The 126,032-nt window shown below is 39.0% G+C and overlaps 1 protein-coding gene across 3 annotated transcripts; it reads right to left on the minus strand.

The window, feature by feature from the left end:
- Positions 1-35,882: 35,882 nt before the first annotated feature.
- nfatc2a (nuclear factor of activated T cells 2a) lies at positions 35,883-108,533 on the minus strand. 3 transcript variants are annotated; one of them, XM_088607629.1, is made up of 10 exons: positions 108,102-108,533; positions 94,818-95,751; positions 93,833-94,001; positions 81,075-81,277; positions 80,194-80,366; positions 76,259-76,399; positions 64,810-64,865; positions 63,080-63,212; positions 61,995-62,723; positions 35,883-41,377 (listed from the first exon to the last, which is right to left on the minus strand). In XM_088607629.1, the coding sequence occupies exons 1-10, from the start codon at positions 108,157-108,159 to the stop codon at positions 41,322-41,324; spliced, it is 2,652 nt and encodes an 883-aa protein (XP_088463755.1). In that variant the 5' UTR covers positions 108,160-108,533; the 3' UTR covers positions 35,883-41,321. The 3 variants fall into 3 exon arrangements, with proteins under 3 accessions (XP_088463755.1, XP_088463754.1, XP_088463752.1); XM_088607628.1 differs by lacking the exon at positions 108,102-108,533 and adding an exon at positions 98,590-98,960; XM_088607626.1 differs by lacking the exon at positions 108,102-108,533 and adding an exon at positions 98,572-98,960.
- Between the last annotated feature and the right edge of the window lie 17,499 nt (positions 108,534-126,032).

Here is a 126,032-nt window from a genome sequence, read left to right on the forward strand (position 1 = left end):
TTTATTTATAATCAAATCAGAATTCTAAGATACCTGTGAGTGAGAGTGTTTCACCAGTTGCATGTACTATAAAATGAAAGGGTTCGTGTTTGGAAGCTGAACAGCAGCTTCTTGTGATGAATTGTAATTCCAGGAAGATACTTCAGATTCAAAAAGCGTTTCTACAGAATAGGATCAAAAGTGGCAAAATCAATTAGTACTTGAAAGCTAAATAGATCATAGATTGGGATGGATAATTGTACACAGGTCTCAAAGCTTTTTTTTTCCTCCTCTCTTCACTTTGAAAAACTAGCTGGAAAATCGTGTGTGAAGTATCACACAGGAAGACAGCTTGTGTCAAAATGAGATTCATATTACCCACCTATACAAGGAGGGTCAAAACAGTGTCCCTGTTACATTCATTCAAATCCAGTGTCATTTTAGCTCATCTCCACACGATGGTTTCTGATAGAAAAACAAAGTGCTTTCAATAGGGTGTAATTCTGTGCTGGTTAATGCACGGAAGTCATACATTCATTAGGGACAAAAGAGAAGGCATAAGCTCTTAAGAAAAAGTGGGTTAAAAAGACTGGAGATCCATCAGGAATAATATCACATCTTCATGCTGACATTCAAGCTCACTTTGTACTTTGAATACATTCACTATTAGCAGTTAAATGCATACAGTTCCATTAGGCATTTGAAATGTGAATCGTTCTGCTTTAGTTTCTTCGCTGTACACAGGCAACTGGGCATATAACAAGCATCATTCAAAAGCCTGCTTCTCTAAAACCTCATACTGTATGTCTATGGCAAATGAATTATGCAGTATGTATTCTGCACAAAGATTATGCAGCAGAAGCCAGGTACTGTTACTTATTTAATCAGGTGAATCTTACAGAAATAGAGATTCACTTTGTGATTAATAAGAATACAAGAAGTGCAGACAATTTGTAAACAAGTGGTGATGCAGGTCCAACTACAAATTTGTCTAGAGATTATTTGAAGTCAGAGACCTAGCAGGAAAGCCAATTTTAGATACTTTTTGTACCCATTGTTTTGGGCGTTTCCTATTCTGTCATAATTGAATTCTCTTTATTTCCAGTGATGAATGATCCCGTGTCCTTGCTCCAGTAATGAATGTGAAACAGTCCCCTGATAAGACTCAATCCATACCTCTTAGACTCTTATAGATTTTAGACAAATCTTCTTAGTCTTTTTAGACCGTGAAGATTTAGCTTCTTTCGCTTGCCTGTATGAGACAGACCCCTGAGACTGTGAATCATTCATTCTGATCTTCTTTGAACTCTTTCAAAGGCTTAGAATATATTTTTTTGCATGGTGTCCAAAACTAAACAATATTGTAAATGAGGTCATTTTAGAATGTTACAAAGCTTGGACAATTTGTTTTCATATTTCACATGTTCTGCAATTTACCCAAGCATTTTGTTTGCTTTTTATTATTTCTTCATATTTTCGTGATTAGGATGTACAGTAAGAGAATCTACACAAACACCCAGATCCACATCACAAATAGCTTTCTGTAGGTTTGAAAGCAGTATTATGGTGTATATTCCTATTTTCTGTGTGGGTCATTCTTGCACTTATTAAAGCCCGATCCACAAATCGTTTGCCAATTATATCTAAAATATGTATATACTGTAGATCAGATGAGGTAATGAGTCTAAAATAGCAGTTCTGGTGGATCGGGTGCAGGATTAAGGAGTACTGGGTTCAAATCTTAGTATTGCTAATTTTGGTCCCCAGATTTCTCAGCAAGGTTGACCTCTATCATCCTGTAGAATTACACTATGTCTTATTCTTCACTACCTGAGATTGCTCTTGTTTAGCCTGCCTCTATCCTGCTAAACATGTAAAAAGAGAATAATAAATTAAATTAAGAATGATAAGCTTGTTAAACTATGAACTTCACTGCTAAAACTATGCAGAGAGTTTCATAAGGAATTTGCCTTTCTGTGAAATTATATATTACAATATACTATGTTTATTTAAGCAGAATTGCTACATGATCTGTATAGAACCCTGTTCTGTCAATATAGCCTTACAATATATATGTGCATTGCTCCCAGTCTTTAATAAAACTGAGGACATATCGGTATGGTGTATATAGTGATTGATGGACAGACTAACAGACTATTAAGATTTGGTATATACTGTACTGTAACAGCAATAGAAATCTGGAAAGACCATATAAGAGCTTCTTAGAAATTATATCCCTATTTTAAATGCATTACAGTATATGGTTAACAGAATATTTGCAAAACACTGATGAAACAGAGATGAGGCTGTTGAGATATAGAAGCAAGAATATCTTTTATACAGCTATTTTTCAATTAAAAATGTATTGTATGCCATTGTTATTTATCTTCCTGGTACCTTTTATAAAAAGTTTATTTTGTACGAGCAAGGACTCCACACTAATCTGATCAAAGATGTTTCTTCCCTTTGTAGAACAGAAAGGGGGATTAATCGGATGTCACATGTACAAAGCATGGTCTTCCCTTTTGATTCTGGGCTTTTAGCGTAATGAATTTAAGTAGAGTTGACTAGAAGGCTAGAGAGACTTCAAAAGGAAGGACTCTTTGAAACAGGGATATTGTTTGGCGTTTTCATAAAATGCTGTTAAGGATATAAATTATAGATGTACAGCTGACCATCTGAAAACTGCATCTTGTCATGGCTAACGACATTTGCAAACCTGCCACTTCTATATTTTTCAATGGACATTATTGAGAAAATAAAAAAGTTAATGTACCATAAAGAAAGATAATACCATATAACTTCAGTATGCAAAGATATTTCAGGATGGGTGTGAAACGGCTTATGTCCCATTTCTCAGAAGATGGAACTCAACGTGAGTGTGGTTTCTTGAACTCAGGGCCCAACCCTTGTACAAGTCTGATAATAAGATTCTCTGTCATCTTTGACAAACTGCATGCTTCAGCTTAGGTGAATTTTAAACCTTTTCCAGCAGAAATATAGAGGGAGAACGTGTCCTCTGAAGAGCCCTGCCGGGCTTTAAGAAAAGCGCAGTAATTATGGCTTACATCCGTGACCTTGTGCTTTTTCCGGTTTGCTCCCACTTCGGCTTTCTCAAGAGCTAGACTTCAATGAACCCGGCCAAATTGGATGCTTTGTTCTTGGAGGGATGAAAACGGTGCCTGCTTCCACAATGGCCCGTGACATTGACCTCAGTGTTTGAACTATGAATCCAATCTGAAGGGTCTAACATCTTTGAGGATGGTTCTTTATCACTATTAAAAGGACAGGTGAGGAGAGAGGGGCTGTTGAGCTGTGGTATGCAGGCTGCAGAGGTGTCTAGTTTATTATCCACCACGATAGAAGGCCTGAATACAAGCCAGCAGGAGAACACTGTTTAAAAACCAATTAGAAAGTACCAACAAAAAGCACATACAGTATTTCTTTTGCAAGTTTTTAAGATTCCCCTCAGACTGTGGGGGCACTATTACTAACTCCCTTGATAATGCTAAAAAAATTTAAAAAGTGTTCAATAGAATGTTTCATAACATTGGCTTATACTGCATCTCCTGCTGTTTAAATGTGTTCAATTAGTTCTTATAGAGTCGTTGTTTTCAACTGTACTGAAACGAAAGTGTTAAAAACTCTCAATAAATGGCTTTAATAGACTGAGATGAAAATACTTTTCCTTTTCTTTTAATGTCGTTCAGGTGTACTGCAGTACATAGCCCTTCAGAGTGCTGTGCATTTTCTTTCACCATGCATTCCTACCACTTTAATTTCTTTAAAAATATTCAGCCTTTGTTACAACCATACTTGATGCATCATGTGCCTTTGGATTACTTCTAACGTCAGTCTCTCCAATGCTTCATTCAAAACAGTCTAGATGAGGCCTAAAAGTCAGGGACAAATGTACTGTACAGTTATCACTTTGCTGAAAACGTATGGCCCAAAACCCAATAATATTATCTCTGGACATTATTGCTTTTCTTAACAAATCAGCTCCTGAGAAAGACACAAAAATATTATGACAAAATTACACTGGAACATAAGCCAACAGTAGAATCTTTTGCCATATTTAATTAAAGTCACCAGGAGCAGGGTGCTGCAATTCTACATTACAAGACTGATCATTTTTCAACCAAAAGGCATGCAAAATGATGCTTTCTCTTGCAGAGCCAAAATTAATTACTTCTCTGTGCGATAACGTACATGTAATTTGAGAATGACAAGAACCAGATGAATTGCAGGCCTTTGCCGTTTCTATTCAGTGGCTAAACAGGGAAGCGTGCCTTCAAAATGAATAATAATTAGCAACGCCAAATCTAAGCAGAAGCCGTGGCAGGTATTGTCGAAGCAGTCGATATTAATTTGCTGCTGTTGATTACGAACAGGATCTTCCTGATCGGCGGTCTCTGTGCTGCTTGCCTATTCCCTCCTGCACACTAAACAAACAGGCAAGATGGATCGAAATTAATTCAGAGCAAACACAGGCCGAACTGCCATATTTGCAATTCAAATTTAATCTCATCAACAATGTCAGTGTTCAGAGTTTGGGCTGGGAGGTGGAAGATGCTTAACAGTACAAGGACTGAAAACCGAAAGGAACAGTGTCTGGTCTTTACAATAATTGAGACATGAAGTCAAACACGAAAATTACAGGACAGAGAGCCGTGTTCTTTCACTGGTTTGCTTGGAGCGCAATTATCTAACATGTATGAAATGTTAATTGTTTGCAAATTGCTTTAAACAAGACAGGTTAAGAACATTTCTTAATTCATTTTTAACAGATTGTTTTTCTTTTCCTACTAATGAGATGTATATTCGTTAAGGGGGCAAAATTGAATTTAAAACCGAGTCCAAGAAAGACAAAAGGAACAGAGTAGAATAGTCCAATGTAAACTCATGCTGCTGGTTCCAAAACATTTAATTTGGCAACATTAGTCATTCAGAGAAATATTTATTCAAGCAATGGTAGCTGTTTTACCTGCATTCAGAAAATAAAATGTCTTTATACATCTTTAGACGAAATCAACAATGCTAGTCTGTTTTCTAAGGGAAGCATGAGGTAAAGCTGATTTTTTTTGCTATGTAAAATAATCATGGCCAGCAGCAATTAGGGTTCTGGACCCTAATATGATATTAGGACCCTAATAGTATGATTGTAGGTTCAAATTGCTGTTGCACCCTTGAACAAGGTAATTCAATTGCTTCAGGAAGTTGTTTTCAATAAAAGCATCAGCCAAATGAATTGTTGATAAGAATGTGTCACTACAGCTTTTATACTGTTGTGATTTGACTGGTGATATCAACCTGCTGTCTTTAATGGGTTCATGAAAGCTTAGCCTTTGTAAAATGAGTGACGCCTAAATTATGGGAAATTTGCTTCAACAAGTGTCAAAAACTACAGAAGTTCAAACTTTGTGAATCTCACAGGAAGTCAAGGACAGTTAAGGCACTCCAACATTTCAATTTCAGTCACCTTTGTTACATTTGCCTCTGGGTAGCACAGGCTACAGAGAAAAGGCTAATCATATCTCATTTCGCCCATAACGTTTCACAGCATAGTTTCTCATATACTTAATGCAATTACCTTATGGTGTGTCAGAATGAAATACTGTACTCTGACAAGGAGTCCCCATAAGCAGAATGCACATATTAAAAAATTAAAGTATCTTTCCTACAAACATGAAGGCACACCGAGACACGGGATATAACTGGAAATTGATTAACATTCTGCATGGCACATACACTGACAAAGCGTGTTTATGCATAATAATGCGTCTCTTACCACCAAAACGTTAATTTGCGGCACTGAAAGTGGCAGCATAATTATTGTGTTGCACAACACGATAAAATAGCCTTTCAACGGATATGCGATACAAGTCGGCATTTGGCAGCTTTTATTTCTTGGGCTTGTTTAATTGGTTTTTCCCTATCAGACATTTCCCTGCATTGCACTTAGCACCTACAGTGCATCTGTGATTGCTCCAGCATTACCCCCTTCAGTTATGGTTCAGGGTCCAAATATCTTTGCATGTGAAACACTTGGAGAGAACACCACACAGGTCTTTTATACAGTAGGACAGATCAAAGTTTAATTCATTTCCCAGAGGGCCACAGTGTGTTCCTGTTGTCATTCCACTTATGTTTTGAGATACTGTACTTTATTCAAGATGCTGCTCTAAATTGCATTGGTAGACCAATAGGTGGCTCTCTTGCCTGTAGACATGCTGTACCCAAATGCCATAAGAGCTTTTGTCAGTTTGATCAGACATTAAACTGAGGTCCTGACTACATGGCGATTAAAGATGCCATGAAACCTGGAATTCCTGCTATATTTCAATCTGGATATGAGCAATCTGCCCTATCCCAGATAAGGATTTCACTGAGCTCTGAGAAAATGATAAAGCGGCAAATAAACCAACGCAAGCAAATACAGTAATTCAAACTAGGTGATAATATGATAATATAGTACAAAAGTAAAGGAATTTTCTTTTCTGCTGAAGAATCAATTGAACTGAGGACAGCATTTCAAGTGGCTTATCTTTCTAAACATTAGAATAAAACAGTTGTATGATGCTCTAGTGGGCCCATTGTATTAGATAATTGGAACTAGTGCAGCTGTCTGCTTCATTTATTCTTACAAGGACAACCTTCCACGGCAAGGTTAGATGGCAGTGAGCGTTTTTATGCAGTGATATACAAGTGCATTAGAATGAGGCTGCTCTTCTGAAAGCATGAAAAACTCTAATATGGCTTTGGCAGCGAAGATGGCACATGGAGACAAGAGCTGTCACGAGATTTGAAATGCAGGGAAAATGAACTACAGTATATGGAGCTTGTCAAAACAAGAGGCCTTCTCCACCTTTGCTCAGCTTTAAACACAACTGACCATTCAATAACTCCCCAACTATCTCTACATTAATTCCCCATTAACTCCTCTTCTACCCTGACAGCTAACTCAGGAAAGACGTTTCAGCCCATTTTAAGCCTCTTCTACTCACTTGGGTCCACATTTCGCTTGATACTATTTGAAACCGAGGCAAAAAAGAGGCTACCAAGCCAACATTCCTGCTCAGGAATTTACAGTTAGACAAAACATAATACGGGGATATGCGTGTCAGAATATGTTGATTAGCATTGGTCAGGTTTGCTATTAACTATATTACTTTCTTCCCTCTTTTCAGTCAAACGCAGTATGTACAACTTCAAGGAAAGACCTGTAAATGTGCCCCACCAAGAGCAGTGAAATCAATACTCAAAATGTTAGATTCCTTATGGGTATGACCACAAATTGTCAGAGGCTTTGCTTAACCTTTTCTCCACCAAAAAAAAAGCTTTTATTTATTCAACACACACCTTGAAACACACAACAACTATGTCAAGTTTACTGAGATTGGGCATTGTAAACAAGGTATTCCTCTCTAAGTCCATGGGGCACCACTGGAACAATGAACAATGGAGCATAATGATCTGTTCTACAAGGGCATCTTGATCAGCAAATTTGCTGATAATACTCAGTCTGCCGAGTAGTACACATTAGAAGCCAGGAAAGTGATTTGTTTTTTTTTAAATGGCTGTAAGCAACAGCGCCATCTGAGATCAGCTTGGGGCCACAGCTTTAAGCTACCATTCCCTCCACCTCTGTTACTCTATTCCAGTGAACATTAGGGAACTGTAACATTAGTGAGAGCTAATAACATCTTTCCGAATATACATTTGTGTAACTGGTCTGGAAACGGAGTGCATCATACACTCTAGATCTTGACCTGAAGGCCACTGTCGAAATAGCATTTAAAAGGTAATACGCTTTTAAAAAAGCCCCCCTCTTGAGGTAACGGCTCTCTTCTGAGCTCTTCAGTCTTGGATGAGATCCTTTCTTTGCTGGCCAGTTCTAACCTCTCCATGCAGCTGAGGTTCCTGTATCATTTTAAAAGTGTCGATGCGATATGCTTTTGACATCTCCCAGCTGCATACAGTCTTCAGCTGCTGAGTGTCTTTCCAGCCCTCATGGCACTAATGCATTATTGTGTCTTCAAACCACTTAGCTCCCCTTCAATCAAGGATTTAAATAACCTCTTAGCCAGCTGTATTAGAACACTCCATTAAGCAATGAGTCAGATTCCATTGTTTTTGATCATTTTGGAAATATACAGAAATGGTCTTTTTACTGAATTTTTCTCAATGCATCCCAGTATAAGATGCAGTAAAACCCTACTACAGGCCTTTAGAATTGACCAAGCACCCAGAAGAATACTGCTGTCAAGAGTTTGCACACCTCATTTTTCTGAATACAATCGGTTTCATAGAAACATTAACAGCACACCATCTAGGGAGTTGGCTTCTCAACACTGGATGAATAAGTTACCTCTGCAATCTTACATTTATCATAACTTCAGGTTCCAACATTGTGCTGATGAGAACCAAATGTCTTTTGAGCTTACAGTGCTGATCGGTGCTTGGGTACCATCCCAACTTCCTTACTCTACAACTAAAAGTAACAGCAACGGAAGATCAATAATTATACAGCATACCTCTCATTAAACAATACAAAGCTTAAGGCCAGACATCCCTTCTGGCTTGAAGCAGAAGGGATGAATCAGACCGCTCTTATCGAAAGGCTGTTGGCCTTCCAGAGATGCTTCTGGGGTTCTGCGTTTCTCTCGAGTCAGGGATATACCAAAGGAACAGCCTGAGGCCTCTTACAGCACACCTATGAGAAGGGTTTAATAAGAAAGTGAATTTGATTTCTGGCTGTCTTAGGAATGGTATATGAAATGGAATTCGTTAAAGGTATGTCTTCGAGGCAATGAAAAGGCGACGATGTCTTGATTAGCAAAATGGACTCTGTCATGATTAACATGACTGCTTCCAAAGCCTGATCATTAAGAACGAGGCACCGAGCCTAGAAGTCTGCTATTCCAAATGTCTGGGTATGCGTTTTCTGCAATTTGAAACAGGCACGGTGCCAAAAAGGAGCTCTGTGGCTATTGATCATCAGTATGCAAAATGGCATTCTCTGCCTCAAAGCAATCTGCATGAGCTAGTCCCTGGTTGCTATGGCACAAATTCAGACATTAAGCAATTACAGAATGGATTGTTTTTTTCCCTTTATCACTGTTCTGTCAGTTTTACCAAGATGTAAACAGATTTGTTCCTTAAAATACCAACTAGCCGGATAGAAAATGATGAATGCAGTTTGGGAAGATGGGAAGAAGTTGCTGCAAAAGTGATCACGTAGCACTGCAGCAGCCTTACAATAATCTCAGGGAACATCCAAAGCCTCCAAGAGTGCAACATTAAAATTCAGTTGTCTGTCACTAAACCATCACATTGCACTTTCCTGTTTGGTTTTGTGATGACTATTCTGTAAATATAGATCGACAAAGATAAGATTAAACTGTATTACACACACGCTATGTATTGACAGTACAGTAAAAATTGAAGTTTTTGTGGTGATGGAAAAACAGTAAAAAATAACATGCCACACATGACTCGGTTATCACACAGGCCTTTCAGGTTTACCTACGAGCAAATCAGGTTATAATAGCACAACATGAACCAATTAGACTGCTGCTTCCATTGGTTTTGTAGGAAGACCTAAAATGTTTTAAACAAGAATAAGTACACTCTTAGGTTTTCATTTATACACATTTGTTTTAGTTTGAAGTGCAAAATAACCCTTTTCTAAAAGCCCTCTTCAAAATTCTCTCCGAATAATCAAAATATTTTGTACAAGTTTTGTTTTCAAAAGCTGAAGGCAACCATTTCAGGAATTTGGAGGTTAAATGGGAAAAATGTCAGTTTTCATACATGAATATGAACCTAAAAAAAAAATCTAACCTAACCTTTTCATACATTAACCTAGAAATTCAGAAAAAAATTAATTCAATTGGAAGCTTTGTGTTCAGCTCAAGACTGTTTAATACTTCAATATTGTTTCTAATAATATGCTTTGAAGGACAAACAATCCAATAGTGTCTTATGTAAACAGCAAAAAGCATATTTGATTTTTGAAACTGGGATAAGTGGAGTAACCTGCACTTCTGCTTATGGTGCATATATAGAGCCTGGCTAGGTTGGACTCAAATGAATTTGTATTCCTCCATGTATTATAAGAAAAAGAAAAAATGACCAGTTTTGTCTTGTGTAAGTACTACCCTGGATCTAAAGTTAAGCAGCATACTGTATTTGACATTGGATGTTACTTTTGAATTGAGTCACGAAGAACCTCAGAATGAATGAAAAAGTCCTACAGTTATGCTGCTTTGGGTGCACAGTGGTATTTTTACAACAACCTACATTTTAGGAAACCGAAAACAGCCGTGCGATTCATTTCACAATCCAAGCTCTTGTTCAATTTAGATGACTTCTTGCATGCATGTGCAGTATGTCATCTAACCCGTGCGTGCTTGCTTGACCAGCAGGTGGCATATCACTCCCGATAATTGTCACTTGATTGTCACTAGCTGGCTTGTCTACTGGAGGGAGGAGGAGGATACTGGAGCTCCCAGACAAAAACTGCTTTAATTAAACTCCCGTTTAAAATGCACACAAGGAATCTTACTCTACAGTGAAGAGCAGGAGCACTAGCCACAGTAAAAGCAAAGTGGCCATCATGGCAGCACAACAGAAATATTTCACGTTACTCCTCTTTTCACACAATCGGTTTACGGCAAGGGTAGGTCACTCTGGTCCTGGGCTGCTTTAGTCCATCTCAGACTTTAATGGCTTAATTAACCTGATACTGTCTGGTAGTCCTCTTAAGGTAATATTCAATAAGAAGGAGAAATATTTTAAACATTTTCACATATTAATAAGTGACTATATGCAGTATACATACATTTAATATAATTTTCACATAAATAGGTGAGGAATGAATGTGCACCAAAATTTAAGCTTTTCATAAAGACAAAGTGAAAAAATAAAACTTCTAATGCACAATTGTTCATTGCAAATGATTAGTATGATGTCTGATTTTATCATACAAGCTTCAGCCCCAGTATTTAAAAACATATTAAGCTGTATAGTAAATAGCTGTTTTGGTATTGTATATTGACTGATGCAGGATTCTTATCACAAAAGATTGTTAAATAAATTAAACTAACATGTTTATAAACATTCATTTTAAAAATAAATGGTGCCTATTTATTTTGGGTTAACTTTTATAGTTTCGGTCCTGGAGGATGTAACCCTGGTTAATGATGCTTTTCCTGGGTTTCTACAGATTAATAGTCACTTTTGAATTAATACATGGTTAAGAACTGGAAGACAGGAGATTTGTCTTATCTGATTTGTTTAAGCTTTCTAACCATGAACAAGGATATTCACACTACAGACTCCCACAATGTCACCATCACAAGCACATTCATTCTAGAGTGCAAATTACATTGTGGACTCAATCATATGCATTGTTAACTGAACATAAAACATACTCAGGTGGTCAGATAAATGTGGAAAAGTTAACAGATAGATGTAAGCTGACACACAAATCGTAGGAAATTTGCAGATTTCTGGTTAACTGCAACAAGCTCCTAATTGCCTTGCAACCTACGTCATCTGAAGTTGCAGACAATGAAAACCATTAAGCAAATTTAATGTTGAAACTTTAAGGAATTGATTGACAGCAGTCCAGCAAGCATAAAAGTTACACCGAGGACAGACTAGAAATCACTGCTCCCGGGTTCCCATTCCAGTACCCTCAAATCCTCTCTATGGTTCAACATACTGTAGTGTTTTGGACAATATGGTATTTCTTGTGTGTAGTTTATTTACAAATCACAGGAGTATTCCACGTCAAGTTGGCTGAATGAAGTACAGTATAGCCACTGCATGAAAACTAAATCGAATGCCTACTCTCCTCTTCATTTTGTCTAGTACCTCATGTGTTTAACTTTTTATCAAGAGTGCTTTCAGCGCAATTCCCTGCTGCTTTTCCTTGTGTGTGCCATTTACTAATTACCTAAAAACAGCTATGGTAAAGGATTCTCAAAGCTGGTTGTATGGAATTGACAAGGGGAAGCAAATTAGTATTGCACAGAACTGCAAAGAACACGAAAACAGGATAAATAATGCCTGTTGCAAACTGCAATATTTTAAGTGCAGTGGGGAAGAATATTCGTGTTACAAGGGCCTTCTTTTTCTAAATGAGCTTTTAGACTGTGAATGTCATTGCTTATAGTAGCTCTGAAAGTTTTGAAGATTGTACAGATGATTGCAGGTAATGGATTTCCCAGGCACAACACACAAAAGAGCATAACCCAAGCTGCTTATTACAAAAAAAAATTGGCAACTGCTGCTAACTGAGGAGGATTTTTTAATGGAATATTTTACAGTACTTCTCAAATCCAGATTTAAGCAAAAATGTCTTCGTAAATAAAAAAAGAATAAAATCCGGATTTACACAAGTTAATAGCAGATACTCTTAGCTAAGTAACTCTTAGCTGCTTTGCATACGTTTTTCACTCCTACTGTACTGAAAAGCAGAACTTTAAAAAGTAGAGGTAATTAATTCATATGCAATCGAAACCTTGCACAGTAGCGGTTGTTGTCTGCGGTCAAGCAAACTCTTCAAGATTATCATTTGGATTATCTTCTTTACATTGATATACGTCATTGCTTCAGTGCTCCATTCTGGTTCTCATTTACAATTCATACCTCTGAGATTAGTGCAGATTTCGGTATACAGTACAACAAGGAGAACATCAGGATAAAGTTCATGTCAGATCCTTATATTGATTCTGCTGTCAAATAGCTTAATTATAAAAATTTGCCACAGTGATCTCTTATAAAACTTCATCAGTCAGATACCCCTGAGCCAGAAAAAACACAGAAAACCAGAAAAATGTCCTTCTGCCCTCTTCACACAAAATCACGCTAGATATTACTTAAATCACGTTAACATAACCTGAATGAAACTCATGATAGAAGACCAATACGTAAGTGCAGTTTGTGACAGCATAGAATGCATTTTAATCAGCCTTCTGGCATTAGAAATAAATAAAAGTACATCTGCTACCTCAAACCTTTTATCACCCTCAGATTTAATCTGCATAGTCAATTTTCTTATATCATTATTCTTCTGGATCACAGTCCAGCATCGGGAGTTTGGAATCTGTATGCTGAAATCTGCAAGTTATCTTGCACTTTTGGGTGTTGCATTGGTTTTTAAAACAAAAGCCAGAAGTGGAGACACTAGCAAGTTTAGGAAATAACAGAGTTGCTAATTTAATGACCAGAAAAGGCTCGTCTCTGAAGTAGAGTAATATTGCTTCAGTCTGGGTGTAATATTATAAGGAACAGGAACACTAGAGAATAGAATAGATCAAACCTATCCTGTTGTCTTTAGAAGTTGAACAGAATCTGAAGCACATGACATAACCCCACGTGAATAGAGGAGAACATGCAGACTCCATACAGACAGGACCTCAAAGACCGTAACCAAATCCAGGAAGCCAGAACTGCAAGACAGCAGTGCTACTCACCCTGCCATCACTGAAGTATTCACAGCTTTATCCGCCGATGACCGTGAAGCATGCATTTTTAATAAAGATGGATATTATTTTGAAGTGTTGAAATGAGATTAGCCTTCAGACTCCCAGAGATAATTCCATGCGTATTTGGCCTTGACACTGTTTCACTGATAAAGGAGATGTCTGTAATGAGATCTTTTTACAGATATGGATATATTCACTGTGAATACCACCACCAAATGTTAATAAAAACAATTCTGATCCCTTGGGCGTGTCAGAAGGTATGCTTTGTGTTCTCACATCAAAGAGACAGGGGATCTCTTCCACTTGGAGTGCAAAAACAGCTGTGGTTATTATATCCTTTATTGTTTAATGTGAGAAATTGTGTCCCATTTGGTTCCTGACTTCACTCGATCTCAGACAACTCTCAATCAAGGAATGCTGAATGTCTGTGTATAAACACAATATTATCCTGTACATGTACAGTATACTGTACATAGGAATGCTGCAGAGAATACTTTAAGAATGAGCTACAGTTCTCGGCTCTCTAAAAAGTATTTTCTACTGATGAGAAAACATCCATCTAGGATGCTGCAGTCGCTTATTCTGATACATGCTGGAGACATCTATGGTAGCACTGTGTGACTGCCCCTTTGTGTGCAAGCTGCAATGTGTCTTTTAAAAATCTGCACATCACCCAGTGTTCAACCCCTTGAAAGCTTCACCCGACAATTACGCAGCTGTGGGGGGAAAAACTGCACAGACTGTAATAACATCTTTCTGTCTTTTTGTCTTCTCTGCCCAGCCAGTAAGATTTTTAGATATATATATGAGATTACAATCGAGGCCAGATCTTGCTCACGACAGGAGAATAATGACTTTTAATTGGAGGCTGAGAGGCCATTTCCATTTACTTGATGATTAACACCAGAAAAAGGGGAGTAGGGGCAGTACTGTCAGGCCTCCTCCTTCTGAAAACCTTTCCACACAAAGGAAGCTTGTGCACGAAACCCCCATGACAACAAATTTGTCAAGACACACCATTGCTTCCCTTTAACTAAGAAAAGTGGAATTTCAAAAATGCTTAAAAAGAAGATGTTCAGAGTTCTTAAAGAACTTCTGTAAGCTATATTTATAATGTGGCATGTGTGGGAGAACAGAAAAACTGCTTGTTTAAAATCATTGCAACAACATTTCTGTTGGCATTTCAAAACACCTGTGGCATGTTACAACTTCAGACACACCCAAGAGTGCCCAAAGGAACAACCTGGACAATTTGGCACAGGATTTCCCAAAGCTGGTCCTTACGAGTCGCATTTCAGCTGGTTTTCAATTTCCATTTTCATCCATTTCTAGTTTATACTGGAAATGGTGGAGAATAGGAAAATGGATTTAATTAAAGCTTAAAACCGGCAGTAAACCCATTGTATTAAAACTGTTATGTATAGAACATGGCATAAATTAATAACCAAATCTGAGTTATGTCCAGTAGCTACAGTATGATTGGCAAGTATATCAACATATAATACAACACCTGTCTAATTCAAGGGAAGACACCACATTAAACATCCAATAAAGAATTTCTGACATCAGTGGTGCAAAGTCTTATTTGCAGTTGTCAGAAGATCACATCCAGACTTTGCTGAATAGTCACAAAAAGAAGTGAAAAGTAGTGACAACAACCTTTTTGCCCTTTCTTCATCACTTACTAAGTGAGAAATCTGAGGGGAAACAGGTTTGCTTTTTCTGATCTATCCATGGTTACATTAGAATCCTGCATAGAGATGCATGTTTTTAAAAAAATACTCTCAAAAGTTTTAGAATTTAGTTTTCTAGTCCCTGAGTCTTGCAGTAATTTATTCCACATTTTTATTAACCACCACATAATATCTTTTAAAAGGTCATATGCAAAATAATGCAGTTTAACAGTACTATGAAGAGTGCTTCTTCTATTACTGAAATATCTGAAGCTGAAATCCCTGACCTAAGACTCATGAGTATAATTTAGTGTGATGAAGCATATACAATGCCTTAGCAAAAGTATTCCAATCCACGATATAGTGTCCCATTTTGAGAAATTACAAAATGATGCATACATTTTTTTATGAAATATTTTATTCAACATCTGAAGACTTTCTAAGGATCAGATAGGTTACAGTAAATGTAAGAAAAAACTAAAGAAAATAAACTGAATTATGTTGATTACATACTGTGAGCATTCAGACCCATTAAGTCAATATGTGGTGGAAGTATGTTATAGCTTTTTTGGTTTAAACTCTCTTGAGGTCTCACAGATTCGAGTGGGAACTTTGACAGGGCCGTTTAAGGACATTATCTTTCTTAGTTTTTAGTCACCTCAACGCATCTTGGGTCTTATGCTTTGGATCATCGTCCCACTGAAAGCTAACGTTTTGTTCCAGTTTTACATCTGAAGCAGGATTTCCTCTACGATTGTCAGATACTTTGCTTCATCTGTGTTCCCATCAGTCTTGATAAGCGATAACCCAGCCCAAGATGAGAAGTAAAACTATACTGTAGCACACTGCTGCCACCACCATGTTTAACAGTAGGGATGGTGTTGACTAAGTGATGAACTACAATATGTACAATGGGCTCAAGAATTATTAAGGAACAAGTAATAGGTTTATTCCATGCTGAAAAAAAGAAGAAAGAGAACACAACGTTTCGGCCGTGGAGCCTTCTTCAGGTGTGGGTTAGGGTTAGGGTTAGGGTTAGGGTTAGGGTTAGAATGTCAAGAATTATTGACACCTTTGATATAGATTAACAAAAAAACAAAATAGCTAAGATAATGACTTATATTTTATGCCCCCCAAAATGTGAAAACTACATTCTAATTAATTTATTCTAAATTAGTAATACTATTTTTCTCAAAAACATAGGTGTCAAAATTATTGGATTCCCTATTTCTGGCACCTGGTGCTACTTCTGGCACAGATAACAGCACAAAGCTTTTCCTATGTTAAACAAGGTTGGAGAACACATTGGGAGGTCTCCTGGACCATACTTCTATGCAGAAATTTTCTCAATGTCCTCATGGACTGCCTTCAATTCAGAACACAGGTTTTCATTTGGGTTTAAGTATGGAGAATGACAGGGTCATTGCAAAATGCTGATTTCTTTTCAGTCAGCTATCCCTTTGTTGATTTTGAGGTGCGTTTAAAGTCATTGTCAAGCTGGAAGGTTCACCTGTGACCAAGTTGCAGCTTTCTGGCAGAAGCAACTTGTTTTTGCCTGAATATCCTGACCTGACATTTAATAGAGTTCATGATGTCATTGATCTTAACGAGGGCCTGGGGCAGCAGTCCCACAACATCAACGATCGACCTCCCCATTCCACAGAAAGGATGAGATTCTTTTCTTTGTACGCATCCCTTCCTGAAGCCAAATGTACAGATGGTGTGCATGGCTAAGAGCACCCTGTTGCAATAAACTGACCGTCGCACCCAGGTCCAATCAAAGTTCATTGGCATCTGGCAAACTCCAGCTGCTTCAATCTGTTTGTCAGCTTTCTTCTATCAACCCTTCCACGCAGCCTGTTGATGTGCTTTCTAAAGGTTGATTTGGAGACTTGTTGACCCCAAGATGCAGCCAGACACTGCAGTTCTCCAACTGTGACCCTTTGATTAGGTTTTGCCTCCCTCACAATCTCTACACTGTGCCTGAGGACAAGACACACTTGCATCCTTCTCCTGGTAAGTTAGCCACTGTTTAGTGGTTTTGAACTTCTTGATTATTGCCCTCATTGTGCTAAGTTTATTTATTATTAAGGTTTTTTTTTTGTATCTATTACCTGATTTGGGATGATTAACAACCGTTTTTGTCTCTGTCTGTGAGTTCTCTGCTTTTCCCCATGCTACCTCTTTTTATACCCTTGGGAAACAGGAAGTCCAAAAAACATTCCTCAGGACTGAGATGTTTTAAAATAATTTCATTGCAGATTTGATTTTCTTAGAAAAATCATATGGGATCCAATAATCTTGACATCTACGTTTCTGAGGAAAAAAAAAGTTTTACTCATTTAAGAAGTGTTTTGTTTTTATTCCTTTAGAATAAAAGCCTGTGGTTTTTGGTAATATATAATGGACAGGTAACCTATTATCTGTGTTTATTTTACAAATATTATCCGTGCTGTGCCAATGATTCTTGAGCACACTGTACAGTATGTGACTTTGGATCCATGTCTGACTGAATACTGAATACTGAATACTGAATTTTTCTCACTTTTGTTATACCCTCGAGCAAGGTACTTCATTGTTTCAGTAAAATACACCAGCACCCATTAAATTGCTGTGGAGAAGTCAAATATAAGAACTAAAGTAATCTCCTGCTTTGGCCTTTTTTTAAATTTAAATTACTATAGAAAACTTGCTGAATTGCTGTTTTAGACTTGTGGAGCCCCGATTTCACCCATCATTTATTTGCCCAGTTGATTAGAGGCTGGGGCACAATGAAGGCCAGATGGATCTAGAGGCCTTGAGACCACAGCAGAGGACCACCAAAGCACAGCGGTGCAATCCGACGCTCTTCTTGTTCCCCCCCTGTGGCTTTGGCAGACCACGCGTGTTAACCGAATATTTCGGCAACATTTCAGCGCCAGTTAGAGCAAACTGGCCATTCCTTTCCACCCTCCCTGAGCCACGTCAAAAATTCTTTCATAATGCATTTTCACTAGTACTGCATGTGCAGCTTTGCCACAATTCTCCATTACTTCTGCGAGACACTTGTAGTGGTTTTCTGTACCACAGCACTGTTGTCACAACCTTCAGATTCTCGCCCCCCTTTTCTGCAGCTTCCATGTTTTTTCAGACAATTAGTTAGCATAAATGTCAACAGATTTCAACCAGTAAATTACCGTACTGCAAATCACAGTCTCTGTGTTCCACAGACAGTGATTTTCCATGAAATACTGGGCACTTTCTTTTTCATTCCACCTTCTCCCCATTTTTGTCCACATTTTCCCCAAGACAAAATGAGTTACTTTGGCTATATATCTGGCAAAAATCTGTTTAAATTCCTATAATCATTTGCCCTGCAATGTTTTAAAACATTCCATGTCAACTTTTCAACAGTTTATTCAATGCCTCGGTTATTACTTTGATCTTCCTGCTTTTCACAAAAAGAGAAATAAAAAGCTTAAAGGCAACCGTAACAGTTCATATAAAAGGAATTATTTAAGCATGTTGTCATCACTTGGTTCAAAGTTTTGGCTGACACCATGTAAAGTGCTTTCCCACTAGCATATGACTTCAATTAGGAAGCATCTACATTATCTACTGCATGATCTGAAGTAAAATGGTGGTTAGAGACTCGAGAGGATATGTGTAACTGTTTTTAAATCTTGGGAAAACTGTTTTGTAATATAGACTCATTTTGTAATAAAGAACTGCTATTCCTAATGTCTGTAAAGCTATAGTATTTCTGTAAAGTTGAAATAAATTAATTGAACAAGTTTCAGGTCTAAAACAAAAAATATGGACCAACTTGAGTTTCACACTTTTTGGGGGGCATTGTAACTTTTCAAAGGAATTTTAGAAAGAGTGGGGAAAAAAAATATTTTCCTGTGAGCCAGGAGCACTGGGATCAATTAGCAACCAAGGGGCAGCTTGACAGACAAAGGGAAAGGACTTGTCTTCCACCTTTGCACAGTTATATCACCAAAAAACTAAACTGGTCCAAATTTTTATAAAGCCCTTTTTCTAACTATTGATGGGACTAACTAATAACTTTATAACTATTGAATAATGACTTTTAGAACATAGAACACTGACTTATCAGGGGATAATGTTATGATCACAGTAAATAAAATGAATACTTTGTTTAAAGACAGATGTCCTGAATGCATACACTACCAAGACCCAAAGAACCATATCATACCACAGGAACCTCAACAGTATTTGCTGTACTTTACGGAAACCATGCATTTTAGAGGTAGTGCAAATCAAATAATTGCACAAATACATTTGCTCTGATTTTGCAAAAATAAAAGTCCCCAAGGCAGTTTCCTTCCGCTTCTAAATAACTGTACAAGCATACTGTATTAAAACTTCAGAAGAAAATTTTGGATGTCTTGGCATGAGCTACAGTATGTAGCTCTGTATTATAGGAGAGTTCAACTTGGAAAAAATAAAGGGTCATTTGCTTGTACTGCCAAACATTAGAATTCAAATGGCGAGAATATCCGGCATTATGTAATCCAAAGAACGTTTTCTCATTGAAGAGGAAAAGAGTGGTGGGCGTCTGGAACATTTTGTGGGAGTTTCGTTGGCTGAATCTTCATGTTGAGCACTGCAACGGGTAGCTAGCATTTCAAATGTAGACGCACATTTTAACCTCGGTGGAAGTGTACCTTCATTTTACAGTCATGAACTGCTCAGCCACAAACATAGATTTTCAGTTCATCCTACATTCTTTTCATCTGTTCTGCTGATGTGGGGAGAGAAGTGATGCATATCTCTGAAATGGGAAGTAACAGTGTTTAAAAAAAAGTGAAAAAGCCTGATGATTTTAACTGAAATGTGACCCAGAGCACTGGGGTAAATTAGAAATGTTTTGAATTGAGATCATCATCCAAAAATGTTAGGTAGATTATGTTCTTCCCTCAACAAACAACTGAGAAACAGTAACTTAATAGGAAAGGAATCCCATGTAGAACAAGAATCAATTAAATGAAATTAAAGATCTACTGTATATCTCTTGCAGCTGTGCTGCTGAGCCTTCTCAGAATACCCGCTTTATTTAAGGCTTCTATCTATGGGGTTTTATCCATCAGTAAAAACCCATTTACCTGGTGAGGGAGTGAAAACTGGATGCAGCTGGCTTGATTACCCGAGTAGTGTCCTGTGTGACTGGAATGGCACTGTAGGGGGAAAAGTTTGACTGGTCTTGTTTGTAATTTAGACATTCCACAGGATTAACTTTCAGGGTATATTAGTAGTCAGGCACCCATACTGTAGGTAGCACCTATAACTAAGCTCCTGCACTTCTGGGAAGTAGTAGTAGCAGCAGCAGCAGCAGCAAGATGAACCGCAGAAAGTTTAGATCGCATAGGATAAGTTATTTTTCTCTCCTAACACAAATGAAGTCTTGCAAGGATTTTATTAGGGATCAGATTTAAGTAAAGAAATGTCAGATCCAGAGTGAATTTAGCATTTATTTTGGGATGTACTGTATCCTGTATCCCTGATCTAATGTTAAATTTTCCAGGCTGTGTACAGTAGTAGAAGTAGGGAGCTGCGTCAGCATGCATAGGCTGCAAAGGAACAAGTAAAGGTTTATACCATGCTGTGGAGCCTTCTTCCGGTGTGAGAAACTTTTACACTGATGTTTTTATTTTATTTATCACAGTATATTAAATATTCACTTTACATGCACAATCACTTAAGCCCAAAGCGGTGCAGAGGAGCATCAGATATCAGCGAGATGGCCCCACCCCGGACAGATTGACAAAGTCATTTGGAAGCGTTAACTATCCAGTCATTGTAAAGGGTACTACGAACAGCAGCAGCCACAAATAAACCTTTGTCTCCTGATTAGGACAATGGAGAAATCATATTGATTAAAAATCATACAGTAAGTAACAAATGTCAGGTTTCACTCTCTTGTGTAACAATTATGATATTTCCAAAATATGAAGCTTCATAGTTTTTAAAGCATCCATTGCCCATAAGTTTCTGAGTGTCATGAACAATATTAAATTATGGATATAGATATACTGTATTTATTTAGCTGGTTGTGGTAAGGTACTTTCTTCGTGACACATGTGCATCAAATTCCTTAACTTGTTCACTTGGGGTTATTTTGGAAACATTTTAAACTACATTTTGCTGTCAATACTGCTGCAATAGATAATGCAGTGTTCAATGTATTCATATTACATATTAACCGGATTTAAACATGTACAGTAGAGAAACTGATTAAATGAAGCAATCATTTCACTAACATCTAATGCACCACAAGTGACACATATCAATCTCCTTTTGCCTGTGAAGGACTGTGCATAATACAACCTGCTGGAATGTTGTCTAAACTGCACAAAAAGCAAAAGCTTGAAAGAAAAGATCGCACCCAAAATCCTTAGCTAGGTTAAGGGTTAGGATTCCCACAAAACAGACTACTTGTGATGGCATGGCTGTCTTTTAGGACAGAAATGAAATTTAGGAAAAGTGATACGGTATGTCAAGGTGATCTTGGCTTCTGTTCTGAAACATCTGCCCCTAAAAGGGACTGTTGTCTAACCGGACCTAAAAGCAACAGCTTGAAAGAAAGTGATTATACAGTACTTTGACTCTCTAGCATTTGGCATTGAGTGCACAGGCATATTAACAAATAAAACCAAAAAGTATTGGGTATTCCTGACCCTAAGCCTGAACCATGCTCATTGAGAACACCATTGAACACAAAATTTAAATTAATAGAATACTCGTCGTAAAATGATATTAATAATTACTGCCATCATAGCTCATAACTGGATAACTGGTGCCTGGATATCAATTATTATAAAAACACAATCCCATATGGAAGGGTTTACATCATTAGTTCTTGATTTTTTAAGTGCTGTTTAACTCCAGTCAGCATTGTATGTAATTAAGCTCAAGGCTTTCTTTGCTTTTATGTACGATTATGCCTCTCAGTACTTCCAGATTCAGCAAGCTTAGTCTCCTTGATTGTTAAACAATTCACTGTTAACGGGGATACCTCCGGTTCCAGCACCTGAAGATAAGGTCATATGTATTGCACCATATCCCAAGAAAATTTCATAGGAGCCAAGATAAAAGTAAAAACTAAAGTAACTTGGGTAAATGATTCAAAGAGGCCTCTTGAATTGTTTTTTTTTTTGTTTATCAAGACACGCAGTCTGATCATACACTTGTCCTGATGAATAGACCTATTTGCAATCTGATCTATACACACATAGACATCTCCTTGCAATCTGCAGTACACACCTCCCTGAGGAATAGAACTGCCCATTAAACCTCATATAAAAATAAACTACATTCTTGGTTTGTTTGAGCTCCTGCCCTGATCCGAGTTTTTTTTCTCTCCCATTATTTTTATTTTACCGAACTTTGACTTTAATATAAGCAGTCTTGCCACAGGGGTAGTACATTTTGAGTACTACTCGTTAATATTGTATATTTCCAAATCACAAACCATAAAATAACTACCAACTAGCTACAAATGTTCAATGATACAATATTAATGTAGAGTTTCTACATACCGTAAGAAAAGTGTACAACTACACTTTGAGAGTGCTCATTTTAATACATCAAGCACTGTATTAAAAGACAAAAAAAGATGTCAAGTAAAGAAAGAAATTAATGATATCCATTAAAACTAATATTTGCATATTTCCTAATTGCAGATATTTGGAGACTTAACTTTAATAACCAGGCTTTGAACACATCTTGGATACAATAAAAAACTAGGATTTACAAACTACAAAAGACTATTAGAGTTATCAGTGAAAAGGTTGGACTGGTTGTAGTTTTTTCTGTTTCTTTTACTTTTTCCATTTATTGTAGTGTTCAGAAGCACATAAAAAGACTTCGTATTCACTGCTGAAGGATGCTTTCAAGGGCACCAGACAGCACTTTTATTTTACAACAGCCATTTCTTGTTCAGCCGAAAGCTTTATTACAGAAACAGCAAATGCAATTATTAATATTAAGAGCATGGGTCTTCGGTAAATTAGTTGTAGTTCTCTGAAATAATTTTGCCCTGCAGGTGCAAAGAAGGCGCTCTGCTGTGCAGATCCATAGCTCATTCCAACTGAAGCCAGAGGCAACAAAAAGTGATTTGATTTTTAAAAGAGGGACAGACAAATGTGAATAAATTTGAATGTGGGTCATAAATTCAGTTAAGTCAACCCTGAGGAGAATCACAAAAGGGTTTCCATGAAGATTCATCTATGACATTGCAAAGAAAACTAATATTTGTGTAAAAGTGTTCCTAGAGATCAGTATATGGTCAATTAATATATATATATACACACACATTGTAAAGTAAAATGAAATAACACTAGCCACTGGAAATGGAAAGGTTTCTTATGTCCTATGAGCATAGCACACAATCATGAATATTTCTTAGAAATCAAAACGGATCAAATCAAACAATGCAGTTTGCAGGGAGGTCAGCCGGGTTACTGTAAATTGAAAGACTTTAATATTTAAGAGTCACAACTCTGGGACAAGATCTGTCAGCACTTCGGTCCTCAGAAAAGGTTTCCTAGAGATTCAGTCAGGTTCTATAGCCTAAAGGCTCCAGGTTCACTTCTAGACAGTATCACTGTCTGGATCAGGGCTGTGGGACCTATATTCCACCGATTTAACTGACAGTCTCAGGGGAAATGATATTGTAACCGATGTTGTCTGTAAATTAGCTCTAGATGACAAAGTTTCAAGTGAGGACAGGTTAATATGAAGGGCAATTAGTTGACTATGATGGGTTACTCCATCTCTCTGCATTGCATATTTTGTGTAATCGAGAAAATTCTTACAACCAAACATTGCATAAAAATGGGCTCCATTACAAACAAAACGGCAATTATGGCTAATCAAGAAAAAAAATGTTTCATAAACAGTTCAAAGGTTCGGACTATCACTTAAACTTAAAGTAAATTCAAAGTCAATGACCATCAGCTGGTTGGTCAAGCCATTATGATGTCATATTTCAGGCTTCTAGAAACGTTTCTATTCTCTCCACTTACTCATGTCAACTGTACCAGAGGAGGCCAGAAAAAGTGTTTCAAAGATATGACAAAAACTGAACATGAAGTAAATAAAGAAAAAAAGAAAGAATGCACTCTATGAGGTATCTTATTAAACCTCACTGTAAATGGAGTTTAGTACAAACAGTTCCTTGGGATCTTTAAAGCCTTAGTCAGACCTTGGTTTAGCATCTCATCTAAGGGCTAGCATCTACACAACAGCATGTCGTGCTTTGGAATTATTACTGAGAGTAACCTATTCACATCTAACAACCTGACTTTTCTTAGTCTCCAAGGCCCAGCTTTGATCAGTGTCTGAGATGTAACAAGATATTGTTTGCCATGACCATCTGCTGCAGGAAAAGTGACCATCATGAACACTATAAACTAGGGGGTGTCGACACCCACTGTAAGATGACCATGTCTAGGACGTTGAAAGGCTCTTACTGTACTGTAAATATGTTCATGTGGGAAACTACGTCAGTGAACACTGGCTGCAAAGAAGCAAGTAAAGGTGTATTTAACTTTGGGGGAAAATAGAAAAAAAAGATTTGACTGTTAAGCCTCCTTCAGATTAGAAGACAGATGAAACAGCTGAAATGTAGAAAGAAAATATGGAACATTTCAGTGTGGATTTACATTTAGTTGCGCTTTCGAATTTCCTAAAGATCATCTGAACTTCAAGAGCTTATTGTAGTTTGCTCAAATGCACCCTCTGGTGGCAGACTTAGTTAACATGAAGAAGTACATTGTACACATGCAAATAACTCTTAAGATACCTTGTCCGGTTTTAAAAACTCAAGTCATATTACTTGACCTTTTGACTTCATAAATACCTGTACTGAAAATTGATCGCTTATGACCATAGCCAACAAATACCAAAGTAAAAGGAGATTTTGTAAATTGGATCATTCAACACGTCAAATTTGTTTTTTAAAAACCTTGCAGCTCCTCGATACTGTATATAATTCATGACAAGAACACAAAGGTGTGGCGATTTAATAATAAAACATGTATTTCCTAAACAGTACTGGAACGGTTTAAAGAGTAAGGATAACACTTACAAGATGTACTGTACGTGCAGCTTCTCCACTATAGTTTCCAGAAGTCAACCAGCTATCCAGATCTGTTGACTCTTCTGTAGTTTGCCCAACCCTTTTTTTCTCCTTACAAGTTGGTTCTCGTTACTTTTAGGATATTTAAAAATGTGTTGTAACAACCAGGACCCTGTGAAACAGAAGTTCACACTGCATGACTGACTTACCTATTATTAAGTGAAAATACTTGCATACCTGCAGTGTGAAGCTTGAGATATTACACAGCATTTCAATGCAGTCTCTGTGCATTAAATTTAGGCTAAAATAAGAATGTTACTAAAGACTTTAAAGCAATGTATAACAATTTATAGTGGTTACTGTGAGTAGCAGAATACACACAACACATTTTTGTTTAAATAGACATACAGTACCTTACTAGACTTTTAACATGCTACATTGCACTTCAGTGATTGCACATTGTTGGTTTTTTAAAATTCCCCATAGGAATAACAGGAACATCTCAGTACTTTTCCCTTGTAACATGAAGCATCAGACTCATACTTGCAAATATCCACACTTTGTTGGACTTAATTCTGTCCCCCACTGCATCGATGTGGTTCCCCCGATGACTTACATCTGATGGGTATTTTTAAGCCAACATGTGCCTGGAGAGAAAATGTGGTTTCCTAGCAACCACATAAGATATTTTCCAATATTGGTCTTTTATGGTGATTTTTCCCTTGCTCACCAGAGGAAACTATATATTTCTTCACAATATTGCGAATATGTAGAGTTCAGCTTATCAGCCATTTAAACTCTTTGTACCTCGTAGGTAGTACAAGAAGCTATTTTTGGCCCGTTTCCTTCTGCATCCTACCAGTCAGATGGTCATCAGGCCTGGCCTGTCCTGCTGCTTTCACACTGTCAGCATGTCCAGAAGCTGGACACGGTACAGACATACTGAGATTCGTATGTATTTCTCTCTTTCCCACACAGAGACACAAGATCTCAGTAAAGTCACGTTTCAACAAGTTCAATGTACCAATTTACACTATTCTTACTGTACTGTGAAAATCATGCACCATGGAACAATGACATTTTCCAAGTGCCTGAGATTATCTAAAAGCTAAATCTCCGTAACTCAGACTGGCAGTATCATTTTGTCTTACTATTAAAATACATCTCAGTTGTGCAAGTGTGAATTTCTAGCTATCACATGTACTATAAGTTTTCCCATGGATTCCTGTCTATAATATCAACTCCAAACATGAACAGTGTTCTTAAAAAGGACCTGATCATGGTCAACTACGAAATGTATCGGATGTTGGAGCTATGAAAATTCAAGGAGATGCTAGAGGGACAAACGGACACCACCATGGACTGGAATCAGAAAAGATCCCTACTGATTCAGAAATTCTAAAGACTAAAGAAATAACGCAAAGGCAAAAATATTTATAAAAGTCTTAAAAACCTTACCTTCACACTGTATACCATATCTGGCTCTAAGGCTTTAAAAATGGTAATGTATGGTAACCGTTACCAATTCCAAAATGTATCTTGTCTGTCAAATACATAATATTTATTTTGACAAGACCTTGGGTAATTAATTGTTTAAAAATACAGATGTGGTCTCAGTCACACAATTTAATTCAATGCATGTTTTAGTTCAAGAACAGCCAGAACACTTACAAAACTTACACATAGACTGGACTGTATATGGTATATGTTCCTTTGAGCTTATTGATCTCATCCAAATATTTCCTAAAGGATCCCACAAAGCTTGCTTCTGACAATGCAAGCCTTCATAGACCTATTGACCAGAGAACACTGGTCAACAGAATTCTTGGCTGTCAGGAAAGCGCCAACACCTGTGGCCTGCAAGCTCACTGTGATGGCAATGGGAGATCTGCTGCTAACCACTCTAAGGCACTGTAGAGCATGTTAAATGAATTATGGGCACATCAGACAACTTCAGGCACTAGTGGACACAGCATGGAAATACATTCCAAGTCCAAGAACAGGAGCCACTTCAAAGGCTGGTGGGCATACAGAACAAGCAACAAGTAATGTTTCTGAAGCCAATATACTGTCTTCATTCATGAAACAGCAGGATGAGATGCTTGACTGAATGACCTCCTCTCATTTGTAACCTCTAAGTCAGTCATTTGTTCTCTCTGTGCAATTCCAAGAGTTGTAGTTGAAAGGCAGATCTGAAAAAAAATGGCAATTCTTCCCAAAAACTGGAGAATTACAATTTAGAATAAAATAATAAGGGGGTGACTTGTTTTGTGATCTGCTTTCTTCCTGTAAGGGTACAATTTTACTTGTCTGAGAAAGCAGTAGACTACAAGAAACTGTCATATGCCTGATTTATGTTGCATATACAGTAAATACATTTATATGGGATTTTTTGTCACAGATCCACACAGAGTCCTCCATAATGTCAATAAAGACTGTGTAAAAGATTTAAAAGCACTGTATTCGTACATGTCCTGGAATTGAGGACCGATTTCACTAAATACAAAACCAAATAGGAAAAATATTCTTCAATATTGTGTCCCCCACCCCACCCCACTCCAAGATCAAGCTAGCCCTCTCCAGGCTAGAAGAGATCACTCTTGATCTCTACTATTCACAGTTATCTGACTGCTCATCATGTGCAATTGATGATCTTTTCCAAATTCTACTACATCAGGGAGAAGTAAATTTGAAAACCAATATTTTCAAAAAAGGGACAGGAAATATTCCCATCTTTCAAGTGAGCAAGAAGTTAAATATGAGTAGGGTCAAAATTGGCTTGGCATATACTGGTTTTCATTACATGCCCAAAACAAAATATACTGTAAATTCTCCTGCACACTAGCCTGCTGTGTGTAACTGACTGGAGTAAAGCTAGATATGATGACCATTGTGGAGCTAAACGGCATGAGATGTTCGTAAAGGTTAGAGACTGCAGAAAACAAGAACTCCCATTTAAAAGAAGCCAAGACAAACATGATTATTTATTAATTCAACAGCTATGTACAAGCTGGACCGAACAGAGTATGAGTAAGTCTTCTGGAGACAGGGGAGTGCGTTATCTGGAGTATGCAGTCAGAGGCCTTTTTTTCTGTCAGATTCCAGTATTCTGCAGGAAAGAGTAACACCCTATCCTGTCCATGTTGGACAAGGCACAAAAAAAGCAGGTCTCTCTCCAAAACAGTGCAACGGAAAGCTACTGTTTAATGGCTCCATCTTTGGATCTAAAACAGACATTCTGAGAGGTTATGAGCCAAATATAGAAGGAAAAACAAGAGGTAATTGTCTTAATCAATCAGGATCTATGGTGGATGTATGAAAGTAACCAGCCCATATTTTGTATTTTTAAAGCATTGTATTCTGCAGATGGACCCTAAAAAAAAAAAGGTTGAAAACTTATACAAATAAAAACCAGGTACAAAGAGATCAAAGTCCTCCAGAACATTATCCCAAAAAACAAACATTTAATTATTTGAGATACCATTCTTGAAGATTAATCAACACATCTCATTAAAAGAGGATATTGCTTAGCAGAAATGAAAATTCTTATCAAGTGCATACACACAGTTTAGAAAATTGAAAAATAATCCAGAACAGTAGAATTATATCCCCCCCCCCCCCCCCCATCAGAAGTCAGTATGGGAAAGGTTACTGTAACTCTTACCAGGAATGGGTACCTGTAGTCTGTCCCAGAATCAACACCATGCTGTATCTCACACACACAGGGCATACCTATCCAGTACGTTGATATCACATTGTCCCTTTACCTGCTCAACTGTCAGGCAGGCAGGCGCAAAGCTGAAAACCAAACATATCCCCTTCGTGAGTTAATGTAAAACTCTGAATGAAGAGATCTGAGAGGCAAGGGAACAGGTCAGCACCAATCTGTAGATTTCTTGAGAGATTTGTTTGCATCTACTGGCCTGTAGATGGCAGGCCACAACAGTGCATTACTCAGCAACTACTGCTCCCCTCTGCAAAGAACACTGAACTTCGCAAGAAAAAAAAAAGCCAAGATCAGTACACCCACTCTTGAACAGTTATGAGCAGACGTCTGTACACCCTCCTTATCTCCACAGGGCGAAATTGTCCCAGTGATTTTTTTTAACTGTATAAAAAGGTGCCGTGGTCATGACCATGACTCTCTATGGTCATTGAAAATCCCAGATCTCTGGAAAACACTAGGGGTGTTAACTCCAATGTCCTGGCCAAATTCTCCTTACCAATCATGGCATCCTAATAATCCTCATCTATCAATTGGCTTAATCACTCCATTCTCCTCCCTACTGATAGCTGGTGTGTGGCAAGTGTCCTGGTGCACTTTAACTGCTTTTGCATCATCCAGGTGGGGGCTGCACACTGGTGGTGATGGAGGGGAGACCCCATTACCCATAAAGCACTTCAAGTTGAGTGTCCCGAAAAGTGCTATATAAGTGGGAAAAAAATTGCATGTATGAATGTAACATACTGTACCAAAGTAGTCTTTTCAGAGCCTGTGGTGTTCAATTACACAGCACTGCTGAGGGGTAGGAGTAGAATCAGAACTGATTCTATATGACATAAGTATTGTACTTTTTATGCACAGGAATAAATAAGTGTCAGGTTAGGTCCCGACTTACCACAACACTCTTTTAATCTTCTGCTAAATTGCATTTACTGCATAATCATTCATCTTTGCAAGGAGCAGTTAAGGCTTTCTAATGTAGTTCCTAACCTAGGATAAAGTCCCATCCCTTTCTGTACACTCACTGTGTTTAAGAGGTGTATTAGTTTAGCCTAAAAAAAAAGGATTTTTGAAATGTGAATTTAAAATTTATTTCAGTATTCTTGCATTTGTTACAGACAAATATGCTCACGGGGTTTAATTGCAGTTAAAGTGACTTAACATTTCCTGATGCCCTGTGTCACCAATGAGCAACTGACAGAGAGCAGATAAACTGCATATGGTAATATAATACCTTTCATAGGCACTCAATCTCTCTGTAAAACACAAACATATAGAATACTGAAGTATAGAACAAAGTCAGAAACATTTGGACTGTGGGGCCTTTTTTACAGCTTTTTATTCGGACGTCTCAAAATTAACAGCCTTCTGCTGACACCCTTGAAAGAAGCGGCCAGTACAACTTAAAGTTGTCTGGAAAATAAAAGGGGCACTCTCTTCAATTTTAAATTGAAGTTATTGAATAGTCATCTATACAGTGTAGATGCTTTAGAGCAAAGAAAACCCATGTTACACTAAAGAGGCAGAATAATGATTCAGGTATTTTACTTTTGCACATATAGTAGAAAAGAAAAAGTGCATTGTCGAGCTGAAATCTGTATCCATTCTGCAAGAGAGTGTCATTTAATAGAAGAATTTTTATAGTCAGTAATAGGTCACTGGGCGTATTTTGATATACTGTACCAGTAGCTATTAAAAAGAATCACACGCATGCATAATTGAAAGACATTCTCTTATGGGTACGCATTTTGAAATCATTACTGAATAAACCTCATGTCTAAAACAAAACAAAAACTACTTCCCTTCAGCAGGAGAAAACAAAAACGATTAATGCAAGCCAGCGTTGGCACTTATAAGGGAAAACAAATCCCACTGCGAGTGAGACTAGTTTGACAGAAGCACTCGTTCAGCCACAGGAAGGTATGGGGTTGTACTGCAACTACCGCCGACCAAAAGCCACACAAACAGAGACGGCTGTCCGGTGACTGGCTTGCTTCTTTACACTGCAGTTCAGTCTCGTTCTCCAGTCCCCAGGAACAGCCCATCTAAACCCCAGGAAACTGACTAATGTCTCTGAGAAACTAGTGTTGCGTTTCAGACAGCATGTCTACTTCCAAACAAGCAAGACCTTATTCCACACCAACAAGTCACCACTATTGGTCAGTGTCTTATTATGCATTTTCAGTGCTGTAAGGAGAGGCAGGGACTACCACAGAGCAGGCAGTAGTCTAAGAAAGAGGCACATCTGATAAGGAATAAGCACAGAGCCCCTTAATGCAGCAGGAATGCAGTTTTTCAAACCCTCAACTGGGGATCTGGTTTGTGAGAATTAGTCTCTGCAGCCACAGACAGCTCCTGCCCGAGTCTTTGTCAGTGGCTGTCAAATTTACAAGCAATACTTAGATGTAAAGTGTTTCTAATTTATCATCCTTCGAGATCAGGAATTAATAGTACTGATGTTTCCAGGGATTCGTTCATACTACAGAGATCTAAGCGTCTTACCTAGCAGTGTATCACTTCCTGTAAATTGGGAGCGAGAGAATCCTGGAGACTCCATTAGCAACACATACAGTATGTCCCACAATCTTTATTAAAAGAACACAGGCTTGAGGAGTTCCCTTAACATTGTCACAAATAGCTGGTACAGATCCGTGAAAGCTTAAAGAGTGTCTTACAGAGTACAGTCCACAGTGTTCCCTCCCGTTGTACCTCTCAAGGCCAAGGTGGCACAGATGGGCATAGTTACAGAACTCACAAAACAAAGCATTTATTTTGTTAATACATGGAGCTTTTCACCTGGAAAATAAAGAAAATCAGTCGTAACCACCATCAATATGCTGTAAAAAAAAAAACAACATCCTGAACTGAGCACAATCAGGTAAAAGAAACAGCTACACACATGGGAAAGTTAATTTCAAGATTGCGTTCTCCATAACCGAATCTTATGTTTCCCCCCCTCTGTTTATTTTTTTAAACAAAGAACCGATATGAAAAACCCATTAATCAAATTACGATTTACCTGTTGTACTATGTTGTTCCACTGAAACTCACGTAGCAATGTCAAATCACCAAGCCTATCTCCGAATACGTGTATAGGTTAAACAGTAAATAAAACAAACAAAAACGAACTGCAAAGTTTTTTTTAAATAATCAAATTGCCTTAAAAATAGCTACGTTTGAAGCTATTCTGGTGAAACATACAGTACAGGTGTTATTTTTCCTCCCAGAATAAGCACAGCTGAAACTATTCTACTTCTTCACCGGTCAATTCAGATCTCATTTAACTATATTCACTGATTAATAATTATTAAATATTGTGAACCTGTGATTCTTAACTCTAGGTGTGAACGTGAGGACATTCTTCTTGACTCTTCTTGACCTGAGCTTTTAATGACGTCATTTAATTAATTACTATTTACAGCTGTTGGTAAGCTTTCATTCATTAAGCGGTTCCTTAGAAAACGTGCGAGGGGTGACGGCTATCAGCATTCGCTATTAAATTCGTCTTTCAGAGTAAAATTATGCATTGAGTGTTAACATTTATTTTTTATGATGATACATATGTTACAGTACACTATATTCCACTTGTCGTTAAACATGTTCCCCCATTATCATTACAGAGGTTCCGCAGCTGTCGTCCACATACAGTATAAAACAAACACCCGCAAAAGATTTGATCAGTATATTTGCGCTGTAGTAACGATTTGTATTATCTGTCGTTTTTTTTAGGAAGCGGTTGCCAGAGATCTGTTCTGGTTTGTGATTTATTTAAAATTGTTTTACACCACTGAAGATCTGTGTCTCTACAAAGGTGAATAGGAAAACGCTATATTAATTAAAATTTCTAATTACAATTAAGATGTCTAACAGCTACATAATATCTAAAGCTACTGGGGTGTTACGATTTAGACATTTCCACATTCTGCAGTGGTTGACAAGGGCTTGTGGGCTTAGAAATACCGAAAAAATATATGACTATGAATAGAAATCTATGTTTATTTTTAAGCTTTATGTCTAAAGCTTTTCCTAAAAATGGAGTCAGGTAGGATATGAGTTGTATAACAATTTGCAAGTTGTGTCAGCTATTTATACTTTATTTTTATATTTAATTCACTTTTTTTCATATTTAATTACTGATTATTGGGTAGCAAAATTGAGAACTACAGTGTTTTCATATACAGTATATTGTGCATATAGAGGCATTTTAGGAGATAATTTAAGATTGCATGGAAGTATTTTGTATAATAGAGAGGAAGTTGTGGCAAACCTCTGTCAATGACTGTAGAAATGTTGCGTGTTGTTGTTTTTGCCAATGTGTTACTTCCAGCTGATACAACACTGACCTGACTCCTCAGCTGATGTAATTCAAAATCCCTACGGCTTCCAAGACGACATTTAAGAACGAGAGCAAACTTGGCTTGAAAAAGATGCTTCTGCTGTGCATCAGCGATGTCAAGAAACAGAAGCACTTATACAATACAACTGAAATCCATGACTTAAGCTCCACATTGAAGTTTTTGTTCTGCAGTTAGCTGTAAGAGGTCGGTTCATGCCTTATATTGCTGATATTATGATCCAATCTTGAAGAAAGGTCACATGACTCACAGCATATTTGTAAATGCAGGGAGAAAAAATGTTCACCCAAGCAACCCTCTTTTTTCATAAGTGTTGATGTAATACTAAGAGACTTCCTGAACACAGGCTTCATTCACAAAGTCTTCAGCTAGCCACTAGAGTTAGGATCCAAACAAGCCATCGCTAAGCAACGGGGAAGAACTGCGACCTCCTTGTTGTTATTTGTTTGAGGAAAAATGGCTGGCTCTGGCTCTGGCCATGATAAAAAAGTTTTTGTGGTTTCTTAAAAAAAAAAATGTGAACATCTCCAGCTGTGAGAGCTCCCCCAGAAGCAGGGCACTAGAGAGCTCTCTGAGTCACTGCCTCTGACGTCTATAGAGGTCTGTTTTCCTAAACAAAAAAAGGCGCTCATGCTGACAGAATGAAAGTATTTCTCTGATGGACTGCATGCCACAATTCCTCGCGAACATGTCACAGCACTATTTGAGAATCACGAATTGTGGTTCCCATAGAAATATTTGATGCATTCCAAAGGCAGAATATGGTTTCTATTTCCAGAAATATATGGCAAGATGCTCGAAAAAAGGCAAGTTTTACACATCGCTGCTCCAATGTACAACAAATCACATTCTGTGACAGAATCAGATGTACAGTAGGGTATTAGATATAAAACAGGAAGGGAGCAAAGGTGAAATAGTGTTTGTCAGTTCTGACAATGATTACATAACAAAAATAGTATTTGCAAAATAATAATAATGTATTTTCTTTACAATTTGAGATAACAGCAATTATATCTCCCATCTATTGTTTTCAAACTTATTTCTTCACTAACAATCCTTATACTGATTAGCTTTAAAAACAAACATACATTTTGACATGAGAGACACTATGCCAGCAGCCATATCACCCTGCAACTCACAACCGGCAGCCCAGTGAAGCTCAGCTCAGGTGTGAGCCTGCTCAGTACCTGGATGGGAGACCTCCTAGGAAAAACATAGGTTGCTGCAGTCTGTGTGGGTCCTAATGCCCCAATATAGTGATGGGGACACTATCCTGTAAAAAGGCGCTGTTCTAAAACTGAGGTCCTGACTCTCTGTGGTTTTTAAAAATCCCAGGGTGTTTCTTGAAAAGAGTAGGGGTGTTACCCTGGCATCCTGGCCAAATTTCCCATTGGCCCTTACCAATCATGTCCTCCTAATAATCCCCATCTGGTAATTGGTTTCATCACTCCGATGTGTGGTGAGTGCACTGGTGCACTATGGCTGCCGTTGCATCATCCGGTGGGGCCCACACATTACCTGTAAAGGGCTTTGAGTGGAGTGCCCAGAAAAGCGCTATATAAGTGTAAGTGATAATTATTATTATTAGGAACTGTTTTAGCCCCTGGAAGAATGGGTGATGTTGAATGCAGGCTTGTCAGGCATTGGCAAGGGCAACTCCGCAGTCTTCTTCAGAAGCATGATCCAGGCAACAGAAGTGGAGTCTTCAGGAACAGGACGTCAATGTGCATTTAAATCCAAGAACAGGAGACACCACTTCACCAGAAGTGTTGTGGTAGTATAGAACAAGCTGTTGTTGAAGCTGATACCCTGACACCCTACAAAAACAGGGCTGGATGAGGTTCTTGGATCAATTAACTACCAAATCAGTTGGGCTGAATGGACACCTCTAATCTGTAACACTTCTTATGTTCTTAAACTCTGGATCGATAAGCACAAGGATGGTCACTGGTGATGCCATTAATCCCTCCACCACTGTCTCAGTCCATGCACCTCTGACAATTAGTCATGGCACTCTGCAACCACCATGCAATGTTGATGGAATCAAAATGCTAAATATTGATGGAACAAACAAAATGTTAACTTCGTGGCTACATTACAAATGTTGTACTGAACTGCATATACTGTATGATGTCATATTTTGCACGTAGCATATGGTTTAACAGGTTGCTTGCCACTGAGGCGAAAAATAATATTTTGGTTATAAATAGGTTATTTGGGTGTGGGATTGAAAGGGCTAAAAGCCATTTTAAAAGCCTGCTTTCCCAGCTTCTGTAGGATTAAATGACCTGATAGAGAACGTGAATCATTAATTAACCCCTAGCAAAGCTGACACCTCCTGTTAATACAGGAGATCAGAGCAATCAGGATACAACAACAATCATTAATGAAAAAAACATTAATGATCTGAATCAACAAACACTGTGTCAGACGTATCCACGCTGTCTCCTAATTGTACGTTTGCAGTAATTACAACAAGCAGTACAGTTTTCATAAAGATTCTGTGCATACTCAAGAGTTACCCTGTCGTGTTAGTGTACAATATCGTATATAGAAACAGACAGCAAATGAAAATTAATAATTTCCTTTTATTTGCTAAATTATATAGTCATAAGGTTAAAAAAAACAGCAACAACAACACCAAATTGTCAGAAGAACAGAAATACATTAGAACAAAAAAACTGCAGTAACTGTAAAGTTTGCATAGCAAAATAAATGCATCAAAGGAAATATATAAACCTTGCTAGGTACTTGCTAACAATTCTCATTCTTTAAATTTAAAACAAAAATGTAATCTGTTACATTTAAGCCACATGTCACTTTTGATTAATATTACAGTTGGTGAAATTGCTATTAGCTTTGGCATACTGTATATACTGTATATATAAAAAATATTAAGGCCAAGATTACTAAAGAAATGCAGACAACTGATGCAGTTTATAAAAATATCACTTTTCTGCTTTTAACTACATACACACTTCTAAAAAACAGGTATTTGAGAACTTTTTTTATACAAAGTTAAGCAGCCACCTATTTACACTAGAAGGAACAAAATTCAGTTTATGGATAATGTCTACATTCAGGGTGGGACTCACTTAGTATATTAAAATAAATCCTGTACATTTAAAGAATGGCTCCATGGCAAAAAAACAGAAATAAATCTCTAGACCACATCTTCTTTTAATCTCTAAGGATTTGGAAATCACACAGTATTGGCTTTCAAGGTGTCATTTACATATATATAACGTGTATATATATGAAATGTCATTTAAGACAGGAAATACAAAAGAACAACACAAACAACAATACATGCCTAAATGACTTTACTCCTATGATAGAAAAATTACATTCAGCCCCTGTCCCTCCCAACTTAAAAATATAATATCTACCACTATTAAATCAAATAATTCAAAGAAAAAAAATTCTGGCACATTTGCCAATTCTACTTTGAATGCTTTGGTAAATATGTTTTCGATGTCCTTCAACTAACAGAAATGTGTGTAAAATGGCTTCTTCTAAACCATACTTTAGCAGTGTTCAGATATGTAAGGAACATGCCCAGCAGACCTACAGATTGAACCTCAGTTTAGATTGAGTGGTGCAGTGCTGAATGTGTCTTTTAAACATTTGTTTTAAAGGCAGTTATTGTACAAAGAGGTGTTATTGTTTTACATGAAGACTGGCCTACCACTAATTAACTAGACTATTCCTAAGATTTTTGAAAGATGAAGAATACCTTTAATGTAGGGTTAATGAACAGGTATTAAACATATCCTCTGAAAACAACTGAACAATTTAATTACATTCTTACTAATATTTTTATCTCTAATCAATAACGTTTTCATCATACAGAAAATTAAGTCTTATCAAAAAGTAAAGAACTGTTTTGTTATTACTACTGCTGAACTATCACTGGACACCTCTGGCTTTAATGGAATTTACTCTTTTGAAGTGCATGGAAAATACGAGACATACAGTTGGCAGGCAATGGCTATGAAACTCCTTCATTACAATAGCAGGAAAGCACCAGAGCAAAATATTTAGATATGTAAGGAAAAACACTGCTTCCTCAAGTTCAAGAGAGGCCATCACCCACATGAAGTGAGGGACAAATTGCTGAAGATGTCTTTGGACTAACAAAATAAACAAATTTGTGTCCTGAAACCAAGTATAACACTGTCAGCAAAATGGTATTAGCAGAAAAATGCGGTATAAATGTAATATATTAAGCTAGAAATGAACGTTCATGTGCATCTGCTGAAATATGAATTTGCCTTTTTTCATTACAATAGCCGAATATTTTTGGCACACCCACCTGATGTGAAAGAGAAAAATGTGTTTTTCACTCTACGAACCTTGTGACCGCACACAGGGAACAACGAGGAAGTGAAGACAGGGCTCCTCCAACCTGTCCACCTTTGTGCCATGTATCACCAGCAACACCGCCCAATGCTGGAGGTTCGGCACCAATTGGAGGAGGGTTGCTATCCTCAGTGACAGCTGCATGCCTTGCGAAGCGCAGGAGGCTGCTGCTTTTCTGAGAGTTGTCAAGGCCCTGCCCAACTAACTCCACAGCACTTTCAGTAATGCTCAGCCAAGGCTTAATCCCATGATCCCTGAGCTCTTCCTGCACCCATCCAAGCACCCTTGCTGTCTGAGCTGCTCAGAAAGCCCCCACAACTATATTTCCAATGTGTCTACTATGTTAAATTTAAACTTCTTTATGCATATTTACAATATATATATACTCTACTAAGGCCAATATATCAGCTGCATAGCCCTGTGCTTATTATTTCACATAAAACTGAACGTTTGGAAGGAATGAACACAAACTGTAAGATTGTCACAGGAATCCCGTTTATCACTGCAAACGGTTCTTTCATATTCAACTTTGAGAAAGACAAGTGGTGTGCAGACTGAACTTGCGATTGACAAATCTTTTCATCAAGGCCCCCTCAGAAATCAGAAGCAGTTCTAAAAGTACTCTCTGTCCAGGCTTATGTAGCAAACCAACAGCCAATACTAGACATTCAGGCATAAATAAAATATTTAAAATGCCACTAAAGTAGGCGTCTTTTTTAAAAAAAAAACTATTTCAGTTGCCAGGAATAATGAACATTAAAAAATAAATAGATTACAATCTTTGGCAGTTTAGATTCACCCTCAAATATGACTACATGAAGAAAATTCTAATCTTTATCTACTGTACTCAAGAACATTTGAAGGCACTGGAATAAAAACCTCAGCTACAATTAAAAACTGCAATTCAAACGCATTGCATTTAGCATTAACGCTAAGTAAAGGTGCAAGCAACTGGTAGATTAATTTCAGCATCTAGCTGATCAATAAATTATTGCTCCAAATTTTCATTCAGTTCTAGCACTATAATACAATGTGCAATATTAATGGTAACTGTGTAATAAAATACATAAAAGGCAGCTTAGAAGGACATTTACTTTTTCATTATCTGTAGTTTATGACAGAAATGCAGGCTGTTAAAACATATTAAAGACATTAAGAAGCTTCGTGGTTAATAAACAATGCTTCATTTTAGATTATTTCCAGCATACTGGACCCTCAGATGTAAGATAAAAAGCAAAGAATTTCAGGGAGTATTGCTGACGATAGCTGAGTGTAACATTTGTTGCAGGACTAAAATAACTTTGCTTATTTTTCTCTGTTTCAAGCACTTGAATGAAAAAAGTTTGTTTTTAGCATAAGACCTGACCTAAGGGATTTTTTTGCTAATCATGTATCATGTACATATTTGCATAAGCATGTATTTTGTTTTGCTACAGCAGAGTCACAATATTGAGTTTGGTTTTATATAAACATTCACAACAATAAGGAATCATTTTACAAATAAGGCACTTTCTTAAAAGTATGAGTTCACTTGAAATATTTTGGAACCCAGTCCAGTAAGGTCACAATTCTGCAGTTTTGTTTGGAAAGTCAAAGCAGGCTTCTGGTTAAAATGTGTAAGAAACCTCCACAGAAATGAATTTGTGTAATTTCTTCTGAAATTGAAACAGAAGAGTAAATATTTATAAAAAATAAAATCTAAAATTGCTTTACTACTGTTTTTGAGGACTGCCAGTTTAGCAATTCTTATTTTGCCCACACAGATGTGTTATGAAACCTTTTCTGAGAAAGGAAAACATTAAAATCCCACCAAAAAACTGGACTGTTACCTTACTGTTCATGTTACTCAAAAAGCTTCAAGTTTAAGAATGAAAGACAGGTTTTTACTATTTGGAAGGAAGTTTGGTGGAAGTATCAGTTATTATTCAGTCTTTAAAATGTTCATTAAAAAACAATGTTACAAAATCCCAATCTTTCCTCTTCTAATATTGTAGCACAAAGCAATTGCTGACATGTGATAGTCCACTGCAGAAGGTTGATATATAAACTGCGTTATCTACCAAGAATGTTTGTACAAGTCACTATCATAAACAAATCTGCCAGAAGTATCCAGTTTCTCTTCTTTTTTTTGGTTGTGGCTGTGCTTGTCATCAATTACAACATCTGATAAAATTCTCATTTGCTAGAAGCACTCTAACAGAGTTTACCCAAAGAAAGGTTTTCCTCTACCTTCCTCTTATTTCATGTCACTGTGTTCGATGTCCTCTGTTTTTTTTCTGGCAGAATGTTCGGAGGTGTTAACAATGTTTGTCGTCGCTGTTTCTCAGACGGCCACTGAATGACTTTCCAAAGCCGGAGAAATTTCAAAGCTGAATACTAAGGTCCAGATAAATATTTCTTTTAAAAGAAACCGATGATTCTGTTTTTACATTTGTTATCGTCAGAGAGAACTTTAAAGCGTGATCAAAGTGAGCACAGGACATATTCATGTGACATCTTTGTTCACGTGTTCCAAAGACCCATACCATCCAGCGGCTGTAACAACTATTTGTTCAGCTGGTGTTGTAATGATTGTTGGAAACAGAATAGGTGTTTCAACTAGAATACAGGCATGTCTCATTATCAGTTAGACTTTCATATCCAAATCTTCCTTTAACTGGTATTCAGGACACATAGACAAAACGCTGTTTGTGTTAAATTATTTGAAGGCTTAAGAGACAGTTTTGTTTTGGTTTTTTTTAGCCACTGGTCTTGAGAAACTACAGATAGTCAGAAGCTCTTTTATACAATGAGCTTAAAGCCTTCTGCACTGGCAGTTTGGTATTGATGGGTGTGGGTTGAGGAGATGGGCTATGGGAGAGCTTCCATTATTAACTCCATTTATCATGGCAAATTCTGGGAAGAAATAAAAACGCTAGGTTGCCAATTAAGAATGAATTGTCAAGTTGCCCTGAATGGACTTAGCTGAGAAGGCAACCGTAGCTTGCTGTCCAGTTATGTCAACAAACATCTTAATGAAATAAACTACAACTTTAAAATAGCAAGAATGATATCGCCTTCCCACCTCGACGGTACTGTATGTTACTCAATTTGAAGTCAACCAAATGTATTCTTTTTAAATTCTGCTTTTTCCTTTTCGCTTTCTGACGTTTCAGTTTCCACCATATTCTGTGCTGTGGCCCCAATAACCTTTCCTGTTCAATAGCAAACCTCAATAGCCTTTTGTTGTGATGAGTGCTTATGCTTTCATTGTATATACAGTATGCACTGTGTAAATATATACACATACTGTATATACAGTACACGCTAAACACCGGGTCACACATGCACAAAGATGTCACAGTATTGTAAAGCAATAGATATCGTATGGAAAAACTGCTTGACCTCAGTTCGTGGCAGGTATGGGTATGTCTCAGTGGAGCGCAGTTGTGTGATAATCGCAGGAAAGAGGCACGCAGAACAGCTCGGCCACAGCCAGAAGCGAATTTTTTTTTCCTTGCCAATGCATTGTTCTGAGCGGTGGTCCCAGGCCAGGGCTGTTTGCAGCTGGAGAGAAGGCAGAAGCTAGCTCTGGCACGAGGGCTGTCCCCAAGGTGGCGCGCAGCGGAACATCGCCGAGAAAAGATTTCCGGACAGATCGTCCCTCTATGATTGACCTCTGCCATGCACTCCAGTCAGATCCTTCCTTATGATTTCATTAACTGGGGGGGAGAGAAGAGAGAAAAAAAAGAGAAGGAAATAAGTAACATGAAAGGAGCACATTACAGTGGCCACAAGCCCTCAGTCGCAAGTGGGACCCTGAGCTCTCCAGATATTTTCTCGCTGGGGCCTTCACAGATGGACGTGTCAGTTTCAGCTCTGTGAACTGGCCTTGACTGAGCGGACGTTCCATCAGGAACAGCCTTCCATCCAGTCACTCCAGGATATAAGACCTCTTTCTTTCACTGAAAAGTCTACTTTTCTCCCGATAACCACAGCTCTTTTTATTAATCAAAGTCTCTCCTTAATTAATGGCAGAGAGGTGATTTTCCTGCTTTTTATGAAAAGAAAAATACATATGGTACATAAACAAAAGACCACAGGATTAAATATAGGTGAACACATCCCCCAGCTGGGGAATGACTCGCCTACACTTCATCAAGATTTCCCCTTCTAGAACACAAAAAGCACGTTGGTAATCGGAAATCACAGAATTACAGACATGGGCATCTTAAAAAACAACTCCATCCCCACTCTTAAAAATAAGAAATCCTTGCCTACATTTTGGGAGAATTTAGATGCCTTCTGCATTTTTAGATTGATTCCTCAGACCTTGAGAAAGGTGGGATCCTCTTGGTATTTTGGCTCATGAGCAGGAGCTGAATCCCTCACTGTAGATGTCAGCCTGCTCTGTATGATCTGGGCAGAGGCATACTGTGGCTATGGTGCCCATTTCTGCACTTATTGGACAGTCACTTAAGCCTAGTACAGACCATTAGGGCAGCCACTCCTGCAGAGACATGTCTCCAAAATGAAAATGAAGAAAAAGCAATAGTTTGATCAAAATGAGGGTAGTGCATGAAGCTTGTCCACCACTGTCTTTGTGTTCAACAGTATTTTGAACAAACCATGTGCACTGACTGCTGCTGTCCACAAGGAGGAGGAGTGCAGTTTTTCAGCATCACTTGTCATGCAGGCACTCTCAGGCACCCATTTTATTTGGTTGCACTTCCTGTTGTTCAACTGAGGGAAGTGTCAGGAGGGTATAAATGGAAACTTTTACTGCCTCATCATTCTAAAAATAGAAGCTGGGTACAGGGGTGGGGGTGGTTCTTTCTTCTTCATCTCTCATCTAAACTGTGGGAAGAGGAGTAGGGAGGGGGGTTGGGGGGTAGGCAAATTGATCAGGTCTCATTGGCTATTTTAAGGCTTTGCTTTCACGAAAAAATGAGTAAAGATATGAGCCACTTAGCACAAGAGTAGTGTTATAAGGGCAAGGGAAGCACCTGGAAAGCATCCATACAACTGATGTTTACATGCTAACAACACATTCAATCATTCTCTGACCACTTTATCCAGGTCACCTCTTAAGGTTATAGAAGGCAGCAGGACTATTCTCAGTTTATGCAAACCAGCACTCAAATTCTATTCATCCATCCATTTTCCAACCGCTTCTTCCCATTCAAGGTCACAAGGGAATCAGAGCCTATCCCACCAAGCATCTGGCGCAAGGCAGGGTACACCCTTGACTGGACTCCAGTCGGTCGCAGGGCACTCACAGACACAGACACGCACACACACTCACACCAGGGCCAGTTTTCCCAGAAGGCATTTAAGCTACCAACATATCCTGGGACTCCCGGGCCCCCGACTAGCTCTGTTGGTAGAGCACCAGACTCAAAATCTCAGGGTAGTGGGTTCGTACCCCATGGCGGGCGCCAGGTCCTCCATGTTGGAGGTTGGGTACAAGGCTAACAACCCTGTCTTGTAAAAAACAAAAGTTATGTTATGGAAACAACAACAGGATGTTGCTGCCCCTAACTGCTGGAAGGCATAACGGGCAAACATCCATTCATAAACCAGAGCACCCAGAGAAAACCCACACAAACATAGAGGGACCATACAAACTCTATGCAGAGAGTAGCCCAAGTCCAGAATTGAACTAGAGCCCCGTTATGGCCTCTCTGAGACAGCAATGCTATCCACGGCACCACTGTGCTGCCCACTCACACGACAGTAGAATAGAAAATAGAAAGCCCACTGTGGGCGGCATGTAGGCATGTACTGTAAACCACGACTCTCATATTGTGTCTAGATAAAACCTGCTCCAAAGCTGCAAAGCTTTTGAATTTTTTAAATGCTAATCAGATTAATTATTTCCCTAAAAAAACGTGTATTTGTTAAAATTCAAACATATATGAATGTTCAGAGGTCATGTTAAAAGTAAACTGCAGTACAGATCAGACGTATTTTTATTACAACTTCCTTCTGTAGGGTTCACCGCTGCCAGGATGACACTAAATGATCTGGTGAGGAATAATAAAACTGAGACCTGTTTACAGGGTGGAGGATGTTGCTTTCTTAAGGACTTTCCAAAGGTCACAGTGAAACAGTCAAAACTCATTTTCTTGAGATTCCTTACAAAGTTTTTCATGCCTTTTATTCTTTTCTTCTTCCTCCATTCCAGAAGAAATGGCTTAAAATGACATTAAGACAGCAAAGTGTTTCAACAACTGCAATTTCCGGCCTAGCACTGTAGCTCAGAGGTCACTATGAGCAGTTCCACCAAGATTGAATAAAGACCACTGTGAACCATAATGCAAATGTCTCATTCTCATTGAAAAACCCCAATTTTTACGTCACTTTCATGTAAAAGTACCAACCATAATAACCCCCGAGCATTCAAAATGAAAAGCCTGAGCCCGACGGTTTCTGGGGTTTTATATTCTCCTGGTGTTTGGCCACTGCTGTATTTGACTTGATGTCAGGCCTGAAACCTCAGCCGAATGGAATGCACAGAACGCTGAGCATGTCACCTTTCCAGAGTCACTTCCTCTTCCTTGGCTTCCGGCAGGGAATGAGAACTCTGTTTATCCTAGATGGGATGTTTCTCGCCCAGGCGTCGTACAATGAAACAGTTTCTCAGTGTACACTGGCTCGGAGTCATTTTGCTGGCGCCACCAAATGAGTTATGGTCCTTCTGATCTTTCTCAAGTACAAGGAGACACATTGTCAGGACTGAATAACACAGTCTTACAGGCCTTTAAGGACAGGTGCACAAACACTGAATACATTAAAAGGCAACTACAGCAAAATAAAGAGTGCTCATTAAATGCTGTGTGAATGGTCTTTTACTCACGGTTTTAAGAGGAGTTTTTGAGCTACATGTAATGCCCAAGCATGAGAGAGATACATTTCAAAACATGACTGTATCTTCTAAGAGGGCTTCTGGTGTTGTTTTTACTCATTTAGAATAAGTAGATTGGTCAGCTAAGACTGAGATACCTTCATTTTATTTTGTAATAATGGTATATCAGTGAAATTGACAGTGCAACAGTTTGTCGGATTTAAAGTGTAAATCCTTTCATGCTGGTCAAACATGGCCTTCTAACATTGCGCACCATGAACACCATCTCAAACGCGCTCAAAGCAAGAAGAAACATGTTCATGACCAGATTGATCATCTGAGATTCGGTGACAGGGCCGTAAACTGCCCTTAAGGTTGGAATGACATGCTGTAGTGGCGCTCAAATGTATAGTCAATTACGGGTGTAAATTGACCACAGAGCTATTCAGAAGTTCGAACTTCTATGTTGAACTTTTGACCTAAAAACTCAAATGGGTGACCACTTTGCACTTTCTGTAAAGTCACTGGTTTGATTCTGTAAAACGTATCATGTCTTTCAGTGGGTGTACATGATATTGCCCCACACTGTGTGAGCGGCTATAGCAAAAAGATAATCACTTTGAAATATAATCACTGCTTATTGCCTTGATGTGCTTTCAGTGACAGTGTTTGCGTGTGCGCGTTTTACATTTTACGATCATGAACTACCCACATATTCAGTTACCAGGATCATTACCATCAGTATTTTGGCTCCTCTACCTATGATGTTGGGAGCACAGATCGGCCCAGCAAAGACGTGGGCAGACATGGCTGTCAGATGTCAGCCTGGAGTTAACAAACACGCAGCAGAATTGAGCGACAGGGGCAGCCCAGGCTGAAGTACAGTGTTTCTTCCAAGCATTTTTTGTTTAAAGCTGCCTCATCATCCCCAGAAACAAATGTAGCACAGTCAGAAACTTACTGTACTGTATATAGAAACATAATGCGGCCTATGCAGATTACTCTGCTTTACCTTTTCAAGACCTTCTGTCCCTGTTTATAAGTCAGTACACCTAGAAAGGCAGTAGCATACTCCTCAGGCAGTAGCATACTCCTCATACAGGAATGTTGTTAGAATCGATTTTCAACCCTAAAACCTTTGTGTTTCCGGAAAAACAGGTTCCGCTTTGGAAAGGCGTTTGGTTTTGCAGAAAGGTGAGAGGTGCTCCAAAGTGCTTGTGTTGAGATGGCAGAAGCATGAAAAACCAAATATTATATGTAGAAACTTCTACGAATGCTGAGTTATCAATATAATTGCTACGGTAGAAACCGGGTCAATTAAAGTGACAGGTACGAACAGCAAGAGAAAGACGTTGATCACCAGGCTTCTAGCAGTTGAACACTGCTTCTGGGGCAAACATAGAGTATTAGCACTTGATTATCAAGCTTATTGTAAAGGCAAGGTACTATTGGCACTGCAGAGCAATTTTGGAACTATACTTGGTCGCAGGGTCTCAGCCCTGGCACAAGTCAGCACGTGCTTCAAGGACATGACATGATAATGATGACAAGTGCGTAAGCATCTTGCATTTGCACAACGTTTTCTCAGCGAATGGGAGGTGTCCATCAAGAGACGTGACAAAACTAAAGGAAAAACAAGAGGAAAGTGCAGTAATGGCTCATGTGAAAACTCAAAATGTTAAGGGTACATTATGTTTGGGTACATATGTGTTTAAATGCAATATATTTATATACTCGTTCGAGTTGGGAGCTGCGCAAGTGTGCATTGGCTGCAATGTTTTGGCTGTTGAGCGTTCCTTCATGTGTTACCTTCAATGTTTGCATATGTATAATTACAGTACCTACAGTACAGGCACACAGTCTATCTATCTATAATTAAAGGACCATACTCTATAAAAGTACTGGGGCAGCAAAGTCACAATACAAAAAAGTTTGGTGAGCTCAATGTGTCAAGTCATCTTGCAGTTATTCCCTCAAAGTGATTCAGTATGCAGCTAAAAACTGAACTTTACACTGCGAAATGGGCTTTAAGTGAATGTGTCAAAGTACCCATGGTCACCTGAAGTCACTCGATTGAACACAAAGGAGAGTTTTTATTCTAATGTGATTAAATGCATGGAATTACTAAAAAAACAAAATGTAAATTATAGTGTACAGTACTTATCATTCCCATTTATCTCATGATCACAAATACAGACTTCGTGAATGTAAAACAAAAAATAACAAACGTTTTGACCTTGCTGTCCCAATACTTTTTGGGGGGCAGAATGGATATTATTAAATAGAAAATGTATTAATTCATTTAATAAAACCAAGGTTTTAGTTCATATGCAGATAAAGGACAAGTTTCGAAAAGATAGAAGTTGGAGATAGCTGATTACAATCGAATGTGAGCTGCTTTTTTTTTAGAAACTCAGACACTGAAAGTGCAAGTCACTTCTTAATTAAAGAATGCAGAGGTAATGTCAATGTGGACATTATGTGCCAGCTCATGCACACTGCTCATGCACAGGATAATGTTTTTCCTGCAATTTCTGTTGCATGAGAGGTGACTTATATTATCACTGCTTCCTAGCAGGACACTGTTGCCATCACTGTGAGATTAAGCTGGGAAGCTGGAAAGCCTGCAGTATATCATCAGTGAAACATTCATGAGCTGCAAGTGCTTTTGTTTGACTAGGCAAACGTTTCAACTTCAGTCTGCATTTTGAAAGTCGTCTTATCATTCTGCAGATCTAAACTAATTATAAAGACATGCACTCTTTCAATTTACTCTTTTAATGTAATGCTGTTTTTTCAATGTAAAACAGTATTACATAAACTAGTACACAGCCTTCAACAGTGAGCTTTCTGTGCCACCAAGACTGTAATCTAATTCTATTTTTATGCAATGAAAGTTTTGTTAAAATGCAAATACAGTCAGCATTAAGATACAGCTAATGGCAGGGAAACATGTATTATAGTTATATTTTAATTGTATGATACAATTAAATAAAACATTTTTTCGGTTTCAGATGCTGTGTATACCGTGTGGTGTTTATGAATAAGGCCAAATACAGACAATGCAATCAGCCAATAAAACTACACCAGACATAAAAAAGGTGCTGGGTGATGTTTGTGGCCTATAAATAAATGTATCTGACATAGGAATATTAATTAGTTTCAAGTTATGAAAAGGTCATAGCTAATTAATATTTATGTATCCCATGACTCAAAGCAATCTCTGACTAAACCTTAACTTGGAATGGTGTTCAGATATGTACAGACTATATGTCATATATCTTTTCCTTGCCCTCATCTCCTGTGGGCTTATATGAACTGAAGAGTTCCTTTCACTGTCATTTGACTTTTCGGTCACAGCATGGTTTCTTCTCTTTAAATACTAGCTGCAGGCTTCAGGAAATATTGTGGTGCTGGAGTTTGTCCTATTTTTGTGGAACACCCAGTCAAAGCAGACAATATCTTAATGGGTGTGTTAGTGGCTCGTGACTGGACAGCAAATTTCACTTCCCACTCTGCAAAGACTGATCTACAAATAGTTCAATTCACTACACTTCATTTGTACTGTATGCAACTCAAAATCATTATTTTTTGATAAGGCTCCTGCACCCTGGTTATGAAATGGATGCCTAAAATATAACATTTCAAAGTCAAGAAAGACATATGCCGTAGACAATACAAAACCCCAAAACTGATTAAGCTATGCATAACAAATAATCTTTGTGAACGTGTTGTTTCACTAGTATGTGGGAGTAACTTTTTATACTAATATTTTCAAATAATCAATACAAATTTCATAAGAATGAGGTACATGAACATATGTCTACTGGTTCTAGGGTAAATTTGAATTGTATGAACCTCATACGTTTAAGAAAGTAAAGAGTGTGATTTCTTGATAATGTTTAACATTTTAGTGAATGCAGTATCATGGTATGTTTCAAGAATAAGCTAGGTGGCAATCTCATTTGGAAAATGCTCTCTCTTTTATGAGCACTGGTCTGAAACCCAAGGAAGTATGAAAGAATGAAAAAGCCATCAAGTTGCTCCCTTGTTTCAGAACCCCCATAAAAAACAAACATCAGATACTCTGTTCCTCTCCTTTTTGACCTTCTCTCGATTTACATGTAGCAGAGCAGTGCAGCAAGCAGCTCAATATTCATTTGGCTTTCAAAAGCCTATTTAAAGCCCTGACCTACATAGTGTGAGAAGAGAAAGGTTGTAATCATTATAAAGCAGGTTAGGCACAAATGGCACTTAACTCATACAGAATATTGGCAGGGTACAACAGCGCCTGCACAGCTGCTTTAGCACAAGGGCTGGACCTACTGTAGCACTTTCATTCAGCAAATGGATATAAAAACTGTTCCATTTTTTTTAGCAACAAATAACTGGGATGGTTTACCCTGGTATCATTTTGGCATTCTCGTCCTCTACACAATGATGAGCTGAAGCTTATCCTGGCAAACAATAGGCCCATGGCAGGACAGAGCCTGGACCACCACTGTCCTTATTTAAAACTAACACAGAAAATATGTGTATTACAGATGCCAATTAACCTATCAGAACTGTATGTCTTTGAACTGTGGGATGGAACCTACGCAAAACCGGGGAGAACATACAAACTCCACGCAGACAGTGCCCAAGGAAGTGAACCCAGGGCCCCAGCACTGTGCAGCAGCAGCAATGCTAACCACTGTGCTGTGGTGGTGCCTTATAAACCAAACCACTTGTGGCTTTTTTTATTCATTCTTTTGGGCTGGATAAAACGGTAAGAGAACCTGGATGGTACCCTCCCCCATATCAAAACCTACTGCACCTTGGATATGGTTCAAGTTTAGAACTTAAAACACCCTTTATTGGAAGCATGTCAAAAAGGAACAGAAACATTCTGTTATTTATGCAGATGAAGCAGCATGTGGGGAAGCATTTTTAAGAGGTCTGTGTAGATCTTTCAGTTCCTCTGCAGAGCCTGAATTAATCTTATCACTTTGCCTTTTAGCTCTGTGCGCAGAAAGGAAATAAGAGCACCAGCAGACCACACTTCAGAAGTGTAAAAGCCAAAAAGATGATTTACTGATTTCAGAGGTATTTTTGTAATGTCCCTCAGAGTAACACAGGTTTTCCTACATACTGTAATAACAGGAAACAGGAAAAATGCTGCTGATACATGGAGGACAATGACCAAGAGGAATATCATTGATCTCAGCTGGTTAATGATGATTTTACTGTCTGTTTGATCAAATCGAACACCTAATCTAATGCGTGCAGGTGCTACAATTTTCTCAAAACTTCTTTCTCATGAAGCCTGCCATTCAAGAACAGACCAAATCTTCTCTGTGTGCGAGGTCAAAAAGCAGGTTACAATAATGGGCTTAAATTAGGTTTTATATAAACAATTTTAGAATCCCACCAAATTTCAAACAGCTGTAGAAACAAGAATACAAAATCCCTTGATATTTTAAAAATGCACTGTCATCACTATCCAAGTGAAAGTGCGTCAGATGAACATCAGACAGACAGTTGTAAAAAAAGATACACCTAGAATGATTAAAAGACGCATGTACATCAAATATTCTACATGGGCTTAATTCCCTTGAACAAACTGTCCCAGAATGATTTAGTGTATAGACGATTGGGTGCCACTAATACCACTGGTACAAAGACATCTAATTAAAAACAGTTACAAATGAAAGAATGGCCATCTTTCTCATTGGGTTCTGGTTTAGTCACATAACCAGTACTGGTCATTCTGGGACCAGCGCCCTTCGGAAAGACACAATTCTAGTGGATTCTCAAACCTAACCTGCATCTCTAAGAGACTGGGGAAAAGCAGAGCATCTGGTAAAAAAACCCATGTGATACAGAAGAGAACATGCAATCTCCACGCAGATGGGCACTCAAAGCTAGAATCATTTCCAGCAGCTGAGAGGCAGCGATGACGTCATGCCACTGTGCCAATCCTAGGTACCAATTCTGCTCTAGGAAAGTGTCAGTATAATGAAGCATAAAAATAGGTGAAATTCTTGGGGAAATCCGAAGAACAAACCCAGACCTTTAGTAGAAACAGTGGATAATTAAATGTGACAGATATGAGCAAGAGCACAATTTCATAGAAATAGGGAAAATAACCTTTCTTACTACCTTTCTGCTTGCAAAACGTTTAGAACATGACAGGGCAAACAAAATCATACTGTTTAGATTCTACTAATGTAGAAACAATAACTAGTATGTGATTTCCAGAGTTTGTTTCCATTAAATTAAAAAAAAAAATTAAAAAACATCTTTGTGAATCACTCAGTACGAGATGTGAGATTTCTTTATTTCAATGTAAATTTAACATTTATTAATAAAATAAATGACAAACAACTGCTACATAGTTTTGACAACCATATGTAGGTGATGTTAATCAATGTTTCAGAAGAAAGAGATCAGTAAACAGAGAAGAAACAATTATAGTATTGAATTAAAAAATATTTTTCTTTTCCCACAACCTAACAGTCTCCCCTTAAACAGTATCAGAAACATCTTCAATGCTTTTTGGAACTCAAATGAATAGTATTCATTTGGACTTCAACATTTTTTAACGATTTCTAACAGCTATTAGTTTTAAGATAGTTTTAAGCAGCTGGCAAAGATACAGTATAATGAATCACCTGAGCCCTGAGGACCCTGACCACTTGTTGAGTTTTAGGGTGAGCTCAACACTTGTCGGTCTCGTCTATCACTGTTTCAATTACTTCTAAAACCAAGCGAATATTTATTTTGACACAAGGACACATGCGTTACAGAGGACTTTCTACCCCAGCGCTTATATCAGATGATAACTGGAAAAATCCAGTGTGTGAAATACAGAGATAATGGTGTTTCTTATATAATATGAGTGCCTATAATGTAAGCTCACCGCAGCTAGCTTACGTTTCATCCTGCAAGGGCACCTGATCCTTACCAGGTGTAAGAGATAAACTGAAACTAAATTGACATCAGCCTGATATTGCAACCCTGCACTGCACACACTGTGCCCAAAGAAAAGTCCAACAAAGGAGCTGAGTGCTTTGGAGTTCTGGTGTGACAGCACTTACACTCTAAAAAAACATCAATCCTGTCTACCTCTTCATTTATTAAAAAAAAAAGAAAAAAAGTCCAGGATTCAAGCACAATCAGGTTACCTCCGGTGTTTTTGGAATAAGTTGAGTCTCACAGACTACACAAACGAAACACACAACACATCAACGAAAGCTTATCTGGACATATCTGGAGGCTGACCTGTTTGTACAGAGGCCGGGGAAACACTCTGGCTAACTGTGCAACGGGCGTGTTGTGCTGCACTGTTTTCTAAACTCAAGATGGTCTCGTGTGCCTGTGTTTGTTTACAGGGCAGCGGTGTGGTGGGGGGGGTGTGTACAGTATGTCAAGCGGTTGGGTGAGAGTGGGGAAGAGGAGGGGGTATTCACTCACAAGAGCTTCATGGTGATGCTGACCACTCCAGTGCCTGCGATCGTCCCCTATCACTTCTAAAAAAAAAACTCTCCCGACTGCCAATGTCAGACAGGAAGAGCTGAAACCACAGGCCCCACTTCCCTTCTGTGCTGAACAAGAAAGCACTCACCACTGAGAGAGAAAGCGAAGATTACTGGAGAGGCTGGCCTGATAATGCAAGCAACTTCCACCCTTTTCTTTAAACAGAAGACGACTACAGAGCAGGTGTTTAAGACATCCACTTTTCCCCACACTCACTTCTCACACATCTCTGAAACACTCTCTGGCCATGGTAATGAAATGTCTTCATAAATGAGGTGCTACAAGTAGCAGGAATGGATTGAACAGGACTGAAACAGGTTTTGAAACATTTGCTATGCTCCGAATAATGGGTCGTGAGACTGAACTGTATACACTAGACCTACTAGCATTGCAATGTGAGTGAGTACAATACAAAATTCTAATATTGTAATTTAATTCTGAAATATGTCTATTGTTGGTATGGCGGGACGACAATGCAGCTCTCTGAATTCTGTTGTAACATGGTCAATACCTTTTCATGATACTGATGCATGTTTCACAAAGGGTATCAAAACATGAATTGCTGTGTTATGCTAAAAAAAAGTTCACCTGCACACTTTTCTTAAGCAACCTCAGAGCATTACCTTGGCAAGTGTACAACTGAAATATCTTTGAACTATACAGCAGATAATCCATTTGTGTGGCAAGATTTGCATTGCATATGAGGTGTCTTTGCCACACATAAACAAAGAAAGCTGGAGGTGTATGTTGGTCTGTTATTTTTCTCTTATCAACTCAACTGGTTTGCAGAATACCTGGTTCACCAGAGACTAATGAAATACCCTGTGCTGTGTCCTGGCAGCTGTGCGTGCTTTATCTCATTGCTCTCCTACTATCTGGAATAATCCACCCTCGATTAAACCGCAGCCTTTGTTACATTTAGCGCCATTCAATTTAAGGCACACTAGCTGTTGTACTTTAAAACCCAGAATATGTCTGGGATCTGCATTGTGCTGGCATCCAATGTATTGCCTCAACAGACAGAAATTTGTGAATAATTCTTTAAAATACTGCGAGATAGCCCTTTCTGCCGCGATCAAGTAAACAAAACAGCAGATTCTTTAGTGCTTCTTCATCTCTGGTATGAATTAGCTTGGGCACAGGGCCCTGTGTGTGAACCACATAGCCATGCTTCTGAAGTATGGAGCTCTGTCATGTCGTTTCTATCAGTGTCTAAGCTGTTCAATTTAACCTCAAATGTCTTTGTCCATTCTTCCAATTTCCACTCAGTATCAGGCGTCCTTCCCAATTGCAGCTGCAGCCATACCAACCGAAGGGAAACAGCAACAAGTGTCAGTATTCACCCACGGCCCACAGTCAGTGGTCCCCACACAGGGAGCTCAGCTCCCCAGAGTTCCCAGGAGCATGGCAAGCTTTTTAATTTTTTTAACCAGGCCAGGGCAGAGCAATATGAAAGTAACAGCCATAAAATCCTGTTACTCCAAAATCACACAGCTTTCATAATGAATAAGAAACGAACAAAGATTACTCATTGAATAATGCAATTTCTGTGAAACTGCACTTTAGTGCTTCACAGTAACCACAGACAGGGGTTGTGGGTGTAACTGTAAGATCTGCCTACATGCCTAGCAGTAGAGGAGATAGGACAGTTTTTTTTGTTATTTAATTCTGTTTGTGAAACACCTTCTTCTTCCTGTACGTCTACACAGCGTGGGGTGGTCCCTATCTGTTCACTGAAATGCTGCTAAGGAGCATAATCAATGCAAGTGGTGGTAAAACATTGTATTCCCCCCTAAGAGAGGGAAAGTACCTTGTGTTGCCATTGCAATGTGCTCTTTTGTCATTGGCTTCCCAAATGGCAGCCCATTGGCATTGCCCAGTTTTGCAGATAAAAAAACACCTGTCTTAACAAAATATAAGGTTTTATGTGACACAAGCCCAAGCTGAAAGCAGAGCAGCCACTAAACATAGTAGTATCTGGGACCTTGTCTTAGTTCATCCTTCAAGGTTTAATGTGGATGAATTCAGCATGGAAGTAGACAAGCAGTAGGACGATTCTGCAGTGTCTGGGAACATGCTTATTGCAGTAATTACACTATGGCAGTGCTCCAAACCAACAAACTCAGCAAAGGAATATTTGTACGCAGACATACTGTATATGCACATATTCAATTCAAACCCATAATACAGCGAACACTTCTTCTGAATACAACGGCACAAAATATGGAAGAGATTCAAATAAAATCAACAAAACTGATTTATGTCAATTAACAGTAATATTTAATGGCAAGTTGTATACCTCTTTTGTTTTAAACCTGTCACAACTAACCTATTCACACAGCATGTTATTTTTTTATTACCCTGACTGCTGTGAAAATGTTAAGCGTATACCCTCCAATTAAAAATAATCAAGAATACAGACCACAGATCTAAATCCTACCTGAAGTATAGAATATTACTAAACACTACATTTACCAGGAAGCCTGGGTTTGGTTCTGTCCATATAAAAGGAAACTAACACATATAAGAACAATTATAAAATGAGAGGAGGCCAAATGACCCATCTAATGTGATTTTGTCACAAGTGGCTAAATGATCTGAGGATCTCATCCAGATATTTACTGAAAGAAGACAACCCTCTACACAGAAAGAGCCTCCAGATCTCAGTTTTAAATAAACTTCCCCTTGATTTCTACTTCAATCCTTTAAGTTGTGTTTCAAACTGAGTTCTGTAAATGTCCACTGACCTTGTTAATGCCTGCCCCTAGGAACATTTTTTGTTCAAGACTCTTTGGCCAGTCAGTTTGGGACATTTCTTGAAGCCTGAAAATGCTTTCTAATTTCTGGACAGATGCCAAGGCAGCAGTATCTTTTATGCATTGTATCCATTGTCCTATTTTTACATAACATCCCTAAATTTAAATTCTACTTTATGAACTATATTGCCTGCCAGATTTATTCATAACCCCAATGAACCAAGAACAAGTAACTTCATGTTACAGAAAGATTTAAGGACAGGACAGGAAAAAATGTAACACTGTAATCTCAATAGCATTACTCAGAGTGTAGTGATACTTGTCAAAAATAATTTAACAAGTTAAAAAAACATGAAAATCATACCCCTGGAGTTGGCATATTGTACATCCTCCTGTGGCATGGACAAAATGCCTCTTGTGTTTACAATTCTCCTGGCAGATTTTTCAGATCCTTTGATTTCCATTTATGAATTGCATTCTTGAGTTCAAACCACAAATGTCTGGTTGGACCGAGATCTAAAGAATAAGATGGCCAGCTAAATATTTATTTAGTGTGCAGATCACCATGTCTTTGCTGATTTACTGTACTTACATGCTTTGTATCATCGTGTGGATGAAATGTCCAGTTTTGGCTAAGTTTGAGTTTTATGGCAGAGGGGAACTAGGTGTTTTGGCCAAAATGTCCTGGAACACGTTGGAGTTCATTATTCTCCCTATCTTTACAAGGGCTCCTTCACAAGGTTTTCTGGTAGAACAATTCCATAACATAACAGACCAATTTTTCGCAGTGGGCACGAAAACTTTTTATGTTAAACACAATGTTGATGAGCTTGTCCAACAATCTGAATGTCCATTTCATCTGACTCTGAGGCATGTTTCCCAATTATCATTCAGAGTTAGTTTGATGTGTCGGCTGTTTTTGTGCTTCATCCTCAGAAGAGGCTTCTTCCTTATAACTCAGCCGTGAGTACCACATTCAGGCCGGAAACATCAAACAGCAGTTTTTGACACTTTGTACCCAACTAGCTTGTGGAGGTCAATGACATCAATGAATCATCTCTGATCTTAACCATCAAGATGCAGGTAGCTGCTGAATGCCTCCCGTGCGTAAGCTCTTTTAAAACCCCAGGAAAAGGTCATTATATAGTTCTGTAGGATTCCACTGCACTTCCAAAGAACAGTGTGTTACTGCGGATTTGTTTTAACACATTTTAAGGAATACCTGTGCATGAATAAATGTGACCCTCATATTTTCTTCAGTTGTGTATGACAAATATAACTTTGCTCTGTGCAATTCCATTTTTAGACGGTTTACAAGCAAAGCACATTATCAGTCTGTAACTCTGTTACATGATTGTTCCTGTGATATGAATAAATCTGGAGGGCACTATGTATCTTCACATTCTTTTTGCCTTTTATAATGAGCTGGTGAGAACAGAAATCTTATAACAGCTTAAATGTGTCAAAACATTTGGGGGTCCAGTATTTGTGAGTTGTTCTTAGTAATTAAAAACCACAGAGCAGCAATTCTTTTTAAGAAATAATATTACAGCCCCTTGCTTTCACTCACTGGAAAAAAAAAAGAAAGGAGTGCAACTCCCCGGTTTCCTTGAATTAACATTCCACGGCATTAAGAAACAAAAGTTTTAAACAGATTTCCATAAACACATTAAACTCGAGAAGCAGAACTGAAACAATCACACACATAAAAAGCAGCAGAGGTAATAAAAAAGTGGCAAAAGGTCTGGTGGAAACCCTGTGAAACTCACAGGGTTCCCACCAGAAACTGTTCATGAATAGAATAAACGAGAAGACCCAGGGATTCCCAGTGGCTGGAGGCTGATTTGTGAACAGCGTGGCAGCCGAATACACTGTTGCTGTTTACCGAGGGAAACCCTATGAGGTGTTCCAAGAGAATTCCAATGAAAGCCCATATTCCAGTTTCATATTTTCCCACCTAACAACCCCCCCCCCCCCCCCGCCCCCTCCGCCACCGCCGACTGCCTCCACCCATCCTACTTGCCTCCACCCCTGCCGCTATCTTTAGGAGATCTGACTGTTTGGAGGAGAACAGCTGTGAATAGAAGGAGCTCCTTGTGCCAGATTGGCAGACTTTCTGGTATGGAAAAACAAATTCTCCTGCGGGCCCCCCCGCCTGCTCCTCCGCCCCCACTCCCCCAGAATTGAGGGGGCTCAAATCCAAGGGAATTCCGGGCCAAGCATAACAAACACAGAGGCTATCCCCGACTCTCCCAGGCACCCGGGTCCACTGTTTGACAATGGTTGCCATAGAACTTGTTTTCCAGATCGTAAACAGTGTCGACATATCCAGGCAATAAGGAGAACGGCTGCTTTCTGCAGACAAGAAAATTTCATTTCCTGCTCTATCAGCCTGCCAAGGCCCTTCTGTCTGAGTGCCACAAATTGGGGAACTCCGAGCATGGGCCAAGCCTTGCTCTGCTCTGCACTGTAAGCCTGGCTGGACAATCTGAGGTCCCCATAACGACAGCCCTGGGGCACTAGAAGACAATGCTATCGGAAGATATCATCTTGAAAAAATACAGCGCTGGTGGATACAGGATAAGGAAGGACAATCAGATGATTTTAAAGTAGGATTCAATGGGCAGTTTATGAAAACGACTCCCTGAACATGCTTGTCCTCAGAGAAATTTGAAAGCTACACCCCTTATTTCCCTCGCTCGTTTCATTCTTTTTTTTTATTTTCGGTGTAAGAAACTGGAAAAAAACAAAACCTTTCACATGAACTTTCTCCATGGTTTTAGGTCAGGAAGGACCGCACATTTGTGCCGTCTGTGAACTATCCTGTTTTCAATATCCCACTTCAAGAGAAGTTTCCCAGTGTTATGACACTGAATGAATAAAGTCATTTCCTCTTGTGTCATGAACCAGACTGCAATTTAGGGCTGACCCAAGTCATGGCAGTAGACAATTTACTGTCTGCACTGTAAAACACCCAGGAATATCTCATTCTCTTGCTTTATATCAGAACACAGCCTGCATTCTTACTCAAAGTGTTTGCTACTGTGTGTACAGTAGGCTACCACTTACTCTTGAATTGGCAAGGAAAAGACTAGGTACTGTAATTAGGACCAAAACAGGAATTGTTTTACTTAGCAGATTGCTGCATTTTAGGATATACAAATTGCATATTCTTATATAAGGTGGCATGGTGGTGCAGTCGTTAGTATTGCTGCCTGATAGCACTGGGTAGGGGTTGAAAATCTGGACCTGGGATGCTATTTGTGTGGAGTCTCTATGTTCTCCCTGTATTCGTGTGGGTTTCCCCTGAGTCCGGTACAGTTTCCTTTGACAGTCCAAACGCATACTGGTTAATAGGCTTCTGGAAAACTTGGCTCTAGGTGCGAGTGTGTGCTCTGTGATGGACTGGCACGCTGTCCAGGATATACCCTGCCTGCCGGAATAGACTCCAGCTCCCCCTTTGGAAGAAAGGTTAGAACTAGGAGAAGTGATCAGGAAACGGATGGATGTTAAGTTCTTATCCAAGTCAACACTAAGACCCTGGTTTTTAAAAGGTGATAAATAGTTCATTAAAGGACAAATCCATCCAGCTTTGAGTAAATTCATTCATTTTACAGATTTCCACATTATGATAATCACTATTGAAATTAACCTGGAAATGAGAAATGTCAAGCTGATTTCCTCAGGTTAAGTAAACAATTGTGAATTATCAGCTATTCGAGTTCATCAATGAAATTTGGACAACAGTCTGCAGGCTGCTTATGCATTCCCAAGCATGATCCATAAGAATGGGCCTGCCATCCTGTCGCCTGGCTGAGTTAAAGGACTGGACTAATGCAGCTGCTGTAGATCAAACACTGGGAACATTCATTATGGAAGACTCACGTCTGATGTCTTGCCTATGCTAGAGGTGAGTTTCCTCTGTTCCTTCAACCAGCTCCTACAGACACTGTAGTGCAAAAAAAGTCCAAATCTCATTTCGCACGCCCCCATATCTGAAATAAAGCTTTATCATTGCTGCCATCTCGAAACTAGATGCTATAGAAAAAAAAACCTGATGTACATCCTCTACCCAGACTTCATCCGGCTTCTGCGTGGTTTATTTTCTAATGTTGATGCTGCTATATTAATGAGACAGACTTGTGACAAATGAGTATTATGTCCCAGCAGCTATCCAAATTGATAAGCTCTAAGCCTAAACACAAATCCCAGGGAAAAACAGAAATAACGGTAGCTTTTCCACACAAGAGCCCAACCTGACAGCGCAGATGGCTGTAAATATGGCTCTGATGCACGAGAAAGTGACCGACTTGAAAATGAACTTGTCAAAACGCCTACAGCTTCTCCTAAACGGGTTAGAATCGGAACACAATTTTCCTCTATTAAAAGAGGTGATAATGATAAAATACAGTAAGAATAAGAGACTCTTAAATTTGCTTTAAATTCTCCGAAACTGAAATATGTAAATTTGAATTACGAAGACAATCTCAATTATGAATTATGAAAAAAACCTCAAGAGTCCCCTGTACCTAACTAATACAGGATTGAAACCAAATAAACTAATATATACAAACCCTGACGAGTATACTAATATTAATACATAAATCTAAAGTGGCAGGTTCCTATTCTAAAAGTTTAGCATATTGTATTTCAAACAGATTTGAAATGTTTAGAATAAACCCTAAAAAGCATGCAAGTACACAGGCCAGACAACATTAGTGGAAATCGAGAGGTAGCGCATTGAGGACAAGAAACGGGGGGTTCTTCTTCACAGAGAAAGCTCAAGGGCATCCGGAGAAACCCACCAGAGCAACATCATTAATGGTGATGTCCTGCCATCTTTCAAAAAATGACTGGAAAAGCTACCAGCATCCGCACAAACATGATGGGCTGCTTTACATTCATTCCATTGGAGACACTGTTATGTTATGCCAGGGATAAAAGTCTCTCCTGTGTAACGAATTTGTCCAGACTGCCCAGGTGTGCCATTCAAGAACCACTACGCTCCTGCACTATGCTTTCCAAGTTTAAATTGTATTATTGTTAATGACTTTCATTTCCATGCTAACTGCTCCTGAAGTCTTGTCTACTATATTACTGCATTCTGGAGTCTGTATGGCAGGACTCTGACAGACGAGACCAGTCCTGGTTATGGGCTACACAACCACTCGCTTTCATTACAAACACAAGGGCACTGTGGCACAGAAGATCCAGAATAGAAGTTGCATTTCTTATGATTATTTTGTTTACTAATAGCTTCTATGACATATCTCACAGCTTTGAAACTTTTCCAGTCATTTCACTGTCTTAGTGATTGTCTTTTGTTTCATTTTGTTCTTTTTTTCTCAGTTGGCTTCGTTATTTTCAAGACATATTTGGCTGATTTTGACATATAATGTACATATTTTTGAGAATTTGGGAGAACAATCAAAAAGGCGAGCAAACTGCTAGGATATATAGGTATAATAATGCCATTTTAGATCACATCGAGTTTAAATTGTATTATTTTAGATGTATAATATCTCAAATTAGTCTATATATGCTGCTGAGCAACAGTACATTTACTCAGAGCCATGGTCTCAAATGCAGAACGATATTTCCTCATTATAAAATGACTTTCAATTGTTTTTCCAAATATTACCACACAAACTTGAAATAACTTTTGGTCTGGCAACAAATATGTGACAAAGCAAAACATGGAAAAGGGCTGATTTTAAATGCTTGGTACCAAAGTAAAATTCCCCTGTTTTTCTACATAAATTAAGATGGACATTATAAAGATGTTCGTTATAAACAGTATGCCACTTCACACTGGATATAGGAGTCACAGCTACTTCACAACTTTAATGTTTTACAATACATCACATAATACATACACATACACATTTTTATTATATGACAAGTTGTCTGTTTTATTAACAACAGAAAATCTAAGAAGCAAATCAACAGTACGATAATACTATAGCAATATAATTAAAGACCATTAAAATCTAAAAGGTTATTGTCAGGAGTTTCTCTGTTCTCTTCAGCAGCTCTGGAACCTTAATTCATTCAAAAAATACTCAGAAAAGGTTAGTTCAACTGTTACACCTCCTCAATTTACGCAAATACTGTAAATGTATTCGTGAATAGGGAAGAGTTCACTGCTTTGTCCCTGGAGCTCAGTTACAAAAGAGAAAAAGTTACAACTTTCAGGACGTTCAATCGTGAAATGTGCAGATATTTGAGTTTTATTAAACAAAAATATTCAATCGTTAAATAAAAGTGGTCTTAGGACTCTGAAAAAAAAAACTGCCCCAAAGGTCAAAAGATTCAATTTCACTCAGGATTCATCACAAAGAAGTGTCAGTTAAAGAAAGTAGATATTTTAGGCTTTTTAAACAAGCAGAAAACGGGGGTTATTTTGACTACATAATTTGCAGATGGATAAAGCTGCATACAATACAGAGTAACCTACTGCACACAAAACCATGAAGCTGTTCTTTATAATCTTCATAATAGTCAGATCAGAACTTCCCAGGAAAAAGTCACTGGGTGTCTGATTGGTCAACTACTGGTTACCCACAACCACGAGAGAAAGAAGCCACCAGTCTGATCAAAACAGGATGTCACCAAAATGACGCAATATGAACCATTCATTATTAGCAACTTCAACCATCTAACGTTCCAATTCATCCAAAATCTTTTACAGCTTCTTGAACCACCTGGACATACAGTATATATACATCCAAATATAAATATAAAAACAATATAATTCCAACATCTGAATATTATTTGATTACGGGGACACTCAAAAACTATTTTAGGTAGGCGCTGCTTAATTGTGGCACACCTACCGTTTGTCCCTGAACCCCTCTGATGCCGAGGTGAAGTATGCTGTGTGCCCTTAACTTGCCCATGTAGGAAAGATCTGAAGCCAAGCCCCAATGACATATATAGTACAGTAAGAAAAGAAGTACTCTGATGGCCTAAATCTTTTTGTTCAGTTCCTCTGTAAATCCAGATTAAGAGTTATAGAGTGTCTGCACAGTACAGAAACTGACATGTGCTTAGCCAGAGGTATTTCAAACCCTGTGACCCTAATCAGTAGACTTTGTCAGGCTGCATATTAGGGAATCTATTTATCGAAAAGGCATTGAAGATCTATACATCTCCCCTAATCAGGAATTCTGTACAGCTGCAACAGTATACGTTGTGTAAAAGTTCAGATGTGCTCACCATCATCCAGATAAGCTTGATCCAGGTTCTCCTGCTTCACCGTGACCCGTCCAGGCAGGGTCTCTCTCTGATCCTCTGCTGGGCATCGCTGAGGGTCAATCTGGCCGGGAGGGGACCGGCTCTTGGGCATTTTGGGCACGTAGGGCTGCTGCTGGATCACCGTGGAGTACTGGCTCGGGCTCACCTGCTGGGCGTGGGTGACGGGCGGAGCAGGGGAGCGGGCAGTGGCGGTCGAGGGGTAGTTCTCGCAGTACATGATGTGCTGGTGGTCCTGGAGGCCACCCCCGCCACGGAGCTGGTGGTTGGTGGGCGAGAACTGGATGATGGAGGAAGGGTGCTGGTTGGGAGAGGCAGACTGGTGGTGGGCGAGGGCGGACGACTGCGCCGGCGAGCCGGTGTGGACCAGCACCGAACGGTGAGGCTCGGGCATGACGCCGCCCGGAGAGCCCATGTGGGCCACTTGCTGGTACAGAACAGGGCTGCTGCTCAGGCTCTTGTTCCGGGGGTAGACAATGGCCGGGCTCTGCTGCTGGAAATGGGAGTCGGGGGCGGACAGGCCGGAGAGCACCTGCTGGCAGGACGTCATGCTCGCCACCAGACAGCCATCGGGGTTGATCAGGCCCCGGTGGTGGTAGTAAGGCTGTTGCGTTGCTCCCAGGGCCTGCGACACCGTGAACCTAATCTGCTGGGATTCATAGTCGTCGATGGGCTCCGTTTTAATGGCTGGAACTGATAAAGAAAGACCACTGAGGGATTTCATACAACTCATCAACGACTTAAAGCCCGTTGTCCGTGTCCTGGTTTTCATCTCTCCTGCCGTTGTCACTTACAGTACCAGACCCATTAAAGCCATTTTCTTACATCCCAGAGACTGGAGATGAGGATTCCCGATTCAAAAAACCTATTACGCATCAAACAAATGTTTCAACAAATAATGTTTGTCAGTACGAATTGACTTGAACGCCCCGAATGATGTTTACGATCTTGTATTTTGGTTTGAAACAAGGTTGCATGGAGGAACAAAAAAGCCTAAAAACCAGGTAACACACAGGTTGTATTCCCAGCTCACTGTTGGAAATGCCTACCTGCCAGAGGGGTGTAAGCAAAGTGCTGTGGCTGACTGCGTTTTCTTTTCCCGTTAATGACGTAGAAGTTCACCTTGGCAGTACGACAGATGGATGGATCTCTGTATGGAGGAACTTCAACAAACAGCATGTTCTGGAAATGGCAAATTTGTCATTGTTAAATGTACTCATGGAGACGCAGAAGTAAATGAGCAAAGGTATGAAGAAAATAAATATATTAAAAAGGGTTACAGTCTCAGATACATGTTTTTGTTACATGCTATAGCTGGTGTTATATTTTGGTATGTGTCTGCTTGCTTTAAAAAAAAAATTCATCATGTCATATTTCATTACATTTCATAAATCATTCAAGACTATTAGTGAAACATCAACACACTGTTTAACCTCTGTAACTCAAATGATTATTTGTTTTTGTTTGAGAAGTTTGCTTTTATTTTTATTAATATCAATACCAACAGCTATGTAGAAATAAAAGTATAATCATGCATAAGTATTACCTTCATTTCAGTCCAAATTAACTAAAAGTATGACAGCCATTGCAAGAGGCAGTGTACAAAATACCTATGGTGTACAGTAACATCCAAATGTATTCCTACTCTTGGTAAACTATATTAGCTATAATTTAAATGTTAATTTATGAAACAATGCAAATATATACAACCCAAACATATACAGTACCAACATTTATTCAAATTTGATACAAATGTTTGAAAAGGAGCAATATATATGTAAAAATAATTACAGGTATATACTGTATATATAATTCAATATACATGTATTTCATATACTGTTATCCATACCCTATAGATGTTGAAATTGCAAGCCGTAAATTTTAACGCTGAATGTTAATCAATCATCTGGTAGTTTCACAAAGCCTCAGAAATGTTATTGAAACTTTTGGAAGTCCCCTTGAATGTTACTGGGTATTAGCGGCAATGAGAAAATTCAGAGAATTGTCTGATGACAATTCTAGTAAAAACTATAAGAAACCTATGACCCTGGTGCCCATTTTCATGAAATATTTACCCAAATATGTGAACAGAAAAGTGATTAGGGAAGCTAACTCACAACCAAGGTCAACAATTGTGATTCTTAAAAAAATTCTGGCATGTCCTAAAGACTACCATTCGAAGTTGACCTCATGAATCTGGTGTGTGTGGCAGAGCTCCATTAGAACATAAAACCCAAAGACAAGAAGTTTCCAAATAGCAGCTAATTGACTCCTAAGTCAAATGGGACAACTAGATGTGGCTGAATGAGAAACACAAACTGGTGTCTCACAAGGATTATGTACCGAGGAGTGAAACACATGTTGAAAATGAATGCCACCTCTACTGTGGAGAACTGTTCTTTGCTTTAGCTTGTTTTGCAAGCTCTGGTCCTAAAACCAGAACAAAGAGTCTAACATCTACCAGAGTATTTTAGCCAAAAATGGGTACTTTCTATTGAAGTTCAAACCTGGTCACAAACAGACATTGTGTTAGGAAAACAACACAAACCTCCATAAAGTTCAATGATGAAACGATTATACTGTAAATGTATCAAGAAAGTCAAGTGTGTCTAGAAAATCATCGTTCTAGACTAGTCTCTAGTAAAAAAGCTTCAGAATGCAAACCACAAGTGCAGGCTGCAAATCCTGAAAAAGGTAGAGACATTCTGCATAAAAGAGTGGTACAGTAGAATATATAGGAGATGAGAAGGTGAAGAATGGTAGATAACTGGACACTCACAGGCTGGCTTTTATCTTTGTCAACGGTGGCTTCCACTTCCCAAATCTGCTGGCCGTCTGCAAATGCACAAACACGTAGGTAAGTCAGCTTTCAGTACAGGTTAATAATTCATCACGGCAGAGCAGTTTCTGTTCCAGCACAGATCTCATGTTTGATAGGAACAGAGTCTTCCTAATGCAGGGGCACAAAAACAAACAAGCGTGGTATTGTGATAATCACCCTAAAGTGCCTTAATGGATGCAAACAAACTGAGAGAAATAAGAGGATGCCTTTTGCATTTGTTGAAAGCTCAGAGATACTTACAGAACAAATAATATAAAGGTGTAGAGCTAGGATGAACGCATATTTCTGTGTCTGAATGAAACACCCACCAGTAGAAACAGGTAATAAAGTCCCTAATTGCAGGTATGAAAAACCATAACAATCTTAGATACTGTAGCTGTCTTTAAGATTAAACATTTCAGTCCTCAGCTCTGTAGCACCTTTTATAGACTCATGCCAAATCCTGACTGAAGGATAATGCAGTTGATCGTTTCTGTAAGGTCTCATAGAATCAATCTGTGTTTTTGACTGCAGAGGTCTCAAGGCCTACTAAAATGTCTAAAAACACTACCACAAGCAAACAAAACAATGCATAAATTTTGTATTTCTTAGCATTGATTGTTAAAAAACTTAATTTAACCTTTCAGCCTTCTTATTCACAAAAAAACTTTGCATGCTGGTGGAAGTGCGTGGGTACCAACTACCTACGACAAACATGCACTTTGTTTGATATTACGTTCATCATTAAAAATACATTTGGCCCATTTATGGTTACTGGTATTGGCAACATGCAATGGTTTCAGTTTTCAAGCTTATGAAAGTGTGTGGGAATAGATTTCCATTTTCTTCAAGTACCCCTGTGTAGGTGACTTCTTCTGAAGAGAGTCAGATCCTCACAGTTGTGAAAAATGCACAACAAAGAAAAGAAAGCTTGCTAGCTTGACGCTGTGAACCCTTCAGATTAACAAGTGACAGAGCTACAAAAAGATGCCGTTTGCTCTGTAATTTGTGTTGTGAGCAGAAATGACACTTTGTCTGAAGGTTAAGTAACAGACAAAGTCCATGACACAACGGGCAACAATTAAGGCTCCATAATTGTGCAAGTTTATCTCCTATTAAATTACATTAACTCAAGCCAACTTTGAAATGTTTCAAAGTATGAATTAATCAAACTGAGTTAAACTAATCCAGGCTGGACATTCTTTAGTGTTAGTAAAATAAGCTTATTACACAAAGCTATTGTATGAAATGTTATGAAAAAGTATACTATTGTTCACGTGGTTTTTTTTTTCTAAATATTGCAGGGCTTATGCAAATCGTATTCAAAAGAAATATTCAAAACCTGTGCAGCTATTAACATTTATTATGATCATTTAGGGGAACTCAGTCACACGATCTTTAGAAAGTATTTACCTCCAGTCGATAAACTTTGATAACCCATGGAAAACTAGTCTCAAAGATATACTGTATGTGATCTCTGTTACTGAATATATTGAGCCAGTCTTTCAGTTTAAACATTAACAGCATCCTTGTGGAACCTTTCTCAACCATTACCGAATCCCCACACAGTTTTGACACTTCAAAGGCAGAAATGCAGGACTATAGGAAATATGACTTGACACTATTAGGCTCAATCAATTTCCTGTAATTATGTGACAAAACTCATCAGTCAAACACAATTCTCAGCTGATTGGTCGGGACTCTGCTCTATTTCCCACTGTCAATTATCCAGAACTATGCATCCCTGCATAGCACCTCAGTAGCAGACCCTCAGGACCACAATGACATGTGAGGGCTACTAGACTCTGAATTTCTGTACTGAACTCAGGCTCACTATGGATTACAATATCAGCTCACACCCGGTTTGAAACTCGTCTTACTTATGGGTAAATGAACTGTACATAAGCATGTGCAGTTGAAAATGATACTGAAATGTGTACATGTGTACTGAATTTAATTTTCTAAATTTCTTATTAAAGTGCATACAAAGGCCCATAAGTGGTGAAATAGAACCAAACTTCTATGTACTGGGAATCATAATTATGTCTCTGTATTGTGTACTTCATTTCATAATATGCTTTGCTGCCCCATTCCTGAGCAGGGAGGTTGAAATCACCACCTATGATCCCATCTCACTTTTTGCTACATCCCCTTTACATATATATCTATCTCGGTCATAGGGACCTGAATTCACAGCACACAGAGTAACCTTTAATCTCAGATTTCAAATAGAAGCTTCACTCTGTGCTAGTGGAGTTATGAGGATTATAAGCCTAACAAGCATCAGCGTTTGGGAGCATCAGGCTCAGTTTATCACTTAGCAAACATCTGCTTCCAAGACTGGCAACTTGTTAATGTTAATCTACACTGTACACTGAGGCATTTGTTGGAGAGATAACATTCTACACCGGAGGCAACCGAGAAAAAAAAAACTACCTTTATAGTCCAAGCATCCAGAAAAAAGTATAGCAAATTTCCCTATACAAGAAAACATCTGCTTCAGTATATGTGAAAAGGGTTTCTGGAAGAGGGATACTGTGTCAGGGTTTGGGTCAGTTCTTGCCTGATGCATAAGGCTAGGGGAGGAGGTTGCTGTGTTTGTGCCTGTTCCCTTTTGTGCTAGGTATTGTGTCACACACCATCTTTGTATCAAAGCTGGACATTCTAATACAGCATGGCTACACATTTTCTGCTCAGTCTGTGCCACTGCAATTCCAGTGTACAGAAGAGAGCCCGTACCATGATTTATTTAAAAGCAGCCTTTGGGTCAAGGCCAGTGATAACAAGGGAAGGTGGGAGAAGCACTGAAAGCCTTGTGGAGGAATTCCCTTTTTCCATAGGCTCAAGGTGGTCAAGAGCAGTCAGTCTACAGGCCATCTCTGTTTTCTGTGTTTTAAATGGACCTCTTGTTTTCTGTGAACTCCAGAAATACAGACTGAGTCATGTCAGCAAAGCTAAATGGACTGAAAATTTGGCTATTCATTGACACTCCAAAATAATATATTTGAGTCCATGATGGATAAAGGAACATTTCACAGTAATTTGTTTATTTTTCTTTACAAGATGCTTCTATTTCGGATGATGTTTTTTATTTTTATTTCTTTGTTTTTTAACACGTCTTTTCTCCTAAACAGTCATACAACCAATCTCTTCTCTTGAGCTAGGCATACCTTGGTACTGCACCTGCACATCGTACAGAGGAGATATCCTATTATCAGTTTCTTTTAAATTCGAGCATCTGTTTTTTTTATTTTAAAAATATTTATGTCCCATCTGAATATGTCCCAAAAATATGTCCCATCTGAGGACAAATTACGCAATAAACAGTTATATATATATTTACTTTTTTATACATAAAAAAATTATAATTATATCTACGAAAAATATTTTAGACATAAAACCTTCTGCAAATACAGATAATATTGAAATATATTCATAAAATATTTTGTTTTCATGTTCCTGGGCACTCATGCTTATTGAAAGGCCAAGGACACTTTGTGAAAGCTTGCTTTTGGGAAAACAGCAGCTACAGTATTTGCTGTAATGTAATGAATAAAGAGTCAATATGTGTTTTTCACACTTTTGCACAGCATGTTAATGTGCCCCAATTAATTTGAACTGGATGATGCATGACTTTGTGTTTTTAGTGTTCGGAGTCTGAACTTTTCATTCGCTTTCGAGACATCATACACATTTTAATTATTTTCTGCACTTAGCAATATTTCTCCTAAAAACTGTAATTATAACTTGTAGAACACACTTGAAGCAGTCTGCGTGGGAAGACTAGCAACACTGTAACGTCTCATGAGTAGGGTTAGAAAAGTAAATATTAAAAGATGGAAATTCTACAGTTTGTCTACTTCTTCTGAACCGTGAACTTTTTGTGGTTAACTTCACCACAGATGCTGGTAATGTTAGCATTTCAGCAAAAGATGGGACTAAAATTAACTTTCTTTGCCCCCATAGAGAAATATGTGCTTCAAAATACACTCTTTTTGTAAGGGTGTGGGTGTATTCAGCAAATTACACTACACTGCTGCTCAAAATATTCCTCTGCAGCCTAGATGACTTATTTTAACTGGGTGGTTTGTTGCCTCTCTCTCTTTTGCAAAAATGCGTGGACCAATTTGCTTAAACTCAATCACAAATTGAGAGGGAGCATGTTACTTCAAAAAGAAGCAGCAAATAACACAATTCGATGTCATAAGCAGAATACAAAAATACACATGTAAAAAATGTAACATCTACAAGCCTCAGAAAATACAGACTCCTTTCCTGTTCAAACCTGGCGTGGTGTCAGACATAACAAAGCAAATTTAAACTAAGCCATAACTTTGCATGTACTGTATGTAGGGGGGTCCAGATATAGCCATGCTTTCTAGGTGAGAGAGGTGTAGCAGACGTTTCTGAGAGTCCTAAATGTGCGCTCTCCTTCAATGTCATGCAAAAGTTCAGCTACATTTAAGTATGAAGCAGCAACTTGAAGCCATCTCCCTGAAAGTGCGCAGGCAGCGATGCAATTGGTTTCCTGAGACAGGAAACGCAGTTGTCAATATTTCACAAACCTAAGCTAAGGGAGTGAACGCTGCTGTTATGGGAGGTTTCGAGGGGGGGGGGGGGTTACACACCTCCCCCCCTTTTTATTTCACTACCGTTATGATAACCACTCACACTCTGCTCAACAGCTATTTCCGTAACCGTGGCTCAGCTAGACAGCTCAGTTAGACATTCCTCATTTAGGCCTTTTGCTTAAAAAGAAAAAGACCCCATTGCCTTGGTTACTGGACTGATCTAGTCTGAGAAGACTAGGTACTGGTGGACTAATAGGTGGTGCTCTGTCCTGTTTGGACCAGAATTTCCAAAACAATGACCAGGGACACTGTACTGTAGTGTGTGCGATCCTACTGTAGTGTATGGTCATTAAAAACCAGGGTGTTGACCTCAGGGTCCAAGTATGGACAGGAGCTGTAGTTAGCAGCTCACAACATCACTCAAAAATGAGATTAAAACAGCGAGTAAAAATAAGAAAACTAGCCAGGGCTAACCTAACAAATTAAGATCACAGATTAAACAGACATCGAATGTTGACGTACTCAGATACACACTCTGCGTTAAGAAAAAGCAAGCAACATTACCCACACAGAACCTTTTCACATTCCAACAGGCGAACATTTAAAGTTGTTGACAGAAAAAGAACAAATTTTATTTGAACTGGTTTTGGGTAACTTTTTGGATGCAAAGAGCTAAGTAATGTTACAAACTAGATAAGGCCCTTTCACTTTATGAGTCATTTAACAGCACAGCTGGGGAGGTTGATGATGATCCCCATGACTCTCGGTATAAAGAAATGCCTACTCAATACACGCCTCATTTCTCTGCCACCCAGTCCATGTCGGTGGGCTGTGGGCATTACTGAGTAATTATTATGGGGCACATTACCAGATGGTTTTGGGTTTCCAGTTCCCAAAGCACATAGAGCTGTTGCTGTGTTTACTCAGTCGACCCAGGTACATGAACAGGTACCAGAACAGCTGAAGGGGCTGGACTCGTGAAAGACATCGTTTACCTCAAGTCCTTGAGGGCTTGGGAGCATTTATCATAATACACTGCCAGAGAGGTGCAGAAGCTTCTCCATTCTCTGCAACTGACCCTGTTTTAAGTGAATCTGCACTTCACCAGGCTGAACAAGTGTGCTTCACAAAACCACAGTGGGAGAGCGAAGCAGTTGAACTCTTATGTTGGTGTGAAACAAGAGCAGACCCTTGCTTCCTTGCTTCTTTTGTTTGTTTCTTTCAGAAGCATAGATTCAAAATCTAGAGGCTGTGTTCAATCACAATACTTTGTAACCATGAGCACTGCGAAAAAGAACTCGGCAACATTACTCATGAGATTAGGAGAAAAGAGGCAGAAAGCCATTTAATTTTTTTTTAAAAACTGCTATACATTATGTGGGAAACCCCTTGTCAAATTGAAATGAATTGCATATGGATGATATGAGTAAGCAGGAGAGGGGAATTCCGTACCGTGTGCCAGGATTCTTTTTTCTACTTCAGAATTTATGATCAATTTGCTCCGTTTCAGCAACAACAGGTGGTCGGCTTCTATTTTGGCTTTTATTATTGTTTTGCTTTATTTCAGAATCGTCCAGAGGAGTCCCTCTCCTCGCAATTAGCCATCAAAGAAAGGAACGATGAAGCCCAGCTTGGCGCTCGTTCTCCGTCTCGTACAGTAATTAGAGAAGAGCTGGTGGATCCCAGCCAAAGGCAGCTGTCTCCCTTCCAGAGGATTTCACAGTATTCCAGTTCCAAAACTCTGTGTCACACAGGGAAACCTTCCAAAACAATGGCAATCCTTTTCTTATTTCTTTAATAGAGCTTGTCCAGCTTAACTACTGAATGTCATAATAGAACAGGACAAGATCCCCGAGACAGACCAGCACGTCTGACTCACTGTATGTAGACCCGGTGCACCAAGCTGTTCCCTGCAGGAGCCAGTTTCTTAAGCCGACAGGGTCATTCACAAGCAACGCCGCGCAAACGGGCCTATGAGTCACTCAAGGCACTCACGGAGCAACAGAAACAACAGAAACCGTGCCGAGAATTGGAACCCGCAGGTCCGCTGGGGATACCAGTAGAGAAACCATGGAGGATTAGAAACAAACAGCAAAAAATCGAGATTGTGCAACAGCTTTGGCTTCTCATGACCAGCTCCAGCTTGTAAGCCATGGTAGCTCAGAAGCAAATGGATGAAAGCAGTTTCACAAGTTTTACAAAGCAAAGAGGTAGTTGGCTTGTTAACCAAGACTTGTTAATTGAAGGTTGAGATCTCTGGCCACTCTTCCTTACTTCACACAAGAACACAAGGATTGTCACAAAAGGAGAGAAAGCAATTCTTTTCATCCTACTTTTCTGGATCTAAATATTCTGGAATCATCCAGCCATGTCGTTAAAGATCACAAGGTGTCAATTTTAGCAGCAAAGCTGGGTATTTTGTTCCAGACCTGCATACAGTAAATCTTTGTGTTAAAATGTAGTGCTAGGAAATACATTGAAATCCAAATGAAAAGATGAATGGAATCAATTTAACCCACACTTTGCTGGAAAGCATAGGACCAGAAAGACATGTATCAGAGAATATGGGGTAATTCTGGGGGAAAATGGAAATCTGATGTATACTGATGTACGTTTGTTTTACAATATTAATAAAAGAGGTTAATATTTGCTTACACAAATTTGTCAATTGTCAGTTATAGTTTTTTTTTCTATTATGGTATTGTAGTGACAAAGCAGCAAAGATTCTTTTTACTTTCTCATATCATGTACGTATTGCAGCTGGTGTGAACTGTGATGCTGCAGAGAAAGGCAACACACCACATCTGGCCATGTCTGAATAGGCAGCAAGTCATGCGTGTCCTATTCTACAAGCTCTGGAGCAGCTGCATGGAGTTCCCAAGAAAAAGGCTGATTATACCGATGTCTTAATCGTGAAAGAGTTAGCATTACAACAACGTGCCACACAAGCTTCTAAAGGGTTTAGATATCTGGCTATAGATACAGATCTGGTTTTAGAGAAAGCTTTGGCTATAAAAAACATTAAGCAGGAAAGTGTAAAAAAATTGTGATACACTTCCTTAGGTTGCTATAGGGAGTGAAGCGAGAAACTATGAAATCATTTTTTCCATAGTTAACACGCTGACAAACTTTATTTCAGCTGCTGAAAGACTGACATCTGTTCTATGCTGTTTTGAAAATGTCACATTTTATGCTTTTTGATCAGAAATTCCTCCTCTGAAGGTCCTGTCTGTGGAAAGCACTCCCTCACGAAGAAGAACTGTAATGCAGTGCCTCCCTCATATTCAAGTTTCTGCAACTCATGCACATCGAATGTATGGAATTTAGAAGACGCCTTGCCTTTTCCACTAGCGTGTCAAAAGATCACAGACCAAACAGGCAGCTTTCTTGAACTAGGACTGGGCATGCTATCCATAGTGTGGCTTAACTGATCAGGATGATTTTTTAGAAGAAAAAAAAAAGTGCAGGTCGATTTCTTCCTCATAAAGGAAATGTGGCATTCCTTTTTCTATCCACTATCAATCGTCCCTTTGATCTCCTTGATGAAGGGACTACAGAGATCCAACTTGGCTGATCACTACTTGATGGCGCGGTGCTCAAGGGCGACAGTAGATCCGTGGGACTGGAAGTAATTCGAGTGTGGATGTGAAAAGTGCAAACGTGTGGGTGCCACTTGTGCCACTCCGGGACACGGGCGGCTCGCGATTGCTCCACTGAGTGGCTGCCCACTGCAGAAAGTGAAACAGCGAGTGATAAGTGCTTGTGCTGCGCAACCTGCTTTCCTTCCTTTCTTCCTGTCAAGTTAACTGGTCTGACACTTCCAGATATGACTCATGCTGTCACGTGGCCAGGACATTGAAGTGCACCATGTAGCAACATTAAGGACATGCAAAAGCCTTAGATGGTGCCACTTTTATCTCATCCCCATTGCACAATTACCCTCTAGCCTGACCCTCTGGCCTGACCGTGCCTAAGCATTAGATCTGTGATTCTCGTAAAACTGAACATCCCTTCATGGTGTTCACGTTGCTTTCAGCATTTTTTTTTTCCGTCATTATCTCTGAGCAGATCAAACTCAACAGATATGTATAAAATACACATCCAAGCTCTCTGTGCAGCACCACACCACCGCAGAGATAACCAAAAATGTCTGAACGCCTCAGATCAAATTTTAAAGCGCGGTGCCAGACATCTTAGTTTAATTTATTGTTCAGCAACCCAAGGGAACGAGATTCCCTTTTACGTGGCAGTTTTGAAAACTGTAGGCAAATTCAAATCACATGAATTAAGAAGTACAGCTCAATAATTTAATATGTACCCTCTACTGTATATCACCTGCCTTTTTCTGCAAACGTATGTAGTATTACAATATCCAGCATCTGCTGTTAGACTATCTACTAGATTGTGGCTTATAAAACAAGACAATAACTAAACTTCTGTGCAAGTTTGCACCCCCAGATTCAGTGTCAACCTCCTTTACTGGATATAAGCTTTGCTAGTGAACTGTATTCTCTGAGAGAAATCCCCATAAGGAGTTGGTACACGGATTACTGTACATCCCTCAAGAGCTATGTGGCACTCTAAAGCAATAGCTTCTGAATGAATGAGAAATGACACAACATAGACGAATCTGTCACCCCCTTATGTCTTCTCTATTACCACACTTTAGCGTTAGACTTCTTCATTTTTTTGGCCACATTTTTATTTGGCAGTGACCATAGCTGTATCACAGTTGTTATACAACTTTTTTTTTTTAATGTATATCTTGGTTTTACATTGTGTCAATCCAATAAAGAGCAGACGACATGCTATCAACTATCAACTAATTTCAAGATAAAAAATTAAAGAGACAATGATAACGCCTGGATCCAGACTGGACTGAAAGGGCAAAGGAAAGTGAAACTTCACTCATATCAGATGTATGCAAATCCTGCCATAAACTGTGTGTCCTGGCCTTTTCTAACCCTTTGCTTAACTGGAAATGCTGAATATTCCTCTTTGAGCAGTTACAGATGTGTAGGCACAGGAGCAGGAAAGAGAGAAAACTTGCTGGTCACACATCCCGCATCAAGGCAATTTATACAGCAGGTGATGTCAGACATGCCAGATCTTTATTTTGCTTGCGTTATTCACCCCCAGCACAGTCATTTTTTTTTTCATTTAATTCTAGCCACACCAAAAAAAATAGCTTATCACCTATTGATGTCGGTGCAAGCCATCAATATACAGCGTGTGTGAAAACAAACCCGCTGAAACTGCTTGTTTCACTTATGCTGGCCTATACTCACAATCGTTCTGCCCTTTGAAACGGTGTCTTTGAATCGTCTGCAGTTTGCTGCTTTTTCTTTTCTGTTGTCCAATACCACAGCTTGTGGCACCATGTGCTGTGGATTTCTACAGCCGGCTAAGCTCAGGTCCCATGCCAACGAATCTCAGGCACACAAAGCACCTTGTCAACCCCTGTTCACTAAAGCACTCTACCAGGGATGGCCTTTGATATAGAGAACGCAAATCACCACTCCACTCTCATGTGTAAGAAAAGTCAGCTGAGAGGTAAACCACTGGATTCGTCCTCTAATGGGATAAAGAGAAATCAGCTACAGTAGCTGGTTGTGGAAACTGCCAAGCGACACAGCAGAGCATAGCAGGATCAAAAATCGAAAAGAGCTCAAATCTATCATTTGAACTCAAAACAGATCTTTTGTGAAAGGAAGGCGCTGCAGAAAAAGTAGATTTTGATAAGATTTGCATTAAACACTGCTTCCTCTTTCCCTGCTTTGTTCACTTTGCCAGATCAAAGACAAGTGCAATGTAGTACATTCAGAGCTCAAATGGAGAATATGTATCACAGTAAAGTAAAGGAACATTGGAACCTTGACTTTTTACAGTGTTTTTCACATCTAAATTGTGTTATCTGCAGATGTTGCACATGACGAGACAGTTAGTATTGTGACAAATTACTATTCCCTGCTTCAACAACCTGAGAAGCAATGACATTGCATTGCCATGAAATGATTGCACTGCCATGAAATGATTGCACAAGTCTGCTGTCAATAACTGTGGGAAGGATCAAATTAAACCCATCTATTTTCAGTAACTGTGTAGTTCAATACAGTATGTAGGAGAGTTGGATCCCCACCTGGCAGACAATGGGCACAAGTAAGAGTGCATACACCCCTACATGAACTCACACACACAAACAGTATAGGGACAATTTTAGAGATGCCAGAGAGCCTAGGCAGTGTGTGTTTAGACTGTGGGAGGAAACTGAATGACGCAGCACGCAGCTTTATCAACAGAAAATGTGCAAACTCCACACAGAAGGATGCTTGGGCCCAAACTGAAACCATGAGATTTGAGGCAGTAGGGCTAATCGCCATGCCATCATTCCCCCTGGGATAGAATTAATGAAGATGAAAAAATGATATACACTGTTTTTATTTTGACAACAATTCAGTGAGATTATGAGTGGCAATACCAGCATTTAAAACTAATAAACTAAAATAAAATATTTTAGTTTTATTAGAATTAGAAGACCTGTGCTGTATTTTACCACTACCACATTCCTATGCTCGTGTTTAAATGATGTTTTTTCAGCACTTAACCCATGGATTCCCACTGCTTTTGTCAACAGAATAACACACACCTCCATATGAACATTGATTTCACTGTGGTAGTGCGCTTTGCATGATTTCCAGCGTAACCTTTTCTAACTCAGCATAAAGCACCCAGCCAATCCCTAACCACTGTTTTTGCGTCTTGTTTCAAAAGCATTTTTTTTCTAAAATGTTTCCTTCGATGCAGGGGCCTCCCGAGACAAAAAAAACAGGACTCACCATGTGTCTTCTCTGTGAAGACTACCTTGGAATCCGAGGTAAAATTCTGCCCCGTCAGGATCATCTGTTGGCCCCCAAGGACGGAGCAGCTCTCTGTATCCTGCTTCTCCACCATAGGGAGCTCGTGGGCGGATCTCTGAGCTGTGAACGCAGACCGGAGAGGGGTAAGAGGCCAAGCAAAGTCCATAGCAAGAGCTCCCTGAGACTCTTCTCCAGAGAAAGCCTCGGACCAAGTGGCTGTTACTATGTTCATGCCTTAAGACGGCTCACGCCCCAGTCTTGCAACTTTAGGATCCTAAAAAGTCTATCATATTTAATTCAATGTCACAGAACGTATAGTAAGAAGTTAATTATTTTTTAAGAACTCCGTATTTTATGCTCTGTCATCCAATCAGGAGTCTTTGACCTGGCAATAAAAAATGGTATTTTATTTTTTTTTAAAGAATGCCCATAGTGAAACTCAAAACCTCTTTTTATATTCTGGACTTTTCTGAAGCAGAATTTATGAGGACTCCTTTGGACTGAGACACAAGGGTTATCTGCAAAATACATACACTGTAGGTATTTGTGAATAGACTGAGTGCCAAGACTTCTACTAATCTGTACTTAATCTGTTTTTGGTTGCAGGTGACATTGTCGCCTTGTCTTGTTAGATCACAATCATTTCCAATTACCTGCCAAGAATATGTAGAAATAAACAAAACGGAGGGTGTAAATTAACACCAACAGAATCTATGTTTAACAGGGATATTACGATTTTCTTTCTGCGTTGACTAAGATCTTTCACCGAATGTTGACTCTCCCAACCAAGGTAACAACCATAAATCCTTCAAGGCAGTTTATGAGGTGGATACACCATGGAGTTAACCTCGGAGTGCTCTGCCCAGAGCTGCACTGTCCATTATCCTGTGAGGATACTGTGCTCCTCAGTCCTGCAACAACCCATGACTGTGTTTCCACCCCTGGAAAGTATAGAGCAGTAGAACCTAATGGCCGATGACAGGTTAATGGATTTAAACCATGTTTATTGCCTTCTGCTCTAGGGGATGAGAAACCATGAAGGCTCTTCAACGCAACACAGCCTTAGTAACAAAATTGTTTGCAAAGATACAAGACGAGGCTTTGAAAACCAAAAACTTTGCCAAACTGCCTTTGCACTTTAGCAGTTGTTCATCATGGTATCTTTCTACTTTTTTCCTTCCTCTAAACTTTGATGGAGTTAATCAACTCACATAGCTTTACTCAGAAATACAAGTGATTCCATTACTTCTAAAGTTTTAAATTTCTGTTAACTGATTTTGAAATAGAACTGAATTTTGCAACATACAGCTGATAGGTCTGAAAATAAACTGAGCAGCCAATGGAGAATTCTGGTTGAACTGTACACTATCTTTACACTATGCTGTAAAGAATTTAACTCACCATAATTTCCTTTCACAGGACATTATTCATTAAACTTTGACACTGTATTCAGTTTACCACCAGATGTTTAGAAATAAAAAATGCAAACTCCCAATGGGACAAAATAAAAGTAAAAAAAAACTATGAAATTAGTAGAGTATGTATCAGGCTATTTTCTGAAAAGGAATAAATAGGTTTTAACTTAACAGGAGTGTTTTTTCCAATACAGACCAAAGCATTCCGCTTAAGCACGGCATGTTTATATACACACATATACACATTTGCAGTTGTGCTTGTGACATCAGTGGTGTTATGGAATTTGATTAGCAGACAAATGCTGCTGATGTCTCGTCTTTAACTAGCACCTTCTTTACCTTGTGACTCATTTAAGAGGTGCATCATCGTCACAGACAACCTTTTCTAAGAACTTGAGCACTTTCCATATAGGACAGCGCTTTTGGTTTTCAACAGCCTTTCCATTAAACAACCTGATTCTTAAACTACACATGGCAGTTTCTGCACTTGGTCATGGATGCCAAAAGCGCAGAAGAGATTGACGTAATTCTTTGCCAGTTTTTGAATATCAGTAACCGTCAAACATCACTGAAATGTTTGTGGTCACTTCAGCCTGAGACTCGAGATTAGAATATGAAAGGCTGGATTTAACTTAAAAGATTCAAAACACTCAGAAGAATACAGCATTTTTCTAACAAATCCATTCAATGCAGGACCTAAGACCTTGTGAGCTTTTCTACTCTCAGACTTTTTCTTTCCTTATTAATTGAATACATCGATTTTAAAAGTGTCACAGGTATACAGTATCTTTTGTGAGTTCTGCCATCAGTCCCAAATCTGCCATCTTTCATCCATGTCATTCAGAAGTCACACTGCTATGTCAGGTCCTATCCTTGCATTTCCAGAATGGGATTAGGAACAGACAAAGCAGTGGGTTACCACCATGAATTTCGAAATGGTGTGTGTGTGACGAAATGTTCATTTACCGAACGAAGAAAGAGGAACTAAGGCTGACCTTGAAAGAATTTTCCAGGATTATGCTGGCAGAATAAGACATATTAAGGTTAGGCTCAGTGACATAATAATGCCACTAATGTAATAAAACAGCTCTACACTGTAGACAATCCGTCAGACTTTTTAAAGCTTTTCTTAGGTGTTAGGTGACGCATTATAAAAACTACCACTTGCACAAACAACCGACAAGGGTCTTCCTAACAGAGCTCACAGGACAGTGCATTCAGTACTTATTTAATGAAGCTTCATGCTGATGACTTTATTTAACTTGGGGTTCATTTGTGTTCAATTCTTGGGGTGCTATCTGAATGAAGTTTGTATGTCCTCCTCCAGCTTCTCTGGTTTCCTCCCGCGGTCCAAAGACATGCTGGTAGGTTAATTGGCTTCAGGAAAAGGTGGCCCAAGTGTGAGTGTGGGCGTGTCTATGCATGTCATATGATGGACACTTAGGGATTGGTCTTGTTTCAAAAATGACACGGAAGATCTCATTAATGACTGCAAATTATTTATGACAAAAAGCCATGCAAGGCCTGAAAATAATCCTTCCATCATATTTTCTCACTGCATTTTCAAAGTCAGGGTCGTGGAGGGGCTAGAGGCTATGGGCGGAAGGCAGGATACACCGTGGACAGGACACCAATCCATTGCTGGGCACAGACAGACACAAACAAGCACACATTCACACTAGGTACAATTTTCCCAGAACACAGTTCACCTACCAGCCTGTCTTTGGACTGTAGAAGGAACCCCATGCAAACATGGGGAGAACATACAAACTCCATTAAACCCAGGTCTGCAACACTGTAAGGCAGCAGTGCTAACCTCTGTGCCATAATGCCATGCCATCAAATAAGTTTATCCATATAACAAATGTGGCGTTAATTCAAGATTCACTTGTTTCATATTCTTAATTCTCAGGGTTGTTCAGTTGACAGAATTAAAGAATCACAAACCCACTATCACACAGCTGAATGCAGTCTGAAGAAACCTTTGTCTGAGTCGGTCAAATCCTGACTATACTGTGAGCAAGCCAATACTACAGAGTGTACAATATCTATTTATAAACTGTGTTTTCCCATAGATACTGTATATCAAAGTAAGTAACAAAAATATATTTACTCCTGCCTTTATTTATCATGCTATCCTTACTGTTTTTATAATGAGAAAGACAGAATTAGGAAACACACAAAGATCCTGTTACTCAGATGTTATTTTAAGCCCATTTATTTTTAGAGTACTGACTAATATGGAGACCGGTGTGTGTAGCTCAAATAATGCTACATAATCACATTGTTTTGTTGCTTTGTCAGCAACAACGTGCGGGACAGTGTGCGGCTGAAAAAAAAAGACAAAAATTGATAAAACTGCTTTGCAATGGAAATTATATACCCTGGAAAAGCCTTGAAATCAATCCAATTCAGCTTACAATACAAGAGGACAATTTAAGGCTGTACATCAAAGCCCTACAATGTAAGAGAGACAAGGTAGGCTTTAGAAAGACTTACAGCACTCAATGGGGTTGGAGGCCACTTGGAGAGACACCACAGCGCCCCCCGGCTGGGGTATATGGACGCGGAAGACCAGACGCACTCTTGTGTTCTTCCTGCCGATGTCCGTTTCCCCTTTTCTCAGCTCAATGTCCGCATTTCGCAGTTTGAGGATGCCGGCACAGTCAATTCTGCAGAGAAACATGGCATGAAGAAGGAGGAAGCTGTCAAGGGCCTGGAAAGGAGTTGGCCAAGGTAATACTTTGAAGTCAGACTTGGCGGATCCTAGATGTAGTGCTGTCCACCTCAACTGCAAAGCTACTGTATATGACGTCTTCAAACTGATTTTTTATACACTACTAATCCCAAACACCACAACATATCTACCCAGTGAAACCCTGAAACATCTGCTAAATTAATGCAAGTATTGCCTTTTCTTCATAACCCTGAAAGAAGGCTTTCAGGAGGCTTAGTTTGGCTTATTTGCGAACACCGATTCTTTTCCTTGCAACACACAATCCACCCTTTCACTTCATTCAGTTTGCCGGGCCAAATTAGTCAGACATTTGTTTGCAAAGCAATTACCTCTTTTAATTTAATTCTTGACTCCAGCACCTTTCCCCATTTTAGTGGACAAGAAATGTTCTATGCCGACACACAAAATATCACATAAGCCTTAAACTAACCCCTTTGATCAGATTAAAGCCCCTCCACAGATGCTGCACAAGTGGTGGTGGGCATGAGGTTTTAAAATACTGGAAAGTATTCACACGAAGCAAATTTCAGGCTCCTTCTCCTCTGAGCTGTAATGTGAGCCCAGGTTGGCTTACTATCTGAGCCCGTGCAACCAAGTGCCCCTGCAGACCGAGGATCAGGTTTTTTGGAGCCGCTTTCCTTACACTGCTTTCATGTTGTTCTTGGGCTCCAGCGGGATCTCCAGCACCTTGGTGCTGCCGATCACCTTCTCGTAGCTGGTGGTGGTGACGGTCTTGCCGGTGATGCGGTGGACCTGGTAGAAGGCGTGTGGTTTCAGGATCCGTTCGTCTGCCGTCCCGATGAAAATCTGAAGCCCCAGCGGTTCCTTGCCCCTGTAGCCATGAAGCTGGAGACACACAAGAGGCCTCTGAAGCAACAGGCAAACAGCAGTGGTCTATGGACAGCGCTGGCTTTAAATAAACAGGGCACTGTGCTCTGTGTACAGTGTGATGCACTGCTGGTGGAAAGGATTTAACACTACCATCTTTATTCACAACTTCTGGATTTTCCACAGAACTTCTAAACTTATGTCCAGGGATCACATCAATTATTTTATTTAATAATAAGGAGAATTTCATCCATCTCGATTGATTCAGGTTGCAGGGGAGCCAGAGCCTGTCCCAGCAAGCGATGGACATGAGGCAGGGTACACCCTGGACTGGATGCCAGTCCATCACAGGGCACACAAAGACACAGTCACAGAAACGCTCACAACAGGGCGAATTTTCCCAGAACCCCATTAATCTGGGAAGAAACTGGAGCACCTGGAGGAAACCCAGATGAACACAAGGAGAATATACAAACTCCACACTGACAGCACCCCAGGTGTCACTCTCTAAGCCCCATTGCCGCAACCACCGCTAACCACTGTGCCACTATACCACCAGAATGTAATTGGAAACAATACATTTTCTAATAAGGTAGGCAACGACTCTGCACAATTTCATTTGATAAAGATGAATAATATACTGTATATATATATGCAATATGTGTGAAAGTGCATGTGCAAATAAGCCAGAAAATGTGTAAACTGTATACTATATATACCGGAAACAGGCAGCAGGTTCACTCAAGGGCTGTTATCTTGTCTGAACCTGTTGCCCTCTTAAAATACATCTTGCTCGCATCTACAGCTTGTGCATTTTTTAACTTCTGTCTTTTATGTATGAGAACAAACATTCTGCTTTTCTACTGCCTGATTCGTATTGGCGTCTGGTCTGGAGTTGAGCTCAACATTTAGATTTCTGAATAAAAGTGCTGTAAATGTGGTACCCAACTGATTGTTTACAGGAACAGATAGCCTTGTAAGCACTAATCCACCATCACCAAATGCGAAGAAGTATTTTCGGAATATATTTAACGCACCTTTTTTTTTTGTTAACTTTGCAAGAAATCTCAATCGCATTTCAACACGTATGATTTCATTACTGATTTCCTTTTACTCCAAAGAAATCTATAATTTTTGCTAAATGTGTTATCAATGGTCAATAAGAACACATCAGCTCAAGAGACAATTCCTGTGGTAAATGGCTAATGTACGATTTGTGAAAGAACTGAAGGTGCAACAGATTTCACGTGTGTCAGGGCTCACAAATGAGGCTCCTGGTAAAAACATCTTACAAACTCAAGAACCCTTTAAGTAAAGTTACATGTGAATCCTTGAAAGTAATGTTTATGTGGGTGTTCTACAGTATACTTGTCAATCTTTGGCCTAGATCTGAGTTTGGTGTCTAGACAGTCTTTCCAGTCCTGGTCCTATAGACACTACCTAAGACATTAGCATCTTTTGTAATTCAGAGAGCAAAGATTCTGCTTCTGAAACTGAAATCTAAAATAATCACACAGAAACATTCACACGTCAGGCTAAGGATGAACAATTCAGCTCTTCATTCACATTTAGTTGGCAGATGCCAGACTTTTCACTGCTGGCTGAGATTATTTCAATACAGTTTTGGTGTGAACTAGAGGATTTTTTTGCTATTCTATTATTCACTGCATAAAATTGCAAGTTCTTACCTTTCAGAAAGAAAGAACATACTGTGAATACAAAAGCAATTTTATTAAAATATCCATAAAATACTTGCGCAGACACGGGACTATAAGGATGGTTACAAACGAGAGTAAGCCATTTGACCACCTAGGCTATTTGGTAGTTAGTGGCTAATTGATCCAAACATCTCATCCAATTGTTTCCTGAAAGAACCCAGGGAACTGGCTTCAACGACATGGCTTTGTCACCTGTTACACAGTTCAACGGCCCTATGAGTAGAGAGATGTCTCCTGTCCTCCGTTTTAAATGCACTTCCAATTCCAGCAAATGCACCGTCATTCAGTCCTAAAACCTAATGTGTGTCACTTGTAACTATTGGCCAACTCCATTTGGATCGAAAGATGGGATTACTTTTTATTTTACGCTATCAAAAAGACAAAAGCCTGTGTTGTTTTCCACAAAAATAAATAAATAAAAGGTAACCCAGTAATTTAATCCCCAGAGTTTAGTGAAAAGTACATCTTAAACTTCAGCTTCATACATTTTCTGACTCAATTTCTTGGCACTCTTGTATTACGCCGCTTGGAGTCGGATTCAAAACTTCTCCAGAAAACAACGCAGCATGTTGTCTCATATTCTCGTGTCTTTTCACACCTCTCATTAGCTCTAAAGGCGCAAACATTTCCATAAACAAATCATTCTTTTACAGTGGTGGATCTTCCGAAACGAAACAATTGGTGCCTCACAGCTCCAACCCAATGAGTAGGAGTGGAGGGTGAGAGAGAAATGCAAAGGAGATGGAAAAGTGCCAGGTTTATTTTTAAAAGCCTGAAAGAAAGATTAACGCTCCATGTATAGGCGGTGCACTCAGAGCAGCTGGCAGAGTGAAACACATGTGAAGCCCCAGCTGCATATAAACCATGAGCAGGCATATAGACGTGTGAGGAAAACATTGACCAGGGAACCTACAGTCAATGAAGGTGAAGACAGCGATCGAGACCCTTGATAAATGTGCTGAGATATTGGTGAAAATAAATGCCTTATTAAATAGGTATAATAAATGTCCTACCTTAATAGAAGTCCACCTCTTTAAATGGACACAGAGCTTTATAGTTTTGCCATGAGTTTATGCTTATACCATGGGTTTACCTTGTAGTATTGCTGTTAGCTTTAGAATACTCTAAAAACAATGTTAAAATTGAGGTGAGGCCATTTAATATATCTAGTTCATTATTATTAAATGATATACAGTAAGGATCTCATCTAGCCGTTTTGTAAACGAAGCAATAGTAAAAGCAAAGTAAAAGCAAAAGCAAAAGTTTGCGGACGATACAACAGTCATCAGCCTGATCCCAGATGGTGAAGTGTCTGCGTACAGGGAGGAGGTTGAAACCCTGGCAGCATGGTGCCAGGAGAACAACCTCTCTCTGAACATCAGTAAGACTAAGGAAATGATTTGTGGACTACAGGAAACACCAGGGAGAAGATCACACACCTATCTACTGTATATCAATGGAACTGCAGTGGAGAGGGTCAGCAGTTTTAAGTTCCTAGGAGTTAACATCTCAGAGGACTTAACCTGGACCCACCACACCAACACCGTGGTCAAACCAGCACGGCAGCACCTATTCTTTCTCCATAGGCTAAAGACGCTTGGCATGTCATCACATATCCAGGCCAGCTTCTACAGGTGCACTATTGAGAGCATCCTGACTGGTGGCATCAATGCCTGGCAATGGGAACTGCTCCACCCGGGATCACAAAGTACCGCAGAGGGTGGTGCAGTCAGCGCAGCTCATCACTGGCTGTGACCTACCAAACATCCAGGATATCTACTCAGCTAGATGTCTTTAGAAGGCCAGGTCTATTCTCAAGGACCCCAGTCATCCCAGTCACAACCTGTTTTCTCTCCTACCATCTGGTAAAAGGTACCGAAGCATTCGGTCAAAGTCCAACAGATTACAGAACAGCTTCTACCTCCAGGCAATAAGACTGCTAAACAGCCAACCTGCAGCTCCTTTAGCAAATCACCCGTTATGGCTACATGGACACACAGGTTTCATTGTATTCAGCATAACTGCACTACTTGGACATAACATATTGCATACACCGTGGACACGTAGCAGCTCTATTCATATTGAGTTTTATTCAATTTCTATTTCATCTATTATCTATTATTATGTAACCTTATTTTCATAACCTTAGTTTTGAGATTTTTGTGATTTTTGTGAGCTCGCAGAAAAGACATTTCATTGCCAGCAACTACTGCCGCACGCTGTATTGTTGTGCATTTGATAAATAAACTTTGACTTGATTTGATTAGTATTGCTACTTTAACACAACAGCTAGACAAATCACAGCTATCCATGCTCTCACTGTCTATCACTATTCCAAAACTAGACTACATTTGTCATTGGTTCATGTCCAAAACCATGACAGACCAAACTGATCAACAATCAGCATTGAGTTTTCATCTCTTGCGCTCTGACTTGCATTTAGAGCAGAATTCAAATCAAGGTCAAGCCCACTGCTTTCAGAATTAAAATACGGAAGGATGTTTCATATTTAAATAAATGTACAGTATAACCTCTTGGAATGTTTTTATTTGTTGACCTTTTAATAATCGTGCCATTATATTCACTGTACATCTTTTTGGTTGTATATTCTGCAGAAATCCAGGGCATAAAATTGCAGGAGCATGTGACAAAAGGTTTTTAAATTTTTTATTTTTATGTTAAAAGAAAATTATTGATTTGGGAGCAGTTCTAGGTTCCTACTGGTGAAAGCTGTTTTTATGAAGAGTATCTGGCAGAGCTACATACAGTTCAGTCTGAAAAAGAGCAAGATGTTATTTAATTGTAAAATATAAGGCATGCCTGCCCTCTAACAAACAAGCTATTTTTCTTTCATTTTCACAGCACAGTCTGCTTGCAAAATTGCTTGACATCTCTGACCATAAATGCCTGAAGGAAGCATGCAGAACCCACAAGGTATTAAACAGCAGCGGTGTGTGTGTCAGTCTGTGTAGCTGTGTGTGCATGTGGCAAGTCACTCAAAATGCTATATGCAGCATTGACTGCTAAAGAAATACTTATGAAATGTAATATAAAAGGCTAACAGCTGGGTTAAGGACCAAGAAAGTCCTTGCGAATGTATAAAACAGCACGCCATTTGGGAAGAACCTAATTTTCTATTGTTATAACTATTGTTAACTGTATTAGATCTTCATCTGCAACTGCAATAACTATTTGTTCAATTACTCTAACAGGAGGAGGAGATGAAACAAAGGCTTGGGTGAGAGGGGAGCAGTTTGGATCAGTTACTGTATGAGTTCACTACAATTATAAATACAGGTGATATTCCTAAAGTGATGGCAATCAAGAAACCCAAGTAACCCCCAAAATGTAATGTCGATCAACCAAAGAAAACCGAACTCAGCTGTCCAAGAGGAAGCTGTCATGACAGTGGAAGAGCAATGGTTAGTACCCATGAGGCAGAAAGACTAGAAACGCACATTAGAAACCATGAATCATCCCCAGTTTTCAAAACTATTTCTGATTTGCAATTCTTCTCTATAATAAAGAAAGTTCTCAGCAGGGCTTGTTAAGGGAATTGTGGCGTCCCAATTCTTGTTCTCCTTGGGCATGCACGGCCACCTCTGGAAGTGGTTCAATCATCATTAATGATGATGTAAGAAAGGATGGCAGCAGCAGAATGAATTCAGAAGCTTACGGAAACGTTTTGCCTGCTTTTGTAGAGAAAATGCTTCTGTTCTTATTGGGCAGCGCTTCACGCAGCCTGATAGCCACTCTAAACATACCAATGCATTCAAGGAGTTCATCAGAAGAAACAAAAAGGGAAGGGAAATCTTAGATTCGTCACACCAATCTCAACCTGTAAAAATCCAAAACATGCTAAAGGAAAAAAATAAAATCGGAGCACCCCCAGAATAAGGAAAAACTCTAATTTACTCCAGCAAATTGCCTCAATTGTCTCAAACTGATATACAACCATATATTGCCTTACACTGCAATAAGCAGTTCAAAATGAGCAAGTACAATATGAATGGAAATATTCTAAAATTCTATGTATATTGAACTTGAATATATATGAATATATGTATGATATTCTCATGACAAATTGCTTGACTAAAGAAAACAGTTTTGAGTTTGCTTTAATTTGATTACCTTATACAAATAACTATGTATATTAAGAGAGATTGAAAAAAGGAAATTACTGGTTTCAGACTGTTATCTCAGCATCACTTAAAACCTACCCAAAGCACGGCACAGCACCTGACATGAGTAATATTATCTTAAGAACCAACCTGTGCTGCTTCAAAATACTGGTCTTAAGACATCAAAGGTCTGAAGACCCTACAGACAACATTGACATAATCTTTTCCTCGACAGCCTTTTGCCCTGTACATTAGCTGTCCTTTTAAGGATGAGGGCTTTCTCAAAAGTCTCAAACTAGAAACAGAAAAAAACAAGGTTGTAGTGTAACTGACTGGTAGTGTAACATTAGCAGTGTTTCAATTTCTTCAATTTTATCTTTGCTACAGGTGTCTGTGAACTGTGCAGTTACATGACAAAATCCCCTGCCCAGAGCGCACAGGTTATATGTGAAAAAAGAAGTGAACCATAGACAGACAGTCAGTACACAGCTTCTAATTATTTCTGGTGCAGCAAGGCAAAGCACTCAAAACGGAAGGAAATAATCAAAAAATAGCAAAAACTGCATGCTTTGTAGGTAAACTTCTGCTATTCTCTGCACAAAGGATTTCTAACCTCAGAATGTCAGAGAAAACAGAAAAAACAAATCCCACAAATCAATATTAACCTAGTATGCAACATTCTGACAATTGTTTTGAGGGTTGTCACATAACGCTCAACAGCGTCAATTGGGAAATTTGTCTCTCTGACCAAAGATAAGCTGCAGACGCACTGCAAATGAAATCAGCCGACTCACTACAATGCTTTTACCTAGCTGGGACAACTGATAGTTCAAATCAATTAGGATGGGCATCACTGGCAAACACATACAGTGTAGATTAAAACTATTCATCATTATAATTTAATGAGTTACTTTATTTCAGCTCTAAGATTTGTTAGCAACCACTCTATTTTTCTAAAAATTGTGTTTTGATTTATTTCATCGCTATCTGAAAATGTTACAATTAATTGTTGTTGTCAGTCATGCTCAATTACCAGTGCTGTCTAATTTCTCCACAATATATCTAGCAAACACTGTTTAAGGTCAGAGTTAGGCTAGGTACATGTACAATACAAAGAATTCCAGTAGAATCAAGTATAGGGAAAGCTTAAAGCAGGTCACCAAGCCCAGAGACGGGGAAGAGCTACAGCACCATTAACTTAGAAAGAAACACATCTCAGTTCACACCTGAACTGAGATGTAATTATATAATATATAATTATATTATAGAGGCCATCTGAGAACAAGATGAAGAAAAGTCACACTCATCAGAAAAGTTGAGTGAAATGTGAAAATTCACTCAACTCAGTAAGTGAGTTGACACTTTTTCTCAGGTCTGTCTATCCCTTGACAGATGTGAAAAGGGGCAAAAAGAAAAAATTTAGACAAGATTTTGCTGAAGGAAAATCCAAGCTTCACAACCTCTCCCAACCTATTCTCAATTAATCCTCCTCTGTGAGGGCGGGATTGATATTTTTTAAGCACATGTGAAGCAGGTAAGAAGCTGTCTGTGGGAGTAAGCTGACATGTAGTTAAGGCAGGAAGTACACAACAAACAGGTAGCAATAGAGCTTCCAGATAACATCTGTAAACTCCGTTACCTTGGTGACGAGCCATGACAGATTTGGAAAACAAAAAAGATCACTGAGAAAAGTAGTTAGGCTGCTTTCACACAACACACGCACTTACATTGAGACGTGAAAAGTTGAATCTTGGAAAGTTTTCAGTAATTATAGTAACTTTCTCATCAGTAAGAGGCCAAAACATAGTTAAAATTACAAAATAACAGTGCATCAATGGTGTTACAGCATTCAAGGAAACATGCTGTACCAGAATGAGATCAATTTAAAATATCTAAACATAATGGTTTATAATGCCTATTTATATTCAAATAATTATCTGGCGATGTGTGCAACATTATTTCACATGATTGTTGGACCAGTGTGTAAGTTTAATTTGGAACATATGGTAGTTTTCAAAACTCGTCCTTGAGATGTGGATTTTCTTTAACCAATTCACTCCAAACTATTCAGACACTTTGAGTAAACAGATAGAGAAACAGCCATTGTGCATACATACACTCAAAACGGTACAATAGAACAGAGTAATAATGGTATGGAAGTGGTCAAATCTTGGGAAAACACCGAATTGTAAAAGCTGGTTGTCATTATTTCATTATTTTCTTTGCTTGTAGCTCAATTCAAAGTCTCTGACATATTCAAATGGGTGTCCCTGTATTGCAGGAAATAATTAACTTTACAACACCACCTCCACAATTTGTGATGTAATTAGCAGCATTGAGCAAGGGCACCTGTATTGGGCCCTACGCTACATAACAAGGTTTAATTACCAGATGCTTGTTTCTGCTTGGTTTTGTGTCACAGTCAATACTGGACATGGCTAACACAGCTCAGCTTTTGCATGAAGATGTGTGAAACTCTCTCATGTTGGAGTCCTCTTGTGGCTTCAGTCACTACCAGTCTCAGCGTGGCCTTTCAATGAGCAAAACCACAGCTTGTGAGGGAACCCAAACACTTCCAGTCATTTCATCAGACCTCAGCTGCAAATCTCAAGAGCAACACAAACAAAATGACAGTGCCGATGTTTTGCCAGCTCTGTTACCACAATAAGCAGGTGTCTTTTCAGGGTCCGTTTTTGTGGAAAAAAAAAAGGTCACAGGCAGACCTTAACATCCATCTGGCTTTCAATTGTTTACAACAGAACCATTCAGCAACCAAGTTTAGGCCTATCCTGAGGGCACAGACAGCTAGCGTGTGCAGCTATTTTTAAAAGCCTAACTTTCAAGTCAGGGAGGAGGATTTGGAAAGGCTGGGCCGCAAGATGTGTCACTGCTGGTTGCGCACACAAGGGAAAAGTAAATGACTGACTTGAGCCCCCGCTGCCTCCGTGAAGCCTGTCGCTGTCACTGACAGAGCAGAAGAGGAAGACAGGAGAGCGCGTGTCTCGCGTTAAAAACTAGGCATTCATTTCCAGCTGACAGGAGGGGCAGGAATTTAATCATAGTTAATAAAAATCTGCCCTTCCTTTGCTCAGCTCGCTGAGCTTCTAATGAATTTGGGCACAAAGCTCACTGTTCACCCCCAATCCCCAGAACCCCGCTGTTTTCACTACCAACCTGAGCCCACCTTTGTGGTTCATAAACGACAACCTCTGGATCAGAAATGTCTTCTTTAGAAAGACTACAAACAAGAGACCATCTGACCCATATCACAGCTTTTCTGACATGTGATACTAGCATAATTAGCAGCTTTCCAATTTCTAATGCCCTTTTCTAATCACTCAAAGGTCACTCTTGATGGGAATCAGAGATAAAGCACTTTGCATAGCCAGAGGGAGAGACTCTTATTACCCATTGGAATTACACTCTTAAACACATTAAAATGAAACACTGAAATAATCTTTTCTGACTGCTGACAGACACTGTGCAATATCCTGGGAGACAGTCAAGCAGAGGGGAAGTGACCTTTGAACAGCATCTCTGATGTTTTCCACAGCCATGCTAATTAATAAAGTGTAAGGCAGGCTACAGTATGTTTCGTTTTTAAAATAACTACTTGATTCTGGTCATATTTGTCTCATTTGGCATATTAAAGAAATGGCAGTTTCCTAAACAATCTACAAAGCCAACAACTGGAGTATCTGCTTACAGCATTTCTGAACCTACGCTCGCAGTCCATTCTGAGATGAGGTAGAGATTGCTCTTACTTCTCCTCTCTGTCCAATTTGCATATGAAAGCAAAGTTGCTACCTTGTCATAGGCTTACAAAACACACCACCTGTTTCCTATTGTCTGCAAAGAGAAAAGGGGAAATGGACTTTAGAAATAAGCCCTTTTGCCAAAAAAGGTTCACACCGCAGTGGAGTGATTCGGCAAAAAACAGCAGGACAAACATTGTAAAGACTATAAAGACAAAGTGTTGTGAAACTGTAGCTAAAATCCATTTTAGAAATATACTGTCATGTACTGTGTAACTGTCATGAGTCAACAGTTCTTTTTGGGATCAGAAAAGACAAATCACATGGATAATGCACATTTGCTTCTTTATCTTAGAAATAATGCAGCATTTGTATAATATGGTCTGTTTATTGGTGGAATTAAATGGAGAACTCCCCACCTAGTGAACAATATCTGGAATCTTACCTTTCTTTAATGACAGACCCAAGCATACATTTGGCTATGCAGGTAATAGACATACTGTAAGGTGAAGTCCATGCCCCATGTATTTTGAGACATTTTGAGACATCAACATAAAAAAATCCAATTTGGGGTGTTTATTTAGACAGGAAGTATTCTGGAAATTTATTTTAAAAGGTGTAAACTTTAAAAAACTGAATGATGTGAAACTGTTTAAAAGTGATATACTCTATGTTAATTGACAAAGAAATACCCCTCATACACTTACAGTACCTACAGTATACTGTATGTCATGTTAAGTATTTTTCAAATCTTTTCAAGTAATTACATGACCAGTTGTAATTGTGGGGTTGTTATGTTACTCTTACTCTTAAAAATGCTGTTTTTCAAAGCTGTTTACTAAAAAGATTGTATATTGTAATAATTAGGACGTATCTGAGTGTATTATTTGCTAAAAAACAGCCAAAAATGAAAGAAAGTCTTCTAAATTTAGACTGTTTCAAAAATTATATTTACAAAAACAGGTAAGCGAGCACAACTATTTTTTTTTATCAATGCACAGAGTTTAGAGCTAGGTTTACAAAGTGTTTGTTTCAACTGAATACTGTATACGTTCCCAAAAAGCACAAATAGCCCTGAGCAAAAAACCTATAAAATATAATTCTTTTACAACATAAAAGATTTACAAACAGAAAGCAGGAATATTCAAGGCCATTCTTTCTTTGTTATATTAAAAAACCTTTACATACAGTACAGCAGCAACAAAGATTTTGTTTTGTAAAAGGTTGTTCTACAGCTGTAAATCTGAGCCTGAGGTTATGTGAAGTGAAAGGGAGCAAGTGAAAGGGATAAATAAATTATTGCAATGCTTATTTCAACAGGAATATTAAAGAAAAGGAAATACAGTGTCATTGTTAGACGATTTTGTGAAGTTTTTTATCAGGAATTGTTCGGTTGGTAGATGGACCTGCGGGATTGTATTAAGTAGACATACATGTTGAGCATCACACAGTGAGCGTGTAGTTTTGAGTCATAGCCCACCACATACAGTATTAGATAAGTGCCTGGATAATAGACAGTGAGAGCTTTGACTTTAAAAACGTCACATTGAAAACACTCCAAACTCCTTCAAGCAAAACATTTTTCAAATCTACATAAAGCACATATTAGTGCTTGTACACACATGAAGTACACAATACCTCCTTCACTTATTGGTAAATCACTTTTTAGCCACAGACCTTAAATACTGAAACTGCAGCTTGTTCCCTTACAGCTGGATCAATTTTGAGATGAGACAGACAGACAACTTTTTTTGAGTTACAGAAGCCTTATTAAAATAAAAAATCTGTCGGCAGCCCATTTCGTAGGACATCTTCACAACTGTAATATGAACAGTACTGTACGACAATAAAGATCTGGTATTTTGTCATGAATAATTAACGTTGTAAAGCTTCTGCATTATTGAATACTGAATGGAACTGTAACAAAACTATGGATACTTGTCACAGAAGGAAACATATTGAAAAAAATGTTATTCAATCAAAGCATCCTACATCTACATAAATTAAATTGCCACAGCATAATTCATTTCCTAAGCCAAATTATTTTAATGCTAGCAAATATGAAGTTCTAATGGCACACAGATTTGGTCAATAGCAGTTCATTAAAGGGTTAGCTTTCTTTAATAGATTAAATCTAACCGCTTTGGTAAACACGGTGTATTGCTACAGTAGCTGTAATATTAGAAGTCAAATAAAACACAGCCCCAACATCATGACAACAGATTGTAGCTGTTCCCATGGTTACTTTATCAGGACCTGCAGCTGATCCCAACGATCATCTCTGAGGAGCCCTGTCATCAAACTATAGTGATTTATCAAGAAAGGAAAATACACTTTACAATTTGTTTTTCTTATATAAAAACAGTGATGGCTACCCCTGATATAGATAATATTATTACTTAATGAAGTTTAATGAACAATAATTCACTTAACCAACGCCTTTCTTAACTAAGGCTTTGGTAGAAACTCTTAACCAACAGCAGGGACTGTGTATGAGCATTTGCAATATCTTCCTACAATGGAAAAAACCCTTTGCCCTTATCCTCAACTTGACCACTTAAAGTTTTTCCAGGTGCATGCATGGTTTCTGGAGTATCCAAACATCCCAATTTCATGCCTAACCATAAATATTACATTAACCCTTAACATTAACCCTCCATCCAGCACTGAAACAGAAGGTTTACACAGCCTCCTGGAGCCTTACTCTTTTACAGTGAAACATCACCTGGAAATGTACAATATCTTGCTCACTGCGTACTTGCTCCTTAAAGTAAAATAGGCCCTCGACTACAGATTCTTTGTTAACTTGACGAGAGATCTGAACACATTTGAAATGTGGAAAGGAAACAAAGGGGGAGACTGCAGATGGCAGACAGCCTTATGGTATGTACAACCTTGTGGGTGAAAGTGTTCCCACACACTGTGCAGATGTTAGGAAGTATGATGGCACACAGACAGCAGATCTGGGATTAGATGTACCTGTACAACAGGGTGCCCTCCAGTCGGTGCCTTCACTGCCCCCCTGCTGCCCTCAGTTTCATAATGGGCACGGTGGTGAGGTTTGGGCTGGACATCAATGTGTAGCTCAAACTGGTCTGATCGGCTGGGGACAGGCCACTCCAGAGGAGGCAGGGAAGCCACAGGAATGCTGCAAAGCCAGATCACAGTTGTGAAGATCTCCTAGGAAAACTAAAGCCAGCTCTAACATTCTTACTCCTTTGTGTTACACGATTGCAACAATTAGTCCAGCTTGCCAGAAGTCTTGAACTCCACGATCCTCTCGTTCATTTTCCGCAGGAATGATCTCTTACAATTTGCAATTTCAAATGTCAATTTTGCAATTTATAAACAAGTATTTTACCATCAATTTAAAATTATGTTCATCCAGTATTAGCAAAATTTTCAGATTCTGCTTTGTCTGTCTTATAATTTTCCATAACTGTCTTTGTTAATAAGTAACCCGCTTTGCACCTTTTGATATCAGGCGTTTGAGTGCAAAAGGCAAAAGTAAAAGGGAAAAATCTTATTCATTCAGTTTATTTGGATCCATTTAGTGCTTCATTAGCCGTGAAGTTCCAGTCCAGCACAGGGCGTGCATACAGCAACAATTTAGAGACACCAGTTAACTTAGTCAACCTCTCTATGTAAAGTAGGAAGAGACTTGAGCATCTGGTGGAAACCCACAAGGACATGAGATGAACACCCCAGTGCCTTGCGGCTTTCAATATTTAAATCATTCTTAATGATATCTAAACTATTTAATTGACCTAGTGCCCTCATTTGGTGTACGACCTATAAAGCATCCAGAAACAGGCTACCCCTGGCATAGACAATTAAATTGTTACTCAAAGGGTTCACTAAACCTATCGCCTTATTATGATCATCTACTACGAAATCCTAATGACCATGGCATGATGTGCCCGGAGTGCAAGTTATGTCATGGGAGTTTTGGCAGGGTATTTACCTGTAAAAAGGGATTCCTGACACCAACTGTTTGGTCCAGCTTGTAGGTGGAACAAGATAGCTTACATCTGAGCAAGGCTTTCTCTTCACATCCTGTTCGCAGACATTCTGGTATCCCTCCTGCGGGTTGTCCAGAGAGTAAACTTGGTAAGCTTGGCTGGTTTTGCCGATCTTGTGGGGAATGTTGAGGCCATTCATGGCGTCGGTGAGGCTGACCGACCAGGCCGAAGATGCGGTCGGGGGAGGCTGGGTAAGCTCGGTGAAGTTCTGGGGAGACGGGCTTCTGGAGCGATGCTTGGTGGCCGTCAGGCTGGGGTTCTTGTACTCGTCGTAGGTCCGTTTCCCCTGCGGGGAGGTGGAGCGGGAGCCGGGACGGGGAGACGGGGAGCGCGGCCTCATGCAGTTCTCCTCGGTGATGCTGGTCCGCGGCGAAGTGCCGGGGGAGGTCCGGGGAGAGCCGCTGGTGTGGATGTTCTGGAAGCGAGGGCAGAGGTCTTCTGCTTGCCCGTTGTTGGGGGAAACGCAGGGGGAGGCCCAGGGGGAGTAGTTGCTTTCCGATTGCCAGCTGGTGGACGAGTTGCTGCTTGCTGGGCTCAGGCACTGGGGTTCCCGGTACACTACGTTATCAACTTGTAACGTCGACCTTGGACTGGCGTTGAATGGGTGCCCCTGTAAGGACTCCCGGCCCTGGTGATAGAACTCATGGGATGGGGTGATCTCGATTCTTGGGCTCAGGGCAGAGGGGCCCCCAGGCCTGCCTTGGTCCAAGTAGTTTTTGTTCTCCAAATGTCCATACCCACCGAGGTGTTCTGGAGGAAGCTCAGTATAATGGGATGGGCTGCAGGGCTTGATGGCGTAGTGAGAGGCCTCCTCGTGGGGGTAGGGCACCCCAGAGGGATGGCTGATGGCTTTTTGAGAGGAAATATCTGGCTCATCTGAAGAAAGGAAATAAGAAACTTTCAGGGGAAAATGATCATCATTATACGGAACACTTGGTCTGCATGCCCTTGTTGAAGGCTGGATAGAGTTTGCAAGAAAAACATGGAGAAAGCGCTACAACTTAGAGATGGCCAGCACATCCATGACAACACAGTCCAGCAGGGTTTCTAGCTTACCCTAAATCAGGTCTAATCGACTTGAGCCCCTTCCAATCTGCTCCATTTAAGATTTCAGCTTCAACCAGCTGCTTAATTATTTAACTGATAATCAGCAAGCTCAATACAGGGATTAAGGAGGTGGTTGTATCAGTATTCTGGATTGTAGTGAGCTTCAAGTTGAGTAGCCCCGTCCTAAATCATCAATTTCTAAGAACTGAATTAAGATTGTGATTTAATACAGTTGGTTCATTTTAGTGCTTATGATGACTAAATAACTCAAAAAATGCAAGTACCTAGCTGACATAAAAAAGTACCAAGTCTTTAGCGATGGAGTTAGTGGTGTAACCTATGACATGTACAGGATTGTGGATCTCAGGCCACCTTTGACACAGAATAACCAACACACTCTGATAAAAGATGACCCAAAACAGGCTCCACTTCATTTTTGTTGCCAGCTAGGTACTTGCATTTTTGAAACACTAGAAAGATTATATAAAATACAGGAAGGACACAGGAAAGATTCCTTGTTGCATTAGTGTGCCATCAACTTTTTTTCTCAAACTAACCCTCACCAGGTTTTCCTGCGCTGGCCTGATTAATATGTCCTCCATGTGGACTCACATTCTAGCTCAATATCTCAGCTCTCACAGACATGATCAATAGCTATTAGAGGGTATGCCTGGAAAGACTAAAAATGAAAGGCTGCTACTTCTGCAGTTTTCCTGCAGAAAACCACCATAGTAGGGCACTCCTCATCTATGATATATGGACTTGTGTCATCAGAGTAGGAAACTGCAGTGAACAAAGAAGAGGTGGAGACTAATTCATGAAAAGCAAATCTCCCACAACAGTGTGAATATCACATTGGCTTCTGCCCCCAGCTGAAATATTTCAAACTTTGATGGATACATTGAAAATGACATGGTGGAGATAAGATTGCATTGTCTTTGGAGGAGCACACAAAGAAATCTTTTTATTTATTTTCCATGGTGCACATGTGACTCTTGTCCTTCCTGCTTTAAATTTCAGTGACCTTCACAGCCCACTGTCACCATCAATCCAATAAACAGATAAAAAGTATTTGGGGACACTGCCATAAACAGGACAAGAAAACTAATTTCGCCGTGTGCTGTGCCATTTTTGGCACATCACTGATTTAGATCCAGCTTTCTCTTCCCTAGGAATCCCTAGACAACCCATCTTACCCCTTTAAACTTGCTGTAATGTTCTTCATGTAAACACCAAAATCATGTTTAATCTGATAACCAAGACAACACTGATCTGAAGTTGAAGTTATAGGGAATCAGGTAATCTGGCAAATTCTATGTATTTTGTTAAAAAATCTCAGGCGTTTTTTTATTTTATTTTTTTATGCAAAGTGATACAAATATCTACCAAGGAAAGCATGGAGTCTCTCAGTGTTTTTATTTCTGAACTACAAAACAGGCAGCAGTTGAGGATCCTTACGATGACATGTAGAGGCACTTTGGTGCAGTTTTACTTCCAGACTTTTCAAGGCAAAAAGCAAGGTCCTGTTTTTTAAGCTCAATAAAAAAGTAAATACAATCAAACAGGCCTCAGAATAAATACTGATCTTTTTATGAGTAACTGTCTGATCACAAATCATGTTTAGTTCAAATTAGTACTATATTAAAAACTTAATCTGTCCTGCCCATAGACAGTCAACAAACCTGACATACTGTGTAAGTATATGGCTTTTAAATTCAATATGAGCCAGACTTCCCAATAAACACACAAGTATGCAGACTTCACAAAGAAAAAAAGCTCCTCTCATATCACTTTTAGTGTCGCCAAAGACATCACAACAAACTGTACTTCTATAGAATTAATTCTTAACACACTTTCGCTTAAACCGCTAGAAATGTTCTACAACCGTATAGGAGAACTAATGAGTGCAATAAACCTGGAAGAGATACTGTATAAACCTATAAGAGAAAGTATAGTGATCTATACTTTTACAAACGCTATCTACTACACTTAATAGATCATGTTAGACATACTGTACAGTCTCATAAATTGAAAGTCTCCATCTCTCTTGGGATTAACAAGAGTTAATGAGTTCAGCGGGTGTAATAAGTAACAAGCGTCGTGACGTTTAAACTCTAGTTACTAGCGACACATCTGTTAGAATAAACGTACTTTTACGATTTTTTTAACAAATGCACTTAACAAATTGCCGTGATAGATAAAATATTGTTCTGCTAAAAAAATTCAAATCCTTTGAATCAGTCCTTATGAATTAATTAAATCTGTCGATGACAAACTGAAATTGATATTAAAATTAACTCGGCGGTTACAAAATGGGATTTTCAATTAATTTTTTTAAGTGTCTGGAATACAACATGAATAAATGTAAACACAGGCTGCAGATTAAGTAATTAAAAGTGTTTTTTTTTTTATTCGCAGGTGCACCGGCACATGTCTGTTAGCGCCTCGTAACTGTGGAACTTTAAACATTACCATTTTTCTTGTTACAAAGTAATTTGAAAAAGATGTATTCTTTAAACACGTACAGTAGTAGTGTTTACCCCTATAACAAAGCACATATCTTGCAGGAACATTATTTATATGATCAATCAAATTAAACAGCAGAACCTTCTTCCCCAGACAGCACTGGACATCATGGAGAATACAAACCTTGTTCAAGGTACTCACTGCAAGGTGGGTCGTATTCAAACAGAATAGAGAAGTCTAACTCATCTTGACAGTTCACAGGATTGAGGTCTTCGGTTATGCCTAAAGTATTAGGGTTAGGTTCCTTGTCTTCGTATAGGGAGGTCATCTGCTCTTATTTCCCAAGCTTAAAACGAGGAAGCTTTTTTAAGAAAGAAATCCCTTTTTTTTTAAAAAAAAAAGAGAGCAATCCGAATCTGTTTTTTGTTCTTTCTTTAAAGATCGTCAACGCAACTAATAACAGAAGCTTTTTAGCTTTGGTCTCCCGACAAATGCAATGTCTTGTACAGCTAAATGGCTTGAACTACTCCCTTCATTAAAAGTGTGAATTTGACAAGGCTTACAGTGGCAGTTTCCTGTTTCAAATCAACCACATGCTGATAAGGCGTACCCTTTTCATAAAGTAAATATATACAGCGACAGACAAACGCAGCGTGAACACGCCTCCTAATGATCATAACATAGAACAACCGAGCCTAAATTCATTCACAGGTATCCCCCTAGTTTTTTCATGAAGAAAAGATAAGGTTAAGATAACCCATTTTTTTAGCATTATTTATTTATTGTTGTTGTTGTTGTTGTTGTTGTTGTTTTTTAAGGTTAGGAGGAATTGTGTGTCAAGCTGTCGGTTTGAGACCTTTTAACACTGAAAAGAGAGAGGATGCGTGAACGAAAAGGTGTGTAAAAGTTCACAGAAAGAGTTTTTGATGCCTTTTCACACTGAAATCTGACCGCAAAACAGTTCTAATGGATGCAGTACTATCTGACCATAAGGTATGAATCTTGTTTATTTTAACAAACTTTTTCAAAAAATTTTCCTGAATTGAAAGCGTATTTACTGTATGTCTTATGTTCAGGCAAACTTTAAAAAATGCACTTTGATATCTTTTTTTTTTAATGACCAAGACATCTCCCCCAGTTTGGGGAGAATGAGAAGGGATAAATTAAAAAAAATAATAAATTTTAAGAAAATACAGTATTAGAAAATACTACTGTATTCTACCAAAAACTACACCAGTCCATTTAGGGGCACACACAGATAGAAACATACACACACACCAGGGTCAATCTTCCAGAAGCCAATGAAATCTACCAGTATTTCTTTGGGCAGTGGGAGGAAACCCACACAAACATAGGGAGAAGATACAAGCTCCACAGATAGCACCCAAGCATTTGAACCCTGAGCTCCAGAGCTGTAAGGCAGCAACACTAACCACTGTGTCACAATGCTATAGCTTCTGTGCCCCTGAGAGTTCTGTTACTCATGATTGGTTTTGTTTTATTGCAATGTCAAATTACTGTTCCCTCAGACACAGCTTCTTTAGGGATGTCTAACATTGGGAGTGAAGACACGCTTCAGTTTGGACATGAACATGGACATGCATGAACAATGATAAACATTCATTACAGAAAATTACAAAGCAGAGTATAACGGGGTTGCACATAACTAAGTGGGAAATACTAAGAGAGGCAGCAATATTGCTTTGTTAGTTTCCTTACAAAAGCTCATTGGTGAAGCTTACTGTATGTAATTAACGTTCTCTGCACCTACCTCAAAATTAGCAGTTGCAAGCAATGTTTTGACTCTGTCATTGGGATACTCGAGTACCTTAGACATTTATGGGAGAAATGGCCCTTTGAGGTCATTCTATAGAGGTTTCTGTAAACAATGTAAACAGAATAAGAGACATATGCCTTGAAGATACCACTGGTTTCAAATGTCAGCCTGTTCTGTATAATTCTGTCCATTTTACAGTTAACACTGTTAATGGCCTTTGCCTGTACACTCAGACGTAGGCGTCATAACTCTTTACTAAGGTTCCAAGTTAGCAAACCGAAGGCAGCCTGAGAACTGAAAAGAGAAAATCATGCAGAAAGAATATAGAAGATAGATATGCTCCCTAACTAGCAAAAATATTGGGCAACCTCACCAAGTACTGTTTTGAATCAATGTGAGTTGCACGGAGAGTTTGGAGCAGCATGTGACAATGTCTTCCACAAGGATTTTAAATTATTTGCAGTCCAATCCATGCTTTCCTTGGAGCAGGGTTGCCTTCACCGGAGGGCAGGGTGATGGTATGGAACTGCATGTTACAGCAGCTATCTGGATGGGAAAGGTAGACTCACTGGGGCAGGCAACGCATGGTTAGCTTGAAGAGCTTGAGTCAGAAAGAGCCCACTCTTTCAACTGGCGCTTCCTAACATTTTGGCCAGCAAGTGTATACGTTTTTGCTTACGTACTCCCACTAGTGGGTTGTAAAACCTGTGCCTTGAAGCGGTGATTCACATACAATGGGCCATGACGGAAATGCTCCTGTAGACAATGACAGTACATTCTGGATGGCAGGGGTGTCACCAGTGTCCACCAGGGGGCATGTAGCGAGTCCCTGGACTACACAATTATCAGCACACCTGCCAGTGTAGTTCCCACTGTCACTGTACACAGCTGGCATTCTTTACAGTGCCAGTGTCACAACTGTACAACTGTCTCTCCTTATACTGCCCCCTTTGTAATGTCAGCCCTGCTTATCACCCCTTTTTGAAACAGTTCAGGATCTGGTGGGATATTAAGGTTGGAGAGCAATAGTGTGTGGTAGATACACAAAGGGGGAATGTGTAGGACAAGCTTTTTTATGTAGTACAAAACAGAACTACAACAAGCGGCCAAAAAGGATCACACACCTTGTGAAAGAGGAAAAGTGATCTTTAATCACCAAGTAATCAAGACTTCAGTAAAACACCTCATCTGAACGAAAGCACCTCCTTTAGTACAGTTTTACCTTCTGTCAGCACAACTGTGCAATAGTTTTGAAATTTTGATGCATAAGTTAAGTGTTACTTACTGGTCAATCAACATCAGTTACTTTACAGCAGCTACCTGGTTTTCCTCAAAAGTTTCCTGTCTTAGTACTGAATAGGCTCAATCTTGCTTAGCTTATGAGATCTAGATTTTATGATAATAGTGTGGCTATTATTATTACTGAAAATGTGTTGGATTGAATTCTAAAAGAAGACCCTAGAAAAGACAAATGTTTATTGTTCAGCACTGATGATAAATTAATGCTGTCCTCCACTACTCTCTAACATGTTCCACTGCCACTTTCCGAATTAATTTCCCATACCTTTCCTTAATATTAAATGAGATTCATTTTTCATTTTGACATAAAACAAACAAAAAAGAGCAAATGCCTTACACACAGAGGACATTTTAAATCACAAAAGTACAGCATATAGAATCAATTCTCAGCAAGGTTCTATCTTCACTGATTCAAACAGATCTGATCATCTGTTTATATTGTCACTCTAATACAAGAATACAAGGTAAATTGAGAATGGTTTCAATTCATATCATAAAAGCTTCCTTTTTCACATTTGCAATTGTGATCTGTTAGAATACAGAAGACAGCTTTTATTCAAATTAATGCTATCATGTTAAATCCAAGTGTTTCACTAAGGACTTTACAAGTCAAATTAAAAGTGTATCCTCTAACACTTATTGACTGAATGTGCTAAATTAATTAAACTCTGCATCTTACTTCACTTGCAGCTAGACAGAAAGGGTCAGGGGGACTTGTAAAACTTTCACCCACATACTAAAGCAGTGCTGTACAATCTCAGAAAATGTGATTCCTATCTGCTTATGTTTGTTTGCAGCTCTGCCATCCAACCAAAACAAAGCCAGATGTGCTTGTTAATATCGCGTCTGACAGGGTGTGACTTGGTGAATCATTTCGCTTGGCACCAAATTGGATAACTGGATCAAGGGAGCGATGACTTTTGCTTTTGGTACTGGAAGGATTTCCACCACAGTCGATTTCCTGAGCCAAACATCCCTGCCAATGCAAACACGTGTTGCACTAGAGACAAACTCCCAACACCAAAAACTCATAACTCCTTAGTGGACTATAATGCAACAGGAAAATACAAACGACACTTTATAAGGAAGGACGTGATCATTACAAGTCTTCCGGCTCTAAAATGTGCTCATCAGTAAAACAAACTGCACAGCAGGACAACCATATTGGGTTGCACAGCGGCACAGTTTTTAGGATTGCTGCTTCTCAGTGCTGGGGCCCTGGGCTCAGTTACTGGGGTCCTATCTGTGTGGAGTTTGCTTATTCTCCCCATGTTCATGCAGGTTTCCTCTGGGTGCTCCAGTTTTCTCCTCTAGTCCAAAGACATTCGGAGAAATTCATTGGCTTCTGTAAAAAGAATTGTCCCTGGTGTAAGTGTAAATTGGCCCTTTGATGTACTGGTGTCCCATTCAGCGTGTATCCCACCTTAAGCCCAGTGATTACTGGGACAGGCTCTGGGCCACAGTGACCCTAAATTGGATGAGTGGTTATTGAAACGGATGTGATCCGATGACGACAAACACATTTTTAACACCACTTGCTAAAACAAATATTGTGCATAATGTGATGGACGGGTTAGAAAGCCAGTCGATATTTCCAGAGCTCCCACAACTACATGAGAAGTAAATGCCATGGTGCTCTATTCAATCAGCTGTGGTTTCTCCGAATCTTGAAGCTAATGTTTGCTCTTTGATTAGAGACATCCAATATGTGAAGACAGGGTAAGGGTATCAGCATAATACCTGCATAGCCCAGATAATACAAAGAATCACATTTTAGGACTCCTACAAATTGCTTCTATTTTCCGTGCTGAAAGACTTTGCAATGTGTATAAAGGGATAGTTTACAATTCCACAAGACACTCACAAGCATGTAAAGAGAACAGAAGGCACTTTTTAAACAAAAGCTTGTGGAAGTCCGAAGCAATTGTCTAGCCATGTTGCTGGAGCTGATACTTCAATAGGTATCTACAGTATATGAGATCGTTGTATAACCTACCTATTAGCAACAACACTACCTAGGTGGGCACAGTGACCTTGTCTCATCTGTAACCTTTCTTATGATTCTATGTTCTTCTTCAGGAGGTTGAGCCAGTGTTGTCTCAGGAGATATGGTCATGTACAGCACAGTCATGGTGAGCTCTCTTCATTTCCTCATTCTGACATTTTTGTGTCTCAAACTGTGTTGAACCTGTTCTGACCTTATCGTCACCTTGGGGATCATGAAAGACAATCATCCTCCACGATAAGAGATACGCAAAGAGTGAACGTGTTCTTACGCGACTTGCCACAAAGTGGATGGCTGAAGGTTATGACACTGGCCCAGAGCTGTTTCATAATGATTGCGGGTCACTGCAATGTCTACTAAGAGTGCCCAGCAAATGACAGATACTACCCATGATACTGTAGGATAAACAACAATTTTGTTGTGAGGTGTCTATGTGGAAGAAAAATCCATATTTGTCATCTTGTTCAACTAGCATGCCTTTCTCTCAGGCACATCTAACCTTGATTTAAGCATGGTTAACCAACATGCCTGCTGGAATCAGCTTCAATACAGTCCTCTGCAATTTCACTGATCAATCAAGTTTAAAATCCCTCCAAGCTTTTCTGGAACAGCACTGATTGTCAGGCTCTTCAACAACCCAAATCCCAGCTGAATATGACTGCATGCTCATCAACATGTAGATTTCCATTTCCCAAGATCGGATTAAAACTATCTAAAAACATAATTTTTGGTCAGTTTAATGACAAACATTAAAATTGTAACCTCCAGAAGCTCTTGGGTGGCCCATGGCACAGAAGGTATGTAAATGTATGATAAGAGCAAGGATGACACTTAATTTGTGTATGGTTTCCTTTGATGGAGATCATACAATATTTCTAACTTTTGTTAAATGAGTACCAATTTTTGCAGGAGATATGAACAAGGAAATAAAGCTTTGCTAAACCTAATGATTTACTTTACCTGACAGGTAACCATGGAATCGGGACCCAATTGTAGAAACAATTGGTCAAATAATGGAAAAACATTTGTCATTTGTGCACACTGTAGATGAGTGTTGTTCAATAGATGGTAAATACATTTTGGAGTGAAATAGTCTACTGTAATGTAGGGGTATTTTATCCAATAACAGAACAACTTAAAAACCACTAAAAACACTGACAAACTCGAGTAAGTGTATACCATTAGTGTATGGATATAATTTAATGGAAAATGTCCATTACACTAGGGCATTCATTTCTACATGGAGAGTTTAACAACAAAAGGGATGAATATGGTAAAATTAGGTGCTGTTCCTAGAGTCCAGGTGATGGATTTTAAAAGAATTAAAAGTTTAGTTGATATAGCAACTTTTATCACAGAAACACAGCACAGTTAGCTGTATAGGAATTGTAGGTTATTGTGTGTATTTTAAGGCGTATTGTTTGTGTGTGTATTTTATCACTAGAACTCACAGTTTGCCAAACTAGACTGAAAGTACCGCTGTCTAACGGTCTGCCAGAAACCTGACACCTCTACAGTAGAACAGACCGTGTCTCCGTTCTACAACACTAAACAGATATTTCCTTTCCAAAACATCTTCCAATCATTATCGAATGCATACAGTGCGCCAAGGAAGGCTGTGTCCTTTCCTGCAGTCCATTCTTTCATCCTGTGCTCCACAGTGGCCTTTGATTTACAATATTTAACTGTATCTTCCTGGTACATAAGCTTTCGTTGCAGAAAACAGGCATCATCATGACATCTCACATTAAGCGGAAAACAAAATGAAGAAATAAGCAATAAAACGTTTGGAACTGATTTCCTGAGGTAACCTTACCACAGTGCAGTACAGGGAATCAGTGGCACTACTGTCAACACTAGTTCAGCCAGCTCATCGCCTGCGAAGATGGAAATAAGAGTCTTAAAGAAACAGCTGAAGTAACTGCTCTCCTTTACAACGCTGTAAAAGAAAACCAGTCGTTTACATGTTTGTGCTGCAGGCACACCAAGACTCAATTAAGCGCCAAACGTCTTCCCTCTTAACTGCCATAGGATGCGAATACTTCCACAGGGACCAATAGCAAGGCGGATGACGGCTGGTGATGGAAACCTACATTTAAGTAATGTAAGACACTTTTATTTCATACTGACACATGGATCCTGCCAACATAAGTCAGTTTCAGCCTTTTCAAACAAGGAACAGTCATTCTTTTAGAGAGCTGTTCCAGAGGCCTTATTTGGCTCGCCGCCTTTAGCTCACTTCTTTGACTCACAAGCTTTGCTTTTTTACATGTGAACGGCGGCTCTCGAATCAAAGTCGGAGCACATTTTTTTATTTGGTCAAATATTCTGCATGAGGTCATATTTCTGCAGAAGCAATAAAGATTTAACAATGACTGGCTTATTTAAAACTATTTTTTAGTGGTCATCCGTAAGGCTTTTTCCTTCCTGTAGAGCACTAACAGGCACTAACAATGCAGAGAGCCAACGTCAAAGAACTTGTTTCGGGTTGGTAGCTACAGTATAAGCAATACAATATGAGCAACAATGCGATCAATCACAGTTCCCCCTAGGTGTTGCTCTATAGTACTACATTTAGACCAATAATCCAATCCTACATGTCAATAACTGTAGGCATTTAGCACCTATAATAAGTATTTAATCATCACATAATGTGATACAGGGATTCAGCTCCATTTATCTTTTTAAGTCCTCTCAGATTTTTAGATAACACATAACCAAATCTTCCAAACTAAAACGCTTCCTATTTAAATAGTAAGAAAAGAATAGAGTACCAATAATTTCATATTTTCTAAGTGCAGTTAACATAATGTGACCCATTCTTTCACTGTACGAATTTCCTGACTCATGGCAATTTTCTTAATCGCTTCAAGCTTTTCTGAAAACTAAAGCGGTGCCCACGAATTTCACAACTGTCTCTCATGCATTGGTCCGAACACCGAGACACTAAGGGTTTCACGTCACAGTCACAAGAAAGTAGTTGAGCATGTTCAGATATAAACCTCGGCACTTAGTAAGCATGACAGAAACACACAGCCAAGATCGTGCAAGAACGTAAGAGGAAATTCGAACGGGACAAACAGCTCAGTTTTTTTCAGCTTTGATCCATTGAAAAATGTCAGGAAGATCGAAGATTTATTGCAATGGAGGATTTCAGGGTTAAAAACCCTTCTGAACTTGCTTCTAAACTGCACTGAATCAGTCAATCACATCGCTATGAAGCATTAGGGAAAACATGCTTACGGTCTACAGACTAGAGGGGTTTCTGAACTGCCATTGAGAACGACCTGCTTGGATTCTGGAGACTGGCTGGGGAGACCCTCACCTCTGCGTTTTTATCCGTGCTACCCGCTGAGCCCTAATGCCAAAAACACATTTGAGGGCTGGATATACAGTATAATACACGTTTGCACAGTAGTTTTCTCCTTTTGCATGGGACACTGGGACACTGACAGTTTAAATCAGATCAGCGTGCCGTGCATAGCTTCTTAAATTAGTATCACAGAAGGAAAGCAAGTACTGTACTGTCAAGTTACTGTTCCTTGCGCACCGTTGATGTTTTAGAGGTGAATATAAAAAGCAATTCAAAATTAGAAGCAATACGTATTCGTGCATATTGGGGAAAAAAACAACATTGGCTTCAGCATGCAAAAACCCATATTACTTGTCAAGAAAATGCTAACCCATCTTGAAATATGTTCATCGTGGGAGTGGCCCATGGTGCCATAGTAATACAGTAGGTTAAAGAAAGCTGTTCAAACCGCTCAGATTCGTGCACGCATGCAGTGCTTCAGTACAGTATCTTGCGCTATTTTCGTCTCTTAATGACGCTCAACTGGCGAGTACAAAGATTCAAGCGCGGTAGTCTCTTGGTGCATTAGTACTGACAGCTTCAGCAGCGGTAGGAGCGCCAACACCTCATTCCTTGTAGTGTCTTTGATTGAATCCTATACACATCCTTTGATTGAGTCCTGTACACGTGTTCTCACGTGTATAGGATTTTCAGTCAATAAATTATTTAAAAGAGGTGGACCGTTATTGGTTTAAAAAGGCATGCTGTACACAGACTTCCGTGCAGTACAGCTGTTTTAAAAACGTGCGTACCAGCTTCACAGTGCTTTTCCGATTCCGCCGTTTGTTATAGCGCTGTCTTTAACACAGTGTGGTCCCCAGTTGCGCCAAACCTCGTATTTATAGTGATTTCAATGACGTAAAGTAGGACCGTACAAAGGATTCTAGTATTAATTAACTCCTTAGCACCTGGAGGAGTTTTAAAAAAATATTTCTTAAGGAAATGAGTCTATCAAAATCTCGCCTATGCTTTAAGCAGTGCGTTCAACGCAAGCATGCGGTGAATCTATAATCTGAGCACCCAACTTTTGACCAAGACATCATCTTTATAACTACTGAAGCAATATTGCACACTGAATGACCAAACCAATTATCACATTATCACCTTTAACTAGTTCTAAAAAGACCATTCACACGATATGTTACAGTGATCCTGTTAACGCGGTAATAAACAAAATCTACTGAAAATACGTATTTGAATAATCGTCAACTTTAACAACAATAAATGGAATCTTTTAAAAAATGACCTGTCTTCTGTACTTCAGCGTGCTGCGTCCATACCTTGATCCATGGATCTCATGATGTGATAATGTGCCAGTCTCCAGGATTCTCTGAACATTTGGGAGAAGAAGAAAATTAAAACGAAAAAAAAATGCAAATAAAAATTCAGCAACAGGAAACGAGGTTTCTTATAAAATTCATAGTTGGATTTTGCATATAAAAAATAAAAAAGTATAGACGTATAGTAAAAAAAATGAAATAAAACACGCCTTTACGTTAAAGAAGCATGTGCTGTAATAGAACTTCTAGCTAGCTAAGGTAATGGTATGAGCTCTTGTGCGGCGGATTACTAGAGAAGAAGGACGGATTCCTTCCCTGATCTGCGTGTTTATAATGGTTGAATGCTGTAAAATAACGGGATTCCCTCAGTGTTTCCTCCTGTTTATTCGCCTCGCCATGGTAACTTGGACCGGCTCCATCTCGGAGACTCAGGGCTTTCCTGCGAAGCCCACAAGTCAGGAATCCATGACGTCTCCAAGCGCTGCGCCAAGGCATTTCTGCGGCTTCTCTCAGACACTGAGCACACAAGAACTTCATTGTAGGAATGAAAAGTTACTGAAAGGGAAAAAAGGGCTAACTGATGTTAAGTTTATACATAAACCTACTTCTGCGTTTTAATGTTTGCGGGCACCAAACAACCTCGTCTTGTTAAAAACTAAAAATGTAACGATGCCTTCCGTTATTTCAAGAGTAGCGGCAGTCCAGGGCGAAGAGAATTGAAAACTGTACACGTATCGACTGGTAACATTATGCTCAACCCTTTTTTTTGTTTTCTCCCATGGAAATATTCTTGAGTGTTTCATAATTCTCACCTAACAAGAACCATTTTCTGTTTGAAACCGTGAACCGTCAGATATTAAGTTTATGCAGCATCTATTCCCCGCTGAGATATGCTGCGCAAGAAAGGTGCGTAAAGTGTATGTCGACGTAAAAGAAACAACGTGAAACACAGAGTAACATAAGCTTGTTCAGACAGGAAATTTATTATATGATTTCAATATCACCAAGGTTGCTTGAATGGAAAGACCGTGAAATTCCTATAAACGTTGTGCTGGTAATTGTTGATAAATCACTCGAATTCACTGAAAATTATTTTCTGGATATTTTCTAATACACTTAAATTACAAGCAGCCAGCACTAAATGCACAGTATAAATGTTATAAAATTGAAAGTCCCTCCAATAGGTGTAGTTCAAAAGGCACATGTTCTCTCAATACTGCATTATTTAAGAGCCCGGAGCAAATGGTAATTTCTAGATAAATATAAATCATGACAAGAATTGGAACTACCTGGGAATTGGTATCGATGGTGGTATTAGAGTTAAAAGCTCAGAATTTTCCTGAAATCTGTTACCTTGGTAGGAGAAGGCGATGACCTGAATGCCCATTAATGTCATTTATGTTAGTGTTTTTTTATAAAATGCCATTTTTATATACCTTTCAAGTAACATCAGTTATGCAAGGAATTATTTGTATTTGATTGAATACAGCATCCTGGCAAGGTTTTCCTTGCTTTCCCCTGTAGGAATGTGACTACAGGAAGAGCACATGATGTAAGGCCGGAAATACCATGGAAATTAAAAAATAACAACAGAGCTGTAAACACGTGTGAAACTAATTTGTCCATCCATTCTCTCTTCTCAAGTGGGATTGAAAGAGATCCAGAGTTTGACAAGACCTAATTGAAAGTAGGTTACGATCCAAGCCCATATATACAGCGCATAACTCCTAGGTTTTAGAAAAAAGAAAAAAAGTATGTAGGTCTTGAAAAATACGTGCTTATCTTTAAATGTGACCCATAAAAAAAAACAATAACAAATGACTATGAGACATATAAGCCGAATAATAAAATGCTTAATAAACAAAATGAAAACATCTTGTAAAAAATCTGGAATATTCGTTATGGTGCTATATTTCAGTATGGGGAGAGATACATGATAAAGAGGTCACAAAGTGGGGTTAAACAGTGACCCAGGAATTTTTCTACAAAATAATTCACACAGATGAAAAGAAACAGCATATAAAAAAAATGCTGTTAACTAGCTGTTAACAGAAGAACAGGCTCTAAGTGATGAGACCTGGAGCTGACTGGCACTATTTCCTCCGATTCGGTTAGAGCAGAGATCTGAAAAGCCAGGAGCCAAGCTGTTAGGAATAGCAGCAATATGCATTAAGCTGAGATGGAGGTAAATACAGGCCGTGTTCACTGCTCACTGGACATCAATGCCAAGGCCTTAGCAAGTATCTGGATGACAACTGCACACATTAAAGATCTGACATTTAAGGCTGTATACAGTACATGTACAGTACCAGTGACTAAAAGCAGTGGTTTACCAATTCTAAAATATGTCCAGATAGGCAGAGCAGTTAAAGACGTCAGACAGGCTACACACAAGAGAATACTATTGGACTCATCTAGCCAGTTTAGTTTTTTTAGATTTCCAGGACCTTATTCTTAGCTCTTGATTGAATTAAGACTGTAACACTGTCATAATACAGGTTCTGTAAGCTTCTGTAAGAATAACATGTACCATTTACACACTGGACTTTGGGTATCCTAAGACACCATAAAGTCTTGAGACTATACAAATTCAGCATTTTGCTTTTACATCAAGTACACTTAAGGGTTATTTCCTGACAGTCATACTATTACACACTGAAACTCAATCCTGGAAAATTTAAGAGCGGATTTTTGCATGAAGTCTGGTGTAGCCATACTATAACTGAAAATATTTTGCAGATCAGCAGTTTTACTTTGCATTTGAATATTTTTCATTTCAATGCAGAGTTACAGTATGAATTGTTCTGAGACATTGACAACAGTCAAAATAAACTCAACTGGACTTAAGTAATATCTCAAGTATTTTTATCTATAAAAACACAGTTTTACATTTTAAAATGGTTGAAAGGGAGCTCTTTATGGTTTCAAAAAGAGAAGCTGATGACTTTCTGTCCTGATCATTTCTTAAAAGAATGTAAACTACAACCTAAAATGGGACACACATTCAAAAAGAGTGAATAGATTTCTTTCTTGGTCATTATAATCTAATAATAGTATTTCTCATCCATCTCAGCTCTAACTATTAAAAGAGAGCTGCCAATTCACAGGGCACTTAAAAGAAACATTCAAGGGTTTTAGCATCTTTTATACAAGTAAAAGAACTGTATGATGTTTTTGCAGCCCCTTCTTACTGTATAATCAGAAGCAGGACAACAATGTTAAACCAGGATACTGACTTACTTTCAGTCAAAATGCCACTGAGTGCTGCAGAATAGAAAATTGTCAAGGAAAATGTTTACACCTTTCATTTTGTCTTCCTCAACTGTATGAGATTTCAAATTTACTGGCTTGTTTACCTATTAAGTGCAATAATAAAGTAAAACACAAAAAAGCAGTAAAGACTGAGTTTCTTATAACAGATTTTCCTCTTTATCCAGCACAAAAAGGCTTGAAATACATGTTCTCAGGAACATTCTGATAATAACTATATCTACAAAATCGTTTTAAAATTCTAAGTTTCCTCTCTCTTACTTCTTTGTATTTAAACGTACAGTCCACCTTTAAAATCTACTTGCAATTCAGGGAATGAACGGTGGGTCATTTACCGTATTTACCGAAAATGCTAAAAAAAAACAGCTCTCCTTTTGTCGAACTAGGTCTCTGCTTCCAATTTCTCTGTCTGGGCGAGAAGAGAGGACTGAAGAGTATCAGGTTAGTTCGCAGTCTGTAATGACAGCAAACCACAGGATTCAGAACGTACATTAAAGGCTACTTGTCGAAAGCCTTGTCTACCAGATGTACATTCCTTCGCCATTACCCAATCCTTATGCAATTGAAATTATGAATGAGTAAATGAACACAGCGCAAGTTTCAGAGAGGGAAAATTGAGCACGTCGAGACGAGAGAGCCTGCACTTCCGTTTTGTACCAGGAGAGCTTTCCGACTCCATGCAGTATTTTCCACCACTGTAAAACAGCTAATTTAAGCAAATGTCTAGGCTATTGCACCCCCCACCCCCTTCTTTGAAAGAAGCAGACAGGATTTTCCAAAGGCACATGTGCATTTATGCTTACAGCTTGGTGGTAGACCTTTGACACAGAACTGCTGCCATATTATATCGTCTCACTGGGAAACATTTTCAGATTCCCTAGGAAGGTACAAACCCGGACCTTAGGCTACATTCACAGTTCTTTGATTTGGAATTCCAAATCGGACAAGAGGGAGCCTTTTGAAGCCAGAGAATTCTCGCCACACTGGAAATGCAGAATGGCAACAGTACAGTTTCAAATACCCCAGACAAGGCTAGTTCCAAAAAGGCCAGGCAGTGGCAGGAGTGGACTAGACACTATCATTGTGAGGATCTCTTGCTCAGTGTTTCCCAAAACCTTCCAGCTTTCCACCTCTGCTTGCCCAGATTTTTGATCTAAGTTGTACTTGACTGATCAGGCACATTCTTAACAACCACATTGAATTTTTAAGTTATAAGAACATCGGAAATAAGGTTTAAACAGCAGGTGATCCTCTGGCTGATCCAGTTCATGTGTTTGGCGGCTGCTTATTGATTCAAGGCCATCAGTTTCAGCAACATGACTGAGCTGTTTGTTTCAGAAAATCACAGGCCCTTGTGTAAAGAAGCACTTCCAATTATCTGTCCTGAATGTGAACCCTTTTAATTGCCCACACACATTTCTGTTTCACCAAGTCCACTGGAATGACTGCCAATACATTTCAGGTGTTTGAATACCTGCGTCAAGCCCCCTCGCTGTTTTGTTCAGGAATAACGAGAGTCGGATTTTTTCCGTGATACTTAACTGCCCTAATTTATTTGGAAATTAAAATAAGGCATCACCATCAGTTTTACCCTCTCTATACGTCATTGCAAAACAAGCAAGTCAAACAATCAGGTGCCAGTTGGACTAAGCTTGTAGACAGGGTTCTGAAAAGGCAGAGGAAAATCTTGGAAATCACTGGGGTAGCTGATGTCAGATACAGATGGAGGTTGGAAACCTTTGCACCACCTGTCTAAAGTCACCCAACCTGGATGGATAAATACATTCCACTCTGGTTGGACAGGTGGTTTCTGGATGAGCTAAAACATACATACACTAACTGTATTTCAATTTTTTTTTTAATTTAAAATTTAAAATCAGTGGCCGAAAGTTTTCTTAATTGCTCTTGAGCCTTCCTCTAGCTCTAGACCTGGGGCCAAACTGTAAAATGTGTGTCATGTAGGTGTTGGCAAAAGTTTTGTGAACCCTAGAATGAATGAAACCTGCTGTGAAATTGATCCCTCCGTGATTCATGGGTTTTGATCGTTGATCAGTTCTCTCTTCTGTCAAACGTTTAGCGTATTAATAATAATCATCATGGTTATTACTTCTCTAGACCATCAAATTCATAGTTTCTGCTGGAATTAATGCACTTTACCTTAAAGGACTACATTTTACTGGAAACTAGTAAAATAATTATTTTACTTCAGTTTCAAGCAGGATAAATATTTAAGGCAGCACAGCACAGATAAATATTTAAGGCAGCACAGCAGCTTTTCCTGTTTTTGTATAATTTGAACTCTTCTAAGATATGTTTACTGTGTGCTACTGTGATGGGACAGATTGAGAAACTGATCTTGAGTTCACTCCAAGGTGAGATCATGCTCACCATTTAAAGAAACTGTAACACATAAGTGGACTGATTTCATTCGACTACCATCATAGACATTATAGAAAATGATGTGGTGTGTTATTCTTTGGAAATGTGATTTAAGTACACATCCCAGTTCTGTTTTCTTGTATTATATCCTGCCTAATAAAATGATTTTTTAAAGATAAACTTTCATATTGACTGCTGCTGTTCAGAAATAGTCATTTTTTCTTGCCTTTTTTACTACCATTATTTCTAATTCTTAGTTCCAATAGGATGATCTGTCATCACTTAACGCAATTTCATGAATTACAGAGGAAAACAACATCATGAAGCATCAAAATATGGTATACATGACCGTTCCATTTTTTCATTTCTAAATACGGGATTTTACCAAACCTTTGTTAAAAATGGGTGGAAATCTTGCTCAAGGGCAATATATTTCAAAAGTTATGATGTCATTGGCAATACTTTTTAATTTTTTTTATTGCTTGGTTTCAGGTTGACTTCATCCCATCACTTGTGCCAGAAAGCAAGGATTAGTTGATCAAGATTCTGTTTTTGTTGTTTTTGTTTTAAGAAAATCAGAGGGAAAGGGATGGGATTAGAGACAAACCCTTCTCACCCACTTATCTATTTGTTAACGCTAAAGTGAGAACTGAAGACATAAGTCTACTCTACCTACGTCTTCCATTCCACACCCTTCGGATTTATAATCAGGAGAGAGCCCAGCGCTGACTTCATGAAATGAATGCCCGTTTGAGTGTCCTCAGAAGAAATATGAGACCACACCTACAAAACTAACCCACCATCATACAGATCTGCCATGCTTGCTGTCCAGTTCACAATACATTTGCAGCTGAAAGTCTTCCAGGGCATATGTGTTAAAGATGATCCTTGAAATCACATTCTATATAAATGTGTAGGAGACAGGCATATCTAGAAATGAATTAAATGTAATGTTATAACTTTTCTCACTAAGATAAAAAACCTCAAGTGAATTCAGTGGGCTTGAAGTACTGATTAGTATCACCAGGTATCAGATAGTCATCTTTGATGATGAACTACTTGAATGACATTCCATGCACATCACCAGTCAATCAGCATTAAAGTTCACCAGGCAAGGCTAACTGTGTATAGATGTAATTATTCCATACAGTATATATTGATAGTGTATATAAATATATTTCCTGCTTAGTGTGTGGGTCTAGTGGGTAGTTTCTGCTTGGTTTCCCATCCAGTGTGATACATTTCACTTCAAAAAGAAGCAGGCCTAGAAGAAATACTTTTGTGACAAAATTTGGAGCAATACCTGAAACCATAAAATACAAGAAGGTCAAGCATGTGACCTTGTCTTGCCTTCTTCTGCCCTGTAGTGGAACACTGTAGTATGCTATAACATGCTAAATTTCAGCTGACCCTTTCCTAGCCTGTGAGAATTCTTAATTTACCCAGAATTCTCTAGACAAGGCTGCTACCTTGACACAAATGTGACTTAAATTGACATTGGTGTTATCTGACTTCATAAGTGTTGAACTTGTAAATTTAGAACACATTAGTTAAAAACAGAAAAATCAAAACCTCTTGAGTTGGACTCTTTCTCCTGGGCGCCATGTTCTGTGGTCAATTGCAAATTTGCAGCTCTGAGCTGTCTAACAGAAGAGGCATTTCTCTTCCCCCACTCTACAACAGCCCCAAGGCACAGAGAGATTAAGAGTTTATGGTTTATTGTCATGGAGCTCGTTCATGGAAAACAAAGCTGAAGAGAGGTGTGGGAAACATAAAATGCACTTACAATACATGAACTGGTAAACCTTTCCATATTTGACCATGTTTGTCCTAAAAGGTGAAACAAAACAAGCGCTACCCCTCATATTTCATAACAGGATCCATAATTCTATAACTACAGCAGTTCAAGGCAATATGGTGGAAACACAAGTCTCTTGTCTGCAATGTACTGGTGTCCTGTCCAGGGTGTATTCTGCCTTGTGCTTGTTACTTGCTGGGATAGGCTCCAGATCCCCTGCGACCCTAGATTGGATAAAGTGAACATACAGGGTATATGGATGGATGGACTAGTCCCTTGTGCCAACACCAGTGGGGCTTTCACTGACAGTACACAGCCACGCTCCCTGATTTACACATGAGCATAAGATGAATCAGAAAGAGAATAATTACTAAAACCTAATAAAGCAGTGCAGAAAAAAAAGCTTTCTTTTGAGAATGGAAACATGATGAGTGAGCCCGCACAGACTGTATTATGCATATCATGTTCACTCCAAGATGAAGAATCATCCAGGTAACATATTTTAACTTCCTTCTTCACTGGATTCAAGTCTCTCACACTTGGGTTTCTTCACATGTAATTAACAAACATCTTTCATTTTGTTCACCACCTTCCCAAAAATGTAAATTGAGCTTTCTTAATTAAGTCTTCTTCTAAATAATAATGTGAGTGGGAGGCCACAGCCAAGAAAACAGAGTGATTAACCCAAAGTATTTTCGTGAACCATAAATTATCCATCCATCCATTTTCTAACCTCTTTATCCAATACGGGGTCACAGGGAAACCTGAGACTCTCTTGGCAAGCAATGAGCACCAAGCAGGATAACCACGGACGAGATGCCAGTCTATCGCCTATTAGTCTATCGGACACCTATACACAAATACCTTCACATTATTATTTAATGATCTTGCTACAGAATAGCAAGATAAGATTCATATTCTGTAGCAAGATATGATTTGTCTATTTCATATACCAATAACACTGAACAAACCTCAGTTCTTCATCATGTCCTTTATAGTTATAAAGAATCTAGATCTAGAAAATGCGGATATGGTGAATTTGTTTCCTTGCGGCTGATTCTGATTACAGGCTGCTGGCCTTGCTATAAGGTGCAACTGTGTGAAAAGCAATGGTGAGCTTAGCCAAGCTCCGGTAGGATGCCCAATGCTTGGTCATAGATATTGTTCTACTGCATAGGCCATATGTGTGATTTCTCTTCATTGTACGTGAATTCTACTCTGTTTCTCTTTTTCTGTAAGCTGTGGTTGCATTACAAAGATGACAATATTAAATTGCATTTCATACAGCATTTTTCTTTCCAAAGCATCCCAAAGCACTGTGCATACAGGAGGTGACCTACTCCATCCCCACTGAAATGTAGCACACAACCTTTGTGTTGTGTGGCACACAATTTGTGCCAACAGCACCACTACACAGCAGATTAGGTGGAGAAGTGAGAAAGTATGGCACCACTTGAGAACTTTAGTAAAGCCATGTTGTTAAGGCCAAGAGTGGAATTTAGCCAGGACACTAGGGTTAAAAGTTTCATTCTTGACCAAGTAGCCAGGATCTTGGTTTAATTTCTCTATTTAGAAAGACAGCAACACCTACAGCAAAGTGTCTCTGGTCACCATAGTGGGACCTGAGCTTGGAAATTTGGGTCCACATACAGCACCAACCAGAGGTTCCTCAGAATTCCCATATCCTAGTAGTGAACAGACAATGACAAGACCAGGCTACAATGTGTAACACCACTGTCATTAAAAAGACAACACTATGCATGTACAGCATTAAAAAGGAGGTTCTTTGTGGTCTACTTTTGGAGTCTAGTGGACTCTGGAGGAGGGGATGGTGTTGAAACTTGAAAAAGCAGCTCCTGCAGTTAAACGTCTAAATCTAGATAGAAACTCAGAACTAATAAAAGACTGTTAATCCATACAGCCTTTATTGTCTGTGCCTGCACTGACTAGACTTGTCTCAGAGGCGGAAAAGATGTGTTTGCCAAGCTTCACGTGCAGCAAAAAAAAAAAAGTATGCAGCACCTACACTACAGAGAGCTGTCATGGACTTGTCAGTAAGGTAAGACTACATGTTATTACAATTACAATAGGAAAAATGACTTGCCTGCCCATGCAATAAAAACAGGCCCTACGTTTTAATTAAATCGCTGCAACCTTGCCAAGTTATAAATAGCAGGAAAAAGGGTGTGAGTGAGCACTCAGCAAATGTTTTCTGCGAGTGGCTTTTCATCATGGTAATCCTTTGTTTATCTACTTTCATAGGTAACTGCATAGTACCGATGGAGGTTTTTTTAAAAATGCATTGGGTGGAAGTCTATTTTTAGTATCTGTTTACATTGTTTCATACAGCGATTTCTTTTCCTCCTCACATACCACACCCAGTGGTCTTGCAGAAACTCTACACATACTGTATAGATTTATGAAACCACTATAAATCGAATAATCACTACAGCCTGTTTCACCCCACTATTGCGACTTTGGGTTCACCCAGCAGGAAATTATGTTGGCAAACTTCCAGATTTCCCATCTCAAACAGACTATGATTGTGCACATTTGTGGTGTTTTGACACGTTTATAGCAAACAAACAGACTTGGGGAACTCTGTTCTCAACACACATTTTTCACATTCGGAGGGTGGCAAGACTGTTTCTGGCCTCTTTGTTTCCTTTCACTTTCTAGTATGCATTTTTATAATAATCATAATCATAATAATAATAATAATAATCATAATCATAATAATTGCTTACACTTATATAGCGATTTTCTGTTCACTCCACTCAAAGCGCTTTACAGGTAATGGGGACTCCCCTCCACCACCACCAATGTGCAGCCCCACCTGGATGATGCGACGGCAGCCATAGTGTGCCAGAACGCTCACCACACATCAGCTCTCAGTGGGGAGGAGAGCAGAGTAATGAAGCCAGTTTATAGAGCAGTCATTGCCATGCAAGGAAATTAACATGTTATTCAAGGTGCTATTATGATGTCTCAATACAATCATGGGTCAGATGAGCCCAACAATGATCAGGACTGTAAGGTGTGTGGCTGCATCCCATTGCTTTTTACTCCCATTTAGTCATCACTGTAGATCCAGTATTCTCTGCCTTGTAACCTACAGACTTTTATCAGCAGCAGAGCACTCTGATCCACAGTTTAATTGTTTCTTTGACGAGGTTTATCTTGCAATTTCAAAGTACCAGTTTTAAATATTGTTCAATAATTGTTCAATCTAAAAGATGATCATGCCTTGTTATATATTATAATATATTGAACAGCTTTATCTATATGCCAAGCAAATAAATCACAATTTCTACTGCTGTTGCTGTTAATGCTACTAGAACAGCTATGACAACTACTATGGTATGCTCTGGTGACTAATCTGTCCTCCATTAAGGTTCAAAAGAGTTTCTGAAACAGTCACGAAAACATTGTAGGCCTGCAGGGTTTTGAATTGTCAGCAGGGATGACAGCACAGGCGCCATTTGTCAGCGAGCAAGAGTTCCCTTCTTATGGTTCACATTACTTCATACATAACACCCTTTTTGACACTGCTCCAGATACTTGCTATTGTTACTGAAGTCTATTGCAACAGGCCAAACACATCCATCTGTTGTATAATCAAAAAGACATGCCACTACACGACAGTTGACCTAAGTCACCATCTCGTTGCAAATGTTCTCCAATCAGCATGGGCTGTAATCAATCCAACTACTGCAAGCTAATTTTAAACCAGAGCCAAAGATACAGGTGCTGGAAAATTCCATTTTACTTTTAAGGAATGCGCTCTGTGAATCTGCATTCTTTACCTGCTCTAAACTGTAGACTGTCAAGTGTAGGACACCCACATGTGCACAAATAGAGACATCTTTATGTGCGATGACAGTATAATTTATCACTTTGGTGCACATGAAAAGTTTTTTTTTTTACAAAAATATAATCGTTTCTGAGCGTTTCATTCTGTTGCTGGGATACATAAATATTAAACTGCCTTGATGAGACACTTGTTTGTATGGTAACAAAACATTTCAGATAAACGCCCATCCAAGGATTGTGATTGAAAAGCCAGACTGACTTGAAATTGGCTACATGGCATTAAGAAAAACAGTGACAGAGCTATACTATCATTGGAGATCTCAGAAAGACAAAGGCTCTCTCAGACACCTATAGGAGTCAAAGGTCCCAAGAGTGGAGTCTCTAATTTAGTCCAACCTGCACTGTAAGGTCACAGAGACATGCATTTGTATCTTGATCAATTCTTTTATCATGCATCTGAATATGAAAAAAGAACAGCAAAATGCATAACCTTAGGGCTACTCGGTTATTGCTAAAGTTAGCAATTGTAGTGATATTTAAAGTCTACGGGACAATTTGTTCATTGCCAGGTTGTCTCTGACTTAAAGATCTTTAAGTTAGTGTGTTCACTGCATCTAATAAAACACCTTATTGATCTTATTCCTATGAATGGGCACGTTCACAGCTCGCTCAAAGCTTTTAAGACATTTAAGCCTTGGAAGAAGATGACGTGATTTTCTTCTCTTTAAAACTAAACTTTTACATCTAAAACCGACCGGCAAAGGTGCTATCTTCCCAGCCCTTTCTAAGCAAACAGCATGTGCCAACAAGACACAGGCAGTAGATGTGGTGTACAAAGTATATTGCATAATTACATTCTTTTTTCCTAAAATCTGGAAAAAAATAAATGGTTTTCATTTACCATGCAGATGTGAATTTTCCAAAATATGAGGATTAAGAAAATTATCATCTCTCTTTATTGACAAATGTTACATTATAAGGTCATAATTCCACTAGTTACACAAATTAATGCAGTTCCACTGAAAAGACTGATTGCTTTGAAACCTCAGGAGTGGAATTTAACTGATTTATGGGGCTCATTCTAATTTGGATATTATAGTTTTTATGGGACAGATTAACAACATGTTACATTACAACAAGCTTCAGGAAAGTGATTATTTTTCTAACAATGTATTCATGCCATGGAGCAATAACAACAAGAGCTTGGAAAGAATATGTTTTTACATTAGTTCTCGTACAGTATTTGTCTCCACGATGTGTTTGTTAGTGCTTTTGAATTGAGGCCAGGTATTAATTCCAAACAGAATAAAATGGTGCACACCGCTCAGTTTAGGAAAAGTCAGGACCTGCAGTTTTACTGTTGTGTTCCATTGTCAAGGTAAATATTGGGGGGATTCTCTGAAAAAAAAACTCAGTGTTGTCTGCTTAGTTTGTTAAAGGGACAGTAAACAAATAACATACAAACTTAATACATGGCACCAAAAAGAAAAATGTCTGCAGTCAATATACACATTCTGTTAATTTAAGGAATACAAATGTTAATTAATCACAGAAGATCTTTTTTGTTCTGTGCTGATAAAGGTGATGCATTAAAGGGCAAGGGGTATCTGTAGCACAACAGAAAGCTGAGGATTCATGATCAGATAACCCTTAAAGAGATATGTTTTCTTATGCAACAGTAATGCAGAATAATATTTAAAAGGGTTATACTGTAGCTAATATTGGACTAATTGAGGCACTTAACTTGAGAAGATTTTAAAATGTGCAGGCATCGGTGAGACTCCCAGCTGTGTACAGCGTTAGTCATGTCATGATTTTGTGATGTTTGTTCACTCCAGGGCAGCACAGTAGTACAGGGGGTTAGCATTGCTGCCTTGCAACTCTGTGGATTTCTGAGGTGCTGTCTTTGTGGAGTTCATGTGTTTTCCCCGTGTCCTTGTGCGTTTTCTGCTAGTGCTTCAATTTCCTCCCAAAGTCCCAAAACATACAGGTAGGTTAATTGGATTCTGGGAAAATTGGCCCTTGTGCAAGTGTGTGCAAGGCTGTGGCTCTGTTTGTGCCCTGCAATGGACTGGCGTCCGGTCCAGGGTGTAGCCTGCCTTGTACCCACTGCTTGCCAGGACAGGCTTTGGCTCCCTTCCATCCTGAACTGTAAGAAGCAGCTAGAAAATGGATGGATGTTTTCTAACGTTTGTGCAGTGTTAAATGTTTTTGCTGCAAATGAAAGATGCAAAGTAGTTGAATCCATTTTTCATATTCTATAAAAAGTCATACCTTGTGCAACAGGGGTTCCCTCTTATGCAATATACAAAGCACTACAAAGACAGCCACCCCAAAAAAAAAAGATACAGTTTATTGTGCTAATGGCTAAACCCAACTCAAAAACAGACGCGCTGTTGCCTTGCGGTACCACTTCTTTGTGTTCCAAGCTCTTTGTTGATCGCTCCCTTTCACCACATCAAGCAGGACATTTTTCAACAAATCTTGAAAGTGGAAAACAGAATATCAGACCTTGCAAAAAAAAATTGGTGCTGCTACAAAAAAAGGGGGTCTGTTCAAACAAGTCCTGGAGACGAAAGTAACCAATCGGTCACGCTGTTGCACCATCAGACAGTAATCCAACTAAACCGTAACAAATGCAGTTTAGATTTTAACAAAGCAAAAATATGCAAGTATCTGGGCCTCACGCAGCATCCTGACAGGTTTTCAGCTGGACCAAATTAAAAAAGTGCAAGCACAACTAAAAAGTAAAGTGGTTACAAGAAAAAAAATTAGAGCAAAACAGAGCCCATAGTACCTAAGATTCTAGGATGCCCAAGTATAACTTGTGAGCAGAAATTCCACTGAGACATTTGAGCCCAGAATACAGATGACTACATGGGGACCTGACTCAGGGGTTCAGTATCCTGATATTCAGGACAGGAAACAGTAGACTCATTGTTGGATTGTGGGAGTCTGGAACAAACTTCAGAACCATGTTGCTGAAGATATCGGATTTTTATCATTAAATGCCCAGTGGTCAAATGATCATAATGGGTAGAAAGGTTACAAATAATAAGAGAACCTTTCTATTCTGGGCAAAGCCCTCCAGACATAGTCCAGAGTGAACTGACAGAATTGGGAGCACTTGATTAGTGTTTTGTTAGGAGAGATTGTAGCACATTAAAAACTTCTGGAGAAACAAACCAGCCTTCTGTATTATGGCTTTAGGAAGGAGGCAGAACTCCAGACCACCAAATACAGCTGTGTTTGTGTGTACATGGTGTTGTGCCACACAAACAAAAAACTGTCAAGCCTGTGCATTAATACAGCTGTTATTGCAAGAACAGAAGTTCTTTTGTATCCAGAAACAAAACATCTTCCAGCTCTCAGCATTGTTTTGCCTTAAAGGGACTAAAACAACCAACATCAGCAAACAGTTATTCCCTCTATGAAAGTTAAGCTAATGCACTTTTTTAAGGAAATCATTCTGACTCAGCTGTTAGTTCTGGGCTGTGGAAACTGCCCCGTATTGAGGCTGCTGTGTTCGTTAATTTTGGTTCTGTCACTGTGGAAAGGGACAGTTCAGTTTCTTCAGTTACTTGTCGTCTGGTAAGTTAATGACAGACATGGAATGAATGAAAATGAGAAAAAATATGTTAGTATAAATACACCAATAATTCTAGTCGTACACTCTAATCTATAAAAGAGAGCACAGGATATAAAGCATTTATCAAAGGCAAAATCTGACGGAAAAAACCTGTGTGAAGTGACCCAAAATATTTTTGTTTTATGCTCACTGAAACATCTTTAAATATTTTGGGAAAAAGATAAATAAGAAAAATATTCGATACATGTAATAAATAACTCTTTATTTTACACTGACTTACCTGTGAAAGAAAAATATTTTCTAGCAGCCCAAACTGAAAGATGTGCATAGTTCAATGGACATCAGTGCCCTAGCTCCACCTGCTGGTCAAACAATCCATCTCACCTGCTTTAGTCTTGAGTGACAGCAATTTGGTTAACATACATGAAAGGAAATCTGACAACGGAATTGCAATAGAAGTCAAGTCACCTGTGTTTTCCAGGAAAATCAGGAGATGACTGAAAGAGCCCTATGAAACCAACAGGAACACAGCAACCTTATGTACAAACAGCCATTTTTTACACTTTGCAAAAAGAGACTGAAGGAATTAGGTCCAGTGAGACATAAGGCTGATACGTTCACAGGTAACTTCCTCTTGGAAACTAGCTGACTTCAAACGGGATCAAAGAAACAAAAGTTCACTTGGTGAGCAATGACGCTTTTAACATCAGACTGGGTGAAAGTGCAGTATAATGACTAAAAGGGCTGGTGTAAGCCTTAGTGTTTTCATAATCATAAGGGTCCAGTTTCTTCCCACAGTCCAAAGACATACTGGTAGGTTAACTGGCTATCCACACTCTTAAGACATGGGGAGAAATATTCAAACATTTAAAATGAATCTATGATGCAGGGTAAAATACAAGAAAAACGTCAAATTAATTTATTACCATTACTCATTAATACAATCACTTTTTTATCTGACTTTTTTATGCAATTAACAACAACACAACAATAATAAATAAAGGCCAAATAGTATTTACATCTGAGCAGTTCACTCCACCTTAATAGTATTAAAAAAACAACAACACAGAGAACACATTTCATTCAGACACAAGGTTTACATTGAAACATTGGCACAACCTAGATCTTGAAAGCCTGTGTCCACACTAAGAACAGGAACAGAGAGACAAGAAGACGTCCTTTCAAAAACAAAACACAACCCCCCACTTGCCAAGTGAAGACTCTCTGGTTTTGAAAAAGAAAAAAAATGTTCTAAAAAAATAAGAAGGTGGCTCAGAGACACTTAAGTTCAACTTTAGAGGAGATCTCATCAAACTTTGAGAGCAATAAACATTTTGTCTTGAAACATACAGTATTCTACTATTCACAAAAAGTGCATACACATTTTTCCTTTTTGTTCGGTTATTTACATCATCCCTTAGTGTAAAGTTCACAGAAAGTGTCCACGGTATGGACAAGAGCAACTTTTAGGTGTACATTTTTAAAAGCTTAGATACAATACGCTGAGAACAAAATTCATTCACGAACAGATCTGCTTTCCTCCAAAGGAAAGGAGCAAATAACCATCAAATATTCATTTTCCCACCTAAATAAATCTGTCAGACCTTTTACCATTTTGGCAAATGTGAGTCTCCGGGTGCAGAAACTTCTAGAGAACAGCACACAAAGTGATGATTCAATCTACCGCCCCTAAGAGATGAAAGGTGATTATGAAGTTACCATTCCTTGTTTCTTTTGGCTGAAAAGTACTAGTAGCTGGGGGTGGGGGCATTATCATAACCATAAACAGAATAATTGCAGTTACAACCTCCCACATGCCACATCTACTGAATCATGCACTACTGCAGTATGGCTAACATGCACGTCACAAGGAGCCACAAGGCAGGGACAAAGGCTCCAAAACAGCTGCATGAAGCACATCTGGATCAAGGACAACAGTTTTGCTATGAACAATACCATCTGTCCCCAGGCCCTCTAGAAGGAAAGGAATTCAAGATCACCCTTAGCATCCCCGTGCAAAAAACACCCCAAAACTGCAATAGTCATAATCGGACCATTGCAGCCACAGGTCGCATGAAGTACAGTTTTATTAAAACTGTATTCGAAATAGGGGTTTTCTCTGAGCAAAAACAATGTGGGAAAAGTGAACGCTGTGCATACTAAAGTTACCCTTTGTAAGAGCAAGTCTTGTACGCCAACACCTGATGTTGCACTAAATGCCCAGTGGAATATTTGATATTCTCCCATGCAGTGTACTGAGCTTTTTTGATTTTAGCAAAATCGCCGTCTAGTCAGAACGTTTCAAGTTTCATTTGGAAATTCTAAAAGTGCTTTTTTTCAGTCCTTTAGGAGATAACACCATAAAAATAAAGAACCAATGGTGTGAGAAGGAATAATGTTTTATCTAAAAATGAAGTGTAAACAATATGAAGTTATATTTAATATATAAACTATACATATCAACAAAATCAACCACTGCATTTAAACTAAACAGAGCTACAATATGTCATCTTAACTGCCTGCAGAACACTTTTTAAATTATCTTTGTTGGTTCTGTTAGACCTTCCTCTTTCCTTATTGATACACTACCGATACTGAGCCTTTTAACAAATGTGTGTGACACAACACTGTAAACTTGCATATTTCAAAACCTATATTTAATATTTAATATTTAAATTACTTGGCAACCCAATAAGACAAGGAGCGCCCATAATGGTCAAAAAGCATTTCAATTTCAAATCGAAAACAATCTTTTGAGACAGAAAGCATTGCATTCTCCAGTGGTTTGCTCATGTCCTCCAAAGAGGTCCGTTTAATTGATGCTATTCTAGGATTTGAGAATGGCCCTGACATCATCATAAAGTTAGTTTAAAAAATAGGGATAAAATAAAACAGAACAAGAAGAGAAACAGACCAGGCCATTCTATTGCAGGGGCTGGAGCAGATATTTGGACGAGGTGGCTGCACATCTCGGATAGACTGGAGACGGTCTTGTTGAGGACCATCCAAGCTGGCTTAAATGGCACAGGCCACTGTCCCTCTTAAAAGAAAAATGGTCATTCACTTTGAAATCCCTGGCAGG

Source organism: Lepisosteus platostomus, chromosome 15 (genome assembly GCF_059453375.1).
Source record: "Lepisosteus platostomus isolate fLepPlt1 chromosome 15, fLepPlt1.hap1, whole genome shotgun sequence".
Lineage (NCBI taxonomy): Eukaryota > Metazoa > Chordata > Actinopteri > Semionotiformes > Lepisosteidae > Lepisosteus > Lepisosteus platostomus.

What these genes read in the sequence shown, in the direction of transcription:
- nfatc2a (XM_088607626.1), bottom strand. Translation starts at nt 98,716, where the DNA reads ATGACCTCCCTATACGAAGACAAGGAACCTAACCCTAATACTTTAGGC. An exon ending in TCAGGAATCCCTTTTTACAG is followed by an intron (nt 94,002 to 94,817) that starts GTAAATACCCTG and finishes CTGGCTTTGCAG; the next exon opens with CATTCCTGTGGCTTCCCTGC. An exon ending in TGCTTACACCCCTCTGGCAG is followed by an intron (nt 62,724 to 63,079) that starts GTAGGCATTTCC and finishes TTTCTTTATCAG; the next exon opens with TTCCAGCCATTAAAACGGAG.